The sequence below is a fragment of the Ruditapes philippinarum genome, unplaced genomic scaffold, assembly GCF_026571515.1.
Source record: "Ruditapes philippinarum isolate M1 unplaced genomic scaffold, ASM2657151v2 ctg2365_1_1_1_1, whole genome shotgun sequence".
Classification (NCBI taxonomy): domain Eukaryota; kingdom Metazoa; phylum Mollusca; class Bivalvia; order Venerida; family Veneridae; genus Ruditapes; species Ruditapes philippinarum.
The window spans coordinates 11,805-155,983 of NW_026858677.1; the positions used below are offsets into that span (position 1 = coordinate 11,805).

The window sequence follows — 144,179 nt, forward strand, 5'->3', positions numbered from 1 at the left end:
ATTACAAATACTCGGCCATCTTCGGTTATGAATATAAGTCCCGATCATTTCGATGGTATTTCTAGTGAATGGTCCGATTATATTATTCATTTTGAGCAAGTAGCCAACTGGAATAGTTGGGATGATCAACAAAAAGCATGCATGTTAACAATTAATTTGCGGGGGGAAGCACAGCAATTACTGTCTACATTACACCCTTCTCAACTTGCAAGTTATTCGGAAATTAAACGTGTGCTAACGCAAAGATTTAGTCCACATGAACGTGAAGTTGCCTTTCGCTGTGAATTCCGTAATCGGACTATGGTTATGCACTACGCAGATTAGCTCAAAAAGCATTTCCTTTAATGCATAGTGATGCTTTAGAAACATGTATTATTGACCAATATATTCATGGATTATGTACTTTTGAATTAAGAAAGCACGTACAATTTACGCATCCTATTACTTTGGATCACGCAATTAGTGCTGCCGTAGAATTTATGTCATTACAGGGTTCGGTAGATAAAATGACAAGACCATTAGATGATGAAAGGGAGTTAACTCGTCCATTGAATGTCATTTCGTCATCATCAGTTGCGTCCCTTAGACCTACAAATTTAAAGACTGACTGTAGTTTCGACGAATTAAAGCAAATGATGTCTTCTCTTTTTGATCAAAAGTTTGAGCAAAAATTTCAAAAAATGACTGACAAGAAAACATATGGAACTCAGTATAGGCCAAATAATTCCTCAAGATTTTATCAAAACACTGGTATTGATAGGCCTTCAATGAGACGCAGTAATAGCCCTATGCGTAACTATAATAACGCGTACCCACACAACCAAGGTGTAAATCATAAATATGGTTCTACTTCAAACACCAATTATAACTCCCAGTCTAGAAATCATCAAAATATGACACAGGAATATTCTTTTTATGACAAACCTAACTTTAAAGACATACAGTGTACTTACTGTCATAAAAAAGGTCACATTGAGAGCCGTTGTTATGCTAAAAGAAATGCTTTGAATCAGGGAAACTAGGTCAGACTGAGGTTGAGGCCAAAACGTCAGACAGTTCTCAATTGGTTAGGCCTATAGAATTACAAAATGTACATATTAGTGACCCTCGTACACTTGTTTGTAATTCGTCTCAATCTTAGGGAGATAACAATCTTACAAAAGTTTCATTGCCTGAAATGACACATAGTTCAACTTTGAATTATAAAAACAAACCTTATAAACAGTGTATTCCAGAAATTATAGTTACACCCCCTCCAAATGAAGTTAAAAATGATCAAAAACTTATTTCTTTTGAAACTCTTAGTAAAATTGAGGGCCAAGAAGTGGTCCATTCCAAACCGGAAGTTAAGGGTCATAAAGCATCTCGTTCTATAAACGAAAGTGAAAGTGGACCCTTATGTATTAAAACTGAATATTGTCAAACGTCGGTCTATTCAGAGCAAAACATAATCAGACAAAACTCTGAGAAAAGTGAATTAATTTCAGAAATTAAAAATGTTGACAAAACTTCTTGTTATTATGTTAAAGCAGATTTAGGCTCACTTAAAGGTGGAATGTTAATTGATACTGGAAGTCCTGTTTCTATAATGTCAAGTTCATGTTATAAAAGGCTTCAAAATAAACCCAATTTAGTCTTTACTAATATGCATTTGTCTACTGCTAATGGAGCAAAATTACAAACTGCCGGGAAATGTGTATTAAACTTTGAAATAGAGCATATTTCTTTCTCTTTCGTATTTGTTGTAGCTGACATAGAAGAGAAAATTGGCATATTAGGCATTGATTTCTTTGAGAATTATAATGCAAGTCTTCAAATACACAAACGTATGCTAAAAACAAGATTAGGAAAAGTAAGAATTCATAACTTCAACACTAGAATATGTACAATGGTACAGTTCACCGACTTACTTCCTAGGAAATAAGCATACTTAAACAACTTAAATCATAGTAACATATGAGTGTGTTAAGTCAACTGGTTTGTTGATAAAGAAGATAATGGTACAAACATGCATAAATATGCATTTGTGACAAATGAAACGAAATCCTTGGGATTATTAGATTTAAACCCTACTTTAAGCCATCACTCTTATTCAATCTTTGAGAGAACCAAGCAATTGCAAATCAAGACAAAGATAAATATGCAAGAACTGATGACATGTAGGTGCAGTAGTCCAGTGGTAGGACGCGCGCTTAGGGATCGAGAGGTCCCGGGTTCGAACCCCACTAGGGGCACTGCTAATTTCCTTGAGCAAGAAATTTACCTGCGATTGCTTCACTTCACCCAGGTGTAAATGGGTACCTGCGAGGGTGGTATAAATCCGTTGCACAAAAGTGTCGGCTGCACTAAGCGGAGTTAAAAGACTCCCCAGGGAGATTGATAGATACCAGTAGCCCGATCACCAGGGGTAATAGCTGTAAAGTCGGTGAACGTGCGTAAGCATGAAACTTAGACTATAAAATGCAATTACTTACTTTTACTTACTTACATGGCTAAAAAGAGTAAAATATCACTTTAACAGGATAATCTATATCCCAGATTTAGACTTATGTACAGAATGGATTGTAAGGAGAAATACAAGGTTTAAGTTATATAGTCTTTTAGAGCTTTTATCAAGTTTTGCTAGATAAAGATAATTAGTACTTTCTCCTTTGTAGGTAATAGGAGATGAATATGATATACATCATTTTACTTTAATTAATGAAATGCACAGTTGTATACATTGCATAATGTGTTGATACACAAAAACATAATTTGATTTTGTTAAAAGTTTTATAAATCAATGTGTTTGTAAAATCTTATTGAAAGTGAATAGAATACAAATACTTTTATTTATTCTGTCTAAGAACACTTTCAACATAGTACATCTGAAGGATTGTCATTGATTAATTTTTTGTTTTGTTTTTAAAACAAATCTTAATTTTTGTTTAATTTTTCAGACTTCATGCATATGTAAATGAGGTTGATTATTCCACACAAACACTGTATGCTTGCATTTGTGGAACATCATGGACATCCATACTCCGTCAGCTACGATGTAATACCTGTTCGATTCCTGAATGGTTCCTGAATGATCTACGGAAAGACATTTAATTAACAAGCAGGATCTACAGTGTATATATAATAAAAACATTGAAATAGTGTAATGTTTTGTTTGACGGACTAATTATGTTTATTATATTTGATGTTTCATTTTAGCATATGTTGACATTGTGTTTTGACAATGTATATTTATGATAGACGTACTTTTGTAGTTTTACATATTTCCAAATTAATTTTTTTGTTTCAAAATTTGATAGTTTCTAAAGTAAGTGGGATTCTCGCTTTTATGGAAAAAATTACTTTTCAAATTGTACAGGATTTCTTGTTTTTTAAGGCAGGATGAATGTAATAGGGCTGCATTTTAGTAAACGTTCTCAGTTTTTATTGCCCTTTTTGCTTATTTTCCGTACCTTATTTGTTAGAGTTAATTTGATTGGTGCTTTCGATTTAATTCTATATTTTTTCATTGGTCGACTTGATTGAAATAATTCGATTAGTTCAGAACTTCAGGGCTGGGAATCAAAACTGCGTCGTATCCTACAAAATGTAAACAAACGCCACCATCTTGGAACGAAAAATGTATGTTTTTGTTTATAACTCTTTTTGTTGGAAATGACTGAAAACCAGATATATGTATTAACACGCAACTCGAAGCGGAGCAGATTTTTTATGAAAATGTGTGGATACGACGCAGTTCATATTGCTTTATCTATCGTTTCTTCTTCGAATCAATTATATACTCGTTTTCAGAGTTCACCATAAACTTCAAAACATAATTTTGCATCATTTACTAAAATTTCATTAAAAAGAGATGTTTATTTTCTTAGAAAATAATGATCTTTACGAAATGATACGACGCAGTTCAAGATAAAATATGATACGACGCAGTTGTATTTTCATTGCAGGCTGCATATTGGTTTTAAACTATTTAAATTATGTGCTAGGTATGCTAATAACGTTCAACAATATTTCTTGTTAACAACTTAAAAGCAGAGGTCACTCATTGGTTCCATAAAAATGAAAATGTAATACAATTCTATTAAGGCTGCATTTTTCAGTCGCATTTAAGTACCTATCATAAGCATCTACAAATTCCGAAAAGCTGTATCAAATGCAATATACATTGAAACACGTGATCGCACACCCATATGACAACGTGTTCCAGTGTTGCCTTAGCATGCTTCTAAAATTGTTCCCGTGAGTTCGAAATGGGAGTGATTACTATTTTTGATTCCAGTGTAACCTCTTCTGGACCCTGTACTAGTATTAATCAGGAATGACCTTTTTTTTTAAAAAAAAAAAAGAGAAAGAATTACAAATTTTGAAAAGGTCTCTTGCTATCGGAAGAGAGCTATGCGCAAATTGCATGCCTACCTTTGTTACTTGTAATAGCAACAATTTCCGTCAATTCCGTTATTACTTATGTCTTTTACGTGCCGATTTTATTGTATTCATTTTCTTAATAATCGGTGAGAACAGATGAGCTTTATTATTTGAAACTGAACATTAAATTTTTAAAATTATATTATAAATGGTTAAGCTACAATATATTTTTGCAAGTAGGTTATGCGTTCCGTTTAGTCATTTTATGTTCAGCGCCGCGAAACTTTACCTCTGATTTTGTCGTATTGCATTTCTTTATCGCCGAGGAAAGGTCTACGGAATGTATTTTCTATATTTGCACTTAAGTATCATTCTTCTCCATTAAAATAACTTTAAATTTACATATGATACAACTACAGATTATTTTGTAAAGAAGGTATCCGTTTTGCAAAGGTATTTAACGCTGTGCACCGATAAATGTGATACAGATATAGGCAGACATGATCTTTCCCAATATTAAACAGAAAATTTAGGTCAGATTATCACATCGAATTTTCAACAGACTAGAGACATGGCATCTTAACATACCTTCATACTAAAGTGTGATTTTTATTTGATAATGAATTGCCTGAAAACTTAAACAAAGGTTTTCAGAAAATGACTTCACAGAGGATTACCCCCTGTTTACATTGAAAATTTCTCTGCTAGTCATACCGAAATAAGAAATTTAAATGTTATTCTCTTTATAATTAATTCAAATATTTATAATCTTAAAACTTCACGCCAGAAGTTAATAAAAAAGCTGCTTATTTGTACAGCTGACGTTAACAAATTTTGTTGAAAAAACAAATCAGACAGGTGTGTCCGACCGTGGCCGAGCTGTTTATGTTTACTGAATTCAAATCACTTGAACTGAACTGCTATGAATTCGAAAACCATCAGGTTCTTTTTATTCTTTCGTGTGGAAAACCTATCAAGCTAGTTTCAAAATGTCGATGGTTCTCTGCAGGTGCAACATTTTGTCTGAAATAATGCACAAAGGCGCACCTGAGGTCCTCGCCCCTAGTAAAGCTAATGTGTAGAGTGAAAGTTTGAAAACAAACCACAAAAAAGCAGTCTTTACCCAGAACATGCAGAACCACAGTTAACTTAGAGCGTAGCTAGCCAACATGAATTCAAGTTAATAGATTTCTATATTTCCACAGTTAACTTAGAGCGTAGCTAGCCAACATGAATTCAAGTTAATAGATTTCTATATTTTTTGCGAAAAAAATTAGGGATAATATTGAACATACAGGAAAACATAAGAAATTATTTCAAAAAATTATGATAAATTAAGTAACATGTTCATGTTTAACTGAAAAGTAGCTTCCGCAATGTAAACTTTCAAATTAAATGTTATATTGGACATGACACAATGTATTCTAAATAATCAAAAGCAACAGAACATTGCTATACACCGCAAATGATCTGGGTTTTTTTTATCTAGCGCAAGTGATTATTCCATAAAATAGAAATATTTTGCCAAAATTATCCCTATTGAAAAGACTGCCAAAAATACAACTGCGTCGTATCATATTTTATTTTCAACTGCGTCGTATCATTTCGTAAAAATCATTATTTTCTAAGAAAATAAACATCTCTTTTTAATGAAATTTAAGTAAATGATGCAAAATTATATTTCGAAGTTTATGGTGAACTCTGAAACAAATATATAATTGATTTGAAGGAAAAAACGATAGATAAAGCAATATGAACTGCGTCGTATCCACACATTTTCATAAAAATTCTGCCCCGCTTCGAGATGCAAGTTCGCTATAACTTTTGTTTTACAAAATAGTTGTGCAAGCAACATATACCGAACGAAGCGGAAAATAGTGTAGCGTGTTAATACATATATCTGGTTTTCAGACATTTCCAACAAAACAAGTTATAAACAAAAACATACATTTTTCGTTCCAAGATGGTGGCGTTTGTTTACATTTTGTAGGATACGACGCAGTTTTGATTCCCAGCCCTGAACTTGTTATGAGTAATTTTGACCAATCAATCTTATAGTTAAGCATTGTCATGACTACCAAAAGTGTATAAATACCGGGTGAATTTCTATATATCTTGTCTTGGGAACTGGCCGACAGGTCAGTTCACTTCAAAGCTTTAGAGCTTTGGCACTCTTCAAAACTTAATAGTTTTGACTCTGTTCGAAATCTATATGATTTGAGAATTTAGGCTATACTTATTAATAAATACTTAGAAATTCTTTTTTAAATAAATAACTCGTTGTTGGTAGATTCTGGTTAAATATCATACTTTTGATAAATAAATTATATGATTATTGTTTACATAAGTCTATGATTATCGTTTGAATAAATCTCGAAGTGTTAAATTTATAAAGTCTTGTGTTATACTAATTTGAAGGTAGCGTCCTACACCACCATCCTAGCCACTGGTTGGCAATTAAGAGTTCAGAGAAACTGGGTGCCGTTTAAAGATATATTTGTGATCACCTGTCGTCTGCATAATAATTAGGCCATTTATATTATAAGTCTGCCCAGAGCGCCACTGAGTGTTTGGCTCGAATCAGCTTGAACCACTGATAATAAACCGGCACTATTACACAACAATGTCCGTATCAGGGAGTGAAAAATGAAAAACAACAACAACAATGCTTACAAAAAAATAGATTTATTATGTGTTCTGGCTCATTTCCATTTTTGAAGACACTGTTTAACTTTCTCCTCCCTTGGCAAACATGTCCCAATTATCGCATTGTGACATTTTAAAATATTTTTGGAACAGAGTGCCACAGACAATTTTTTGTATTACTAAATAAATGTAAAGATCGTTGTTTGTGGAACATCCCGCAATCCCTGCAGCGAGCTTTTAATATGATTTAACAAAACAGAATCAGACAGAATTTAGCGTTGCATTTAAACAAATCAACATCCGTTTTGCCCACCGTCAAACACAGGAATTATTTCGTGCTCTGTTTTACTAGTGAAACATGAAAAATGGTTTCAACAGAAATAAAAAAATAAATTGAATTGAAATTTGATTGTTTTCGGCTAGAAATTTCACTCATCCTGCAGGACGATTTACTCGTACGGAGTCAATTTTTACTGCTATTTATGAGCGGACGAGTGGATTTGTCGAGCCCTGCCTTGACCGTTAAGGTTTAAGTTTTGAAATTTGCTTGATGGCTGTATGGGTAATTGTTCTATCATGATAGAAATATAAATGTGTAATAAGCAAAATCACAAGAAAAGTCAAATTCAAATGTTGCAAAAAAAAAACGACAAGTTGCAGATTTTGTTCTTTTCCATTCCTGCATTTTTCAGGACATAAATCAGTCATTACTCTCAGTGTATGTTGGAAACAACATTTGGAGACAGAACTAATTACATGTCAGTGGTTAATATTTTGTACTTTTGAAATTGATAAGTTACTTTTACATGGAAATAGCTCAATTATATGAAGACAAAAAAAAACCCAACCATTTTCATTAACTTACCTGGAATACGATGGTAACTTTACCGAAATCAACTTTTTGTTACCGAAATCAACTCATAAAAACGAACAGGATTAATTATCTTGCTTAGGTTTGCATTTTTGGACATAAATAACTAAAATTGACTTCCGGTGAAAGAATCTACGAAAAATATTTTATTTTAATGATGTTATTGGCATAATAAATTTAAGCATTATTCGAATTACTTCCCTTGTCAGATACTAACCGAAATATGTTTAGCAATACCGAAATCAATTAAGTACGTTAAAAAATTATATAATATCTAACACTGTTTTTATATTTGGATATGAATTAATGAAAACAACTTATAAGAAAAAAATTTTGGGAATATATTTTGCTTCGATGATGGTATTATATTATTATATTATTTGATTTATCTCCTTTGACACATCGAATACATGTAAAATCATGAGTTTTAACGAAAGCTAATTTGTTATTTAAACAGTTTACTCTATCTAAATATTTGTTTTTTTAGATATGTTCAATTATATGCCAATTGTATTAGAAAGATAATTAACAATTAAAGTTTAGTTGAATATGGAGAAAAATTTCAATGAGACATATTTATACAGTAGCTTACCCAAAATTATTCATGTGCCAGCTGAGTATCATTAAGGTCATCAAAATCACTTTTTGTTTATTTTTCTTTGTTTTTATGTCAAATTGAATCTTCATTAATATTAAATATCAAAACAGGTCTGACATAAATTATTCAAACTTGCTTTTACACGTCGATTTCTGTATATTTATGTTGATTTCGGTTTGCATTAGCTAGGGGAAGAAATCATGAAAATATACGTTCTTCTCTAACATCATCAATATCTATTACATTTTAGTGATTTTTTGCATGTAACTTCAATTTAACCCATATTACTTAAATATTTAAAATAATTAAAAAAAATTGATTAATAATTATTGTAATTTTACGAGTTGATTTCGTAAATGAAAAGTTGATTTTGGTAAAGTTACCGAAATCAAGTTGATTTCAGTGTCATAACGTACCGTGTCTGTGTTTAAATATAATATAATATGATATATAGAATGTGCATAAAAGTCATTGAAAGTTAGATTTTTGTAAACTTTGAACTGCATAAGCAATGTATTTAACGTTGCATTGACAGAAGCTAGTGATTTCTCTCCCTATATTTTACAGCCGATTAAAGGTTGTTTCCCTAAGCCCAAATTAGGTATATTTTCCCCTAAATTTTTAATATTTTCCGCTGACATTTCCTCAGTGTGCACAGTCTTTAGCAGACCCATGACTTAACAGCAGCTGACTTGTATCAATTAGTTGAACTGAAAGACAAAAAAAATGTTACAATAGAAAGCCTGTGCTAATTGTACCATCCATGTTAAATTGAAACTTTTATAAAAATGTATGGGTAAATTCCATTCTTAGTTGTTGGAATTTGATTTCATGTTCCCCCTTTTCCTGATTTGTCATGCATGATGCTATATTTTCTCCTTCAGGAATTAAGCCTTAGGTTGTATTGAAATTGAAAGAAAATCACTGGAAGCAAATATAGGCCTGTATTATGCTATATCTCTGCTTAAAATCATGAAATATATAATTATATTAACAAAAAATATTTTCCAGAAAATAAGGTCTATCCTACTTTCTCAACACCAAGAAAGCGAAAATGTAAAGTTGATGATATAAAAGAGAAAAAAAACAAGGTAAGTGAATGGTAGTCAAATCATAGCAAGTAGAGGTTTCTTTGAGGCACTTTAGCTCACCTAAGCACAAAGTGCTCAGAGGTGAGCATTTGTGATGGCAGAATGCATACCCACCGTCAGTGGTTCCTTATTATCCACAACATCTAGCCCTAAATCAATGTGGGTTTTGACTAAACTTCACAGGATATACATTGGTGGCCTTCTGTTTAAATGGTTTAAGGTTCCAATCCCATGAATAAGTAGGTCACAGGAGTTATTAAAACTAGACTTTTTTTTTCATCCAAAACTTCAATACACACATTTTGAAGAGGGTCACATATTGGTTGTTTAAAATAGTTCTTTGTGTATTGTAAGTTGAAACAAAATCAAGCTGGTCATTGTCGTTGCTTTTTTATATGCCCGAAAGAATTTCGGACATATTATGTTATACCCCCGGATGTCCGTCAGTCTGTCCGTCCGTTAGCAATTTGGTTTCCAGAGCATAACTTAAGTTCCATTTGGCCCACAGTATTCAAACTTCATATGATGATTGCCCATATTGGGTAGAAGACCCCTATTGATTTTCTCGTTTAGGGCAAAAGCATTCTGTTACTTGGGGACCATACGCCGCTTTTCATGGAATGGCACTACTGTGTCACATTGAAGGTTCCATGATAACAGCCGTATGAACACATATGCGAATGTTTCTAAATTGAAAATTTTACTATTTCATGTTTAAATGTTGAATTCTGTTTAGGGGGCGTGGACAGTAGTTTGCACTTGACAGTACCGTCCATGAACGGGCTCAATCAACCAGTGCCTGCAACATTTTCAATTTTGCCGTGTTGGACTTTCTTTAGGGATTTTGTATTTATCTATTATATGAAGCATAAAATTGTGCTTTTTCAAAAGATTGAGGTATGGCACTCAGGACTTTCACTCCACAATTATGATCAATGCTAGATCTGCAAATGCACTAATATTTTTTTTAAAGAACTAAAATGAAACACGGAATTTAAAAATCTATCATGTGAAGCTTTGACCTCTAACTGTGACCTTGACCTTGGAGGTAGGGGTGCAGGTGCTGTGTATGACATATCGTCTTATTATTGTAACTATTTGTGCTAAGTATTTTCAAAATCCCTTGAACTATGGAGAAGTTTTAGATCGGACACAAAATATATATTATTACAGACTATGTTAATCTTTGAATTTTCTGCAAGTTTGACCTCGGAGGTAGGGACCCATGTTTTGCGCCTGACATATCGTCTTATTATTGTGATTATTTGTGCAAAGTATTTTTAAAATCCCTTAATCTATGAAAAAAGTATGGACTGGACACAAAACATACCCCATATAATAATATAATAACAGACTTACAGAAATCAATCATGTTAATCTTTGACCTCTAAGTGTGACCTTGACCTTGGAGGTAGGGACACAGGTGTTGCGCATGACATATCATCTTATCATTCTGACTATTTGTGGCAAGTATATTCAAAATCCATTGATTTATGAAGAAGTTATATATGTGATACAAAATATACCATATAACAGACTCTGTTAACCTTTGACCTCTAAGTGTGACCTTGACCTTGGAGGTAGGAGTGCAGGTGTTGTACTTGACATATATTCTTATTATTGTGAAATTTGTGCCAAGGTATTTCAAAACCCAAAGAAGTTCTAGATCGGACACAAAGTATACCCTAAAACAGACTATGTTAATTTTTGACCTCTAAGAGTGACCTTGAACTTGGAGGTAGGGATGCAGGTGATGCGTATGACACATCCTCTTATTAAAGTGACTATTTATTAATTATTTACAAAATCCTTTGATCTAGGAAAAAGTTATGGACCAGACACAATATATACTCTATAACAGACTATGTTGATCTTTGACCTCCAAGCGTGACCTTGACCTTGGAGGTAGGTGACTGGTTGTGCGCATTACACATCGTCGCATTATTGTGAACGATTGTGGCAAGTATTTACAAAATCCCTTCAAAGGTATTAAGTTATGGACCGGACACGACATGTACCCTCAAATACACAATGTTGACCCTGGAGGTACGGGTCTGGTTGTTGCGCTTAACACATTGTCTTATTATAACAAACATTTGTGCCAAGTTATTTCAGATTCCTTTGATAAATGACAAAGTTATGGAATGGACACGAAATGTGATGGACAGACGGACGGAGCCTACTAGTATTTCTATATACTCGGCCCATTTTTCTTCGAAAAGGCGTGGGACAAAAAAAAATCCAGCTACCAAACAGTCTGGGGCCCCATATGTCAGAATGTGCATGCTGGGTTGGCTTATTTATACTTGTAGAAAAGGGTCAAAGTGTTTAGAAAAAAGAATTATACAGAATAGGGAACGATCTGAGATAAGCATCGTATACGTCACTGATAACAGACCTGTTCTAAAAATAGCCACATATCGATAAGTTTCGGACAAGGAAACTGGTTAATCTACATGAAGATTATACAACATAATGGTTACGAATTCTTTTATTCTCATTTCTCTCAATGGAAATGATGTTCCTGGAGTTAAACTTGCGTAAAGCATGATTGAGATGGTTTAAAACCATCAGGAAAATAAAGATGATAAGGTGAAAAAGAAATAGCTTTCGGGGCAATACTTTCCCTGCATGTGAATTTGAGAAAAATGCCGGTGCTTGGCAATTTGTTTTTGTTTCACTGTTTATCAAAATTTGAAATGGTGATCGAGATGATATGGTATGATTTTAAGAAATTGGGACTAAAACATGACAGTGTATCTTTCTGTCCCAGATATACCGTACAAAATTTTGTTTCTATGTAAAATACGTAGATCTATTGGAGATGTCATGAATATATCCACCAAAGTGCTACATACGAGTATTAGTTTAATGATTAATATCTTAATTCTTTGATAATTTAAGAATAAGCAAAACTCTGCATTTTTCCTTTTATACCTAATAAAAAATGCCGATTCTAGTAATTATTTAATCAGAAATAATGTATACGTACATGCATGCTTGCATGTATATTTAAACTGAATTGACAATTGAGGTCCGTGATTTAACATACACTGTTTACGTATAGACAATAAAATACATTTGTTTTTTTTTATTTCCCTTGGATATGATATGTCTCACGTTAAAATCATCGCCAATTACTGGTGCATTTCTTTAACTTTTTTATTAGGTGTAAAGATGTATATAATTATAGAGGCCAGAGCAGATTGAGACATATATTTAAATTTAACTTTAAGAAAAAGTACAGTGTTTAGTTGTCCCTTTTCTTTTCACACTAAATTCCATTTCCAACTTGTTTGCTTTCTACAATTGTATTAAATATCTTAAAATATCGCATGTAAACAAAGTAAATATACGCTGCTTAACATCATGTATAATCTGTACTCCCTAATCGCTTGTCCGAAAGTCAGTACAGGTGATGTAGTGGTGATTAGGTAAAATCTATTTTTAGAACAGTGTTACCTTCAGATCGAAGGCTATTTTATCTCAACTTGAGTAAAGCAAAGGTGCAAGTTGAAAATTTGGAAACCTGAAATCCTTTATTCATTATCATTTCCCTACATAATTTAATAGTAAAACATAATCGAATTTGTCACAAAAAAGCTGAACTTAAGGCATATGCCTGAAAACTTGCACCCATGGTAAAGTCAATTGCAACTGATGTCTATCTGAGGATAAATGTTATGAATTATTCTTAATGATACTGTAACATTTTTTATGGTTTTATATCGTAAATCTGATGCTCAAATGATGATTTATCAATATTGCAAGTTTTTGTAAAGATATTTCATGTTAATAAAGGGAAGTAATTAGAAATTTATTTTCTATAAAGTCTGGGTCAATTTTTTTTTCAGTAAGAAATGAATGCATAGATTTTAAGTATTACATTATAATGCATATGAACATTTTCAGTACTGTACATATTTAACATTATTCTTGGATATTTGGAAATTGTTTTAGAAGAATAATCATATACATAAAATATATAAAATTTCACTTAAGTGTTGTTACATCCTTACAACATACAGGATCTTAAATTTAAATTTTACCATGTAGAGAAATAAACAAATTTGTTTGTCTATATATATATATATATATATATATATATATATATATATTAACACTTAATATTACCTATAATGAAGAAATGTCACTGTTTTGAAATCTGAATTACTATTGGTGACTAAAAATTATATATATAATTATATATATATATATGTCATGAGTGAAAATTATACTATATATATATATATATATATATAAGAAATGAAGACAAAAACAAATAAGCTGTTCCTTCAGTTTAATCCAATAACAAAATCAAAAGTTGTAAATTAATATAGAAAACATAAATAGGGGGTTAAACAACAAAATAAACAGGAATGTTGTTATTATATAATTATATGTATATATCACTAAATACAAAACTTTGACAATATGAAAAAGCTGGTTAATATAGAAAATATACCAATAAACTGTAAATATTATAAAATTCACAACAAATTTTACTGTATAAGGTATTGCATTCATTGCTTAATACATAATTTACAAAAACTGTAAATATTGCTATATGGCACACTCTTTTAATCATATGTTTTATATGGACATGACTTCATACATGTACATCTATCTCTACCTTGATTACACAGAGGAAAACTAAATAATTATTCTAAATAAAACTACTTTTTTTTTGCACTGATATATTCTTGATGACAGTTTCAAATCGAGTACATCAAAACATGATATTAACAGAACAAGTTTATTATATAATACCAAAGAAAGTGGCTGGTGAATCAGAATGTAATTGGAGTATACCTCTCTTCCGATACAAATATAAAAAAGATGGTATAAAGATGGTATAAAAAAAAGGAATCCCTAAAGAACGCACAAAACGTTCGAAAATGTTGCAGGCTTGGTTTGATTGAACCTGTTCATGGACGGTATTTGGTAGTGAAAAGCTACAGTCTACATCCCTGACAGCAACTGGCTTAAGCAGACTTCAACATTTAACATGAAAATGTAATATTTTGAATCTAGAAACATCTGCAAATGTATTCATTTAACTGTTAAATAAATATTTTGTGTCAATCATAACTTTTCGCTTTATAAAAAGTCTGAAATTTATTTTAGGAAATGCAAATAGTTTTAAAAAAAGGTATCAAAACCATTTTCCTGTCTAATAACAACAATCACCAAAATTCTAGAAGTTCAAAAACATGGTACACAATATCTTGTTATAAACGGATTCTAACATGAGATACTGATGCCTGCATGTTAATGATAACTCTTCTTTTAAAATTTTTTTGGCTAAAATAATGAAATATTACAGCTATTTTGTAAAACTATTATACAAATGTTGAATTATTCATTTAATTTTTTCCAACTATCATTATTTAGAATAAAAATGCTGAACTTCTTCTGATTAATATATTTATAATAACATAAGCTTTCCCCTGACTGGGTTTGAACACACGCCGCCAGCAATCCTTAGATTACTAGTCTGACGTGTTAACCACTCTGACACGCCGCCATATATCAACACAATAACATTGAATAGTCAAACAGTATGCAGTCTTGTTAAACTGCTAGGATAACCATGCTAGCTCTATATTGGTACGGAAGATATGTTAGTATTGCCTCTAAGCTGCCTCATACATTTCTTCAGCTTGAATTTTTCAAAACCTACCATAGGGGTAAAACAAAATATCACTTACATATATGACAAAACCTTCATACAACAGTACCTTCATACAACATAACACTTGCCCTAATATAAAAGTCTTTAGCCGTAAGAAAATATATTTACAGACAAAAATATTTCAAAAAACATTCACTAACATAAGAATTTAAACATGAACTTTCAAAAAGCAATATTATGGGACCACGTATTTCAATAATTTGTAACTACATGTATAACTGAAAGAATACATCAAAAACATTAAACATTTATTCCTACACTTTATATATTTTTAAATCAATATTGGTGAATACATATAAAGTTACACTATCTGCATGATAATACTATTTACCTGTAAAAAAACAGGTAGTTTCTCAAACTTTATACATAAAAAGCGTTTAAAGTTTCATACAACAGTGGACATCTATAAGTAATAATCACAATCAACAACAACCATTTGAGCAAAATAAAAACACAACACACAACAAAAGAATATTATCTATATCAACAAACAATAACAAAATAAATCACATCTTGTAAGTTAAACTGTAAACAGTTCTAAGAGAAGCTTGATTGAAGGCTTGAACAAAGCAGTTGTACCCTTGTAACTCACAAGACAAGCATTTCAAGCACTATATTGTACACCTTGTCTTGTAAGTGGGTCGCTTAGATCCAAAGAATAACTTTATTCTTTGATAGTCTCATGTAAGTTTTTTTTATGTTTTACAAGTGCTTTGCTCAGAGCCCTCAAGGAATGCTTTCGATATTTAACATAATTATTAATAATAACAACAACAACAACAGCAAGAAATAAGCAGATGACTAAAACTCACAATAAATTATTCTTATCAAAGTTAATCTGGTTATTTTCGTTATTTACAACAGCTTTCTGCTGATCTCCCTCAATATCATATTTCAAAGAATATTTTCAATACTCAATTGTGATAGAAAATTAAACAATTAACAAAGAGTGCTTTTGCATCAACAAAGTTGAACCATTTCAGTAAATACACACTAGTGTTCCTGACATATAAATTACTAAAGAAATGAGAAATGTTCTGTTTAGTCATTTCTTTTCATTTAGCTGAAAATTGCCCATTTTATAAATATCATATCAAGGGCATTATCTAAACATGTATAAAATCAAACTCCTCACAGTGATTACCTCCCTTGGCAGAATTGTAATCACTGTCCTCGCAGACGTCATATGATGATGAAAGTCACATGACATAACGTCGAAATTCAAATGTAAATATTGACTGTTACATAGAAAAACTAACATCATTTTTCTCTTTCTGTTTTATTTTTAACTTTTCGTACCTACGTTTGTTATAGTTTATCAAAAAAATCATCAAAAGTAAAAAAATAATGAAAAATAAATTAAAAAATATCAAAATATTGATAAAAATGTTTGTGATGGTAGAGATCTCTGATCTGATTATCATCTCTCTTCACAACTTACAATAAACGTTATCAAATTCATGTAAGGAACAATTACCACTTATATGTACAACAATCTTTCAGTACAAATAAAATTAAACTACCAAAACAACAAAATATGTTTTTCCTTAGAAAAAGAAATTGCAAGTGAAACAACCAATATTTGTTAAAGCACTGATTAAATATATATCATTTATATTATGGCATTTTAACAGGAATCTATATAAAAGATCGTTGGAAAGAAAATGAAAAATTAATCCCTGACACATCATGAAAGTTTTGATTTATGGTAAATAGCTGAACGGTAGAGGTATTGTTGATTGTTTTTTTACTTAAGACCTAAGTAAGTGTACATGAAATCAGATGATGGTCAATAATAAAATTAAAATGATGAGATGAACTAAAATTTTGGACGAGTACATAAGTGGTCAAAATAATTATGGTACTCTTAAATGAAAAATTAGGTTTCTTACTAAATGAGTCGAGTTTGGACAATGTAAATCATGGACAGAACATGGATTAAGTCAAGGTATAAAGCACAATTAGACAACAAATTATATATACAAGCTTTAGATATGGGAAAATATGGAAGGAGTGAGCTAAAGATAAAAATATGGACATGTTTGATAGGAAAAATTGGACAGATTTAAGACAAAGGCAAATGTGGACAGCAATAAGATAATACAAACTATGGACACAAAAACACACAGGAAAATATACAGAAAGGTTTGATAAAGGAAATATATTCATTTGTGTCATAGTTTTGCTCAAAACCTTTTAAAACAACTTGAGTAAGTTTTTATTCACTGACAGACATTGTACAAAATTTAATGCTAGTGAATGTGTGATTTTTACTGCAAAAATTTACTATGGGAATTATGAGATCATGTAAAAATGCATTGTTCCCCACAACCTTTCTATTCAAATAGCATTCATTAATAATTAAGCCTTATCTAGAAATCTGACTCTGGGCCTTTCAATCCAAATACTGGAACTTTGCAATGTCACTCAAATCAATATGGCAGCTACCCCTTATGGAAGAAAGTTTAAATGCAATTTTAAAACTGTACATTTCTGGAAGACAAATCTCTATCAAAAAATAAGAAATGTATTTTCAAAAAAATCCTAAACTACCTATGAACTGTTAAACACTCAACAATATTCATACATGAGAATTACCAATTCACTAACTAGAAAATGTGTCTAGGGCTATGGATACCATCCCACTAGTAGCAAAAAAAATAAGAGCCGGTTGAACCGGGTGATGCTCCCTGAATAGGTTTTGGACACAGGAAGGTATACCTCTTGTAGTGTCAGAGTTATGTCACAGGCAAAGTTCAAAGTGTAAAAACAACCCAAATGTTGTGCACAACACATTGTCTCAATATGGTGATCATTTCTGTGAAATAGTTGTAAAATCAGACTTCAAATAAGGAAGTTATGGGCTAGACATGATTTTGCTGCAAGGTCATGCTGTGACCTTGACCTTCAAGGTAGCGACCCAAATGTTGCATGTGACACGTCGATTCAATATGGTGATCATCCCTGTGAAATAGTTGTTAAATCCGACTTCAAGGAACGAAGTTACTGGCCGAACGCAATTTTGCTGCAAGGTCATGCTGTGACCTTGACCTACAAGATAGCGACCCAAATGTTGCGCGCGACACGTCATCTCAATATTGTGATCATTTCTGTAAAATATTTTTAAAATCTAAATTCAAATAACGAAGTTATGGGCCGGACAAGATTTTTCTGCAAGGTCATGCTGTGACCTTGACCTTCAAAGTAGCGACCCAAATGTTGGGCGTGACACGTTGTCTTAATATGGTGATCATTTCTGTGAAATAGTTTTAAAATTTGACTTCAAATAAGGAAGTTATGGGCTGGACAGGATTTTGCTGCAAGGTCATGCTGTGACCTTGACCTTCAAAGTAGCGACCCAAATGTTGGGCGCGACACGAAGTCTTAATATGGTGATCATTTCTGTGAAATAGTTTTACAATCTGACTTCAAATAACAAAGTTATGGGCTGGACAGGATTTTGCTGCAAGGTCATGCTGTGACCTTGACCTTCAAGGTAGCGACCCAAATGTTGCGTGCCACACGTCGTCTCAATATGGTGATTATTTCTGTGAAATAGTTTTAAAATCCGACTTCAAATAAAGAAGTTATGGACCGGACACGATTTTGATGCAAGGTCATGCTGTGACCTTGACCTTTAAGGTAGTGACCCAAATGTTGCGCGCGACACGTTGTCTCAATATGGTGATCATTTCTGTGAGAAATAGTTTTAAAATCCGACTTCAAATAAAGAAGTTATGGACCGGACACAATTTTGATGCAAGGTCATGCTGTGACCTTGACCTTCAAGGTAGCGACCCAAATGTTGCGCGCGACACGTCGTCTCAATATGGTGATCATTTCTGTGAGAAATAGTTTTAAAATCCGACTTCAAATAAAGAAGTTATGGACCGGACACAATTTTGATGCAAGGTCATGCTGTGACCTTGACCTTCAAGGTAGCGACCCAAATGTTGCGCGTGACACGTCGTCTCAATATGGTGATCATTTCTGTGAAATAGTATTAAAATCCGACTTCAAATAAAGAAGTTATGGGCCGGACACGATTTTGATGCAAGGTCATGCTGTGACCTTGACCTTCAAGGTAGCGACCCAAATGTTGCGCGCGACACATCGTCTCAATATGGTGATCATTTCTGTGAAATAGTTTTAAAATCCGACTTCAAATAACGAAGTTATGGGCCGGACACGATTTTGCTGCAAGGTCATGCTGTGACCTTGACCTTCAAGGTAGCGACCCAAATGTTGCGCGCGACACGTCGTCTCAATATGGTGATCATTTCTGTGAAATAGTTTTAAAATCCGACTTCAAATAACAAAGTTATGGGCCGGACACGATTTTGCTGCAAGGTCATGCTGTGACCTTGACCTTCAAGGTAGCGACCCAAATGTTGCGCGCGACACGTCGTCTCAATATGGTGATCATTTCTGTGAAATAGTTTTAAAATCCGACTTCAAATAACGAAGTTATGGACCGGACACGATTTTGCTGCAAGGTCATGCTGTGACCTTGACCTTCAAGGTAGCGACCCAAATGTTGCGCGCGACACGTCGTCTCAATATGGTGATCATTTCTGTGAAATAGTTTTAAAATCCGACTTCAAATAACTAAGTTATGGGCCGGACACGAGTTGGGACGTACGGACGGACGGAAGGACGGACAACCCGACGACTATATGCTCCCCCAAAATTTTTCGGGGAGCATAATAATAATAAAACAACCCCTCTATAGTTGCTAGTGTGTATAAACATAGCAGTTATACTGTTGGAGTTATGCACCAAATATGCTTATTTTTGCTAAATCATGGAAAATAACTCAGCTAATCTCAAATATATTTGCGGCAAATTAAAAGGTCCATAAATTCTCACAAAGACAAATATTCTAAGAAATCTGGACTATGTAGATACAGTGGAACTTCATAGATGCTTAGAGGAGGGATGGATTGGCAAGGTAAATCTATATATCCCTTCCGCAAAAAGTGGTGCGAGCATAAAATATTCATACATTGTATACATCTATGTTTTTCTACCCTCATACCTCTTTATACAAATTTGTTCAATATAGAACTCTAATTTTATTTCTATAATTTCATATGGTATATTCACCAGATAATAAATTGTTAAATACAGTGGCACAAATCCCCCCCTCCCCCAACCCTCTCTTCAAACTCAATACAAGGTAATTCTAATAACTTCCGAGGAATTGATAAATTTCTAAAATATATAAAAAAAATTGCACAACCTTTAAGTTAAACATATTCTTAAAAAAATGTCCGAAATAAATATATATAAATAACAAGATGAGATACATGATAAATGTTGCCATAGTTACAGTAGATCAATCTTAGCAAAATATGGAACGTTTTCAATAAAAATAGATATAAAATGACAACTCACTGAAAATAGAAATCTTTAAAAAATCATTTGATACAGGAAGGAAATAATTCATAACTACCAATCATAAAAAATATATAATGCTTTAGTCATATTAAGTTTTATGCATTGAAAAACTGACAATTTATATTCAACCTTGCCCTACAATTTAAAGGTCAGTCATCCTATATTATGTTAATTACATATTTACAATGCAATTGTGTCTAGTTCTTAAGTGTTCAATAACAATACACCATTGATTAAGAAGAAAATAATGTTTCACATGATTTTCCAGCGTTATCAATGGAAGAGCTATTATGTGTGTTACCTCTGGTATACATAAAAGGAACACCACTGAGGTTTATAAGCCTTAAAACATAAAATTTTAATTTTTCACATAGATAAACATGAGCACTTAAAACAGAAATATAAATGAAATATAACCAAGAAATATACTAGAAATACATTGAAAATCATATGTTTGTGCTATTCTCAGTCCGATTTGAGTGAAAAGCGTTTAAACGCTTTTCAATTCTTGGTTATTTGTCACTTTAATAATAATTATTCTGAAAAAACAGAGCGAGCTAATGATCTGAAATTTTGCACATAAGTTATTAGTATAGATTTACATCAAATGGAGTAATAATCTCAAAAAATTATTTCCAGTCCCGTCATGTCAAAAAACCTCAGTTGAGACCCTTTAACATGTATCAGCAATCATAAAAACAGTAACCACTTTCTAAATTCAAACATAACATTCATTTAAGAAAGAGTGCTTATAGTATGTCTGCAACCCTGATCATTTGGCCACCGTACTAATCTCTACATACTTTTTGTTGTTTTTAAATTACAAAACACTAATTCATGTAATCATTTCATAGTTTTACTGATGAAAGAATGTCTATCATAATTTTACTAATAAAAGAACATCTAAAGTGCCTCTCCATACTTTTTTAGTCATATGCAGGCATCAAAGTAATATCATTAAGATACCATATGACAGTTGGAGAAATTCCTTACAAGAAAGAATCTAGAGTTTAAAACACAATGTTAAGCCAGAACAGCAAGGAGCACAAGATTTGAAGTCAACAACCATAACCATGCAGGAACTATTTCCACAATAAAATGAAGATGATTTTTAACCATGTCAATGGTAATAAAACTAGAACTATCACTAAATGTGATTAATACCCCCACAAGACTGCATCGGAAATGAGGATGTTACTAGAAAAAGAATACCTTGTAAAATAATTGAAATATAGAGTTATGGTTGTGGGCAATTAAAGATAGTTGTGGTTCTTGTATGTTGCATTTCCTTTCAATGTGGTTGGCCATTGATGAAGTTATATTGAATAACTCTGTAATAAGTCCAGAAAGATAAAGAAAAGGAACAAAGGGCAATTACTGTATAAATACCGAAGATGGAGTTATAGTTCTTGTTCATTGCACTTCCTCTTATAGTGCTTGACCATTGTATGAAGTTGTTTTGAATTCCAACCAGTACGTTTTAAGTTATGCTTGGTAGACACCCATTAGAAGATTTTTAATGCTAAATATCTTAGCTCTAGCTCTTTGGGGTTTTCAAAAGAAGATATTTTTTAAGTTTTTACTATATACATAAAGGGAAAAACAAGACCCTCTGGGCTGGGGCGGGGCCAATTTTTACCCCAGGGTTTTTATTTGAACAAACTTGGTAGACACCCACTAGAAGATGTTTCATGCTTAAAATCTAAGCTCTAGCTATTTTGGTTTTTTAAAAGAAGATTTTTTAAGTTTTTTAATTATATACAAATAAGGAAAATCAATGAACCCTTGGGGCGGGGCCAATTTTTACCCCAGGACTTTTATTTGAACAAACTTGGTACACACCCACTAGAGGATGTTTCATGCTTAATATCTAAGCTCTAGCTATTTGGGTTTTTTTAAATGAAGATTTTTTAAGTTTTAACAATATACAGGAATAAGGAAATCAGTGACCTCCCCGGAGTGGGGCCAATTTTGACCCCAGGGCATTCATTTGAAAAAACTTGGTAAACACTGGAAAGATGATGTTTCATGCAAAATATTTTAGCTCTACCTCTTTCGTTTTCTAAAAGAAGATCTTTGAAGTTTTTTCTTTCGGTTGCCATGGCAACGAGAGTTCTGTTTGGAATTAAATTCTTTGAACAATTTATAAAGTTGACCAACAAAGGAACATTCCTGTGAAGTTTGGATGGAATTGGCTTAGCAGTTTATGAGGAGATGTCATTTAAATTAAAAGTTTACGGACGGACGATGGACAGACGCTGGACGAAAAGCGATCACAAAAGCTCACCATGTCACTTTGTGACAGGTGTGCTAAATGCTGTCATGTATCAGTATTGCCCAGGACTCAATCCACCTTGTAAGCATCATGTAATAACAAAAGCTGTCATGTATCAGTATTGCCTAGGAATCAATCCACCTTGACCCATTTCTTGATTGATGTATTCAGTGACTGGACCCATCTATAATATAAACAACAAAACACTCTCTAAAGAAAACTTTGTTTTTGGTCATTATAAACAAAATAAATATGCTTTATCAGTAAATAAACCATGTAATAGAATTAATGACATGATTTTTTAATATTCATTTCATTAGAATAACAAGGGCAAAAAAAAAACCCACAAAAAAAAGTTATCTAACTTAGAGATGATATCAACATTATTATTTCATCAGTAAATTCATCATGTATGTTTTTTATCATTATCTTTTCGAGTAACACACACACTTCAAAGATCATATGGCAACTTACCAGCTTTACTGGTAGAGGAAGCTCTCTTACATTCACTGGCTAGGGCAAGTGAAGTCACCAACCGTAACCACTCACCTATTCATGGATTATTAGTCAAACAAGTTAACAACTAAGCCATGCCATCACTTAGCCTGATTTAGACATAGGCACGACTATTTAGTAAAACATCTATTTAATTCAATAAATTACACAATTATTTTATTAGTTATCTCCCTTTAACATACCTCATTTTGTCTGTATCATTATCAGTGTAGAATGAAAACGTTCTCATCTGAGTCTCCGGTGGACGTAAACTAAAACTGAACTTCTTCCCGGACACACCACTGACCTCTACCGTATATCCATGGAGATGTGCCACGCCTATAAACCAAAATATGTCTACAATTAGCTATGATAGCATTCTTTCAATTTTAGTTTAAATATCATCAATTGAAGTCATATTGTGACAAAGGCATTTAGTTAATAATTTGAAAAACTCTCTTGAAAGTCAGCTTCATGGTATAAACCAGTACTGGTGTCAAATGAGGAAATAGGGTCCTGACCAAAGTAGGTCTCAAACCCAAAATCCGAGGGATGTCATTGAAATTTTTTGGAGATGGTTTGTTTTAAATTTGAGGCACTCATTTTTTGTTTCATTACATACAATAAAGAATGTTTTCTAATGAAAACAGTGCAAACCTTTTCAATTTTTCTATCATAAAATCACATAAATATTTCTAGCTTTGGCTACACTAAAGCAATCATGAATTTTCTGAAATTTCTGCTGTATTTATGAGGACCTTAGAATCCAAATAAATAGCAAGTATACACTGAGTGGAAGCAGTTTTAAGAGATAACATATTATGCTTTAAAAAATAACATGTAACCATGGCAAAAGTACTTCCATTATCTGCCCTGTTCACTATTCAGTCTACAGATTTTAAAAATTTACACTAAAAAGATGAATGGCTTTTTCCATCTAACTTCTTTTCCAGGGTATCATTAGAAAAAATGGACTATTTTAAAAGATATAGGGCAAGGTAAAGGGTTAAATAATATAAAATCACCATCAGCTTCTTTAGAATTAGCATTTTTGTAGTAGTATATACAAGCATCTTTGAGAACACAGTAACGTTTTCTCCAGCGCCGGGTTGCTCGTCCCATCTTGAACAAGTACCCCGAACAATCTGGGCTTCTAATATTCAATGCCGGCAGCCCAACATTATGGGCTGTTACATCCATCCATGAATCCTAGATGAAAACAAGCAATAAGATTTATTCATGAATTCAAAGTAGAAAAATACTGAATTACTTACAAATTCAAATTTAAAATACAAATTTACTTGACTGTGCAATTGAAACAGTGGTCAAAGAAATTGTAAGTTTTCACCGAGATAGATAGATACATGTAGTTTTATTAGATAATTATAGATTATTTTCTTTATGTCTGCTTACCTAAATAGCTAAAACAAAGAAAAGCTTAACTGAATTAAGATTATCATAACCTGAAATTATGTGATCAGACTAGGGCTTAAGTGTTATAAAAATTTATTTTGCCTACCAGTACTTTCTAAATAGCACAGACATCAATCAATCCAAAGTAAGAGTGAATATTCAACTTGGTAGTTGTAATGAATATTTATTTCACATATTAATTTATTTTCAATTTTAATTATCACAAGACTGTCTTACCTTACTTTTACCTTTAGATGCAGCATCGTTCATTGCCCCGACCCAACTGAAATATCAAGACACTTGGGTTATTATGATTGTTTTGTTGTTGTTTTTAATTTGAGATTTCAATAAGCTTAGTATGTACTTGTGCTAGGCCAGGTATACAAATCCTGTTTGTTTTTCTTGTTTTATGCCAATTTTAACACATTGTTTTAATTATATCTTGGTCTTGGATAGCTGGTAATTACCAATTTCTTCTTAAACACACCTGTTTACACAAGGTGTTAAGGCATCAAGTGTGATCCCCTCTAACAATGTCAAGAGTGCTAAATACAAGTATGCAATAAAATAACCTAAATATAACCTGGATAGAATTACTTAAATTATATATTTTCACACATTAAATATTTATATATTTAATAGGGATGGCAATGAGTAACCTGTTTTTGATTAAACGTCAGAATATTGGTTAAGAAAATTGATATTTGATTACTTGGAAAAAATATGTAATTTCTACTTTATTGTTTTGTGATTTAGATAGATTAGTGTATCTAATTAGTTCAGAAATTCGAAGATGTACATGTATCTTCATAAATACCTGTTAAATGCAACCAAGACATCCTTGCAAAGGTGCAAAAATGATATATTGAATTTAACTAGGCGATCAACAGTTTGACACGTGCATGGGATTAAACACCTGTGTTGCTTACGTCATTCGGCCTCTTATGATATTTAATTACCTTAATTTGTGCCTTAATTAAATTGTAAAATATAATACTATTGATACAATTTTGATCAATTTGTTTATTGGTTACTCTAAGTTACCTCCCTTGCAGTCCTATTTATAATTACAAATTCTATGAACTTAAATAGAAAACGAAAGTAGCATGTAGCTGGTGTTGATATTGTGTGATAAAGTTTGAAGATCATTATTAAACATCATAGTAACTGAGTACTCCGTTGGATAAACGACAGAATACTTAGTATTAGTTTTTGTATTCGTTGCCATCCCCATTATTTAATCATGATATTTACAGATCATTATGCAAAGAAAGAGTTAGGACTTGTTAAAAGAGATCACATGAACACAATTTCTGTTATTATCAGACATCAATTATGCAGTATAAATAAAAGATTGGTCAGCCTGCACAGATGTTCATACTGGCCTAGCTCTACAGTGAAATACCATGTGATATTTCACTGATATATACAAATATTTTACTAAAACTAATGCAATAAAATGAGTTAATACTTTGTCATTTGTTCTCTACTTTCTGCCATAAAGTAGAATGTTTTAGAGTTGTATTTCTCAGCTTTGAAGCCAAACTTGTTAAGATCTCCATGTCTTGAAACTGTATAACAGTTTAATGGTATAGCCCCTAGTGGATCTGTTTCCTGTGAAAATATAAAATATATCTCATCACATTGTGTCTAACCATTTATATGATGAATTTGTGTAATGTATATATTTGCCTTACAGCATATTAAAGGCATTTAGATAACAACAGTGTAGCAGGTTGGCCTGGCTCTATCCTTTTATTTTAATGATGTGTAAAAAAACTATGAATGAATAAATCAAAAAGGAATTCAGGACAGTTCATAGCAGAGTACTGTATTGCATCTCAATATACTCAAATTGGTCAGACTGCATAGACGCACAGGTATTTTGGTATGTTGTTTATCACAACATATTTTCTATGAATAATATTATGAGAATAATGACAATGTAAATGAAGAGTAAACTTTTTTTTATTACAGGATTATCCTGTTGAGGCATCAAGGAAAACACGAGTTGTTGATCTAAAATCATTCATTTAAACTTTTAGTTAAAAAATATTTTATGCTTTAAAAGGAAAAGCAAGGGCCACAACTCTTACAAATTAGTGACTGTATCCCTAATCATTTTAAAGTTCCTTCACCATCACAAGTAAACATTTTGGAAAAGGGGAGCTACATGTACATTTGAAGCAATAACGTTAAGTTTGTTTTTAATGCTGATTTTAGCATGCTTATGGTCCCATCTCAATGGTTGGTCAACCAGTAATTAGAGTTTTCCCATCAATTACATACTACTAATTTTGCATCTTTTTTAACAAATTATATAAACTTAATGAAGCACCACAAAGGAAGATTCAGAAGCAATTTAATCAAAAAACAAAAGGGTAAAATTTTACAGATTAAAATTGATTTACTTGTTCATAAGAGATGATGAAAACTGTAAATACAAATTGTATTTCCATATCCACTAGCACAAACTTTAGTAGTATTCAATCATACAACTCCTAAATATTGAAATCAATGACCTTGAAGGAACAGATAAAACACTAACACCGAGATTAGGTATATCATAATGTGGAAGGACCAGAAAAAAATGTCACAACTGAGAGATGAGGAATAGTGTAACCTTCTATGTTTTTACCTTTTCATTTTTGTAATAATACAGACAGTTATCTCTCCGTAAGATGAAGTACCGCCGTTTCCATGTTCTAAATATAGTAGACGAGACTTGTTTCTGTAGATAGCCAGTCATCACTGGTACTTGAAGATCTTGTGTAGTCGAGGTATCTCCTGTCCCAACCTCTAAAGTCAGGGTCTTAGAATCTGTAGTATATCAAAGAAACAATTTTTGGGGGTTTGTTTTAAGTCACAAAGAAATGGTATACAGCAATTTTCTAAATTTAATGGTGGCAGAGCAAAACAGTAGCCCTTTTATGCGTATGTGGGAATGTGAGTAGAACCACCAATGTTTCCCAGCTGGATAGCTTCTTCATACCAGACTTAAACACTTGCTTTGAAGGCCCGTATAAAAGCAATATGTTTAAAGACAAGTCAAGAGTAGCTGTTGGGAAATTGAAATATTACAAGAGTAGCATAATCATCAATAAAACTAAATTTTCCACATAATGATAAATCAAATATAAAGACCCTAAGAGGAACTTTGAAAAAGTAAAAAATTAAGGCAAAAGAGATGAAAGACAAACCATACTGACCTCTTGTGACCAGATTAATGATCTCATCATGGCTGGCCTCTAAAACATTTACCCCATTTATAGATACAACAATCTGACCTTCCTTCAACCCTGAACTCTCTGCAGCACTACCTGAAATATCAACAACAACAAAAAATAGAATACCATATATCCTCTAATAAATGCTATGGTTACATTTTCCAATAGTAGGTAGTTACTTACAGTACAAAAAAGTTAAAATATCAAAACAAAATGAATGTGTAACTACATGTACTTGTTAGGACTGGGCAACATGCATGTTACATACTAACATCACACTAAAGATATTTGCTCCTTTAGAAAATCTATAAAAAAGAATATATTTTCAGTTTAAGTGACTATTTACCTGCATCTATTCCAGATATAATGGCAGGTTTACTGTCTAATATATGTATTCCAAACTCCATACTTGAGTCACGCTCAATGGTAAATGATTTCAAATTATCTGAAATACAATATATAAATTACTATACCATACTGCCATTCTAACTGTAATGTTAAATCATGTTTTGTCTCTTTAATATTCACATCCTGAATAAAGCAAACGGTTAGTTAAAACATACATGTATTCATCTTAGCTCAAATTTTAATGAAAGCTGGCCTGCAGGTGCCAACAGATTCTAGGAATGTACCAAGTGCAGATGAAGATATAATGGGATGGCACATCTATGCAGTCTGATCATGGTCTGCACTGTTTGGTGTTGAGAAACTACTAATACCTGTACTTATTTTGGAAATTGCCTTAAAGCTGATAAATGTTCTCTTGATAGACAAGTCTATGTAAGATATTAAGAATTGTATGTGTCAATTGAACCACTGTCCAATTCTTCTTCTTGGACTAACAAGTAATGGTGTCATTTTATGAGGAAATATAACTGAGATCTGCTATGGTTTTACATGAACATTCAGGCAAACTTGGCTTTAAACAAACAAGTGACATTATGAGGCATGCAGTCTTTATTAGCTAAGGTTTATGAAATTTTGGTTTTGAAAAATATTTGATTTTTTTTTTTATTTTAACCTTTAATTTACTGAAATTTTTTAATGGATTAGCCCAGCTTCCATTATTGGAACAGTATTATCAATTTTGGGGAAATCAAGATAATAATTTTGAAGTTTCATCAGTCAATAGTATAGAGCCTAGGCAGTCTGAATGCAAGAGCAGGCTGGCCTGGCATTATACAGTAGTGCTGACAAAGGGTAATCACTTTTGGTTACAACATGTACAACAGGTTCACAGTTAAGAGATGCAGATACGTTACAATAAAATTAAATTCAATAAATAATCAAGGTAAAACTGATTATACTACCATTAACCAGACCTCAAATAACGTGTTGACAAGATACTAGCTTACGTATTTTTCAATGTCAACTGGCATATTATTACCATTCTTGAAAGACGGATCAAAGTTTAAGAAATATAGTATAGGTTTAATGTACACAATCATGTTATATTACACTATATCGAGATGGTGTGTTCAGTAAAGCTTTTATAACATTATTAACACTGTATGACTGAATGATTATTTACAAACAACTGACATGCATAACATGCCATATTATATAACAATGCACTCATAAATTAAAATAAATTAATATCTCTTACTTTATATGCATATATTGTGTATAAATGTACACTTCATTGTTTTAAAAAAAAACTGTTGCTGATTGTATAAGAGTGACATCCTATGCAATCTATTAACCTACAAAACAACTACCTTAAGCCTGGCCCCGTCACTGGCTACAAGATTGCTATGTATGTGCTCCAATTACAGATATACTCTGTTTGCCTATCAGACCTGTATTCATGTATTCATGTACCTGTCCAGGTAACAACATACTTGTTCTTGGGATTAGTTGATCAGAAATTCAGAATTACTGATTTTTTAGAGATTTTTTCTGATGTCGTAAAAGGTTTTTTCAATTTTTACCTCATACATTTTCATCTACAGAAAGTACATTGCCTCACACTTTTTCAATAGACTCGCATAAATCATAAGAATATTCCTAGAAAATTCACTGTATCACTCACTTTCTATGTATTAATATCATATGTTGTAAATGTTTACGGGTCGGAGGCCTAAAGACTTATCAATAAAATCTTGAAATCTACACAATAAAAATCAAGGCCGCTTAAGATGTTGAAAGGATAAAATGTGGAGATTCACAACATGAGCATTATTTGAAACCTACCATATCCCCTGGTTGTAAATCTCTTGTACTCTTGTTGACTGTCGGCTCTCTTCACAAATCTCCTAGCAACAGAGTTATACTGGTTCCGGAACTCTTGTTCAGACATTGTTGTACCGACCGAGTCATTTCGTATGTGACCAAAGTCTGGCAAAGGTGACATAGATGGAACATTGTCACCAAATATGCTATCTGAAATAATCAATAAAACAGGCCATTTTTTAATTATGTTAAATTTTGAGATTATAACCAAAACTTCAGAAATTGGGAAAGATTTGTTGAAAGTTGAGAAACAAATGAATATTAAACTCAATGTCAGAGACCAATTGTTAAGGAGAAAATTTGCCTAGTCTGAGGATCAAACCACCAACCTCTGGATTACAAATAAATTGCTATCCCTCATAATTGAGCTTATATAGTTGGCTGACCAGACAAGATCAAAATTCATCATTCAAAAATTTCTCAATTATTTATGCCCCGTCCTCTACATCGCTTAATACAGTATTTAAACTATACATTACTATGATTTTGAAACACATATACACATATATCAGATAAGATTGTGGACTTTTTCATCCTGGTCTGCATCATCTATTTAAGAAACACAATATTCCCATCCAAGCTACAGTTTATTTGGGTATATTTACCACCAAGATCTTCATCAAAGATAAGATTAAGTGTAAAAACTTATAATCTTAACATTAAGGAGGGAAATGTTACCTTCTATATCTGGACTACCTACCCCCTTTTTTAACTGCCAACCATGGACTTTTATTAATATTTTTTTCAGTCTTTTCTTTATACAATATATATAATTATTATGAAATAATAAAGTAGAGAAATACATGTATGATCAGTATGATGATGCTGGAACTAATTAATAATATTTTTAGAGTATGTGGCCGGTTCTGTCAAAAGTACCTTGAAAGACCTTTTATAATTAGCTAACCAAAATATGAAAGCGAAATTAGAGGTGTCGTACCTGTGTCACAAGTATCTACCCCAAGGTCAGACAATGATATAAAGTTAGAATGGTTCGTTCTTTCTTTAATCTCTTCATTGTCTCCAATATATAGCCAGGTAGACTTGCGGAAACTCTCCCTGTAAACACCTGAAAAATATAATCATACTTTTACAATGGTCTAATAAATCTTAACCTTCTTGTCTGAAGCATTTTTTAATTTGGCCATGTTGTATGACCTTCACTGTCAGCTTAAAGGTTTCTATTAAAGGTAAGTTTGATATGGAAAATAAGGGCTTTCACTGCTAAATTGTTTTTTTATTATAAGTTAAAACAATTAACATACATTCTGCTAGAATAAAACATTGTAAATGTGCAGTGTTGAACAAGGTTGTTTTTTTTTTCTGTTTATTTTAATTACCTAGATAGAATTTGAAAGAAAACTTTAACATTGACTACAGAACAAAGCCTGTCAAGAGGTAGAAGTTTAAGACTAGGTTTTTAGAGCCACCAATATAATATACCCAGGTGTGCTAGTCTGCCCAGGCTCTGAACAGTGTTGGCTGAAAATTTTCCTCTTCATACAAATGACTATCCCTAAAACTGATAATGGACAGTTCCAAAAATGAAACCTGGACAAGTCCATTTAAAATATTCATCATGTTTAGTTTACAAATACAGAATTTGTTTTAGTTTGATTGTGTAGGAAGCTGTAAGCATACAGATGGAAACTCTTTGAACCTACGCAGCTAGAAATCTTTTAACCTTTAATAGAAATGTGTTTGTGTATTTCCTTAAAGTAGGAGTGAATTGCCAAAAATAATTGCTAATGTTATTTAAATCTCTCTGTAAATTAAACAGCAGAATAATACTTTGTTCCTGAACATTTCATTCTGTTTATACAATATTCATGTGTGACATATTCTGTTACAACTCTTTTGAAAATGAACAATACTAGTAACATTATATTTATATATGAAAACAACATAATTTTACTGTTTAATAATAATTTTTAAAACAAATGTTTCATTAGATATTATGACTGTACAGATTTATTAAATTAACTGGAAGTTTATTTTTAGGGTGCAACCAGGAAGTATGTGTAACATACCCACAAAAAATAAAGGACACCCTTTTAAATAATTCAAAGGCAATTAGTTACACTGACTGAACTTAAGGCTGACAATAAACTTATACCCAAGATAACCTATCCTTATGAAGATATAGAAAAGTAAATTCAAATTTCCTTTTCAGAAAAAAGGGCATATGCAAAATTAAATCACGAAAATTGACATTCCATTTTACAAATTGTCATTCATTTTTTGTAGGGCAGAAAACTTTAAATCTACTACAAAATAGATATTGTCCTTATCAACTTATATTACAGTTTTTATTTTTAAAGAAAACTGAACACTCTTTACATGTAGTACTTCACATGTTCTGAAATAGATTTACATTTAAGATAATTAGATATAAAATCATCAAAATCAATTAAACCTGAGCCGGCTAGCAGCAACAGAATTTCTACCCATGTGACCAGTGCAGACCAAAATCAGCCGGCATATATGGTCTGCACTGTTTGCTATTCTGAATCATTAGGCCATCCTTAAAAACATGTTCGTTTGCAGTAACGCGACAGACTCACAAAATTTGCCCCTACTCAAATTTTTTTTTCATGGTCAGGATCAAAAAAATTATTTTTTTGAATCAGAAAAAAATTATGCCTTGTGCTTTGTTTTCGTTCTTTTAAAGGTTAATAGAAGAAATAAAATGTAGGTCTTATTAAATTAGAATTCAGTTATCAATTTATTAATTGTTACCAGATAAACAAAGCATATATTGTCCAGCATTTTGAAATTCCATGTTTATTTGGAAGTACAGTTCAAAAAAAAAAAAAAAGAAAAAAAAAAAAAAAAATCGACCTACCTACCCACCTTGAAAATTCTGGGTCGGGTTACTCCAAACAAACATTTTTTTAAGGATGGCCTTACACATACATATTTTGAAATTTTCTCCAAAAACGATGAATCAGAATGGTTATAATATTGTAGATTGACAGATGAACAAGTCTATTTTTAGATATTCCGCATAGTGAGGGTAATAATTTGCACAATATAAATATACATGATTGTTATTTAACAATTTTTACTTTATAAAGTAATAAAAGTGTTCTCATGCAATTTTAAATCAGACAAAGGGTAGATTTATGTCACATGTTATAATTTTACCTTCAGGGTAACATTGTAAATTTGTAAAGAATGCATTATTTTGAAATTGGATCCTTTAGAAAACTACATTGGCTATAATGTTATCTTTAACTGTGTAAATATAGAAACTATTTTGATTCACTTGTAAACTTAAAATTTGTTTTGGTTAATTTTTAAAGAAACAATTTTTTTTTTCAAAGTAAAACTTTAGGGTGTAATTTTACTTAAATTCTGATATCTAAATTTAATAAAAAACAATCTTATTCTATCAAGTTAATACAAAAAAAAGTTTTAATAATTCTTCCAAATAATATAAACTAAAAAAAAAAGAAGTTTTTTTTTCAAATAATATAGACTGAACATAACTGATCATAAATATAATGCTTGAAAGCCTTGGAATCTTGGAATATAGGTACATCTTCAGTTACATTTATTTTTTAATTACTTTTTTCACGTCGATAATAAAAAAAATACTTTATGTATTTTGAAAATTTTAACAAGGTTTTAAAATTTATTGGCTATCGACATGTAAACATTACTTTATAAAACAGTTCAAACTGTTATATTATTGTTTTCATCTATTCTTCAATAACATCATTGGCTTAGAGTTAGTAGAGTAAAATAAAATAAACAGAACCCTCATGGCCTTTCTCCCTCAAATCAGAAAAATTGTTATAGCTTGCGTGACTTTGCCTGTTAAAACTGCCCTAATTCATTTCTCACCAGTCTGTAATATCACCCTTTGTCATATAATTGTTACCTCAGGTGGACATTGAAAAGACTGCCATTATGATAACAAAATTAGGGTAGTGTGATTTTATCATTTATAAAAGAAATCATAGACCTGTGTCGAATAGATAGTATGAAAATTCATTGAAAACTAGCTCGATCACTCCAGGCACTTTGAAAATTACTTTTTTTGTTATCACAAATGGCTAACACCTTGGCGTACATTAACCCATCTCATGTTGACTGTATGATCTGTTGACCATGCAGAGTGGCATCTGATACATAAAGTATTTATACAATATCATCTTTACCGAAATAAGTGGGAAAATAATCGTACAATCTAGTGCTATAAAAACTTCAGTACAAAAATTGTTTATAATGTATGATCATTGTATAAATAATAAGGGCTGTCATTAAATGTCCGTTGTCGCAATTACACATATGATCAACATTCCACATTTTACATTTTCCCCCATCTTGTGCAAATATTCTTTCAATTATGTCTTAAGAGTGGTCACTTCCCTCCTTTTCTCTTGGCAGGCATGAACTTTTCAGTGCTCAACAAGAAAAGTATGTTGCACATGTAGAACGCCATGATGATAATTTATAACATGTATTCAAAAGGTTTCCACTGAATGATGTATCCAGACAAAATTGTTCATCAATGACAGCTCAATGGGAAAATGCAAAATAATTTCTGAATATTTTTTTGCAAAAAGAAATCATGGAAAGATAACTACGATAGACAACAGTAGCATTTCTTACCTTTGTCTTCATCTGATGAATTCCCGTCATCATTATCAGTATTATTCTGTGGAACTAATCTCCTCTTTCTAGTAATTCCTGGTTTAGAATCAGGCAATTCACCAACATCATCAGTTTCTCCATTAACCCCATTAACCTCCCCTGCTTCAGAATCTAGTCCATTAACTTTCCCTGATTCTGCTTTGATTTTAGTTACCTCCCCTTTCTCAGTATGTTTAGACTCACAATGTTTGCAGAGTAATTGCCCTTGATCCTCTACAGAAATTTTATCATCATGTGTTAAATTCTGACCACATTCACTACAAGTTTTGACACTGAAACCATTGATTAATACACTGTCTGTCACTGTATCCAAATCTTGAGTGTCAATGTCTGTAAGAAAGTTGAACGCTTCACTAACAACATGTTGGTTTTTTCTCCAGGTTGGTTGCCGGGACTGACGAGACCTGACTACATCAGGTGACTTCCTCAGTTCTACAACTTCATCATCAATAACAACAGACAGCCTTTCAGTGTTAATACCTTCTTTTGTAATACTTGTACCATTTTCACCTGTACTTACATCATCATTAGAATTACCCGCATCTTTGTCAAGTTTTGATGTCTGGTTTTCACTAGAGGTTTCTTCAGTGTTACCCTGACTACCGTCATTAACTCCTACTACCTCATTATCTGCTATTAAATCATCATTTACTTCATACACAGGATTAATCTCAATCAGACCTCTCTTTATTTTACCAAAGTTTTCTCCCTTTACACCCCTTTTCTCACCATGATCATTCTCTACAAAAGTTACAATTGAAAATTCACCTCCATCACCGTTTACTTTATCATGATTATATATTTGACCATTTACACCTACGGTTTCCCCATTCACAGTTGTCTCCTCATCCACAACAGTAGTTTCTATTCTAAACTCTTCTGGATCTCCATTCCTGTGATGATCAATTTCATGTATGTTTCCATTTACAGTTTCTGACACTTTACCTTCAACAACTGTTTGCAATTCTTTTGAGATATACACAGGTGTGTCTTTATCATTTGGTTCGTCTACATCTTCAACGTTCAGGAAGCTGAATGCTTCATTTACATATTTAGATAATGATCTTGAAGGCTTGTGCGTAAGAACTTCTTCATTCATTTTTAATATTGCCTGTCATTGGAATGTTACCTGAAAATAAGAAAACCTATGAGGAGTTAATTTTATATAGTAACCAAACAATTATTTCTTGTGCTCATGCAAGAGTGTGTATAGTAAGTAGTGGATGTAACAGAGAAACATGGCATCCATCTTATTCCTATACAAATAAACTCTGGTAAAGTTAGTTCTCACAGGTTTCCAAAACTTTTTAAACATTTCTCTTTCTTCTGCTGCGGTGTTCAGGTCATATATATTATATGATATATATATCATATTCAGGTATATAAACAGGTGCGCTGAAGAGCTTAAACTGTGATAAAGTGAGCCATTCCAAATGTTACACACTAATTGTGAAGTGACCATTTCCATATAAGTATATAATTATCATGTATCAATTTTATAAAATTTTATGACATTTCCCACTAAAACTTATCATATTTCTTACATATTATGTATATATGTCATAGGGTATTAGATTCTTACCGTAAAACAAAACTTAAATTCCTTATAATACTTCCAAACTTTAGACAAAGAAAACATTCCTTAAATAAAATATTTGGTCACATGAAAATAAATCCATGCATGTACATTCTTTATTTTTACATTTCTTCATGATTTTATCAATAAACTAGATGACAGTTGAAACAATTTTATCAAATCTTTCAAGAGGTAAAAAAACAGCTTAACTGACATCAGACTTTAAACTTTGATCATTACAGATTTATACACAAATGGTGTCATCTCAGTATGTATATTAATATTAAGATAATACTGTAGAATGTACATCCATGACATTACGTTTTTCTACTCCAATGAAAGCACAAAGAACGTCATACGTAACGTTATGCATGACTTAACTGACAATAAACAGTAACAATTATGTGCTTAAAATAGCTAAAATCTTCCCCGTGATAAAAATCTCATTTCGTTTTACATAAGTCATACTATATATGTATATCCTATTTTATAACATTTTTTGAAATTTTCTTTTAACAATTAGCAGATGAATCACTTAGAGAATGAAAACAAAATAAACAGACAATTGCCTGCTACAATGATTTTGTGCATGCACCATCAGCTTTTAATCAGAATTCTACAAACAAATCATATTTCCAATTTATGAATTTTTGTTGAAATAACTTTAAACAATGATGATTCAAAATGATATTCTACCAATGGCAAGACAGGTCTATATAATTTTATAAATATTCAGTATAATTATTCAACCAGATCAAAAAAATGCCTACACACACATTCATAATCTCAAGATAAAAACAAAAAATGTTAATTTAAATACAATTATGACAGTAAACCATTTGCTGTGTATATTTTTGTCAATTGTAAATCAGAAGTTACTTTCAATGTCAACATACATATGTACCTACTATAAATCTCATTATCTGAGAAGAAATAACAGTATAATCTTTGTAATATATATAATTTCTCATTGAGACAATAAATTCACGCATCTGCTACAAAAGTGTTAACTTCTTATACTTAAAATGTAGAAACTAAGTTGAACCCTTAATGAAACATTAAAACATGACTTGATAGCTTAATGTATTATCAGGGACATTTATATAGTAGTAACATATAAGCAATATCAAACATTCCTTTTTTTAATTTTCCAATAGAAGTGATTATGTATTTTAACTTAGTATATTATTATGGGTATGTATTGTACAGAAATTAAATACTTTGTTTCTGGCACAAAGTTATTTAAAAGAATAAAACAAAGCAAACGATCATGTGCAATGATACAGGATTTGTGGTGGTAAAATATTGCTGATTATTCCCCTTACTTAACTGTAGCCAGCAGACTGCTTTGATTCCATTGATTTATTTTTATAAAAACAAAGCAAGAAATTTTGAAAGAAAACTCTACAGATGTACTCATAATTATGATTGGGAAAAAACAAAACAATAATCACTGATATAAAAGAAACATACATAATTTTACATTATTACTCCAATTAATGTATTGCAGTCGCAAATGTATAACTGATAGTGATATTTTAACATAATAAATACTGGAAATACACACAAAATAAGACAACAAGGAACATCGCAATGCGATGCAACCAGGTTTTCAGCAAAATATTTCACAGAAGCTTTGTCATGAAGGGGCATTTGTTTTTAATTGAACTTTTAGGAGGAATTATGGCTTTTTTAATATTCCTCAAACAAAAATGATTGAGAAATTTTATGTTGTCTATTTGCCTTTTTTTCCCAAATGTTTTAGAAAGGTAAACAGTACTTTATTTTTGCTTAATTTTTGCATTTTTGCGTCTCTTGTCATTTTCTTTTGTCAACAATATTGGCGTGTGGTGTTTTGTGCGATATCAAGAAAAGTATGTTCACAATTTTAAAAAAATACTTGAATGATGTCTTGGAAGAAACATGGGAATTTAGTGAGCGCCAGGGCACTTGATGACAAAGCTTCTGTGAAAGTTTGGTCAAAATCCATTGAGAAATGTAGGAGAAGTTGCGCACTGTAGAAATTGTTCACAATATATTCTGTATAAGGAAAAAAATATACAAAGGGCCATAATTCGGTCAAATATTATCCAATCACAAAACCCCGACAATATGTGCCAGGCACTTGAAAACAAAGCTTCTAAGAAAGTTTGGTCAAAATCCGTTGAGAAATGTAGGAGGAGTTGAGCACAGAAGAAATTGTTCTCTATATATTCTGTATAAGGAAAAAATATACAAAGGGCCATAATTCGGTCAAATATTATCCAATCACAAAACCCCGACAATATGTGCCAGGCACTTGATAACAAAGCTTCTAAGAAAGTTTGGTCAAAATCCGTTGAGAAATGTAGGAGGAGTTGCGCACAGAAGAAATTGTTCACTGTATATTCTATATAAGGAAAAAAAACAAAGGGCCATAATTAGGTCAAAATATATACCAATTGCAAAACCCTGGCAATATGTGTCAGGGCACTTGATGACAAAGCTTCTGAGAAAGTTTGGTCAAAATCCGTTGAGAAATGTAGGAGGAGTTGCGCACAGAAGAAATTGTTCACTATATATTTTATATAAGGAAAAAAAACAAAGGGCCATAATTAGGTCAAATATTATCTAATCGCAAAACCCCGACAATATGCGCCAGGGCACTTGATGACAAAGCTTCTGTGAAAGTTTGGTCAAAATCCGTTGAGAAATGTAGGAGGAGTTGCGCACAGAAGAAATTGTTTACGCCCGCCCGCCCGCCGTCCGCCCGCCCGCCCGACCGGCCGCCCGCCGACATACCTCAATCTAATAACCAGTTTTTTCCTTCGGAAAACCTGGTTAACAAAGCATGGAAATCATGCTTATCAACTTCATGTATTTCATTTTTCCCCCTCGAAAAGCAAGTTACATGTATTTCAAGTTATTTATCAGACAAGATATTTACTGTCACTGTAACCTTGACCTGATGACCTCATTTTTTCCCCAAAAAGGATCATATACTGGCTGCAGGCAATGTCCAAACTAAGATTAAAATTTTTATACCTTTTTCCTCAATTAAAGATTGATTAAACAAGGATTTTACATGAAAATGGCACTGTGACCTTGACCTAATTACCTCATAATAGAAAGGGGTCATGTCTTGCCATTGTCACAATCCCTAACAGTACCATGTTTCCAAAATTTTGGGTCTTGGGAATATCTGAGTCAGTAGGTAAAGTAGGAATAACAAAATATTTCAATCACAAAATAAAAATTTTTGGAATAAACAAAATCAAAAATTGGATATATCTGAGTTATAAAATCAGATAAATGAATATTGACTGACATATTTCTTGATCTATTTTGTTTACATTTTACTGGCATGAATAAAGGACATCTTTACTGATAAAGCACACTTGTAGCAAAAAGTAAAATATTCTTATCAGGATTATCTACTTTAACAATGACAGCTAGACTTACTGTGACACATAGCATTTTTTCCCTGTCAGAAGTTTTTATTATGTGACTTTCCATTCTAGAAAGGAATTCTTGTCTTTTTTTAAACATGGAACAAAACATTTTTTTTTTTGTAAATATTTGTCATAGAGAATAGATTTGAGTACGACATGCATTATAAGTATCAAAGAGCTTGTTAACTAAATAATAGAATAACTTCAATAAGAGGTAAAATTCATGAAAGTCTGTGGATTATTTCATGTATGAATACTATCCAGCTAGCTTACAGAATGGTGTTGGTTCAACTCAAGAGCTCGTTCCTGCCTTGAATAATGTACAGAAGGGCACCTGAGGTATTATTCCCTCAGTCATTATTTATATTGGTGCACCCCCCCCCCCCCCCCCCCATATAAAAACACACAAAAACAACAACAACAAAAGAGAAAGTTGATTAAGGATTAAACAGTACAGTATAAACACTGAGCGATGTCAAACCACAACTATCATACTATAAACTAATCACCATACATGTACATAATACAGACAGGAAGACACGGAAGTTTGAGCAAAGGTAAATCAGTAGATAAAACAAATTGAACTCCGACGGGTACTTAAAAATTGTAGTATACAACTAAGAAGCTTTATCTCAAATTACACAGGTTGCTTTCAATGGGATATCTCTTAAGAATACAAAACACAAAATGAAAGCTTGTAACAGACTCATCAAGCCCAGTATTTCTATGTGTGTCAATTGTTAGCTTCTTTAGAATTTTAATGAAAAAGTAGTAAGTTGAATAGCCTAGTCAGAGGAGTAGTATTTTCTTTGAATAAAAAAAATCACGTAATTTATCATTATTAGTATTATCAACATATCTTAATACAAAATTGATTGAAAACAATCACAATAACAAAATGTACTTAAAGACGTTACATTAAATAAATTTCATAAAAAAGAAATAGCTACATTTCGTTAATTGAATGTGTTTCATATCGACTTCCGTTCTTATTTTGGTGTCCAGACAAACAAAATGAGTTTTATAAGCCTACAATTTTGCAACCTCATTGTAGCGAAATTGGGAGTACAATTTCTTTTTGCATGAGAAACTCCGCCTTTGGGTGGCAAAATTCCTTACATCAATAGAAAATCAACAAACATTTTAAAGTAGCAGTCCAAATTTAATGGTATATTTCAGCATTATATTACGGAAGTTTTCATACAAATTCGATATCTTTTATGAGATGATTACGTTTTTATTAACAACAGGGCGAATGCACAGTGAAACTAAAACAGTAAAAGTTTGTTTGCACCAGAATATCTCATGTTTGCTGTGATCCACATGGTAACAATTGATTTAATTACCACTGTGAAGTAGCACATACACCAGCTAATTATACCAGTCTTGCATGTTAAAATTCGTATACTAACTTTAGAGTTACCGTGGGGTTTTCCTTTTAAAATCATAACTTATGAACAATTTTTAATGACATTTACAACAATACTGTTAAAAATGTTAACGAAACTATAGAATGCTTGGGTTTTAAGCCGACGGAAAAAATATGTTTACATATTTTATTTCATGCAGCTTTAACATTACTAAGAGGGCCAACATAAATTCCCCTTTAACCTTAATCAATAACCTTTTGATATGTTTACATATAGACAAGATTTCATAAGGTCATTCCTATTTAAGGCCCATTAATTTAAATCACAGCAATTTTTTAAATTTTTATGCATACATGATTGTGAACTTTTTTCGATGATCAAGTGGGAGATTTTTCTTCAAAAAGAGGGAGAATTTAGAATTTGCAATAAATCAAGAAGCAAGTTCTGACATCAAAAATAGGGAGATTTCTTTAATTTGTAAAAATACCCCTCATCTTAAGAAAAATCTTTAAAAATATGGCTGCAGAAAGTGGGAGTCTCCCGCTAAAAGTGGGAGAGTTCACATGTATGTTTATGTATGAAAAACTTTTTTCATTTTTGGTCATAGTTTCTATTAAGTTACTTTGTGACCTGAATATGCCTGAATCATCATTTGCTTCTTGGCAATTTAAGTGCAGCTAGCTGCTAGAGTAATTTAGTATTTTGTATGGAAGTCAAAATTAAACTTTGTTTACATATTGCTACATTTAGATACATTTAATTGACAAATTATTTCACATTCACTGATTCTGCAGTGCTAATTTCTTCAGGTAATTATCATTAATCATGCTCCAAATCAATTATTTTATATTATAAAACATATCATTTATGTTTACCTTTTCTAAAGAAAGAAAAAATAAAAGTTTCAACTTAGATGCTTTATTTGCTTTCAAGTTTCATCAAAATCTGCGAAGTAATTAAAAAGAAAATTTTAGCAATTTTCATAAAGGATCACCAGTCCTATTGCTCATACTTGTAGAGTTTTATCAAAATCTACCAAGAAACTAAGAAGATGTTTAAAAGTTTATCTGCTGGACATTTTGTTCAGCAGAAATTGAATCGTTTGAGCAATTTTTGTACAGGACCATCTAAGGGTCATTTCTGAACAGTTTCATCACTTTTGGTCAAAAGGTTTAGGAGACGTTATGTTGACAGACAACAGCAACTGACTCAGACACTGGAAACAGGGTGACACACAAAAACTGACCTGTTAACATGCATGAAACTTTTTCAAAACAAGAGGGCCATGATGGCCCTGAGGTCGCTCACCTGTATATAGGCCCCTGGAGCGGGGCCACTTTAAACCCAAGGCTTTTATTTGAACAAACTTGGAAGACACCCATTAGAAGATGTTTCATGATGTTAAGTTTTTACTACACACATATAATGAAAAACAATGACCTTCCCACCCACCACCCCCTGGCAGGGCCAATTTTAATCCAAAAGCTTTTATTTGAACAAACTTGGTAGACACCCATAAGATGTTTCATGCTGAACATCTAAGCTCTAGCTCGTTGTGTTTTTTAAAAGAACATTTTTTTAAGTTTTTACTATACACATATAGTTAAATACAATGACACCCCTGGGGCGGGACCAATTTTGACCCCAGGGCTTTTATTTGAACAATCTTGGTAGACACCCATTAGAACATGTTTCATGCTTAATATCTTAGCTCTAGCTCTTTGGGTTCTTTAAAAGAAGATTTTTTTAAGTTTTTACTATATGCATATAGGGAAAATCAATGACCCCCTGGGGCGGGGCCAATTTTGACCCCAGGGCTTTTATTTGAACAAACTTGGTCGACATCCATTAGAACATGTTTCATGCCAAATATCTAAGCTCTAGCTTTTTGGGTTTTTTAGAAGAAGATTTTTTAAGTTTTTACTATATGCATATAGGGAAAATCAATGACCCCCTGGGGCGGGCCAATTTTGACCCCAGGGCTTTTATTTGAACAATCTTGGTAGACACTTATTAGAAGATGTTTCATGCCAAATATCGTAGCTCTTGCTCTTTGGGTTCTTTAAAAGAAGATTTTCTTTAAAAGAAGATTTTTTTAAGTTTTTACTATATGCATATAGGGAAAATCAATGACCCCCCCGGGGCGGGGCCAATTTTGACCCCAGGGCTTTTATTAGAACAATCTTGGTAGACATTTATTAGAAGATGTTTCATGCCAAATATCTTAGCTCTTGCTCTTTGGGTTCTTTAAAAGAAGATTTTTTTAAGTTTTTACTATATGCACATAGGGAAAATCAATGACCCCCTGGGGCGGGGCCAATTTTGACACCAGGCCTTTTATTTGAACAATTTTGGTAGACACTCATTAGAAGATGTTTCATGCTTAATATCTTAGCTCTAGTTCTTTGGGTTCTTTAAAAGAAGATTTTTTTAAGTTTTTACTATATGCATATAGGGAAAATCAATGACCCCCTGGGGCGGGGCCAATTTTGACCCCAGGGCTTTTTTTTTAAAAAAACTTGGTAGACATCGATTAGAAGATGTTTCATGCTAAATATCTTAGCTCTAGCTTTTTGGGTTCTTTAAAAGAAAATTTTTTAAGTTTTTACTATATGCATATAGAGAAAATCAATGACCCCCAGGGGCGGGGCCAATTTTGACCCCAGGGATTTTATTTGAACAAACTTGGTAGACATCCATTAGAACATGTTTCATGCTTAATATCTAAGCTCTAGCTCTTTGGGTTTTTTAGAAGAAGATTTTTTTAGTTTTTACTATATGCATATAGGGAAAATCAATGACCCCTTGGGGCGGGGCCAATTTTGACCCCAGGACTTTTATTTGAACAATCTTGGTAGACACTTATTAGAAGATGTTTCATGCTTAATATCTTAGCTCTAGCTCTTTGGGTTCTTTAAAAGAAATTTTTTTTAAGTTTTTACTATATGCATATAGGGAAAATCAATGACCCCCTGGGGCGGGGCCAATTTTGACCCCAGGGATTTTATTTGAACAATCTTGGTAGACACTCACTAGAAGATGTTTCATGCCAAATATATAAGCTCTAGCTCTTTTGGTTTTCTAGAAGAAGATGTTTAAAGTTTTTTTCTTTTGGTTGCCATGGCAACCAGAGTTCTGCATGCAATCGAATTCTTTGAACAACTTTGTTAAGGCTTATCACACAAGGAACATCCCTGTGAAGTTTCATTATGATCTGCCTTATGGTTTCAGAGGAGATGTCGTTTGAAAAGTGTGAACGGACAACGTACGACGGACGACGGACAAAGAGTGATCCTAATAGCTCACCCTGAGCATATGCTCAGGTGAGCTAAAAAAAAATTGAATTAATTTAAAATCAAAAGTTACTATTAGCAAATCATGAATTTTGATGGTGGAGGCAATTTAAAACCAATTAAATGTCTACAAAAAGAGGCAATGGTAGTACTGCAAACCTGGGAAGCTAAACTTACACAAAATTCACTGACAGAAAAGACAATTTGTTTAAAAATTAGAAACATTCACAAAAACAGACAACTGTGACTAACATGGTAACCAGACAATTCACTCAGTGCAACTGTAAGAACACATTTACATGTACATGTAGATTATAAAACTACTACCGATAAAGCAGACCATAAAATGATACAAATTATCATAGACTATTAAAAATTATAATGATATATTAAAATAAAATGTAGCTTAAACATGATTAATTTATGTATAGTTACATTTACAACATCAATGCATAGTCTGAATATTCTAATTTTCCCAATGGAGAAAATTAACATTTTTGATGCTTCTTATCCTAATCATGTTGATCATATTTGACATGTTAAAAAGTACTATCTATACAAATAATAGTATCTTTACAAATATTATATGCATTTATGTTTTTAAAGTTTTTAAATAAAAGAGAGAAAAAAGTTATCGTAAAAAATATTTTACTGCACAAAAACTTTAATTTGAAATCTGGATGCAGATTTTCCTTTCGAGTAGGACAGCTTTATATATATTTTGTATAATCGAGCTTAAATCAATATGTCACACTCTGCCAATGGTTAATCACATGCAGTCAATGACAACTTAATATTGATACCTTGAGCAAAAAAAACATATGTTGAGTCTTGAAGACAAAATCAGTATGTCTATTGGGTGTTTCTTTAAAAATTACAGAGTCAAACAATTGACTCAATTATAAATCAATGCCTCAAGGCATGTAACATGCGACATTCTATAACACACTGGTTTGAATCCTGGATTACTGGTCATTTCCATTGCATTTCAGAACGGTATAGATGGATACCGAAAATAAGCTATTTTCGCGAAAATAAGATCGCGGCTACGAAAATAAGATTTATTTTTTAAATAGTGCATTTATCTGTTGAAATAATTATTTAAAATATATTTATATGCATTCATTGAATGATTTTACAGCAAATTAAAATTTCAGAACCAAAATAATATTTTAAAAAGTGAAGTTTGAGCCGAAAATACTATCGTACGAAAATAGCTTGAATTGCCGTGTAAATCGAAAATACGATCGGGTCTACGAAAATAAGATTTATTTTTGATAAAATGTATTGAAAACGTATTTTTGTTGATATTAAATGATTTGTATGAATGAAATAATAAAAAATGAAGTATTTTGTAATGAAATATTAGACGTTTGTGCGGCATACAAGGTAATTTCCCAAATAGTATACAAAGAAGGCATGCGAAAATAACCCAAGATGGCGATTACGAAAATAAGATCATAACTTATAAAATTGTATTACTTGCAAATAAGATTGTATAAATTGAATTAAATCTTCTCTTATAAGACAAGAAAAGGTAGTGGTGAAAAAGTATCAAAATAAAAGCAAGAATTAGCTAGTGTGCAAATAACCAGAAACAACGACTACAAGAATAAGATCTACTGCATGAAAATAAAATCTATACTGTACAGTACTCAACGAAAATAAGATCCGTAAGCATGAAAATTATGTACATACGAAAATAAGACCTGTTAGTAAATAATACCTGTATGAAAATAATATATGTATGAAAATACTACATGTACGAAAATAAGACCCAATTGATGATCTATACGAAAATAAGATCTGTAGTATATATGAATTGATACTTGTACGAAAATAAGATCTAATTGAAAATATGATCTATGCCAAAATAAGATATATATACGAAAATGAGCTTTGTTAAAAAATAATAACTGTATGAAAATACTATATATGTACGAAAATAAGATCTGTAAAAACAATTACTGCATGAATTGATATGTCTGCACGAAAATATGATCTACTCATATACGAAAATAAGATCTCTGCAAAAATAAAATCTGTATGAAAATTATGTTTTCGACTAAGATTTTTACAAATCTTTTTATAAGATCTATGAATATGAAATTTGCATGAAAATAATATCCTTACGAAAATAAGATCTATACGAAAATAATACAAATGTATTAGTATGAACATAATATAATATCTGTTTCAGAATGAGACGAAAAAGAGATCAAAATCTGTAAACAATAAGATATCTATATGAAAATAAGATATCAATATGGAAATGATTTTTACCAATATAAAAGATAATTGAAAATACGTGTAGATTCTAATATGAAAATAATATCTATATTAAGTAAAAGAAAAGTAAATAACTTTATTGCTTTAAGTGCTTTAATTAGATAATGCATAAACAAGATATTTCTATTTGAGAGAAGGAAAAAATAATACAACGTATGACACGTGCACATGACTGTCGGCAGCAATCAATGCACTAATACGATGATTGGATTATTGGATTTTCGCACTTATCGTAATTGACACACACTTATTAAAGCCCATCATTAAAAATGTTTATTGGCGATTTATCATAGTCAAATTTTCATATAGATATTTTATTTTTTACAGATTTTTTACAGGTTTTGTTATCAAAAAGATATATTTTATACAGATCTTATTTTCGTTAAAGATCTTATTTTATAAAGACATTATTTTCATATAGAGTCGTTTTTCATATCATTCTGATAAAGATATTATTATCATACAAATATTATTTTCGTATAAATCTTATTCCCATACAGACATTATTTTCGTACAGATCTTAATTATTTTCGTATAAATCTTATTTTCACAAGGATATTATTTTCATACAGCTTTTATTTTCGCACATCTTAATTATTTTCGTATAAATCTTATTTTCACAAGGATATTATTTTCATACAGCTTTTATTTTCACAGATCTTATTTTCGTAAAAATCTTAGTAAAAAACAGACATTATTTCATACAGATCTTTTTTTCATATAGATATTATATTCGTGCGTATTATTTTCTTACAGATCTTATTTTTTTCCCGTATAGATCACATTTTCTATAGGATCTTATTTTCGTATATATAGTATTTTCATACAGGTATTATTTTTTTTTACATACATGTATATTATTTTCATATGTATCTTATTTTCAATAGGATCTTATTTTCGTACAATAGTATTTCCATACAGATCATATTCTCAATTATTTTTGTACGAATATCAATTCATACAGGTTTTGACTTTGAACTGTTTACAGATCTTATTTTCGTACATGTAGTACTTTCATAAATAATATACATTTTCATACAGGTATTAACTATTTACAGCAAGATCTTATTTTGGTATATACCTTTTTTCGTATGAACATTATTTTCATACAGCTTTTATTTCTTTACAGATTTTATTTTTGTAGAGTACTGTTATGATTTTATTTTCGTACGGTACATATTCTAGATCTTATATAGATCTAGATCTTATTTTCGTAGTTGTTTTTGCAAAAGTTCTTTTTTTTATTTTGATACTTTTTCATCAAAAACATTTCTTGTCTTATAAGAGAACATTTCATTCTTAAAACTTATTTGCAAAATCATTAAAAGTAAAGTTAATTATATTGACGTTATGCTTGTAAATATTAATTGTATTATAGATGATGTACAATGTACAAATCTTAATAAAGTATCTGTTCTGTTCTGTTACTATTTTAGTATAAGTTATGAACCATGTAAATCTTATATATATTTTCGTAGATGCCATCTTGAGATGTTCATGCGTTCTTACTATACTAAATTTGGAATATTTACCATATTTGCCGCACAAACGTCTAATATTTCATTACAAAACATTTTATTCTTTATTATTTCATTCAAACAAATCATTTAATAACAGCAAAAATACGTTTTCAATACATTTTATCAAAAATAAATCTTATTTTCGTAGACCCGATCGTATTTTCGATTTACACGGCAATTCAAGCTATTTTCATAGTTACGATAGTATTTTCAGCTCAAACTTCACTTTTTTTAAAATATATTTTCAGTTCTGAAATTTATTATTTCATTCATACAAATCAATTATTAAGAAACAAAAAATACGTTTTTAATACATTATATAAAAAAATAAATCTTATTTTCGTAGACCCGATCGTATTTTCGATTTACACGGCAATTTGAGCTATTTTCGTACGATAGTATTTTCGGCTCAAACTTCATTTTTTAAAATATTTTTTTGGTTCTGAAATTTTAATTTGATGTAAAATCATTCAATGAATGCATAAATATATATTTTACATAATTATTTCAACAGATAAATGCACTATTTCAAAAATAAATCTTATTTTCGTAGCCGCGATCTTATTTTCGCGAAAATAGCTTATTTTCGGTATCCATATATACCCATTTCAGAACTTTACTAGGTGTTATTCTGTATTCTTTTAAAATACTTATTTAGAAAGCCATTGTGGGGTGGGGTGGGAACAGTAGCCTCAAATAAGCAGGTGTGCTTATATTGTTTATCAACCATAGTCTGCTTAACTAGATGAGTTACACTTAATATATTATCAGATTATTCTAAATAATTTGTTCGAAATCTACTACTAGTCTACATTACACAGTAACTGATAAAATGCATGTCTATACCTTCATCATTAAAATAAAACACGTTAAATGGTTCGTTTAAAATATTTAAGGCATATCAAAATATTGCAGCAAAATTGGGTCAAAAACAAACAAAAATCAAAGCACTGCAAGCACTGAGGTATACATTGCTTGACATCAAGACCATGTGATTTTAATCTACTGAACTCAATAGAAGTCATCTTCTGGTTACAATCAATTTCGAACACAAATCTAGGCTTATTTCTTCTCAAGTTATTAATAGGACAGGAAAGAGGTGTTGTTCCTACAGACTAGTGCTGTGTTTTTTCAAGGCAAGACTATATGGTTTGCGAAATTGAAGAGCAATACAGAGATCAGTTTGCAAAGACCGGTTTATTATCTGCAGTATACAATGCTGAAATAGTAAAATAGAGTCTTCAGTGTTTTTATCTATTACTTTAAAAACAAGACCAACATGTGGGTTTGTAGTCTACAAAAATGTGGTATTGAATCATTCAGCAAGACTTAAAAGTTAGGTGAACATTTTTATTTACATGCAAAACGCATTCACTGGAAAAAATGCACTCCATAGTGCAATTATTGATTCAAAATAAAAGCATTTGTACTTGACAAAATTTAGGCATCAAAGCCCTAAGCTCTAGCCTTGTACATTCTTAAATTTTTACTACAAGTACATTACGAAAATTAATGACTCCCCCCACACCCAACCCTTCCACAAGGCAAATTTTATCCCAGGGCTAAAATTAAAACAATCTTGGTAGAGGTCGACTACACAATGCTTCATGCCAAATATCTTACCTCTAGTCTTTGTCAATTCAGAGGGGAATACTGTTTAAGTCTTTTTTCTATACATGTATATACATTTAAGGAAATCCTAAGACACCATGGTGCCTGTTAAACCTTGTACCTTCAGACAAGATTTTTTTAAAAGTTTTTTACTATATACATACCATATAATGAAAACCCAAAAAGACTCCTTGGCAGAGCCATTTTGACCCAAGGGCTATAATTTGAACAATAGTGATAGAGGTTTATTACACACGTAAAGGTTTCATGACAAATATCAAACATTTAGCCTTTGTCAATCCAGAGGAGAATATTTTTTAAGTTTTTTTTTCTATACATGTTTATACATTTAAGGAAAACCTATGACACCCTGGTGCTATTTCACTAGGGGCAACATTTGAACAACTTTGGTAAAGGACGTACTTATGATATTATTTACCAAGTATCTAAGCTCTAAGCCTTAAACCTTCTGATAAAAAGATTTTTAAAAAAGTTTTTGCTATATACATATAAGGAAAACCTTAATATATGACCCCAGGGGTGAGGCTAATTTTGACCCTTGGGCTGTAACGTGAATAATCTTGGTAGAGGTTAACTACCAAATGTTTCATGACAAATATCTAACCTCTAGTCTTTGTCTTTGAGAAGATTTTAAGTTTTAACTACATACATATCAGGAAAATCTATGAACCCTAGTGCAGGGCTAATTTGACACCCAGGGTATAATGTGAAAATCTTGTGAATGTCTACCAGACAATGCCTTTTGCAAAATATCTATGCTCTAGGCCTCATTTAAGTCTTTGAACAACTTTGGAAGCCCTTTACTCATGGAACAACCCTGTCAAGTTTGGTTGAAATTGGACAAGATGTTTTCAAAAGATGTTAACTATATAATGTATAAAACACACACACATGCACGCATGCATGCACACACACACACACAAAAAATATGTAAAAAATATATGCCAACACAGCATCTACATGCATCAGACCAGCAGTCCAACACATTTTCAAAAAATAAAATGACAATTACATTGTTGATGTGTTGAAAGCCTTGTGAAATTTAATAAAATTAAGCTTTATAATATCTAGAATAAACTTTCATTTTTTCATTCCTAACTGTAAACAAACAATATGAGGTATGGTACATGTTATGGTCAACCAAGTGGATCTCATTGGAGCTAGGTGGATAGGAGTGTGGGAATCCAAAGATTAGTAAATCATGTTTGCTTACTGAGTTCATCAGAAAGTATTTAAGCACTAAGTTGAAATTTATATGGCATAATGCACTTTATGTGTGTTAATATGCTATATATCAAAATTAAATACTCTGTATCTTTTTTTTTTGTTAACTATAAACTTAAAGAATTAATAAATTTCTTTTATATAATCTATGAATTCAGTTTATAGTATCTTTTTTGGTTTGACTTTTATCACAGTCTGTGCTTTTTTGTGATATCATACTATTGTTTCCAGCACCTTTACTCCAAGTAAGCAAATGAAGTAATTGAAGACCAGGAACTTAGGAACTTCCTTTCTGAGTGGGGGATCTGAACATCACTGTCTGTCCTGTCCACCATGTCTCGATATCGGATTTGTCAATGTCTTGGTACAGACCACCCTGTCTCATGGTCTGCAAGGTCCTGCATGTATGGCCAGCTGGGACTGTTTAATGTCACCGAGGAGAACTCCATATAGTTTTTTGACAATCAATAAATATTTTACAATCCATTCCAATAGGAAAAAAATTCATGTAGTATCTTTTTTTAGCTAAATCCTTTCAAGCTATCATCATCGTGTACAATAAAACTTACTGGTAAGGAGTTAATTAAGGGCTTCTCCCCCAATACAAAAAAAGGTCAAATTAAGAAGTAGTACTGTTACAATGCCTTATCAAAAATAAAATCACATGCATATATAGACAATAACTAAATATTTAACAATATTGATTTAATACAAATAAATCATTAATATATGCAGTCCAGCCAATAATGAGCTGAAAATATTTATCAATATCAAAGAGTGAGAAAATGAAATGCAGCCTGACTAAAACTCAAACCAGAGACACTCAGAATACCATACCTCAGAACTACCAAAAAACCCAGAACCCTTGGAATACCATACAGCAGCTCTACAGCTTAAATATTTTCAGACTCATAGTTCTATGCATTGACATAATCCACAGCATATTGAAATTTTTCCTTTTTCATTGGCACACTTAAGTAACAAAGTGAATTGACTTATGACTCAGTTATGAACCATCATAAACATATATTGAACCCTAAAAGTAACAGGGTGAAAATATCACAGGGTGAGAAATATGTGCAGTTTGACCGGGAATCAAACCTGAATCAGAATATTATACATGTATGTGGGCTGTACTGACTCACTCAGCTGAGCTATCTAGCTGGCAATGTCAACAATCTATTACACATGGGCATAGAAGTCAAAGAAACATTCATTGATAATGACCCATTATTTAAAGTAAATCATATTAGAAACATCCCTTGAAAATGATATTTTTTCATTTTTGACCCACAGTTATTACCACTACCTCCTAATGGGCCTAAGTAAACTGAGCCTGCAGAATTTTATAATTTTGCTGTCTGTCAGACATGGCAATTTCTTATGGGTTTCATCTTTATCTCCATTTGAAGGGATGTAACTCATGTTTACTAAAAAGTTTGTTCTTATCTGTCTATCTTAGCCATTACAGACTATTCTAGCTGTATATAAACATAAAAAATATTTTATATTAACAAACAAAACATAATAAGATGAAAAATTTACCAGTTGGAGAAATTCATCAAATGGATGGAGGTCCAGGAATGATGAATATGGATAGAAATATTTTTTTTGACTGGCTTTATGTACCTTCTAGTTATCATTGTGGCAAGGAATTTTATAATTATTCAGTTAAACCTGGTTTTTCAGTTAAGATTTCATCATAAAAAGATCTTCAGGACTCTAAATAAATTCATATTTGTGGTATCAGGGGAAATTAATTTACTATTTGTGCTAAATCTGATCATAAACATCAATCTAAATATTTAGAATGTACCTGTGTTGAGTATCATATTTCACTCTTCACTTTGGTTATCCCAGGTCAACCCTCTTTTTTTACTACTGGCTTTAATTTAACTGCCCATGCAATCATAAGCTCATATAATAAATGATATATGGCTAATAATTTTACCTTATATATATATCAATAGTCTAAGGAGTTATGTAAAAAAATGTTAAGGGTGGCTCAGCCTGACTGAGTGATTGGATTGTAAATAACATATTTCAAAATATATTTCTGGACTCAACATGCTTTCATAACTCTGTAAGAAAACTGTCAAATGATGAATAATTATCTGGATTTGTTACCCAAAATCTGTGTGATTCTAGCACTTCATTTTTTCTAGGATTGCAATAGCTTTCTATTCTGTCAAATAATTTTTTCACTTTCAGTTTATGTTCTGCATTTGCCCATGTAAATTGATAACTTTAGGTCCAGCACACAGGCGCTAGTCACATAATCAAATATTTTACATAATCGGTCTATATATATCTTTATATACATATATAGACCGATTATGTAAAATATTTGATTATGTTACTAGCGCCTGTGGTCCAGCATAGTGTAATAGGATATTTACTTGTATCTTTTCATCTTTCTCAGCATTTCCAATGGCAGTCAACACTGGTAAAGTAAATTTCCATTGGCGCTTCCATTTGATAAAGTTATGTGATATGTTACCATTTCAACATCTAAATGTCCAGGGGGTCTAAACATATCTGCCATGATTGTCAGTTCGAATAATACCGATTACGAAGGCTAAATTCGAATAATATTGAGTACAAATCCTTAGTTCGAATAATATTGAGTACGAATCTTCCCCTTCCCGAAAATGGCTTTTGGACGATATATTTCACTAAAGTGGCAGAAATACTTCACACTGCAGGTGTGAAACAAATAATTGCATACTCCTCCGATGCCACCACGTTGATAGGGTCCTATTATATGCAATTATATGACAATTCGTCAGAACGTTAACTTTAATCCATTCATACAGACGCTTACAATGTTACATAACACTAAATAAGACATATATATCTGTATATGCTCGTTTTCTAAAACAGTTTGAAATAGAAAAAGTACGCAAGTCTATATTTAAAAGTAAATATGGTTTATTAAACATATTTAATATTAATTTTGGGTGTTTGACATATTTTTATACAGAGTCTGTCGTAATTCATTCATTCTTGCACGCGCATGCGTCGATACGAAGTTTGAAGCGTAGGTTTACACAATGCTTTTATGAATGAAATAGAAATTTTCATATTTTTTGCTTTCATGTTTAGAAAATGTTTATTTGAACTGAAAGTGCATAGTTTTGAACTTTCAAAGCTTATTGACCACTATGCAAACAGTATATTAATAAAAAGTGATCTTAATGTGACAATCCTGCAAAATGAGGATCTACTTTTATCGAGGTTTCATCCAAAGGTGGATGTTGTTCAGCAAATCACGTTAGGTGTACTAAATCTGAAATACAGCTATAACTCTGTATACATTGCAAGCAATGTATACAAAAATATGAGTTTATCCGAAATAAATTGACCGGCTACATCTTCACTAATGAGCGAATATCTGTCTTTAGGTAAAATTAATGAAGTTTACATTTTAATTACAATATATGAAGTATGATAATCGTTGATAGATTATTTTATTTGTGTTAATGTACCTTTTTAGAAAATAATTTATTCAACTTCCTTGTTTCCACCTTTTTTGTATTTCTAGTTTTTGTGTTGCTTTTTCCTGTCTATGACACGTACTGTACCGGAAGTATGGACATTTCGGCCCACGAATTTTTCGGACAAAATTTTTTAGTCATTTGGGACTAGATTTTTGGACAATTCGGACAATAAATGGGGATTTCGGACCATGATTTACGTTGACTGGGTCTATTGCCAGGTGGAAAAAATAATCAGATAGGCAATTTTATTTGTCAAAATTAAATGAGACACCTGATATACGAATGTCAGACGTTTCACTCCCAAGATGTTTCATTATTGAGACGTTTCACTCCCAAGACGGTTCACACCTAGACGTTTCACTCCCATTTTGTCAATTGTATGGACGTTTCACTCCCAATTTTTAGAGATGTTTACCAGAAAAGTTAACAAATTTTAATTTCATTAATATTAAACAGAGTAAAAATGAAATTCAATTTAATGTTTCATTTTGTTGATTTCAAAAGTATTGTTTATACAAATTATTAGAAGATTACTTATTTAATTATTGGTTGAGTGATAAGAGGTGTAAATAAAAGACTGAAATATCACTTTTATTATAAGTGTAACAACATGAGAAAATTCTATTTATAGTAGATTTAAAAAAAAAAATAGAATAACATAGGAAGAACAACAAATTAAGACATATTAAAAGTATCAGTTTAAATATTGAAATCACTACCAGAGGTGATTATAATAAAAAATATCAATATACTAAATATATTGACAATATAATGATTTTTTTGTAAGTCTGAAACAATGAAATGCGAAACATGTGTATAAAATATTTTTTTTTTTAATTATTTTCTTTATCAATTTATTAAACAGTAGCCATTTTACAAACTTAAACTTGTAATTATGGTGTTATCTTATCACCTAATTAGTTGTATAAACATTGAGACAATCAACTAGCAGTTTGACACCACTATTAAATCAGTTGTATAAACACTGCAATTAAGCAACAACAGTTTACTAATCAGTGGTTTATTGGACCATAAAAATATTTTTTGACAACAGCCAATTTAAACAGAAACTTCTCCATAAGTTTTGACTTTGACTTCCATAAGTTTTGTTTATATAATACTTAATTTATTTAATTTATTTTTTTTAAATTTAAGGTCTATTTTAGTTCAATTCAATTCAATATTTTAGGTCTATTTTCGTATATCATAAGTATCAAAATAATTTTGGTATAAAAAGGTAGTGAAACGTCTTCAAGACGTTTCACTCCCATTTGGGAGTGAAACGTCTTGGTGTGAACCGTCTTGGTGTGAACCGTCTCAATAGTGAAACGTCTGTCTACCGGATATACGGATACTCATCTTTATCCACTACTTTATTATGTAAACATAATTTTACCGGGATATTTGACTGTACATTCTGAGAGGCTGACTGTATTTATTCACGTATTTATTAGCATATTTCCTCCTTCAAGAAGTCTAATACGATGTCGTTATTTCACGTTAAGTATGTTTACTTATAATACTTCAATACTCTTTGAGTGTTCTTAAAATGCCAGCCGTAAATGTTAATTTTCTACAGTTTTCGCGATCTTACAAACACCCGTCTCACACTGAAATATAGCAGTTATGCACTTGAAATAGTACGAATCCAGTGAAACTGGCTTTGCATGTGTAATCCATTCAGGAAATGTTTTTTCCATATATTTTTAGGTAAAAAATGGGAGATACAAATCAACAGTGTGGTGAAACGATGGAACAGCTGTTAAAGAAAGTGTATACTGTACATAAAGATACTTTAAAGGGTAATCGATGATTCATTATTCCTGCCAGTTTGCTGTAAAAACTTAGTTCAATCAGTCACTGGGTGATCGTGACACTTATGATACAAACAATGCAGACTTTGCTACTCTTTTAGTTTACAAATCGTGCATTTAGAAAATTGTTAACATGGTACTGTTTGTTACATTTATAACAATTAGCCACATGTTAAAAATACTTACATTTTCACACCTATTTTCAATCAGTGAAACTGTTTATGAAACCTGTTTTCCATTTTATATTTATTCGTAAATTACATAAATTAATGCTGAACATTATTCAAAAACAGATTTTATTGAATAAAAACACATAAAAAACGTATAATTTTATTACCAAAATTACATTTACCCCTGTGTAAAGAAGTTAACCTTTGTTAATGATAAAACCTGGAAAATTATACACAGGCATAATGACACAATAATGATGATGATAATAATAATAATAAACTTCAAAAGTGAAACAATTAAATTACCCACTAGCGCCCGTAGTAGCGGTACGCACATTTAATTCGTTCCATTTTCCCCCACCAAATGTGTCAAACTTTACTGATAGTCGTGTAAAATGTGCGGTCAGTAAATCACGTTAAGATTTGAAAAAATTTCTGAGCACTATAAAAGGATATTAATCAGCAGTTTTTTCATTGGTTAGATGTCACTGGGTCATAAAAAGTTGTTGTCCAGAGTATGTTACCGCAACTTGTGCCTTTTGTGTTTTATTTGTATGTTATGCAATAATTTAGCGTGAAACCTAGGGGTCTGAGAGGGAACAGCTGATTTATGACACTTGGTTTGATGCGGGTCAGACTAACTTTGAATCAGCATAATTTTTTAGCTCACCTGAGCTAGTTCAGGGTGAGCTTTAATAGGATCATTGAATGTCAGTCGTCCGTTGTCTGTCATCCGTCCACACTTGTTTGTTAACACTCTAGCGGTCACATTTTTGCCTCGATCATCATCAAACTTTGTCAGGATGCTTATCTAGGTAATAGCTCGGATGAGTTAGAACATGGGTCATCTCGGATGAAAAACTAGGTCACAGGAGCTAAAATTAGAAAAATCTTGTTAACACTCTAGCGGTCACATTTCTGCGTCAATCATCATCAATGTCAGGATGCTTGTCTAGGTAATAGTTTGGATCACAGATGCTTGTGGTTTGGAGCTCAAAACGCCTTTAAAATACAAATAAAATGCATATTTGTCAATCCCAGGACATGTACTGATCATATATATCAAAAAATCTTAATATATGCCGTTTTGAAAAAAAATCATATTTCAACAACTATAATAATACACAAGATCCATTGAATTTATCGAAAGATTTTGTCGTTGAAAAAAAAACGGCGATAATATTGATGTTTATTTCGGCTGTTGCGTTGTTTATATTACCGCTGAAGTTTAAAATTGACCATCATCGTGAAGAATTATATCTTCTGTGTCGATGGACCAAAGGATTATGTGAAAATATTGGAAATGGATTAAAATACATGGTGATTATGACGGTAGGGGTGCGGATTTTTTCCGGCGAACATTTTTATCTTGTGTATTATTATAGTTGTTGAAATATGATTTTTTTTCAAAACGGCATATATTAAGATTTTTTGATATATATGATCAGTACATGTCCTGGGATTGACAAATATGCATTTTATTTGGATTTTAAAGGCGTTTTGAGCTCCAAACCACAAGCGTCTGTGGTTTGGATGAGTTCGAACATGGGTCATTTTAGATGAAAAACTAGGTCACAGGAGCTAAAAATATAAAAATCTTGTTAATACTCTAGTGGAAACTGTTTTGATTCAAATATCCTGGAAATTGGTCTGAAAGTTTGTTTTAATGATTTCTAGGTCAAGTTCGAATATGGGTCACCTGGGTTCAAAAACTAGATATCACCGCCAAAATATGGAAAAACCTTGTTTACAATCAAGTAGTCACATTTTTGACTCAATTATCATCAACTTTGGTCAGGATGCTTGTCTAGGTAATTGCTTGGATGAGTTTGAACATGGGTCATCTGGGATAAAAAAACTAGGTCACAGGAGCTAAAAATAGAAAAATCTTGTTAACACTAGCTCTAGTGGCTATTGTTTTGATCAAAATATCCTGGAAATTGGTCTGAAAGTTTGTTTTGATAATTTCTAGGTCAAGTATGAATATGGGTCACCTGGGGTCAAAAACAAGGTCACGATGCTCAAATATGGATAATCCTTGTTAACACTAAGTGGTCACATTTTTGGCTCACCTGTCATGAAACTTGGTCAGAATGCTTGTCTAGGTAATTTTTCAGATGAGTTTGATGGGTCAGGTGAGCAATCTTGGACCATCTTGGCCCTTTTGTTTAATAATCAAGCAATTTACATGTGGTTTAAAGCACATGAAAATGAATTCATTTACAAAGGGAACCGTGTCATGGATTTTTGTTTGCTCAATCAGCAACTTAATTATCTTTAATAACGTAATATGAATGGTGAAAAAAGTCGCATAAAATGTTTGATGTTCTGTAATATTTTTTTGAGTGCGTACTTTAATCAATTATCGTAAATCAATTTTATAAATTTCCACGAAGGGGAGAGTACAATTGTATTGAATTTAATTATCTCCCTTTATACATTATCTGTCTTAATTCATTGTATCTTACGGATCTACTTAATCTTGCAGATCCAGTTGACTTTCGGAAAAAGATATATAGTTCTCTGGTCCCAATCAGTGAAAAAGAAAATTAAATAATTATTATGTCATCGTTGATTTGTGAGACATGATAACCGAGAAAGAACTCTATATATGAATGTTGAGCCAGTTTCAATGTGTAGTGCAGTTTGTAACTGTACATGTATATAAAGCTGTCCTGAAACAATCATTTTTTGTGGTAGAGTAGCAGTGGCTATGCTTTCATGACTGTTCTGCTAGGGGCTGTGTCGTTGTAAATAGGCATATCGATATGGTGGTATGTGTGTATTTATTCTCTCATCCATCTCTCACTCTCTCTATATATATATATATATATTTATATATATATATATATATATATTGTCAAGCTAAGAAAATTATGGTCATAATAATATTGTGACGAATCGTTGTTTAATTGTGGCAAATCATTATTTCATTGCTGCAAATCCTTATGTGGTGAATCGTTATTGTGGCGAATCGTTACTTATTTGTTAACATTCTTCCTCTACATTATATACAATTTTGAATAACTTACATTATCATTTAAACATGCAGAGCAGTACATTGTAGATTTTGTATTTTCATTTTCAACAAAATGGTCAATCAACACAGTTATTTTGCAAGATTTTAACAAGTTGGAGTGTCTGAGTTTAAATGTAAGTTATTTAAGATTGTATATAAGGTAGAAGAAGAATGTTAACAATTTTATAAATGCACAATGTACCATAAGTTACTTGAATAAATGCCTTTAAATGAATATTTTTGTTCAATCTGTTTCGGACTTTCCTTACCATTCTATAATGAATGTCAGACAAAATCAATTTTTATAGAGCTTAATAATACATTAGAAACCTATGAAATAAGGGGATTTTGTCTGGGTAGGTAAGTTGATTTTGTCAAGCCTTGCAAAAACATGAAGGGGATAATGTCCGCCCATGAAGAGGATTTTGTCCTAGTATGCGAAAGGGAACTTTGTCCGAAGGGGATTATGTCCGTACACCTTCTAGAATATGTATAACATTCTAACAGTTAACAGTTATATGTAAGATTTAATTTATTTAGCATCTTAATTTTATTATTTTCAGGTGTGAATGCAAATTTAACAAAGTACAAATCAGCTTACTTAAAGTAAGTATTAAATTGCCTAATTGGAATGTTTTCTGCTGTCAGTACAAGTTTATGCTTAAAGGCCCATTTTAGCCCAGAAATGCATTTATTGTTATTTCTCAAATTAAAGATTTTTTTTTATTTTTTGGTATACTTTCATAGTTTCCAAAAAGTTACTCATTGGCTAATTACCTGAACATATTTTTTTTACTTCTGTTGCTTATTTGGCAAAAAGTACACTTCTTTTGATTTAGTATTTTGTATGGATGGCAAAATACTACTTTGTTTACATTTTGCCACTTTTATGACACATTATTTCACATTTATTGGTACTTTTTTCAGGTAACAAGCATCTAGCATTCTCTAAAACCATTATTTAAACATTATGAAATTCTTGTTACCCCTTTCTAAAGAAATAAAAAAATATTCATTTCTGAGGAATAATGTGCCTTTAATATATAATTGTCATTTTCTGGGGCTATATAATTAAATCTCAGGGTGACTTCTGCTCAAAAGTGAAAGTCATGTCTCAATTAGTTACAAATATGAAAAACACTGTCTTCTATTATTTTCTGATGATTGGCCACTCAAATTTTTAGCTCACCTGAGCTTACTCAGGGTGAGCTTTTAGGATCGTTGAATGTTCGTCGTCTGTTGTCCATTGTCCGTCCACATTTGTTTGTTAACACTCTAGTGGTTATATTTTTGCCTAAATCATCTTCAAACTTTGTCAGGATGCTTGACAGGGTAATTGCTCGGATGAGATCGAACATGGGTCATCTCAGATGAAAAACTAGGTCACAGGAGCTAAAAATAGAAAATTCTTGTTAACACTAAGTTGGATTATGGGTCACCTTGGGTCAAAAACTAGGTCACACTGCCCAATATGAAAAAATCTTGTTAACATTCTAGTGATCAAATTTTTGCCGTGATCATCATCAAACTTTGTCAGGATGCTTGTCTAAGTAATTGCATGGATGAGTTCGATCATGGGTTTATAATAATCTTGAATAAAAAGCTAGGTCACAGGAGCTAAAAAAAAGAAAAATCTTGTTGGCACTCTCGTGGCTATTGTTTTGATCAAAATATCCTTGAAATGGCTCTGAAAGTTTGTTTTGATCATGATGATGTCAAGGTCAAGTACGAATATAGGTCACCTGGGGTCAAAAATTAGGTCACACTGCCCAAATATGGAAAAACCTTGTTAACACTCTAGTTGAAACATATATATACATATAATCCAAATTGAATGTACCTAATATGTTGATTGTATTTGTAGAATTTTGGAGAAATGTAAACAGTTAGAGAGGATTAATGATGAATTGTCATCAGAGAATAGAAAATTGAGTACAGCTATCACAACCAGGCAAAGCAGGTTTGTTTATTCTATGTTTTTTGGAGAGGTGGGGGGGGGGCAGACCTGGTTACATGAATCAGTAATTGATTTAATTACAATTACTTTAAAGATTTTATTGTATTTGATAATGATTGATTGTACTCAGTCTTGCCTCAGTAATCAATTAAATTACAATTACTTCAAGAATCACCCTGGTCTGGTGGGGGTAATTGAATATTTGAATACGGAAATAAAGAATTAAATGTTCGGGACAAAATAGGATATATTTTTTTAATTTTTTCTCATCCATGTTTTCTCAACATTTCATATTGGCAATTGTTCAACTTAATTTTACTGGTGCTGGAGGACCACTGTTGCCTCAGAGTTCTTCACGTCTTATTTCTGGCACAAGCTGGCTCCTGAGTAGAACAATCAATGTTCCATAACCTAGCTGGATATCTTACCTTGATGTGAATAATGAATATAATGATAGTGTCTTTAAAAACAAAAGGCAGTTTTTTAATAAAGAAAGGACCAACTCTACTTTACCTGTAATATGCAATGTAGCTTCCAATACATAGTTTTTTACATTGTTGAATTCAAATTAGACATAATATTCTGTAAGAACTTCATAGATTTCAAAAACAATCTGCAATTTAAATGTTTTACTCAAAGATTAGCATAGTATATCTTTAAATATAATACCGCATTTCACTGATGATATTAAATTGCCTTGTTTAGCTGGTAATTTGGATCAGGTTGTAGCTTGACTATTCAGAGAATATTATTCTGAGAGCTATAGTAACTGTACTCACCCTGATGTCAGTGTCAACATGGCCTACACAATTTGATTAATTTTTTTGTTAAGTTGGTATCTCCAAAACTAGTGAAGAGAATGGGTTGCAACTTCATACACTTAATTTCTGTGATTATCGTACATGATGGGCCAAGATTTTATAACTCTTGAGTTACATTTTTACAGAAATATCTGTCAAGCACTGATAATAGTCAACTGTGTAGCACTGATAATAGTTGATTGTGCTATTTTCAACACAGCTCTTGCTAAAGTCTTTTTCTGTTTTCAAATAATTCTCACTCATTATTGTATAATATTTTTTTATTATAGAGATGGGAGCTGCTGTGAAGTAATAAGACAGTCCCTTGATACTGTTATATCATCGTATAAACAAATGTTAGCAGACAAAGATGCCAGGATTAATCAGCTTGGTTAGTAATTATAAGTTTCAAACTTTTATTTTATTCAAAACCATATGACCGAAAAGCCGATGAGGTATACATATATAAATCTCTATAACAAACAGTTTAAACCATATAAGTGGTATTTTCTGTGGTGACTTTATTTCTGCGTTTTCTGCGGTCAGTTTCGGCACACCAGGAATAAAAACCGCAGAATATTTATCTAACCTGATACGATATGTATCCTACATTGTGAGCTGTTTCGTCTACAGTAATAACGACTAACAAATTATAACGGTTAGCAGGTCTTCAAGTTGTATAAAATTGCTGTTGGATAAGTATGTAATCTGTGTTTGTTAGGATGTACTTTTAATTGTTAATTATGTTTATTTAAGAATAAAGATATTTCAAACCATTTCAACCCTTATACTGCTAAATAATCGTTGTATACTTTAATTGTCATCTGATTTACGGTAAACTTCTATCAATTTTATTAAATTAAAATAACTACCGGGGTATATTTTTCACATGTCACTTCACGCTGATCAAAGATGTATACCTTTCTATTGTTGCGCATTATATTTGTTTGCAAGCAAACAATATAATTGTTTGTAATTACTGTTTGTAATCTTTCTGCTTGAAAGATTGGGACACCTAAAATAGATTGCTCAACAAATCACGAAATTGTAAGGAACAAATTGTCTGTTATATCTTTTGTGTTCTTTTTTTTTTTCAGAAATAGCATTGCATGTCCGATGCATTCAGTGCATTCAGCACTTTGATTATGTCTAGTAATCATAATCTATTACTATAAAGAAGATGTTAAGAACTTGATAATATTAGAGTGTCTGCACGCATGATTGTCAGCTTAGTCAATAGGAAGAACATCCAATTTGTAATCTGGGAGTTGCCGGTTAAATCTGTGTGGGAGGTGAAATTTCTCCATTACAATTAGTCTCGGTCTCTGACATCAAGTCAAATGCTCATTTGTCTCTCGCCATTGATTTGATTTTGATACATGCTTGTGCAATAGTAGATTCCTTGCATTTAGGTTCAAGTTTCAGGCTTTTGGAACAGACCTAGTTTTTCTTAAAAATTCTTTTATTTACTTTTTGCAGAGGATGAGTTGTACAGAATCAGACGAGGAACAGGAAATAACAGTTTAGAACAGTAGGTATTTATAATTCTTTTGGATCTGTGGCTAAGTGGTTAAAGTCAAAGACTTACAATCACTTGCTCCTTAAGCCCTGGGTTTAAATCCCATGCAGAGATTTTGGATTCGTTCATTTGAGGAAGATATCCAGCTAATTTAACACTAATTACCTAATATCTTACACAGACTTTTCTATCTTTCAATGGGGACAAGACCATTCACCATTTTTTTAGCTCACCTGTCACAAAGTGACATGGTGAGCTTTTGTGATTGCTTTTCGTCCGGCGTCAGTCGTCCGTAAACTTTTACTTTAAATGACATCTCCTCATAAACCACTAAGCCAATTTCATCCAAACTTCACAGGAATGTTCCTTTGGTTGTCACCTTTGAAAATTGTTCAAAGAATTTAATTCCATGCAGAACTCTGGTTGCCATGGCAACCAAAAGAAAAAACTTAAATATCTTCTTCTAAAAAACCCAAAGAGCTAGAGCTTAGATATTTGGCATGAAATATCTTCTAGTGAGTGTCTACCAAGTTTGTTCAAATAAAAGCCCTGGGGTCAAAATTAGCCCTGCCCCAGGGGGTCATTGATCTTCCCTATATGCATATAGTAAAAACTTAAAAATCTTCTTTTAAAGAACCCAAAGAGCTAGAGCTAAGATATTTAGCATGAAACATGTTCTAATGGATGTCTACCAAGTTTGTTCAAATAAGAGCCATGGGGTCAAAATTGGCCCCGCCCCGGGGGTCATTGATTTTCCTTATATGTGTATAGCAAAAACTTAAAAAATCTTCTTTGAAAAAAACCAAATAGCTAGAGTTTAGATACTAAGCATGAAACTTCTTCTAGTGAGTGTCTACCAAGTTTGTTCAAATAAAAGCCCTGGGGTCAAAATTGGCCCCGTCCGGGGGTCATAGATTTTCCTTATATGTGTATAACAAAAACTTAAATATCTTCTTTGAAAAAAACGCAAAATAGCTAGAGTTTAGATATTAAGCACGAATCATCTTCTAGTGAGTGTCTATATAGTGTGTTCAAATAAAAGCTTTGGGGTCAAAATTGGCCCCACCCCAGGGGACATATTTCCTTTTATGTGTATAGCAAAAACTTAAAAATCTTCTTTGAAAAAACCCAAATAGCTAGAGTTTAGATATTAAGCATGAAACATCTTCAAGTAAGTGTCTACAAAGTTTTTCTAATGAAAGCCCTGGGGTCAAAATTGGCCCCACCCCTGGGTCATTGATTTTCCTTATATGTGTATAGCAAAAACTTAAAAATCTTATTCGAAAACTCCGAATAGCTAGAGTTCAGATATTAAGCATGAAACATTTTCTAGTTAGTGTCTACAAAGATTGTTCAAATAAAAGCCCTTGGGTCCAAACTGGCCCTGCCGCAGGTGTGTCATTGTTTTTAACTATATGTGTAAAGAAAAAACTTGACCAGCTAGACCTTAGATGTTTAGTATGAAACATCTTCTTATGGGTGTCTACCAAGTTTGTTCAAATAAAAGCCCTGGGGTTTAAACTGGCCCAACTACGGGGGCCTATATACAGGTGAGCAACTTCAGGGCCATCATGGCCCTCTTGTTTAGGAAAAAATTAATATATGTACTGACTGAATAGTGAAAAATGCAGACAGTGATCAGACAGCCTATCATGATCTTGGCACTGATGGAAGGGTTCTCCAGTTCTTTTAAGGAAAATTGGTGGTTCTATTTTGGTGCTCACTCTTGCCTTCCAACTGTAAAGCAGGAAAGTAGCCAGAGAATCTTATTGCAACAGGGTGGCTTAAAAGAAGCAATATGTAAACAAAATTGTAACTTTATTGTAAAAATAGTTACACTTGATATAATTGAGGAAGTTATATTTGACTGTCACATTGTAATGTTTGAAAACTGATTCATAAAGATTAAATTATTAACAATTAATGTTGTTACTGAGCAACATGTTTAAACTTTTCAAATTTAGCTCAGTTGTCGCTAATTATTGATGATATAATTTATTTTGCTATTAAGTTGTATAAATTTATTGTACATTTAAACTTGTTTATCTCCATTGTGATAAAAGCTTTATGTTTAATTGAACCATGAGCCAAAATGTTTCAAGAAAATAAGACTTGAGAAAAATGTAGTTGAATTTTAAGAAAAGTAAAAATAAATATTCAAGATACAAGTAATAATTTAGTAATAATTTACGTGTAATATGTGATTATTGACTGATTTTGCAGTATTAATAACCATATTACAACTGAGTGATGAAAACATTAAGGGCTATTTTTGCATATTTTAACCTCTTTGGTAATTTACATGGACTGCAAATGCCACTTGGAATGGGTAAATTTCTTTGCTCACTTCATTTCATTATATTTTACTTTTACATACATTTTCAAAATTTTCATGAAAATTAGCATAAATCTGGAGGTGTGCTGCTGGCCAACAGATGAAAGTCATACAATGACCTTCATCAGGGTAATAACGTGAAATAATTTTTCAGCCACTATTTTAGTCATATGTTCAGGCCCATCGTCATGATTTTGTGATTGGTGCGGCCAACTTTGTTGGTTTGAGCCAGAATCTAGGGGGGTACAGGGGCATGCTCCCCCGGAAAATTTTTTATTCTATGATGCTCTCAGGGGCGTTTTCCCGTATATTTGGCACAGTTTACAGCCTGCCGCTAGTACATGTTATAGTAATTTATGTCAACGATTTTTTACATTTTTAAGTGCGCCGTAAGTTTTAAGGGTGAAATTTAATGTTCGCATAACGGAGGGACAGGTGTACATAAAAATGAATACAGTACATGTAATTGATATTTGGCAAATGAAAAATAAACAATAATTAACTGTTGTTATAATTCTTTAGATGCATTTTTATCTGATAATTATAAATAAACAAATACAAGAAATATTACAGCTACGTGGATTATTGTTTAACATAAATCACACAATGGTATAGGCTTAAATATCAATCGATGACATGATGGAAGAAATTTAAGGTACATTACAAGTCACTAATAACCACTTTCTGTTTAGCAGTAACTTGTATTTTGTTCACAATAATCTTACACAACACAGAGTTTCATTTTATGTAAATTTTCCAAAAACACATCGCCATTGTTCTCTGGTGGTAATGAACTCATCTGCAATAACACGTTAGTTAAGTGAATCTGTCCTGTACTTATGAATATGTAACACCATTAGATTGTTCAAACGTACTTGAGACATTGTCGATCTCAAGTATGTCTTTCTTCTTCTGAGCGCCAAGAATGTCCTTTCACTTGTAGCATTAGTAGCAGGCATTTCTAACAAAATCTTAAACAACACAACGACCTCAGAGAACAGTGCTCGTTTTAGCACTGACTGTTCTGACACAAATTTCAAAACGTCAGGTAGAGTAACAGTACTATTTTCTGATTTGTCAAAATGTGAACGTAGCAGGTAAGGCCGTAGCTGCACCTCTAAGATGTCTCGGTTAATGTCGTTACCATAGGAATTTCAAACAAAACCAAGTTCTCTAGTGTACTCGGTCTTCAAAGGTTGTGCGACCTTAGTACGTAAATCCTCCACGTTCTGAAATACAGGATATCCCCGTTGGTCAAATCTCCCTTTAACACTGGCCATGGCAAGATCGATTGCAGACCAGAACACGGTTGCCGTATACAATCAATAAAATGTTATCAAGTTCTCGGAAAATTCAGGCATACTAGTACCTGGTCAATTAACAGTGTCCAGTTGTTTCTTCACGTCAAGTTTGTATATAACCGCGCATTGCATAAGTGGCCAGTCAAGTGTCAAATTGCTTATCAGCGATGCGTGTTTTTTGTTTTGTTTTTTTTTTACTCATTTTTGGCCAAAATATTGGTCCGGCCAAGGCCGGACCGGCCGGACCATCGACGACGGCCTTGATGTTATATGTAACATTTCAATACCAAAGACGTCACAAGGCCATTAAGGGTTATTCTTGCATATTTTGACATCTTTTGGTAATTTAAAGAGATTATAAATGCTGTTCACAATGTGCAACTTACTTTCTTTGTTCACTTCACTTTATAATATTTTACTTCATAGATTATGTGTAAAAGGCAACGTTTCGATACCAAAGACGTCACAAGTAGAGTCTAAAGAGCAAGACCCTGATTCAACATCATGCACCACTCCAAATAAGACAAAACAGAGGAAAGATTTTGGTACTGGAGAAACACCGATATGCCTGGAAGAAGAGTTAGTGTTTGACACTAGTCCTGATGATGCTGTAAAATTCAAGTTAAATCGTAAAAGGAGTAAGCGTAGCAGATATTCTGAGGTATAATCTGAATTCTATTCTAGTAACACCTGCCTTATTTTATACACTTTTTAGCTCATCTGTCACAAAGTGACAAGGTGAGCTTTTGTGATCACGATTCGTTCGGTGTATGTAAACTTTTACTTAAACAACATCTCTTTATAAACAAACTTCACAGGAATGTTCCTTTGGCGGTCACCTTTAAAAATTGTTATTTATCGTGAAACATCTTCTAGTGATTGTCTACCAAGTTAGTTCAAATAAAAGCCCTGGGGTCAAAATTGGCCCTGCCCCAGGAGTTTTTCATTTTATTTATATGTAGACAGAAAACACATAAACAAATCTTCTTTTAAAAAACACAAATAGCGCTAGAGCTTAGATATTAAGCATGGAACACCTTCTAATGGGTGTCTATCAAGTCTGTTCAAATAAAAGCCCTGGGGTCTAAATTGGCCCCCGGGGTGTCATTGATTTTATTTTTATGTACACATCTTTTGGAACTGTTGTTTTCCATTAGCAATAGCAACCAGAAATGTTTTTACACATGCACTATTTCAGATACAAATGTGAACTTTGTGATATTAGTTTAAGATTTAGATTTTATATCTACTTTTGTTTATAGTTTACAATATGACTTGTTCCTTGTCATGGAGAGTTTTTATATTCTGGTGAGGGATTTCAGGGCCATCATAGCCCTTTTTTGGAGATATGGCTTTAAAACTTTAAATGCTTATTAATTATTTTAACTTCTTTTTCAAGGGTAGGGCCCATAACAACGTTAAATTGACATGAGTTTGCATATTTTTAGGCTTGGAATATTTGAATTTTAGACTGATACTAAGCACTGTCTTTAGTTGAGCTGTTTTAAAATGTTATGCATTAATTTTATTCATTCCTTTCATTAAAAAAAAGTAAATATTAACAATAAGTGGTATATGCATTATGGAAAAAAACAACAACATATATCTCATTTTGAAAGCTTAATTCTTAACTTGTTTACATTAATTTTGATAACATTGTGAACAGTTAGTAAAGCGCCAAGATATTTTGATTATCATTTTAACAGATTAACAAGGGCAAAAACATGTTAATTGATAACTAGTGTTCACATACTAAGACATATTTATTTACTGAATAACTAAAATAATATAGATTTACTTTTTTACAGGAAGTCTCACCAGACCTAAAAAAGCAAAGACATTCATCACCTTTAGCTAAAACAGCCCAAAATTCAGATGACATTGCTCAAAAGAAGGAAAGTTACGCTGAACGAGCAAATCAAGGACCGGATCCGGATAATAAAGTTATAAACAAGACAAGGAAAATAAAGAAAAACAGTTCTGAGGGTAAAGTACTTGTGGCTGATACATGTGTACCTGATCTAAATGAGTCAGTGGTATCTAAAGGGTTTGGAATTGACACAGCTAATGCAGGGGAAGGCGAAGATAATTTGTATAGGAAGCTGTTTAATACTTCTAATGTTGTAGTTGTACCTGAAACTGTTGCCTTCGATATGGATGACACAATCATGCCTGAAGATACCTGTAAATTGGACATGGGTAAGGACAGAAAGAAGTTTCAGCCAGAACTACTCGATGTATCTGAACATTTTGAGGAATCTGATACTGTAGATGAAGGGGTAGTTGTATCAGATATAGAAAATGATAGGACTTATAAATTTTCTATGAAAAATAAGGCTGAAAAGAAAGATAAAAGTAAAGTCAATAAGCAGATTGAGATTCCTCTGAGTTTCAGAAGTATTTTAGAAAGTTCAGACAGTGAAAGTTCAGATATAAAGGAAAGAGAATCACCAAATGTAGATATTGATTGTGGTGAGAGTTTAGTCAAAGACTCTGACGATAATGAAGAAGACACATTCTTTGATAGTTTGCCAAACTCTCAGAAATTTCTCAAGGCAAAGTCAAAAAGTGTAGAGAGTTTGACAGAGGCGGATAAAAGCATAAGGAATGTTTGTAGAAATATTAAAGAGGTTGATGCTTTGTTTGAAACTCCAGACTCTAATAAAGGCAGTGAAAAAGGAAACAGAGATTCTGGTACAAGAAAACCATTATTTAGAAAAGGTAAGAAAGAGTGTTTGAAAAAGGAAGAGCAAAGTGAAGTGATACTTAGAAGGTCGCCAAGGAAACATAAACCTGTCATAGCAACAAGATCACGAAGAACACCTACAAAAGTACGAACCAAGTTGGTTAATGTAAAGCCCAGTGATGATCCAAATGGTGATAACGGATCTGGAAGTTGTAAGGAAAGGTCATTGCATGCTGAAGGTAATGAAGAAGATGATATGGATGAAACTGTTGCACGGGATGGTATTATACATAATGTGACTGATGAAGAAATGGATAATGAAAATGAGACCATAGATTGCTATAATGTTATGCCGGTTAAAGATGGAAATGTTATTCCCAGTAAAAAGTTTCAGGTAAAAGTAAAAGGTATTAAAAAACTGAATAACTCAAGTTCTGACAATAATGTTAAGGATCATGAAATTAAAACTACACAGATTATAAATATACATGACCAAACATTAAAATCACCTTCTCTGTTAGGTCAGGGTGGTAAAATGTGTTCCGTAGATAAACTAGATGTAATAACTGTTGGTAGTTCAAGTGGTAAAAGTTCAAGTGAAAGTGTAGAGTCACCTTTGATATTTAAAGTAGAGAGATATAAAGAACATATTGACAATGATTTAGAAATTGTTGACTGGAAATCTGCTAAATCACAGAGAAAGAAAAGTTCAGGTGATTCTCAAAGTTCTCTATCTTTATCAACAAAAAGAACAAGTTTAAGGTCTTCTCAGACAGGTTGCGACTTTAAGAAACCCAGTAAGGATTCTATGATAAGGAATAGGAAACATTCACTGAAAGGACAGACTACCTTAACTCAGGGATTTTTTAGTCCAAAGAAAAATAATGCTTGCAATAAAAGAATGGATGAAGATGGACAGAATAGCAAATTGAAAAAGAGTGTGAATGAAACTGAAATCCGAGTTTTCAGGGAGCTTAAAGATGAAAATGGGATAAGCACAGGGAATGCTGGGAACAATAGGCTTAATGGAAGCCTGGATCCATCTGCAGAACTTTCTGAATGGTGCAGGGATCCAGAAACATTACCATCTCTTGATACTGGTAAGAGTTTTTAAATAGAAAATTTCTACCAACCAATCCGTTAGTCGTTATTGCTTTAGACAAAACAGGTCAAATGTAGGACACATATCGCAACAGGTTAAAAAACAAAACATGGAGAAATAATGGATTTGCAGTGCCCTGCTTTGAATCAGAGCAGTTGCTTGTTTATTCTAAGGGGTTTCAATATTATTAGCTTAAATTTTACAGACAACATAATATTTTTACTGTTATTATGTAGTAAGGAAAGCAGTAATGGTATGTGAAAAGTAAAATAATTTTTGGAGAGACAACCAGAAATTTTACCAGTATTCATTATGACTAAGGCTTGAAAGTTGTTGTATGGTTAAAAGTTTTAGGGCCTATGTGACCGAGGGTTAAAGTTGCTTACTTCAAACCCCTCACTGCTGGGTCCGGCAAGGGACTCTTTATACTTTGACTTTCATTAGAGGAAACTATCCAGCTATCTGAAAGAGCTTACTGAGGCCGGTGGTTCTAGGTTTCCGCTGGTGCCTGAAATATTGCAAAGAAAGGGCACCTAAGGTCTATCTCCACCAATAAAGCTTTTCTACCATAAAAAATGTTGGTGTGATTTAAAAACAAAAACGAAAACCAGTGTAGCTTGAAACTTATATTTGTATACACGAATGAGCCGCGTCACTACAAAACCAACATAATGGGTTTGCGACCAGCATGGTTCCAGACCAGCCTGCGCATCCATGCAGTCTGATCAGGATCCAAGCTGTTCGCTTACCAACCCTATTACAAGTAGAGAAACTGATAGCAAACAGCATGGATCCTGATCAGACTGCGCGGATGCGCAGGCTGGTCTGGATCCATGCTGGTCGCAAGCCCATTATGTTGGTTTTGTCGCGACACGGCTCAAATAAAAACATTACATTTAATAAATACAATGTAACTTGTAATTATCAATATATTGTTTTTTCCTATATGCAAATTACATGTTTGTGAAAAGCCTATGAATACAAAGGTATAATATACATATAGGCAAATATAATATGATTCATGATTGCAGACTTTTGTGAGGCAGATTTACAAAGTGGTGTCAATTCCCCACCAAAGACATCAACCCTGGCAGTAGAGGACACACAAGATATACCTTGTAGTTCCACAAGCTATAAGTTCTTACCCAAGAAACATAGAAAAAAAGGTATTTATGACCTCAGTCACCAATTCCCCCTTCTCCCTGTGTCATTAGAAGATCAGGTGACAAATTGCTTTTCGTCTTGTCTGTTTATATGTCTGTCTATTGACAACATTAATCTTGACATTAACATCTTCATTCTGAAGTATTTATTCTTGAACATTTTACCTGTAAGCAAAGTCAAAATTTTAAAATGCAGAAAATAATCATGGTGTATTTTGCATGTAGGGCTATTATATTTTACAATCTTACTTTGGTTTATCTTAATACAGTAGTTTCCCATTACCTGTCCGCTAGCTTAGCTCAATAAGGAGAGTATCAGATTAGTTCAGGGATTGCCTGTTTGATCGTCAGTTTATTTGTCCATGACAATTAACCTAAGACATTGTATCTAATGGTTATTTGTCTCACTGTTGATTCAAAAATCATGTGAGATAAGTTGTTGGTCACTTGTGGAGAAATTGATAATTACTGATTAGTTATCTCTGAAAGCCGAATGGGTGTACCTACCACCTAGAAATGACCAAAAAAAGTGTTAAAGTCAGTGTAAAAATCAGAAAAAAATCAACAAAGTCTCATGTTACATCAACTAATTTTGTTGTTCTGCCATTATATTAGATCCTTGTGAAAACAAAATGAATGAATGCATTGTAAAGTATTTAATGAATACATAATAATGCCGTGAATTTCCTTTTAAATTTATTGAATAATCCATGACTGTCCACAGACATTGGAAGAATATTAATTTATTTTATCTAATTTTACTAAACACAATAAGTATTAATCCATTTAAACAATTCTACTTAATAATCAAAAATATTATCCAATTATTTAACTCACCAACTTTTTATTAACAAATCAGTCTTACTAATTTTATTTCACCTACCCGTAACTTATAGAATTTCCCTATTTATATAGCAATACTTTGCCGCCTTTACAATTAAGCATGACAAGAAAAGCATGTAAAACATTAATACATAAATATCTCTTGCACAATAATTCACCGCCATGGAACTAAAACAATATATTTACTAAATGCTTGTGAATAACATTGTAGTGACTGATCAAACATGTGCAAAATGGTACACAACATCACCGTCGGATAACGCACAGATGATTTTTGATAAAAAAATTATATTAAGATACATGCATATCACAATGTCTGCGACCTATGGATTGTGTGAGATTCTGTAAGAATAGGATATGTCCCTTTCTTTCTGTCAGCTGAAAAAAAAAAATGTTGTTTTTTTCTGTTGTTTTGTTGTTATTATGCCCCCATTTCGAAGAAAAGGGGGTATATTGCTTTGCACTTGTCGGTCCGTCGGTCCGTAGACCAAATGGTTTCCGAGTGATAACTAAAGAACCCTTAGGCCTAGGAACTTCAAACTTGGTATGGTGATTGGTCATGACCAGTAGATGACCCCTATTGATTTTGGGTCAAGGGGTCAAAGGTCAAGGTCACATTGACCTTGTAAGCAAAAACGGTTTCCGATCAATAACTAAAGAACCTTAAGGCCTAGGAACTTCAAACTTGGTATGGTGATTGGTCATGATCAGTAGATGACCCCTATTGATTTTGGGTCAAAGGTCAAGGTCACATTGACCTTGTAATCAAAAAAAACGGTTTCCGATCAATAACTAAAAGAACTTTAAAGGCCTAGGAACTTCAAACTTGGTATGCGTGATTGGTCATGATCAGTAGATGACCCCTATTGATTTTGGGTCAAGAGGTCAAAGGTCAAGTCACATTGACCTTGTAAGCAAAAACAGTTTCCGATCAATAACTAAAGAACTTTAAGGCCTAGGAACTTCAAACTTAATATGGTGATTGGTCATGATCAGTAGATGACCCCTATTGATTTTGGGGTCAAGGGGTCAAAGTTCAAGGTCACATTGACCTCTTGGGTAAAAACGGTTTCTGAACAATAACAAAAGAACCCTTAGGCCTAGGAACTTCAAACTTGGTATGGTGATTGGTTATGACCAGCAGATGACCCCTATTGATTTTGGGGTTAAGGGGTCAAAGGTCAAGGTCACATTGACCATGTAGGCAAAAACGGTGTCCGATCAATAACTAAAGAACTTTAAGGCCTAGGAACTTCAAACTTAATATGGTGATTGGTCATGATCAGTAGATGACCCCTATTGATTTTGGGGTCAAAGTTCAAGGTCACATTGATCTCTTGGGTAAAAAACGGTTTCTGATCAATAACAAAAGAACCCTTAGGCCTAGAACTTCAAACTTGTATCCGTGATTGGTTATGACCAGCAGATGATCCCCTATTGATTTTGGGGTTAAGGGGTCAAAGGTCAAGGTCACATTGCCCATGTAGGTTAAAAACGGTTTCCGATCAATAACTAAAGAAAACCCTTAGGCCTAGGAATTCAAACTTGGTATGGTGATTGTCATGACCAGCAGATGACCCTATTGATATTGGGGTTAAGGGGTCAAAGGGCAAGGTCACATTGACCTTGTAGGTAAAAATGCTTTCCAATCAATAACTTAAGAACCCTTGAGGCCTAGGAACTTCAAACTTGGTATGGTGATTGGTCATGACCAGCAGATGACCTATTGATTTGGGTCAAAGGTCAAGGTCACATTGACCTTGTAGGTAAAAAACATTTTCCGATCAATTAACTCAAAACGCTTAAGGCCTAGGAACTTCAAACTTTGTATGATGATTGGTCGTGACCAGCAGATGACCCCTATTGAGTTTTGGGTCAAGGGGGTCCACAGGTCAAGGTCACATTGACCTTGTAAGTAAAAACGGTTTCTGGATCAATAACTTAAGAACGCTTAGGCCTAGGAACTTCAAACTTGTATGGTGATTTGTCATGACCAGCAGATTACCCCTATTGATTTTGGGATCAAGGGTCAAAGGTCAAGGTCACATTGACATTGTAAGTAAAAACGGTTTCTGATCAATAACTAAAGAACCCTTCGGCCTAGGAACTTCAAACTTGGCATGGTGATTGGTCATGAGCAGCAGATGACCCCTATTGATTTGGGGTCCAAAGGTCAAGGTCACATTGACCTTGTATGTTAAAAACGGTTTCTGATCAATTAACTAAAAACGCTTAGGCCTAGGAACTTCAAACTTGTATGATGATTGGTCGTGACCAGCAGATGAACCCCTATATAGATTGAGTTTTGGGTCAAGGGGTCAAAGGTTAAGGTCATGACCAGTAGATACTTGATAACCCTTATTAATTGTTTGATCACTGGGTCACAAGTCATGCATAATAACCTTATCACATGACTAATTGGCTGCTGATAGGGGGCATACATGTTTTACAAACATATCTTGTTTATTATGATTTGTATGTTATTTTATGCTTTTTGCAGATATAGAAAATGTAGATCCCAAAAAACCTGCCGTCAACATTGATGACAGTTTTGACAGGTAATTATTCAAGTACAAAATACCACAGGTTTCTTATTTAGAAATCCTATAATTTAAAGCCTTTTACAGGTACATGATTGTAGTAAATCTTATTCAGTGGGGGGATTGAAAAAAAAAACGCTGATTCAGGATGTGTGATAGATTTGTTCTTATTTTTTCTTATACATTTTTTCTTATACATTTTTTCAAGCTCAAAAAGGCATTTTGGATTATTGAGAATTGGACTACAAATTACCACAACAGTGGGCAAACAATTACCTTTTCATAGACTAACGGGACTTTATTTGTTTATAAATGGAAAAGTCATGTTAAAAGTCTTTATTAATAGTTCAAATTGATTGATAATATGATGGTGATAATGTCTTCTGAAACTAGTTTTCTCTTTGACATAGAAATGGGTTTGAGAGTTTGAATACTTTGTTACAGATTGCCTAAGAGTAAGACATCTGATATTGCCCACGTTGCTGTTGTTAGGAAGAGAGATGAGAGACAAAAATTACCGGGGCATGGTTGTAAACAATGTGTCGAGGTAATACAGCTGGATCCAATTTCTAAAAACAACACACTTTGACTAGGACCTTATGTGATTACAACAACCTAAAACTGTGAAGGGATGGCCTCAAAAGTTTGATATGACTTTAAAAGATAGACCTTAATCTGCAATGACGCCACAAAAAGTAATAGGTCCTAAAAACTTTGAATAACACTAATACTGTTACAAGACCTTTAACTTTTGACAAGGACATAGAATACTTAAAAGGCCCTAAAACTGTAATATGACCCTCAAAAATGTGAAAAGGTTTTTATCATGATAAAGACAATAAACAGTGACTAGGATCTAAATCTATGATAAGAACCTAAGTCTGTGATAAGGACCTAAATCTGTGATAAGGACCTAAGTCTGTGATAAGGAACTAAGTCTGTGAGTTTGTGACAAGGACATAAACCCTTGACAATGACATTAAACTTTTATGAACTTATATGTGACGAGGCCTTGTATCCTAGACAAAGCAGTTGTGGAATAAAATTGAATAGCTAAATAATCTTGTGCTAAGGTGTCTTGTTTCAGATAATTTAACATGTGAAATAATTGTAAAATGTCAGAAGTTTTGTGTTATTTTACAGTGGAATTGAAGATATAATTCTGCACAATTCCTGAATAATACTTTGAAAAATAATACAGGTATTCATTGAAAATTGGTGTTACAAAACATGCAGTATTATGATTTTAATAGAATTAAATGTTAACATTTTACTTGCTTGTTTCAGTATTACAAGTCAGCCGGTCGGTCAGACGAGGAGATACAGCAGCACATGCACAAATGTTCACGTCATCGAGCACAATATGTACCTCCTGACACACCACCACACTTCTGGTCTGTAGGTTTTATTGAAACACAGGAAAATGATACCTCAGGTATGCTGACACATTCCTTAATTAAAGCTAGGGCTGTCATTTGATATTGCAATATATCGATACACCATCCATATTCAAGATTCGATTAAATATCAATACAATTTATAACCCATTTGTCCCAGTAATGAGCAAATATCTTGATTATGTCTGCAAAAAGATGTCAAGGACTTCCTTATAATACAGTTAAAACTGTTTTAAAGACTACCTGTGGAAAAAAGGTCATCCTATGAATAAAGACAACTCCATTGACTTTAAAGAATAAGGTAACCTCCAGATAAAGACCACTTGTCTAAAAAGGACATGTCTGGTTTCTCCAAGGGTGGTCTGTATGTTGTATTTTTAATGACTAATACAAGTATGCATAACACCATGAGGACAGGTTATTCATGTATTTCAATGGTTTTACCTGTAAATGAGTTTAATATATTGTTAATTTTCATCAGTGACAGCCTTATTAAATGAAATACCGTATCGTATTTTGTGAACCCATGTGAACATTTTGGTATATAAAACTTACTGTTCCTAGACATAGACCAGTAGGGTCCTACAAACTGGTCTTCGTTTCCTACACTATATTGTAGGCTTATTTCAGCCAATTTTCTTAATTTATTGAGTGACAGAGTATTTAGACTTAATTTAGAGTGTCTTACATTTAGTCAAATGTCACTCGTAATTATACATTCAAAACCTGCCGGGGAATTTTGACTCCTTTATAGGAGAAAACTTACTAGCTAGTTAGCACAACATAAATATATATAAATTAAAGTAAAACAATCTAGATATAAATTTTGTAGTTTTGTGCGGCAGATAGTCACTAAAGATTGATGAGTCCTTTTTGAGCAAATCATTGACAGTTTAAGGCAGATTTGAGGACAAATGCAAAATATCTGAAGCAAGCTATAAAATAAAATCTCAATATTTGGTATGAATCAACAGCAAATAAGACCCCAGAAATGAATATGCTTGTTTTTGCTTCTGTATACAGGACAAACATGTGTATAATTATGTTGTAATAATGGATGTTTGTAAAATGTGTGAATGACTTAACCATTTACATGATTTAAGGTGTTCAGTTATATATATATAACAGTGGTAGTTTTGTTTTCATATAAAATATTGACTTACTATCTGACATTGTACTTATAGCCAAAATGCAAAAGAAGCAAAAAATATGACTAATCTATATTGGCCATTGAGATACTGTTTAGAAACTGTAACAGAAACTGTAGCAAGGCTCTAAAAATAAAAATAAAGGTTTGGAAAATGAGAGCAGTTTAAGGTTTAATGGGCCTTAAATGGATTCAATTTAAGCAGTGTCAGGTTTAATGGGCCTTTAATGGATTCAGTTAAAGCAGTTTTAGTTTAATGGATCTTTAATGGATTCAATCGAAGTAGTTTAAGGTTTAATGGACCTTTATTGGATTCAATTAAAGCTATGGCATGACTTTTTTTTTTATTTCCAGTGGTTAAGGATGATAACGTTGGGGTGGAAGAGGATGAAGATGCTCCTACTTACAGAAGACGGAGACGTCTCAATAAATGCTTCAGGTCCAAAAACGAGAATTCTGTAATGGAGGATGATAATTAAAATACATGATACTCATGTCATACTAATAATATTACATGTACATGTATATACTTTTGTCATAAAATTGTATAATTAAATCAGGAAATTGTGTAAATTCTTTTTTGAAATAAATTATTGATTTTGAATAAGTCGTTTTTATTGTCAGAACGTATTTGGATCAAATTTAATTTAAATAGAGCGATTATTTTAAAATGATCATGTCCCATGGTATACATTTAGTAAATGGTGTAACTGGATACATTTAGAAAAGATCAGGATCAAAAATATATATAATTTTATATCTATAGCATAGGAAATGTATAAATGTACACAATTTAATTGACTCTAGAAGTGTATCCAAACAAAATCATCACAATTTTCTTTATTTTATGGTGTTGAAGCTTAGCATATAGTAATACATTGTCTGTCCGTTCGTCTTAGCAACTATATTAGGTATGGGGACCATACAATGGTAAATTTACAATAGAATCAAACCATACAATGGCATAAGAGACGATGACCGGGTCGGTCTCCTCAACAGATTAAGAAAAATGTATTTTGTTAATTTGTAAAAAAAAATAAGTTAAAAAACATATTCTTGATGAAACGTGAAAATCTAAGGGAAGTAACTACACGTGAACTTTGACATTATAAATTGAAATTCTCTCCCTGACATAGTTTTGCATGTGACAAAAAGATATAATTTATCTGTTATATTTTAACATGTTTGTTTACATGGACATTAATGATATATAATGAATCAATAAAGAAATAAATCAGTTTAAAATTATCTTTTATAATAAACATGTTGCAAATAAATTGCTTATTTAACATGTTATAACATACATGTATAAGAATAGAACAACATTTTGAAATTACGTTCCAATAATTTAATGTGCAGTGCTAGAATAGAACAATTGTAGTTCCTTCCTGTAAATAATGGATATCAAAAAAACTGGACAATATATTATTAATACTTTAATATTTTTTGGGCCAATTATAATTATTGTAAATTTAGAAAAACTTACTAATTTAAGCACACATATTATTAATATTGCGCAAAATGACATGTATACTACCTGAAATGATTTTGATTTAAAACTTCAATGATATTTAAGGTATCTTTTTTTATGAAATTTCTACATTTTTGCTATTTGACGTATTAAGTTAAACCTGAACAAAACAACATTCAGGTCAAAACTCGCATTTGGTTATACCAAATTGACCTTTACCATTGACAGACCTTCACCTACAAAGCTGGGGCGTCCGTGGCCGAGTGGTAAAGGTCGTTGACTTCAAACCACTTGCCCCTCACCGCTGTGGGTTTGAATCTCGACAGGGACTTTGGATTCTTTCATGTGAGGAAGCTATCCAGCTAGCTTACGGAACGTCGGTGGTTCTACGCATGTGCCCGTTCGTGCCTGAAATAATGCACGGAAGGGCACCTAAAGTCTTCCTCCACCAGTAAAGCTGGAACGTCGCGATATGACCTATACTGTGTCGATGTGACGTAAAACCCAACACAAACAAAACAAACCTACAAAGCTTTTACTATCAGACAGTGGACCATTGTAACTGTTCTACGTAATTACACTACCCCATGTGATTTTGTTGTTTACAATAAGTGCAAACAACTCGAATATTTTGAATGGGTTTATTAAATATTTAACTATTACAATAACAAATAATATTCCTGAGCCTTTAGAATCAAATCTGTATGCTACTTGACTGGGGGAGTTAAACAAACAAATGTTTTTCATTTTTATTGACATATTTTGATTTTATGTTGACAATGTTGTGGCCCGCGGCAAGGCAGTTTTTACAACACTTACAACCTAATAAAACAGCAAAACAAATTCTTACCTTATTAGAAATAGTATTTCGTATTATGAATAATTATGCTATGGAAGTTTTGAATGATCCAAAGCAACTGTAGTATCATTTTACGTGTAGCATTGTCATTCATAATTTACATTTAATTTGATATCTAAGGTTTATTATTTAGCACAATATCAAGTACACAGTACTTAAATCAGGACGCCACCAGATTCATGCTTATTTTCATGAAAATTTGAAAATGTATGTAAAAGTAAAATAATGTGAAATGCAGAAAGAAAGTAATTAATAATAAGTAATTATATTGTATAATGCTGTCTGAACGTAGACAATTGGTTTCCATAGCATTTGATGGTATTTATATTTGGCATCAATCTTGATTTTGGCTGCGAAATTATTGTTTTTTTTTCTCCTTCAGAATAACATTTGAAGGATTTCAATGATTCTTTTTTTATTTGGCATGCTTCTATATGACAACACACATTATGTACGATTTTTGAAGAGGTTATTTCCCATTTTTAGCAAATTGTCTATGAAATTATCAGTTTACACAAAATAAATATAATAAAAGGAGTTCACAGAATAGGGGCAATTGTATGTCATATCAAAATACATGCAAGTTTTATTTTCTCTGCAATCAGCTCATTAAAACCTTGATTTAATTGATTTATATTAATCAAACTGAAATGCAAGTCATAATTTTGAAATTATTTTCTATTATAATTATGTTTAACGTTTCCAGATGAGCTAAAATATCTATGCTTAATGAGGATCCATCCGCCCTTTCAGGCATTGGGAGTACGGACCTCTTAAATAGAGAGGCATGCTGCTTTAACTTTTGACCTTGAAAAAATTTATACATGATGTTTGAGCTGTCAAAACGACAAAACCAACATAATGGGTCCAGACCAGCCTGCGCATCCGCAGGGTAAATAAGCGAACAGCATGGATCCTGATCAGACTGCGCGGAATGTTGGGGCTCTTGTCTTGTTGTGTTTTTATTGCAATTATAACAATTGTTGCTCTAAAGAGGCTGCATTTTTACAATTGTTGCACATTTGAATTCTTACTTTTATACTAGCTGTTGTAGTAAATAGGTAGCTTGTTGCTCTACGTAGGAGGTGCCGATGTATGCCTGAAAAAGTCCAGATTGTTTCAATACTGTCAACATTCATAACTAGAGTGTATACTTTACGTGAATTCCTTAAACTGTAATTGGAATCATTGTCTGCAGATGGCTACAAATCACATTTGTATTTTGCATTGAAGTTTACTAATATTTTGTTCAAAAGTATTAATGTACTTGAACAATGTCTGAATAATATTTCCGATTAAATCCTCTAATTAAATGACTAATCATTATTGGAAGATCATTTTTATACCGGTATTTGTTTCATATGCCTTTTTTTACAGCAATGAACATTTAAGCACTCGTATGTTGGAAGTATAGTGGAACTTTCTTTCACACCGATGCGTTAACGTTGGCATAAAATGTTATGATTTCTTCAACCTATATAGGTATCTACCCGAAACTTCACAGATACCTTGTAAATCTCCATTTTAAGCTGCATGCCTCCAGATGTGCCAGATATTTCAAGAAAATCAAACTTGAGAAAATGTAGAGATTTTCAGAAAAATAAAACAATTCAAGTAATAATTTATCACCATATTTCTACTATGTGACTAACGCAGTTTGGGTTATTTGTGCATATTTTGGCCTCTTTTTTTGTAATTTTCGTGAATTGCAAGTGCCATTTCCAATGAGTAAAATACTTACTTTGTTCACTCCACAATATATTACTTTTAAATACATTTTCAAAATTTTCATGAAAATAAGGATGAGTCTGGAGGCATGCTGCTTTAATATATGATACTGTAAAATTATAATATAAATTTTTCAAAATATGATACATAATAACCCTGCATACAATAGTACTATGACACTGATTAATGTCCTGATCAAGCTTCTGTTAGGGCATTGAAAAGATCATGTACACAAAAGTCATGGTATCAAATTGCTTGATTTTTGTAAATCTACTGATCTACGCATTAAACTATAAATGGTAGAATACGTGATAGCTGTAAACATTACATTTTATTCCCATTACGGTTGTTCAGTGTATTATGTTTCAAATAGTGACCGATGTTTTTCTTTCAATGAGTGGAGTGACCATGCTCCGTTACATTTTCACTATGTTGTGATAGCTTTTTCATCAAATTGTGAATATTTTGAGTGTTTGATTTCTTTCGCAAATTGATGTTTTTGTCAAATGAATACCACCGGTACATACATGTCGTTCTGAATATTGATGTTGCTTGTTAAACTTAAACCAATAATTTTCTATTTTCACAAACGGCCGTTTATTAAGTCTAATCTATGTTATATTCATGGGGTTCACAGAGTGATCTCTAATAATAAATGATCCTGAAAACATATACACATTTGAATTGGTTTCATATTATTAATTGCCTTCATTTGGTCTGAAAATTGATGATACATACTAAGCCTTAATAAAGAATTTTTCAAGTTAGCAAAAGGATATTGAACATTCAAAATATGTCAGAGTAATGGTCCTTGAATTGTGACCTCTATTTATGGTGACGAAATAATAGAGGAATAAGAATCCGTAAAGAAAGCCCAACACGGCCAAATTGAAAATGTTGCAGGCTTGGTTTTATTGAGCCTGTTCATGGACGGTACTGTCAAGTGCAAGCTACCGTCCATGCCCCTAGCACCGGCTTAAGCAGAATACAACATATAACATGAACTGGTAAAATTTATAATTTTGAAACATCCATGTGACACGTTAGTGCCATTCCATGAAAAGCGGAATATGGTCCCCTATAGTAATGCCCTAAACGAGAAAAAAATTGGCGGAACTAAATAAAACAGAATTTAGAAAGAGGATCTGAGGTTATGAAACCTGCATATCACATATATGACGCCAAAAGACAAATTTAAAAAGCAGGCCACATATCCTAAGAGTGATTCAACAGTATTCAATTGAGGAATATTGGAACCACCCAACAAGAAAGATGCCAAATAGGAAGAACTAAAATACCACATGCACAACAATAATGACGAAGACATACATTAAGATCTTCAGCAAGTTCACCAGGGCCACAATTCAGTAAAACCCGCTTTAGAGTTACGGGTTCAGGATAATTAAATTTTTTGTCTTCGAAAACGACAACCAATAATAAACCCGAAGACATGTATTTAGTTTCCAATCAGTGTGTACCTTCAGTACAAATGATCATTAATCTTCAATGATATTACATGGAAAAAAAAACAGTAAATTGTTTTGTTCAGAATGGGCCATAATTCTGTCAAATTACATATGCTAGAGTTATTGGCTTTGGATCTCCTATTACGGAGGATTTCAAAAACAATAAGTTACAAGCAAATATTTTAGCGTTTCATGTTACATGATGATGTGTAAGATGTTGCACAAATAATTAGCTTGAGAAAATATTAGAAACGATAGTTTAACGTCTCAATTCCGACTAAAAGGGCGCAAAGAATAAAGGAATGATAAAAGATTGACCTTGATTTTCTGTCAGAATGTTAGCCACTTTCATGGTATTTCTGCCATCGACGGCAGCATTTAAAATAGTATCTGCCTACAACGGCAGCATTTTTTCTTCGACCGGACCAGGTTGAACGTCTGTAAAACTTTCAAGAAAAGACTCACGGGGTAGATATTTGGCGTGCGTGACCCCAATGGATGAACGTCTATATTAATAACACGAAAACCTGCCATTTAGTTAAAACTTGAGATATTTTGAACAAAAAACAGACATTTTCACGGATTTTTCCAAAGCTCTCACTTTTTAACCTGCTCAAAATGGTCTAAAAACAGGAAAAACGAGTCCAAAATTACCTAATGGTATCTCCAGTCAATGGACGATAATTTCCTAGCAATGAAATGGGCTGTATTTGTGTAATATAATAATACCAACCAAATTTATAACCTACCTGTACCGAGCGGAAAATTTCAGCTATCGCCATCACTGCAGTGATCTGCCATCACTGCCGCCGGTAATACAATGAAATTGTAATGGATAGCGCAAACAATGGCAACTGTAAACAAGAAATTATATAAAAGTGGCCTAGTATAAAGTACCGGTACACAATGATACTAGTGTAAACGGTTTTAACATCCATAGCTCTAAACGGACACAATTCAGTTATAATTTCTTGGAAGTGCATGAGCTCCACGTGCGATGCTGCACAGTTTAAATATCATATGTATCACACATTCTCAATACCATTTGAGCCGCGTCATGACAAACCAACATAATGTGTTTGCGACCGCGCAGTCTGATCAGGATCCATGCTGTTTGCTATCAGTTTCTCTACTTGTAGTAGGGTTGGTAAGCGAACAGCATGGATCCTGATCAGACTGCGCGGATGCGCAGGCTGCTCGGGATCCATGCTGGACGCAAACCCATTATGTTGGTTTTGTCATGACGCGGCTCATTTACAGAAAACATAAAAACGCTTTCAAAACAGCATATTCTTTTTATTATGTGCTATATATTTTTTCTAAAGCATCTGTTCCGTAAAACATTTTCCTTTTTTAGTTAAATCAAAACAAAATAGTGGTTAAATATCATGATTTGGAAAAAATATTTATCGCACAAAAGTAAAAAAATATAACGTACGTGACTGTCTCTGTAAAGAAAAATGAACTTTAAATCCTTTCATCTTTCAATATGTCTGTTTGGTGTTTTTTATATATCTCACAATGCCTCAGCGTGAATTTAATAGTGTAACATACTGAAAAGTATGATAAGAAATAAACAAAATTGTTGTTCCTTCCTGTCCACTGACTGTCGAACAGTTAAAGCTTCCCACAATAAGAAGTTATGTGTTGATAAATTGTTATAATTGCTCAAGACTGTGTTCAGATCTGCATTGGAAAGTGGTCAGAAATGTACGTTACCGAAACGAACGTTACCACAATTTAAAAAATGTATTCACTACACTTAAAATATACAACAATAGGTGAGAAAGTTTATATGGAGCGAAGATTTTTGTAACATCAAAGCCTAAATAAATCTTGGATTGTGTCGCTATTGATATAAATTAAGGTAAAAACATGTATGATTAAGATTATTACAGTATATATTAGAAAACATTTTATGCATATAAACATATATCTATTGAAAACATTCTGCTAGATTTTGAGATGTAATAGCATGTTTTATTTTGTAATCTAAACAAAAGGAAGTAGTGGCAAATATATGTCTGCTTAAAAGTACCATGAAATGTACGTTACTGTTGGTAACGTAAATTTCAAAACTAGCATAAGTAAATTTCAATGAAGAATATCTCCCGAATTTTTAAAAGGTACTTCGTGAATATCTTTATTATGTATACCATGTAAGAATAGGTTGGTTAGAAACGAAAACAAATTAAATATAACTGTATTTGCATCAGTTGCATGTGAATTTAATTCAGATATTTTTTTTCTATCTACTAAAGTTGGGACTAGTACAATATGTGATTGTTTAAGTTGGAAAGTTGTGATGATTTTGAATATTTTTTTATCTGCACACTCAAATGCGCATTGTATATAAACGATAAAGGTCAACAAAACAATGAATTTCACTTAATTATATTAACGTTAACAACTATTCTAACACGACCCGCATTTTCACACCGTACAATCAAATGGGCAGACAGCTGTTACAGCGTCCACAGCTGTACCAGTATATACATGTCGGCGCGGGGAATACAATTGACGTACGTTAAGTATTCATCTATTTTTAACATATCCCAACGGTATTCGAGTAAATCAATGTTATGAATTCATAGTCAACATCCAAAGGAGCATGCTAACAAATTTTTGGCCCTGTGCAAGCTTTACTTCACATGAATTTTGACTGAAAATAACCACACTATCCGATGAGATGCGGTATTTTTAGTTTGAAGACACAAAAACTTATATTTTCTCATGATAATTAATCCTTTTTTCATACGATTCGTAAACGTCAACATTTCGTCATTTAACATTCTTGACCATTCCCTCAAAAAAGATTTTATGTTAAAGTTATAAGGTATTTAAGTTTATGTGTCATCTAAATTTAGTAACGTTATCAGCTGTTCGCCTCTTTTTAATGATAACATCGACAGCAATTCATCGGTAAGAACGAATAACGCTGGAAGCTGTTCAAAGAAACAATTACATGTATTTACAACAGCGCTTTTGTCCTACAGTAACTAGGAAAGAGTAAAACTTTTTGTTAATTTAGAATATTACTTTATTCATGATACCTTCTAATTATATTCTTTTTTTATTATTACTTTCTATTATTTGTTATATCTTATATAGGTTACAGACCTTGATCTCCATTTACCGCACTGTATTTCAATATAAAAAGGAAGCAAAACCGATTAAAGGGACTCCACTAAGGTTTTTTGACATGACGGGACTGGAAATAAGTTTTTGAGATTATTTCTCCATTTGATGTAGATCTATACTAATAACTTATATGCAAAATTTCTTTTTAAGTGAAAATATAAAATTTCATGTTATTAGGCTTATAAACCTCAGTGGAGTTCCTGTAATAGGTTTATGAAATGTTTAAGTCGAAAGGCAAAGGCAAATTAACGCTTAATATTCAGTCTTGTAAATGAAGGCATCCATCAAATGTTATTATAAATAATTCATATAATGGACAAGTTCTATGCAGTGAATGGCTGTGTATCCCGAGATATGAAAGTGCATGGAAAAGCATGTTGTTATTTATCCTTGAAATCTGTCTTAATGTATAGTGCAATAGAAATAATAACCATTCTTAAAAAATATTCAAATTTTTATTTTTTAAATAAATCATTTTATATGGCAGACAGCTCGGGTTACATATCTATTTACTGCATGGGACATGTCTACTATATGCCATTATTTATAATAACACTTGATGGATTTAGTTATAATACAGAGTATTCGTATTAAGCGTTAAATTTGCCTTTACACTCTTTGAATTTAACATTTCAGAAACATATTAATAGATCCTGCTACCTTTTTATATTATAATAATAAAAATAATATCTCTATTTAACCCTTTACCACATATATACGCGAAACAACGCACTTTCGACCCCCCCCCCCTTTTTGGGGCCTCAAATAGTGAAAAAATGTCCTATTTGGGCCCTAAACATAAGTTTTCGTTTGAGAAATGTTGCTAAAAAAATTGAGCACTTTTTCGGCGCCGCCCCCCATCCAAAAGATACATCAGGGGGTTGCCAGAAGAGGGATGTGCCCCATTCTGTTAGGGGGGTTTGAAGGGGGGCGGAGTCCCCCTCATCGCCAAGAAAATTTTGGACTTGTGAGAGGCTAAAAATAAAATGACCCCAGGTCGATCATAATGTAATGTTTAACCAACGCTGAAAAGCCTTTGACTCTATCTCAATCCCTTGAGAAGTTGCAGCACTTTGAAATAAATTTTGATGGAAAAAATCGAGGCAAAATAGTGATTTTTGGCAATTTTGAGATGTCCCCTCGTTGCCATGGTAACAGAAAATTTAAGACTGAGCATGTCGTTACAAAGGCAATGGTCCAGTCAACATTTGTGCCAAGTTTGATTAGTATTGAAGCATTTTTCTTAGTTTCATAGCAGTTTGAACTTGTAACAGGAGGCTTTTCAGTGAAAACGGCCATTTTTCACAATATGCTCATGGGGGAAAGGGTTAACTAAAAAAAATATAAATGTTACAAAACAACAATTTTTCACCAAAATTAGGTGAAAGACCACATGTTAACATGGAAAAACTAGTTTTTAGGTGATTCCAAAGTTTTTCATCATTTTTTGTTAACCCTTTACCACATATATACGCGAAACAACGCACTTTCGACCCCCCCCCCCCCCTTTTTGGGGCCTCAAAATGTGAAAAAAATGTCCTATTTGGGCCCTAAACATAAGTTTTCGTTTGAGAAATGTTGCTAAAAAAATTGAGCACTTTTTCGGCGCCGCCCCCCATCCAAAAGATACATCAGGGGGTTGCCAGAAGGGGGATGTGCCCCCTTCTGTTAGGGGGGTTTGAAGGGGGGCGGAGTCCCCCTCATCGCCAAGAAAATTTTGGACTTGTGAGAGGCTAAAAATGACCCCAGGTCGATCATAATGTAATGTTTAACCAACGCTGAAAAGCCTTTGACTCTATCTCAATCCCTTGAGAAGTTGCAGCACTTTGAAATAAATTTTGATGGAAAAAATCGAGGCAAAATAGTGATTTTTGGCAATTTTGAGATGTCCCCTCGTTGCCATGGTAACAGAAAATTTAAGACTGAGCATGTCGTTACAAAGGCAATGGTCCAGTCAACATTTGTGCCAAGTTTGATTAGTATTGAAGCATTTTTCTTAGTTTCATAGCAGTTTGAACTTGTAACAGGAGGCTTTTCAGTGAAAACGGCCATTTTTCACAATATGCTCATGGGGGAAAGGGTTAACTAAAAAAAATATAAATGTTACAAAACAACAATTTTTCACCAAAATTAGGTGAAAGACCACATGTTAACATGGAAAAACTAGTTTTTAGGTGATTCCAAAGTTTTTCATCATTTTTTGTTAACCCTTTACCACATATATACGCGAAACAACGCACTTTCGACCCCCCCCCCCCCTTTTGGGGGCCTCAAATAGTGAAAAAATGTCCTATTTGGGCCCTAAACATAAGTTTTCGTTTGAGAAATGTTGCTAAAAAAATTGAGCACTTTTTCGGCGCCGCACCCCATCCAAAAGATACATCAGGGGGTTGCCAGAAGGGGGATGTGCCCCCTTCTGTTAGGGGGGTTTGAAGGGGGCGGAGTCCCCCTCATCGCCAAGAAAATTTTGGACTTGTGAGAGGCTAAAAATGACCCCAGGTCGATCATAATGTAACGTGTAACCAACGCTGAAAAGCCTTTGACTCTATCTCAATCCCTTGAGAAGTTGCAGCACTTTGAAATAAATTTTGATGGAAAAAATCGAGGCAAAATAGTGATTTTTGGCAATTTTGAGATGTCCCCTCGTTGCCATGGTAACAGGAAATTTAAGACTGAGCATGTCGTTACAAAGGCAATGGTCCAGTCAACATTTGTGCCAAGTTTGATTAGTATTGAAGCATTTTTCATAGTTTCATAGCAGTTTGAACTTGTAACAGGAGGCTTTTCAGTGAAAACGGCCATTTTTCACAATATGCTTATGGGGGAAAGGGTTAACTAAAAAAAATATAAATGTTACAAAACAACAATTTTTCACCAAAATTAGGTGAAAGACCACATGTTAACATGGAAAAACTAGTTTTTAGGTGATTCCAAAGTTTTTCATCATTTTTTGTTAACCCTTTACCACATATATACGCGAAACAACGCACTTTCGACCCCCCCCCCTTTTTGGGGCCTCAAATAGTGAAAAAATGTCCTATTTGGGCCCTAAACATAAGTTTTCGTTTGAGAAATGTTGCTAAAAAAATTGAGCACTTTTTCGGCGCCGCACCCCATCCAAAAGATACATCAGGGGGTTGCCAGAAGGGGGATGTGCCCCCTTCTGTTAGGGGGGTTTGAAGGGGGGCGGAGTCCCCCTCATCGCCAAGAAAATTTTGGACTTGTGAGAGGCTAAAAATGACCCCAGGTCGATCATAATGTAACGTTTAACCAACGCTGAAAAGCCTTTGACTCTATCTCAATCCCTTGAGAAGTTGCAGCACTTTGAAATAAATTTTGATGGAAAAAATCGAGGCAAAATAGTGATTTTTGGCAATTTTGAGATGTCCCCTCGTTGCCATGGTAACAGAAAATTTAAGACTGAGCATGTCGTTACAAAGGCAATGGTCCAGTCAACATTTGTGCCAAGTTTGATTAGTATTGAAGCATTTTTCTTAGTTTCATAGCAGTTTGAACTTGTAACAGGAGGCTTTTCAGTGAAAACGGCCATTTTTCACAATATGCTCATGGGGGAAAGGGTTAAAGAAGGTTATACATTAATAACATACAATAACAATAATATATCTTATTTCCAATGTGGCCTTTCTGAAATAGAAAACAACAACAACAACAACAACAGGACATGCATAGGAAGATAAATGAATGTATATGTAATTTATATGTAATTTTTAGAATATTACAACTCGTATACTTTCTACAGACAATTTGTTTTAACATATACGTATATTGCATCATCGTTCGTTTGTTCATTCGTTCGTTCATTTATTAATTAGTTAATTAATTAATTAATTCATTCATTCATTCACTCACTCATTCATTCATATGAACTATAGCAATATTGAAATGCAGTGCGGTAAATGGAGAAATAGGCCTTTCAGCTAAGATACAACAAATGATAGAAAGTAATAATAAAAATAATATAATTAGAAAGTATCATGAATAAAGTAATATTTAAACTGAACATTTTTTTTACTTTTTCCTAGTTACTGTAGGGCAAAAGCTCTGAAAATTGTTTCTGTGAACAGCTTTCAGCGTTATTCATCCTTTCAGATGAATTGCTGTCGATGTTATCATTAAAAAGAGGCGAACAGCTGATGACGTTACTAAAATTTTGATGACACTCAAACTTAAATACCTTATAACATTAACAGCAAAGCTATGTTGAATGTATGGTTTGGAATATTTAATGACGAAATGTTGACGTTTACGAATCGTATGAAAAAAGGATTAATTATCATGAGAAAATATAAGTACGGAAACAAATCAGGCGCGATTAAGCTAATTATAATATACGGCAGCATTGATTTGTTGATGTCGTGTTAGAATTGAAATAATATATCCAAATCGGTGATTTTATTGCTTGATAACATCACTGTTTGTCGTTCGGATGCGCATCATTATATCACTCGGGGTACGCCCTCGTGATATAATTCCCCGCATCCGAACTCCAAACAGTGATGTTATTGAGCAATAAAATCACAGTTTTATTGAGCAATAAAATCACAGTTTTGGATATATTATTTCTTAAGAAATGTACTTTCAATTGAAGTAACGTACATTTCAGAGGCCAAAATCAGGAGCTGAGATTAATAAATGCTACAGGGAGAGAAAGTGGCGGAGTGAATGTGAAAATTATCTTTGGAAAGAGCATCATCGTAGACTGACTTATTAATATAAGCAATGTTTCGGATAAACTTAATGTTTTTTTCCAGAATTGTCTTCATTGTATACAGAACACTGGAATATATTGTAAAGCAACAAAACAAACAAACAAAAACAACAACAACAATCATTTCAAGTTCATGTGGCACACTTCTAAAGCATTTATTTTCACATGAATTTCACAAATGTGATTTTGGTATACAATATCTCATTCTGACCAAGCGCATACAATTTTGTAGTTAATTGTTAAAAAGTTTAGAAAACAAATAAATACCATCAGAATTGTTTAGGTTTTAAATTACCCATTCCTGTTTGATTTTCTTTATGAATTCATTGTTGAGACATTTTTGTATTAAAATGAAATTTACGTTACAAAATTATTACATTACTGTTAAGGCATTTTGGGTTAAAAAGACAACTGCTAAATGCATGAATTCGATTATCATGAGAAGTTTATAAAACACACCGTATTACCGGCGGCAGTGATGGCAGATCGCTGCAGTGATGGCAGATATCTGAAAATTACCGATCGGTACAGGTAGGTTATAAATTTGGTTGGTTTAATTATATTACACAAATACGGCCCAAATCATTGCTATAAAACTATTGTCCATTGAATGGAGATACTGTAAGGTAATTTTGGACTCGTTTTTTCCTGTTTTAAGACTATTTTAAGCAGGTTAAAAGTGAAAACCTTGGAAAAAATCCGTGAAAATGTCTGTCTTCTGTTCAAAATATCTCATGTTTTAAGTAAATGGCAGGATTTCCTGTTATCAATATAGACGTTCATCTATTGGGGTCACGCAAGCCAAATATCTACCCCGTGAGTCTTTTCTTGAAAGTTTTACAGACGCTCAATCATGTCCGGTCGAAGAAAAAATGCTGCCGTTGTAGGCAGATACATATTATAAATGCTGCCGTCGATGGCAGAAATACCACGAAAGTGGCTAACATTCTGACAGAAAATCAAGTTCAATCTTTTATCAATTCCTCTTTTCTTTGCGTTCTTTTAGTCAGAATTGAGACGTTAAACTATCATTTCTAATATTTTCTCAAGATAGAAAAGTTATTAACCCATTACCCCATGAGCATCTTGTGAAAAATGGCTGTTTTCATTGAAAGGTCTCCCGTTACAAGTTCAAGTTGCTATAAAACTATAAAAACTGCTTCAATACTAATCAAACTTGGCACAAATGTTGACTGGACCATTGCCTTTGTAACAACATGTTCAGTCTGAAATTTCCTGTTACCATAGCAACTAGGGGACATCTCAAAATTGCCAAAAATCACTATTTTGCGTTGATTTTTTCCATCAAAATTGATTTCAAAGTGCTTCCACTTCTCAATGGATTGAGATAGAGTCAAAGGCTTTTCAGCATTGGTTACACGTTACCTTATGATCGACCTGGGGCCATTTTTAGCCTCCCACAAGTCCAAAGTTTTCTTGGCGATGAGGGGGACTCAGCCCCCCCCCTTCAAACCCCCCAAACAGAAGGGGGCACATCCCCCTTCTGGCAATCCCCTGATGTATCTTTTGGATGGGGGTGGGGGGCCGCGCCGAAAAAATGGTCAATTTTTTAAACAACATTTATCAAACAAAAACAAGTGTTTGGGGGCCTAAATAAGGCATTTTTCACCATTTGAGAAAGCAAAAAAGGAAGGGGGGCTGAAAAAGGCGTAGAAAGGCGTATATATCTGGTACTGGGTTAACAGAAAATGATGAAAAAAAAAACGAAATTACCCAAAAACGCGTTTTTCCATGTTAAAACATGGCCTCACATATAATTTTGAAGAAAAATTGCTGTTTTGTAGATTTTTTTATTTTTTTTATTAATGCGGTATGTGCATCGAAAAAAAGCTTATTAGCAACATGCAGTTACAATACAAAAAGTTATGATTTAGTACCACAAAATTTCACTATAAATAGAGAAATGAACATGAAAAACTTCACCTTTCTATATTCACGCATGTGTGCATGATCTGTTGTGTCTGTCAGTTACATGCATACAATACTATATGTATCTTAAGTTTAGCAGCGCACTCCCTTTTTAAGACATAACGCCAATTGCATATTACAGCAAGTAACTTCTGTAAGTGGATATTCATTTGCTAGCATATGACATTATTTTCTCGAGGTAATAATGTTCATCGCTTTATGACAAATAAAGGCTGAAATTTACTTAAATTGATGTGATAAAGGGGAGACTATTAACCTCGCAACTGGCATCAGTGTATCATAAAACAATGTATGTTAATGTAAAATGGAAAGATAATATTATTGACAGTTCAAATATTTTCCTATATTATCAAGTTCTTGAAAAACACGACAACGTGGATTCATTTTTTTAAATTTTCATGTTTGTAATAGCGTTGTAGTTTGCCTTTGAATTACAATTACTATGCTAAACTATTAACAACAGTTCTAACATCACGTGCTCCCATTTAACTATATATTTTTTCATTCATTTTAGTTGTAACCATGATAACTTATAAAGATGAACCTTTCGATGATTCATATCACAAGATGAAAATAAATCCTGTATTTATAGGAAAAAAACTAGAATTTTTTGATTTGTTATATTCTTTTTCTCTTTTTTGACCTTTCAATTCATATGAACAGATCAAGCACACAAGCATGAATATAGATAAATGAAGTTTTTCATGTTCATTTCTCTATTTATAGTGAAATTTTGTCGTACTAAATCATCACTTTTTGTATTGTAACTGCATGTTGCTAAAAAGCTTTTTTCGATGCACACACCGCATTAATAACTTTTCTATCTTGAGAAAATATTAGAAATGATAGTTTAACGTCTCAATTCTGACTAAAAGGACGCAAAGAAAAGAGGAATTGATAAAAGATTGAACTTGATTTTCTGTCAGAATGTTAGCCACTTTCATGGTATTTCTGCCATCGACGGCAGCATTTATAATATGTATCTGCCTACAACGGCAGCATTTTTTCTTCGACCGGACAAGATTGAGCGTCTGTAAAACTTTCAAGAAAAGACTCACGGGGTAGATATTTGGCTTGCGTGACCCCAATGGATGAACGTCTATATTGATAACAGGAAATCCTGCCATTTACTTAAAACTTGAGATATTTTGAACAGAAAACAGACATTTTCACGGATTTTTCTAAGGCTTTCACTTTTAACCTGCTCAAAATAGTCTGAAAACAGGAAAAAACGAGTCCAAAATTACCTTACAGTATCTCCATTCAATGGACAATAGTTTTATAGCAATGAAATGGGCCGTATTTGTGTAATATAATTAAACCAACCAAATTTATAACCTACCTGTATCGATCGGTAATTTTCAGATATCTGCCATCACTGCAGTGATCTGCCATCACTGCCGCCGGTAATACGGTGTGTAAAAGGTAAAAGGTAAAGGTCTTGTTTATTATAGTGTCACCCCTACTGAAAGGGCCAGCCATTTTGACTTATGAGACACCTTTTGGTTGCATACCATGTACCCCCCAATTCTTACCACTATGCCAGGCGCCAGGCGGATAGAAATCGGTAACCATTTATTTTAACTACCTCGCGGCTCACGAAGCGGCCATTTCGGAACGAGTCCCACGAGAAACATTCATCCTTCAATATGTATCATAAATAACCAATATCATTTTAATGACGAAATGCTTTTCAGTAGTCAATCGAAGTATGTATACAGTTAAATAGTAAAATATATACCAGTCATCTGTAAAATTTTGTATTGTTTTAACATTCTAAACACTGAATATATTGGTGTAGAAAAATGTGCTTTTTCCGTCCTATATCTTTTGAGAATCGTACCGTAAAAACAAAATTACTGACCAGGTCAACAGTTACATGATTATGAGCTGCTAATTTATTGGGCACTCAAAATTACGTACATATCTCTGCCTGTTTTTTTTTTTTTGTTGTTGTTGTTGTTGTGACAATGCCCTGTTCAATGTGATATGACACATATGGTTCGTATCTTGTTTGCAAGAATTCAAATATATGTCTGGGAGATATTCTTTTTCCATATTCAAACATCATTTTTATGATATCTGAACTTTATTTTTTTCACTTTCCGTGATTCAATATTTGTAAATGGTATTGATAGTACGTGGTATACCCATTATTTAGTTTATCAAGACGGTTGGAAGGTTATATGGTTTGTAAGCAAACATAATAAAACACTGTACGTGTATAAATTAATGTTCATATTCACAAAGTCACCGAGTCACCAAGTCCAATCGTTCACTATATGTTTCCCAGGCGGAGAACGCATGAAGAGATCAATTTTACAGGTGGAAAACCGGTACTGTGGGAAGAAAATTGTCTTCAATTTCTTTGAAAATGCATATTTCACAAAACCTTATAGCCTTTTCTGATCTCGTATGATTACTTTAACCGACAGGCATCTCAAACTCGCCAAATTTTTGTTAACTTATTAGATCATTTTCGACAAGTGCACAAGAAAAGTCACAAAATTGGTAAAATCGCTCTTTGATAGTCAATTGCTTCACATCCAAGTAAACTTCTTAACATTTGTATCGCTTAAAAGGTTTTTTTATTAACATATCCCCATCCACCAAAAGCCTGTTCTATTTCTGTTTCGTATCTTCGGAGTATAATATCGTTTAAGGGAATTTTCAAAATGAACGCATGAGCCGAACTTGTCATGTGGTTTAATGAGATTGCAAAATGAACGCATGAGAAGGCGGATTTTTTGGTTACTCCAGTTTTCGTGGATATCTCAAATGTTATCGATCACTGAACTTTTAAATTCCAAAATTTTCGTTCCAAATGTTTGAGCAAACAGAAGTCCCTATTTTCTTACCTTATGACGAATTGCTTATAAGCAATTGATGAAGGTATGTTCGGTTGTGTGAAAATATGATAAATCCTCATTGCTAAAACTTTGAGTAAAATATTTGCAAAATAGTCGTACAGCACTTTTTTGCCCAACCCTTCTGTACTTTGTGTAATTGTGTTGATGTAAAATAATTGTTGTATATCTATTTCGCAATAAAAATTCACTAAAACTAACACTTATAAATATATAAATATACTTGATGAAAAGTGCATTCAATAACAATTGTTTCATTGCCGATCCTTGACAATTGATTAATATATACAGACAAAACAACCTAGATAAAGTTTAGATCTTCGTATGATTTACATGTAGCGTTAATAAAGGTGCTGAATTTAACTGTCAGCCACACAGCATGAAAGTCTATATTCTATGCGAACAATTGTGTACATTGTAGAATATTTCCCTTCTATGGCATGTTAAACGTTGCGATAAATTTCAGTTTTGGTCTTTATCCAATATTTATATTGTATAACTGTAATTCTATATGCTATACCTCAATATCTATTCTATCCTACTAATAATACTTTTCATCAAAAAATATTTGTGTGCTATAATTTTCTTTATATATATTCTATATTTGAAAATATAAAATTATAAAATTTAAAATATTTGTTGGATACAGTACTGAAAAATATTTATTCGATAATTTGAATCATGGGATTGAACACTTAGCATATTAAGCCCCGAATTTCTGATAAAGCTTTATCATCCTGATTGCCTAAAGTGTAGTTGAAATGACCAGCGTCACTTGCAAATCGTGCATATATGCTTATAAATATAAATATGTATGTTTAAAAATGGAAAAATATTTTAAAGTCTTCAGGACATATGAGGGATGATAAAAAATAAACCGGACTGGGACTGTCAATTGAAGAATTTTCAAACTATTTCAAGCATGTATGTAATTGAATATGTTATAGTTTTATATGATGTTTTGTTTGAACAGTTATTACAAATAACAATATAATTTGATCATATTTATATGAACAATACAAAGAAATATCCATTCATTTCGAATAAACTGCCGTTTAGTTGTGTAACTTTGACAAAAACCCAGCGGGCAGGTCTCTGTCGAGTTACTCTTGCGGTGACTTCGAGATAACATTTCTTCTTATAACTTGACATGATTGTAATGACAGCTTTATTTTCTTTAAAAGAAATCGATTCCCTACCATTTGGTACCAAGATATTGAACATTGGTGAAAAATGATGGAGTTATGGAGTTCATATTAAGATGATTGCTGAAAAATGAGCGGTGAGTTGCATACCTTTGTAATGATTATACATAGTTACTCCCCTTTGTTGAATAATCGCCATTGATACTGCAATTTATTTACCAAACGACAGTTTGCTTGCTTTATATTTTATCAGGTAAAAGTGTTTGATACTTACAGATCTAGTTTTATTTAATATCAGATTGTGAATAATTTAAACATGTTGTCATCCGTCGATAGGTATAAACATTTATTATAGATTTTATAAAAGAATTTATTAGACGCTCATTATTTGAATAATAACGTAAGGAAAACGTTTTTTATATGATCGAGACGCTTTTAAGGGAATGAGTATAAATAATGGGATAACCTATTGACCCTTTCTAAAATGGATTTGTCTATGCGTATATATACCAGAGTTTTATTGCAGAATGGGAGAGTTGAATTTGAGGTTGATTAGAGAACTTGTTTAAAGTAAATTAATATTTTATTTTTGTAATTTTGTTGTTATTAACTTGCTACGAGCTTCCTTCCCATAGGGAATAGTTAAGCAGTTAGTTAAGTGAAAAACCGGGTTGCATAAAATATAAATATTGTTTACTGTTTTCGTGGTTTTTATTGATGTGATATAAACAATTAGAACTGGTAGATAAAATACAGCTGAAGAATATTTTATAGTTTTAAGACGTCTGACGGATAAGTTTTAGTATTTAAATATAAAAATACCTGTTTATAAAAATACTCTTGATTTCAAATATAATTAATATTTTTGTGAAATCATTTACGGATCATTTCTTACAAATCATAGTGACAAGGTAGTCCTGAGGAAAATTATATATATAAATATAATATTAATTACACTTTTATAGATAATAAGATATTTGAAATATAGGCAATTTCTCGGTGCACGTTACAGATATTTTTTGGTGGCAGCGGTGGGGATCTATTAGATCTTCTAGTTGTAAAGAAAACGTAAGGTTCATAGTATTTTAATAAGGTCTGATAGATAGTTAACACTAACACTTACTCACGTTTATCTTTTTTATTTGTTTTTGTCATACAGAAGTCTGACGAATCAGTAAAGGTAGCATTTTTTAAGAACATAATATTTGTCACAAGATTTATTATTGTTATTTTACACTGCAAAAAATGGCTAATCCTTGGGACGATGATGGAGAGATGAGTTTGAAAAGGAAACTTAGATTTTTAGAAATAGAGAACGAAAGTTTAAAACTTCAAATGGAAAATTCGAGTATTAGATCAATATATATGTGAAACAAATATTTCCCCGTCCACATTAAATTCTACAGAATTTTTTAAGAAATTGAATGACATGGCAACTTCTACACCTAAAGAAATTTGAGAAACTTGTCTGACAGGGTTTTTTAAGTCAAGAAAGTTTTACTGATGCATATGACTCTCAGTTTGAAAATCTGACAGGAAACACAAAACCAAAATCACATGATTATTCACAGGTGATAGCCTCAGTAAATGGAAAAGGCACACACATTTATGAATCTCGCAAGAGTATGCATCAGAGTACGCAGACTCCGACTATGGACTTAAAAGATAATAGACATAGAAATGATACTTGCAGAAAGACATCATTTTTACAAAGTCCAGGAAGAGATATGACTAAGAAAATACAATTTCAAGATCAAGATTCGATATGTTTAACTGACTTACAACAGGACTTTCAACAGTCAGATCAGACTAATATGAAGATTGACGAGTCTCTACCATATATTAAAACTGACAAACATGATGTATCAGATTCACATTGGTCAAACCAAAATACAAAATCATCAAAACAGTATGTTATGATGAAACCTGCGACATATGACGGGTCAATTTCTTGGATTGATTTATAAAGCACATTTTGATGCATGTGCTGAAATAAATAATGGACAGATAAACAGAAAGGACTTTACCTATCAGTTTCTCTTCGAGGCGATGCCCAGGGGTGTTTTTGGGAATTTAAATAACAAAACACCAAGTTACAGTGAATTAGTTTCAGCGTTAGAAGAAACGTTTTTCACCCAGAAATCAAACAGAATTATATAGGGCACAACTTAGAGACAGGAGACAGAGAGCCTCAGAAACTTTATCACAGATGGGCCAGGACATTAGAAGGTTAACAAATTTAGCTTACCCATCAGCCCCGACAGAAGTCAAAGAAGCCCTTAGCTAAAGAGCAGTTTATAGATTTCTTTGATAAATTCTGACATGAGACTTCGAGTTAAGATGACCAGACCTACAAACTTAAATGATGCTATCAGGCATGCTGTTGAGCTTGAAGCTTTTAACACAACTGAAAGAAAGCGATTAGATAGACAAGGTTTTAACAAGATCGATAAACAGGGATAATAATAACGTACAAAATGATAGAAATAGGTCGAATTTCAAACATAAACACTCCAGTAAAACCAATTTTTACTCAACATTCCAACAAAGGCAATTTTCTGGTCAAAGTTCTCTTTTCTCGTGAGTTAGAACAACTTAAAAAGTCTATAGAAGAAATGAGAGCTATGTTCAAAAATTTTCAGACCCAAAAATTCACAAATATTCTGAAAGTAAACCTGAACAAAGTAGAAATATGCAACAAAGTAGGAATATGCAATCTTCCAATATTTCAAACACCATGCAAAATAAACATTCATCTCATAACATTTATGAAAATAGAAATAGGGTCCCATTTACTTGTTATAAATGTGGAGATATCGGACATATACAAAGAAATTGTCCTAAACAACCAGAAATAAATAAATACACAAACTCTAAAATCCCAGCAAGAGACACATCAGTCCGTACAAAGTTCAACGAGGCATGGATCAGGTTTATACATAGATGCAAAAGTTAATGATGTAAGTGTTTTCTTGTTTAATTGACACAGTTTGCAACTCTTACGATAATATCTGAAAAAAATTATTGACATGATATGCGAGGTCTACCGATACCACTTGAATTGAAAACATGTAGCTTTAATATTGCTACAGCATCTGGCGAACCATTACAATAAAAGGAAAAGCTAATGTTATCAATAGAAATCGAGGGTCAAAAGAGTCTCTTTGATGTTGTTGTTTCTTCAATAGAGACTGATATCATTTTAGGTATTGACTTTATGCAATCACAAAACATGATCATAAATGTAGCATCCAGCACTATATCTGTCAGAGGTGAGTTATGTAAATTGAAATGTCAAGGGCCAGTTGGATGTTATAGAATAATATGTACAGATAGAGTTTTTGTCCCAGCTAGAAGTGAAGTTTTAATACAGGGTAAAGTTCAAGAAAAAGAGTTTTCCAATAAAGGTTTATTCATGATAGAGCAAGTTAAACGTCCCTTATTAGACAATAATGGTTTTGATAGCACGAGCAGTAGTTCAAGGAAATGAGAAAGTTCCCGTCAGATTTGATGAATATATCCGATGATAATCAAGTACTGTATCCGGGAACAAACATTGCATTGATGAGCCCTGTTGATAGTATTAAGTACACCAGTGATCAAAAATAGATCTGAAACACAGCTTCCAGGTCATTTGACGGATCTTTATGAGCGAGCTATAGTTGATTTTAGATAAAAATCAAAGTAAACAAGTCAAAAAGCTTCTAATGAAATATTCTTCAATATTTTCTGTAAATGATTCTGATCTTGGTCGTACCGGTATTATTAAGCATCAGATACTACCGGTGATGCAAGACCCATAAAACAGCCGATAAGACGTTTGCCAGAACACATGAATAAAGAGGTAAATACACAAGTTCAGAAATGTTGGATTAAAAATGTTATACAGCCATCAACAAGCCCTTGGTCTAGCGGAGTAGTTCTTGTTCGAAAGAAAGACGGAACTCAGCGATTTGCATTGATTATCGCAAACTTAATAATGTAACAATTAAAGACGCTTATCCAATTCCACGTGTTGACGAGTCATTAGATCAATTATCAGGTAGCAAATGGTTTACGTGTTTAGATTTGTCATCAGGTTATTGGCAGGTTGAAGTTGACCCATCAGAACAAAATTAAGACCGCTTTTCAGACAAGACAAGGTTTATTTGAATTTCAAGTTATGCCGTTCGGATTGTGCAATGCGCCGGCAACATTTGAACGCCTTATGGAAACAGTTTTATCAGGACTTCATTGGCAAATTTGTTTAATTTATCTTGATGATATAATCGTTATGGCAAGATTTTGATGATATGCTGAATAATTTAGATACAGTTTTTCAACGTTTTGTCTACAGCTGGATTGAAACTTAAAGCAAAGAAATGCTGTTTATTTGCTAAGAAAGTAGAATTTTTAGGACATATAGTGTCTGAAAAAAGGGGATTGAGACCGATCCTAAGAAAACAGAATGTATTCGGAAATGGACGTCACCAACTAGTACAAAAGAAGTGCGATCTTTCTTAGGGCTTTGTAGCTATTATCGGAAGTTTATTGAGAATTTTCTGCTATAGCAAAGCCGCTTCATCGTTTAAGTGAGAAAAATAGAAAATTTATATGGACACAAGATTGTGAAGAAGCATTTAAAAATATTAAACAAAAATTAGTTGAATCTCCAGTACTTTCTCATCCAGATTTTTCGAAACCGTTTATTCTTGATTGTGACGCTTGTCATGAAACTATAGGAGCTATTTTGTCTCAAAATATTGATGACAAGGAACATGTTATTGCCTATGCTAGTCGCACATTAACCAAATCTGAACGGAAATATTGTGTTACCCGTAAGGAATTGTTAGCTTTGGTACATTTTGTGAAATATTTCAGGCATTATTTGTATGGAAAGAAATTTTTAGTCAGAACGGATCACGGATCTTTAAGATGGCTCATGAATTTTAAAAGCCAGAAGGTCAAGTTGCTAGATGGATTGAAATTCTATCAGCTTACGATATGAAGATTGAGCATAGACCCGGAAGATTACATACAAACGCAGATGCAGTTTCAAGAATACCATGTAAACAATGTGGAATTACAGGTCATTTATTACAGGAAAGAGAGAATCATTTCGTGGCACAACTTCAAATGATGCATCAACATTAGAAGAAATCATATCTGAAGATATCACCTTACATGATGCTCAACAAAATGGACGAAAAACATCCAAACTGTTATGAAGTGGATAAACGGTGGTGAAAGACCAAATTACAACATATTGGATCAGCAGGTTACTTTTTAAATCATTATGGACACAATGGACAAGATTAAGCATACAAGATGGTTTGTTTTAGTAAGAAAATGGGAAGTAATTGGCACAGACAATTATTATTGGCAACAGTTTGTTCCTATGAAATATAGGTTAAAGATTTTTAAGATATTCGCATGACATTAAGGCTTCAGGTCATCTAGGATAAAGAAAAACTCTAAGTAAGATAACGTCAACGTTATTATTGGCCAGGTTTTTACAAAATGATGTAAGGTCATACGTATCAGGCTGTGAAGCATGTTTAAAACGTAAAAGTCCTAATAAAACAATTAAAGCACCTATGCAAATTAATAGATCTGGTTTCCCGATGGAAAGAATAGCTATTGATATTTTAGGTCCTTTACCAGAAAACTGAAATTAATCATAATAAGTATGTAGTTGTTATAGCAGACTATTTTACGAAATGGACTGAATGCTTTGCTATTTCAAATATACAGGCACGCACTGTAGCTAAATTTTTAGGGTTAGAGGAAGTAATTTCCACGTTTCGGCATACCTACTATAATTCACTCGGATCAAGGTAAGCAATTTGAAAGTTTACTTTTTCAAGAAATGTGTAGTTATTACAAATCGAAAAGACACGTACAACTCCATATCACCCGTCATCAGATGGATTAGTGGAACGATTTAATAAAACGTTCAATGTCTATGGTTGGTATATTTGTCAAAGATCATCATCGAGATTGGATGAACAATTGCCGTATGTGATGATGGCATATAGAGCCACAGTTCATGAAAGTACAGGTATGTCTCCAAATTTTTTAATGTTTGGAAGAGAGACAAGTACAACCATTAGACATAGCTTTTGAAATGCCCCCAGTAATGAAAGTAGTCCCAACTTCTCAGTGGGCTTGGGAGTTACAGGAGAAACTTGAATCAGCTTATAGTTTTGTAAGAGAGTATACAGGTAATGCGAAATTAAAAGACAGAAAATGTATCATGATACTAAATTATCGTTTAACACTTTTCAAATTGGTGAAAAATGTTTTTGTTTATTTTCCAGTTAAGAAAAGTAGGATGATTCCTCTAAGTTGACATCTTATTGGAAAGGACCATTCAAAATTGTTGAGAAAAGTATCAGATGTTTTTGTACAAAGTTAATTGTGGTCAGTTTTGCTTCATTACAGATCATTCATGTTAATAGATTAAAGAATCAAGAAACCAGACTTTATTTGAACCAAATGATGAAAGCATTCTAATACAAATCCAGCAGATTATTAATGATGTTGAATCAGTGTCTGATTTTTCTTCAGATAATGACCAGTCACAAGATGAAGGTGATAATGATGAGATTGTTATTAGTAAATTTGGTAGAAAAATAAAGAAGCCATTATATTTAAAAAGATTATGTATGTTCTATTTGCAGGATGGTAATGCAAAGGTTATAAAGTTTCCAAAAGTAATTTTGGGTGCAGTATGTAAGATGAGTCCGCTCTGTCAAAGTATGAAGAACATATTCTTGAAGTGTATAACAGAAAGACCAAGATGTGATATTTGTGGAAAACAATTAAGAAGGCATATTATGCAAAGTTACATAGAGCAAAACAACATGAGAAGAAAGAGATTGCTACAAATCACAAAGATATTGATACGGAAATTGACAATGGAAATAAAATCAGAAGAAGACAATCTGATAGATCAGCATGTTGATATTGATGATATGGTTATAGATGAAAATGAGAAACAAGTATCTGATGTGGATGAGGAATTAGACTATCTTGATGATAATAGGCAGTAGTCCAGATGTGTCCAGTTTTGGAAGAGATCAGTGATAGTGAGAAAAATATGACAAGAATAATAATGATAAAAGTATAGTAATGAATAAGTCAGAGAGTTGTGTTGATACAAATATTGATGAGAAGTTATGTGGTAAAGAACGTGTTTTTTTTGAAAGGAAGGGCTCGTAAGGAAATTAACAAGGCCCAACCTGTTGTTGGGACAGAGCAAAGGAAAATGGTTGGACCTTGTTCAGAAAGGCAGCGGTTACGGCCGCAATGTTGAAGAGAACACGTGAGTTGGGATCAGTGAGTGGTGGGAAAACTGTAGGGAAAGAGTGCGGAGCCTGAGAGAGATGTTGGTGAGTCGGTTCAGGTAGAGGATGATGGGGAATTAAATACAAGTGTTGATGATCAACGGAGGAAAGTAATGAGATAAATAAGAATGAAATTAGAGTATGAATTGGAGAAGGTTAAAATTAGAGAGGAAGCGGCGAACAGAATTAGACGATTTGCTAGATTAGAGTCTACAGAAAGGAATGAAGAAGGAGGAACTACAGTTCAAGAAAGAAATGATTCATATATGTTAAACATTATTAAATGAATAAATGTAAGATTTGATTTGATATGAAAGTACATGTAGTAATGTACGTTATTTTTATGTTTAGACGGATAAAGCTTAAGAAAGAAGTTAAGAAGTTGTTCGATTATGTAAAAAAAAAAAAAATGATGAATGATGTTTGTTTGAAATATACGAGTATAAAAAGAGATTAAAAGTTTTGTTGTTTTGTATATATAGATGAATATGCGGGACGCATATAAACGGAGGCGTGGGTAATGTAATGATTATACATAGTTACTCCCCTTTGTGAATAATCGGCCCCATTGATACTGCAATTTATTTTACCAAACGACAGTTTGCTTGCTTTATATTTTATCAGGTAAAAGTGTTTGATACTTACAGATCTAGTTTATTTAATATCAGATTGTGAATAATTTAAACATGTTGTCATCCGTCGATAGGTATAAACATTTATTATAGATTTTATAAAAGAATTTATTAGACGCTCATTATTTGAATAATAACGTAAGGAAAACGTTTTTTTATATGATCGAGACGCTTTTAAGGGAATGAGTATAATAATGGGATAACCTATTGACCCTTTCTAAATGGATTTGTCTATGCGTATATATACCAGAGTTTTATTGCAGAATGGGAGAGTTGAATTTTGAGGTTGATTAGAGAACTTGTTTAAAGTAAATTAATATTTTATTTTTGTAATTTTGTTGTTATTACTTGCTACGAGCTTCCTCCCATAGGGAATAGTTAAGCAGTTAGTTTAAGTGAAAAACCGGGTTGCATAAATATAAATATTGTTTACTGTTTTCGTGATTTTATTGATGTGATATAAACAATTAGAACTGGTAGATAAAATACAGCTGAAGAATATTTTATAGTTTTAAGACGTCTGACGGATAAGTTTTAGTATTTAAATATAAAAATACCTGTTTATAAAATACTCTTGATTTCAAATATAATTAATATTTTTGTGAAATCATTTACGGATCATTTCTTACAAATCATCATAGTGACAAGGTAGTCCTGAGGAAAATTATATATATATATATATATATTAATTACACTTTTATAGATAATAAGATATTTGAAATATAGGCAATTTCTCGGTGCACGTTACACCTTTATTAAAAGATATATGTATTAAGTTTTATTTGTTTGGGTCGTCAGACCAAACAAATAATGGTAGCGAAATTTCAGACCCTGATGCTGTTAATTGCAAATGCAGAAAGTAGTCCGGTTTTTTGAAGCGGTTACTTCCCTTTATATGTACACTAACGCCGAAAAATTCAGGGGAGATCACTGCGTAAAGATGGTCAAATGACAGGCGTATCAATTTTCAAAATTGAAAATTTCTAATATTGTTTTATTCTTTATACTCGTACCTGCTTATAGTAAGCTCCATGATTATTTACATGTGTGTTAAACAACAGTTAGTGTCGAAATAATAAGGGTTTCAAACCCTAATTTAGAATAATGGTTTTCATCAGGTCATTTACATATAACTTCACCGTGGCCGAGGGGTTTGCACGCTCTCTTAGGAGGCAAAATGTCTGGAGTTAATATCCCAGTTAAGGCAACTCATTTCTTTCAAATTGTTTAAGTCAAAAAACATATAATTGAAAATGAGTGTTGCAATTAGTCTTATAGCCAATTTACTCAAATTAAAACGCTGGAAAGCATTGGTGGCACTATACAAAAACAAACTGGTTTATAATCTCACAACCTTTCACCTTTCTGACATTCTGAGACCCAAACAAATTCAGTGCCTTATGTGCTTTGTTTTATTTTTTGTAGGAAATGAAGGTAATTGAATTATAGCATATACCAAAACATGTTTGAAATGAAAAATACTACATTTTACATGGTTTTGAGAGGTAGGAGGGATGAAGAGACGGGGGGGGGGGGGGGGGGGGGGTAGTGACCAATCAACGCTTCGAACACCAATGGGGTAGACTGTGACTTCTTCTTGATGCCGACAAAGGAAGGGGAGGTCACTGCGTTGAGATTATATATTAACATTGTATGAGTTACTGTGACCGAATTTTTCTTCCACGCTATACAAATGAGCGATAATACCTTTATATTTAAAGAGGGATGGCAACAAGCATGATTTTTTTCAGAGTAAATAATTGCTTCAATCATTTTCATATACAAATAATGTAACAGATATACATGCATAATACGCATTTAGTAGGAAGCTGAAGAAAATAAATAGAGCTCAAGTCACTGCATAAAATATATTGTAACTAATACCTTTTGTAAATTATTAAACGGTAATATTTGAAGTTGTACATAACATGTTGTCACAACCCACGACAAGTGAACCCTTAAACTTGACCAAGCTTTTAATAATATTTACTTTGACTACGTTCTATTTATACCAATACAATGAGACTTATAACAGCTACACAGGCAGTTAAAATTTAGCACACGGATACGATGTATAAACGGTATTTTATATGTTAGTGGTGTATAAATACTTCAGCAAGGTATTTGTTATTTGAGAAAAGACAAATGGAAATGTGTTTTAAAACTACTGAAAATCTCTAAAACTAAAAAGAGTTTCGGAATTGCCGTGATTGTTTGTTTTGTTGTGTTTCTTGGTTTATTTCACAGAATATTTCGTATATACACGGAATATCGAAATTAGAAATGAAGCCGTGCAAATTGGTGACGCTTAACCCGTGGGAATCAATCGCTAAAGCGATATATAGAAGAAATTACGCGCCACCAAATAATTGTTTCAAAACGAAAGCAGTTAATGTATGTTCACAACGGATTTCTACAATTTTAATGAGACGGTGGTTAAAGAATATCAGATAGACACAAGATTTGTGAAATTTTTTTACAGTAACTTAAAACGAAAATGGTGGAGATAAAGACGTTATATTGAAAATGAGGTTAAATTTGTGCCTCCAATTTTTAATAAAAAGTCACGTGTTTCGCGTGCGCTGTGTTGATGTGAATGATGATGAGTTTTATGATTATTTACACTTTAATCCTGTTTGGAACAATGATGCTAAAATGGCAGACGATGTTGAAGATGAGAGCGAAAATAAGCTTAGTGTGATCATAGTTGGAATAGATTCTATTTCGCGTTCGCATGCTATACGCAATCTCCCAAAGTCTTATAAGTTTCTGTTAGAAGAATTCCATGCCTACGATTTTGAAGGTTTCAGTAAAGTTGGTGAAAACACAGGTCCAAACGTATTTCCTTTATTAACTGGTCAGTCTAACAGAAATTTCCCATTTGTGCTTCATTTGCGTAAGTATGCAGATTCTTTGCCTATCATATGGAATGAAAAGATTGTTAAAAAACAGATTGCAACGTTTTTTGCAGAAGACGGAAACAACATTGCCGTTTTTTCAGGAACTGGAAAAACTGGATTTAAGGATCAACCAACAGACTTCTATTTCCGTCCATTTGGTCTTGGAATGTACAAGTTTGGGCCAAAAATCATCGAGAACTTGCGGAAAGCATCTCAATTTTGTTATGGTGTGAATAACTACTTAGAATTAGAAATAGAATACTTGAAAGGATTTTTAGTGAAATACCAAGACAACGAAAATATGCATTCATATGGAATAACCAAGCTAGTCATTCTTCATTCACCACATTACGTCATGAAGATAACCGATTGTTCGGTTTTCTTAAATGGGTTGAAATATGAAAACCAAACGAAGAACACCATTTTTGATTCTGTTAAGCGACCATGGATATCGAGGTGGCGGACCTTCGCTGACCCATGTTGGCAGGGCGCCGAAAGTAACAAACCATGGCTTATGATACACGTACCTGAATATTTGAAAAGAAATACAGTTGGATACACGAAACAATGTTAAAGAACACCAAACGACTTCTCTCTATGTATGATATATATCAAAACCACATTCGACTTAGTTCATGATGTTGCCTTCACCAAACAAAGGAACACAAGCATGATCGGTAATGTCATTAGAAGGAATATATTCTATGAGATACCTCGTGAAAGAACATGTCTTGACGCCGGTATAGAAAAGAGGTATTGCATGCGCGATGATAAAGTGCCTGTTTCCACCAACAATGGATTTATTTATTCTTTAGCCAAGTTCCTTGTCAACGAAATTAATAATATTTTATCAAAATATCAAAGTGAATGTAATATTCTCTCTCTTCACAATGTAACAGAAGCATCTGTTACGTACTCTGTGAGTGACAAGGACACATTTGGTCGAATACCAAATGCTCCTAAAGGAATACTTAATAGATTACTATCAAATTTTAATACAAAACAAGACCAGACTGGTCGTTATTTCATTCTGTTTCATACGAATCATGGAAACGCTTTATTTTGAAGGAACTGTAGACTATGCGGAATTTGGTCCGAAAGGGATCAAGGACGAAATGACGATGATTGAAGAACCGTTCCGATTAGATAGATATGGTAACCAATCATATTGTGTAGAAGATTCCTTTTTGAAACCTTTTTGTTATTGCAAGAACTTTAAATAGACATGACATCAATCGAGTGACACATTTTCAAAGTGGAAAAATTGTTATGTTGTGACGTCATCTATATATAATATTTGCTTTGATGCTTTTATTCAAGGTCATATAATAGTACAATAAATCTAAAAATATACAAAGGGAATTCATACATTTATATTTAAAATGTAGTTATAATTATTATTATTATTATTACTATAATTATTATTATTATTATTATTATTATTATTATTATTATTATTATTATTATTTATTATTAACATAATTATTATGTGCCCTTTAAGGAATACGGTCTATTGTAATGAATGTCCACTTTATGTCTAAAATGGAAGTTATCAGTCATTGTTAAAGAAAACTTATAGCGAAACATTTTTATAATGACGGACAACTATGTACATATACAAATGTGCCGCGTCACGACAAAACCAACATAGTGCGTTTGCGACCACAATGGTTTTCAGACCAGCCTGCGCATCCGCGCAGTCTGATCAGGATACATGCTGTGCGCTATCAGTTTCTCTACTTGTAATAGGGTTTGTAAGCGAACAGCATGGATGCGCGGATGCGCAGGCTGGTCTGGATCCATGGTGGTCGCAAACGCACTATGCTGGTTTTGTCGTGACGCGGCTGGACTGGATCCATGGTGGTCTTAAACCCACTATGTTTGGTTTTGTCATGACACGGCTCAAATGTAGTAATGAAAAACGCAGTGGAACTGTTTCAAAGGGTACACATTTCAGTAATACTTTTCTGCTTGTGCTCCACGTGCTATATTACACAATTTTTTAATATTCTATACACGTACATGTACAATACACGTATTAATTAGTTTATCGAGATGTTAAAACGTTTATATGGTCATGTATATGAAAACGGTTTTGTAAGCATTTTGTACTATTTAACCCTTGCTAAACGGCTCAGACCATATAAATTTTACTACAGTTTATACTGTGCTATATAACATGTTAAAAATCTTTATAATAGTTGATTAATTTTCACAGATTCTTACACGCTTCACCAAACAGACAATCAAGGCAATTAATTATTACACGATGTATGTAAAAGTAGGATACGTACATGTCATGACGTCAGTAAGGCGTCAATAAACCACATGTCTTCTACGCTCAATGTAGTTAGAACAGAAAGATAAAAAAAAATCTTGCCTTTAGTATTATAATGCACTGCTTATTCATTCAAATACCTTGTAATTAATCACTTGGGCCTATCGGCATACGCGATTATATTCCGACGCCTTTGCCACTAGTGCAGAGTCAGGCTAGACTGTATGTCCGTGCAATTTGGCCATGTTTTATACTTTTAGCTGAACAATTTCAAATTGTTATTTTAATATCCCCAAACGTGATAATGTACAACTCCAAATGTGGAAGCTATTGCAACTTCATTGTGTTGAAACCGTGAGTTCATGAAGTTGAAGTCGTGAATTCATGGAGTTAAAATCGTGAATTCGTGAATTTGAAATCGTGAATTCATGAAGTTGAAACCGGTCCCCACCGGTCTTTAGTATTAGCTATATAGATAAGTTCATTAAGACATTAAGCAGGATAATGGTTATTTATATGAAAGGTTAAATTTGCCATGCATGTTGTAACATTTTCATTCTTTTTTATTGTTACACGACGAACAACAATTTTCTTAAGTCTGAAATTAAATTATGTTCTGTTCCAATTAACAATCTGTTGTATTTTCAAGGCCAAAGTCGGACCTATTGAAACTGATCAATAAACGCTCCTACGTAAATAATAGTACGGCATTATGTTACGTTAGATCACTTTTCAAGTTCCGATTATCTTAAACAGAAAGTATTGGAAACGCTTTGTTTGGATACTGTATAACAATGGATGTTTTTAGCTATAAATGGCGATCTAGCACGACTACGTGTATAGACATGTATAGAAGCGTTTACAAATTTAAACAAAGAAGATCCTTGAAAATTGATATTCCCTGGCTATGCTAACACATAATGGGTATTCAATTTGCAAAGCCAGCATTTTTCGCGGGAAGATATGGCTATATGAACAAGACCGACTTACCTAGATTTGTTGTAGATCTGGAGCTTTTACAGCTTATACCAGTAAAATAATTACAATTTTCGAGCGAATTAAGTACCGCGTTGCTACGAAAAGAATTCAAGACCATCCTACACGGCCTGAAACTCTATCGTATACATGTAGTGTACATAATGTATGACGAATACATTTTCATTCGTTTTGAATAATTTCGTTTTCATTCAGAAGAGTGATGTTCATGTTCATGTCATTCTTATATTTTATAAGTTTTCATTGTTTAGGAAAGTGTGCCTGAGGTGATCATGAAATTTACATCACACTGCTTCAAAATCGTTTACGATTACACTAAAATGTTATGTGTATGTATAAAAAGTAAGTCTATGTTAACGCTGTTTATTCGCTATCATATAATCACACAATTAATAACGAATTTATAATGCCTCATAGACAGGGCTCTGTGTTTAAATGCAATCAATGGAACCAAATAAACAATGTGCTAATACTGAATAAGGCGGCTTTCGGACATCATTTTTTTTATTCTATTTAGAGTGGGAATCCAGACTGGCGCTTTTCTTTTCTTTTCTAATAGGACTTATTCTATAAAATAACAGCCGCGAGCAATTTTAAAGTATTCAAGTATATTTATTTTGGTCTTTGCGTAAAAAGTTGAGAACATAAGTATTTATGATACATGGAAGAAGATACGAATCAGCCGTTTGGACCTTTACAGTTTTATGTAAATTGGCAATGGCTGCACTGAGATATTGTCCAACAATATTGACCTGGCACTTCATTAACTTTCGTAAAGGTCATTTGAATAAACATTGACCAGTATCTATCGAATATATCAATATATTTGCTAACTTCACTCGTCATTGAGGTGTGGTGTATTGGTATAGATGTCAGACTACCGATCTGAACGTCTGAGGTTCGAATCCTTACCAACATCACGTTATGATTTTTTTTTTATTTACTTGCAATAATCAATTTGAAGCTGGTTTTAGAATACCTTTTAAAGGGTGTTTTTATACACAGCTATATTTTGTTATTTCATTACAGAATCATTCAACATAATTCTTTGTGACATGCAATCTTATAATTATGCTTTAGCTCACACACACTATAAAGGCAGTTACATGTATTAAAAATACTACACAGATAGTACACAGTACACAGAACAAAACGGTTTGCAATAGTTTTTCGAGAATAGGAGTTTAAAAATTAAAATAAAAAAGAAATCGCTGAAATAGGATTCGAACCTACCAGTTTACGTCTACATTCTTCTAGTAAAACCCCTTTACCAACTGCGCTAAGAGTGATCTTCAATTTTCAACATTGTAACAATTGGATCGATTTAAAAGTAGATCGTAGCGGTTACGGAATATACCGATTGCTAGGTCATATGCAAGAGTGCCAGGTCAATGTTGTTGGACAATAATACATAGTCACTGGCTGACCTGGTTTGCACAAAAGAACACGTGCATTGTTTGTGATATTGTTTGCGAGCAGTTGACCTAGCAATGAATGGAAAAGGTGTGGCTAAATGTTCCGCTACGAAAAACCGGAAAGGTCCATTATTACTATTGTTCAGATGATTGGTGAAATTTGCTAAATTATCGATTACCCCGTACGTTGCCATTGCATTTTACTTATCATAACAGCAGTATATATATGCGTCTTTGCTCTTATATTATTTTTACGAAGTTTTTGTTAAAATACATTCATAAATTGACGTTTGAAATATATACAATGAAATACAATGTAAGAGAGTTTTTATCTCGGCATAGGTGTTTGTTTAAATAAGAATAAGTTATTTCATAGTAATAATGCAAAATATCTCTGTTATCAACAATTTCAGTTAAGGTTATATATAATATGCTTGATAAAAATGCATTTACTTATTTCTGAACAGGTTTATTCATAAGTCAATTCAACTAAATAGCAGAAACAATCTATTAGCGACTGAAACTTAATAATTAACCAAGGTACAATTTTTGAAGCTCCAATAATTTGTACAAAATTTTAAGATTGTCTATAGCTTATAAATTTGACACTGGCCAGTTAAAAGCTGAACCTTAATATACAAGGTTGATAAATCGCGTGCCAATTAGTAGTCGACGAGTCAACAGTGTGCCTTGAAACTGAATCTACCGATGCGATCTGTACCCTATGATCAGCGCTCGCTCTCAAGACAGCGTATAATTGTTATGCACACCGTACAATCAAATGGGCAGACAGCTGTTCCAGCGTCCACAGCTGTACCAGTATATACATGTCGGCGCGGGGAATACAATTGACGTACGATAAGTATTCATCTATTTTTAACATATCCCAACTGTATTCGAGTAAATCAATGTTATGGATTCATAGTCAACATCCAAAGGAGCATGCTAACAAATTTCTGGCCCTGTGCAAGCTTTACTTCACATGAATTTTGACTGAAAATAACCACACTATCCGATGAGATGCGGTATTTTTAGTTTGAAGTCACAAAAACATACATTTTCTCATGATAATTAATCCTTTTTTCATGCGATTCGTTAACATTTCGTCATTAAACATTCCAAACCATACCTTCAAAAAAGCTTTTCTGTTAAAGTTATAAGGTATTTAAGTGTGTGTGCCATCAAAATTTTAGTAACGTTATCAGCTGTTCGCCTCTTTTTTATGATAACATTGACAGCAATTTATCGGAAAGAACGAATAACGCTGAAAGCTGTTCAAAGAAACAATTACATGTATTTACAACAGCGCTTTTGTACTACAGTAACTAGGAAAGAGTAAAACATTTTGTTAATTTGGAAACTTGCTTTATTCATGATACTTTCTAATTATATTCTTTTTATTATTTCTTTCTATTATTTGTTATATCTTAGGTTAAAGACCTTGATCTCCATTTACCGCACTGTATTTCAATATAAAATGGTAGCAAAACCTATTAAAGGGACTACACTAAGGTTTTTTTGACATGACGGGACTGGAAATAATTTTTTGAGATTATTTCTCCATTTGATGTAGATCTATACTAATAACTTATATGCAAAATTTCCGATCATTAGCTTGCTCCGTTTTTCCAGAATATTATAAAAGTGAAAAAAATGACCCAAAATTGAAAAGAGTTTAAACGCTTTTTCACTCAAATCGGACTGAGAATAGCACAACATATGATTTTCAATGTATTTCTCCTATATTTCTAGGTTATATTTTATTAATATTTATGTTTTAGTGCTCATGTTTTTTTATGTGAAAAAATAAAATTTCATGTTTTTAGGCTTATAAACCTCAGTGGAGTTCCTGTAATAGGTTTATGAAATGTTAAAGTCAAAAGGCAAAGGAAAATTTAACGCTTAATATTCAGTCTTGTAAATGAAGGCATCCATCAAGTGTTATTATAAATAATTCATATAATGGACAAGTCCTATGCAGTGAATGGCTGTGTAGCCCAAATTATGAAAGTGCATGGAAAAACATGTTGTTATTTATCCTTGAAATCTGTTTTAACGTATAGTGCAACAGAAATAATAACCATTCTTAAAAATTATACAAATTTTTATTTTTTAAATAAATCATTTTACATGGCAGACATCTCGGGTTACACATCCATTTACTGCATGGGACATGTCTACTATATGCCATTATTTATAATAACACTTGATGGATTTAGTTATAATACAGAGTATTCGAATTAGGCGTTAAATTTGCCTTTACTTTCTTTGAATTTAACATTTCAGAAACAGATTAATAGATCTTGCTTCCTTTTTATATAATAATAATAATAATAATAATAATAATAATAATAATAATAATAATAATAATAATAATAATAATAATAATAATAATAACAAAAATAATATCTTTATTTAAAGAAGGTTATACATTATTAACATACAATAACAATCATATATATCTTATTTCCAATGTGGCCTTCTGAAATAGAAAACAACAACAACAACAGGACATGCATAGGAAGAAAAATGAATGTATAATATGTAATTTTTAGAATATTACAACTCATATACTTTCTACAGACAATTTGTTTTAACATATACGTATATTGCATCATTCGTTCGTTTGTTCATTCGTTCGTTCGTTAATTAATTAATTAATTGATTAATTAATTAATTAATTAATTAATTAATTAATTAATTCATTCATTCAATAACTCGTTCATTCATATGAACAATATCAATATTGCAATACAGTGCGGTTAATGGAGATATAGGCCTCTCAGCTAAGATACAACAAATGATAGAAAGTAATAATAAAAATAATATAATTAGAAAGTATCATGAATAAAGTAATATTTTAAATGAATAAAAAAGTTTTACTTTTTCCTAGTGACTGTTGGACAAAAGCCCTGAAAATTGTTTCTTTGAACAGCTTTCAGCGTTATTCATCCTTGCTGATGAATTGCTGTCGATGTTATCGTTAAAAAGAGGCGAACAGCTGATGACGTTACTCAAACTTAAATACCTTATAACTTTAACAGAAAAGCTTTTTTGAAGGTATGGTTTGGAATATTTAATGACAAAATGTTGACGTTTACAAATCGTATGAAAAAAAGATTAATTATCATGAGAAAATATAAGTTTTTTTGTGACTTCAAACTAAAAGTACCGCATCTCATTTGATAGTGTGGTTATTTTCAGTAAAAATCATGTGAAGTAAAGCTTGCACAGGGCCAGAAATTTGTTAGCATGCTCCTTTGGATGTTGACTATGAGTCCATTACATTGATTTACTCGAACACAGTTGGGATATGTTAATAATAGATGAATACTTATCGTACGTCAGTTGTATTCCCCGCGCCGACATGTATATACTGGTACAGCTGTGGACGCTGGAACAGCTGTCTGCCCATTTGACTGTACGGTGTGTTATGTTCCCTTTACATTATTAATGATTTTGTTCAGATTGAAAGATGGACATTTCAGTTTAAGATAAAAAGCATGGAAAGGGTTAACTGTATAAGCTGTTATTTCTCTCAAAATAATGTGTGTGAATAAAAGTAAACAGGATTACTCCATTCATTTCAATATGTTTGGACAGTTATAAGCCTTCTTTTGAATTTCTATATAAACTTAAGAAATTTACAAATTCATGATGGTTTTGCATTACCATCTGATCATTCACCCATGACTCACCCATGGATACATTATATAAATATTGTGTACACTAGGCTTATTTTCACGGTGTCCTATCTCAGTGAATTAACAATAAGATTTTAATTGATCCTTATTGATTAGAAAAATTGTCCAATATTCCGACTACAGTCTTTGTCAATAATTTGTAAATAATATAATCTATGTCATCTAAAGATTATTTTTATTTTTGTTGAATTTTACATCACACCAGCATAGTATAGGTCATATGGCGACTTTTCAGAGAAGGCTTCGGGTTGATACTTTTTTGGCTTGTGACACACTAGCGTAATTAATATTTTGATTTTTCTTTAAACATGCAATTACATAATTTACATAGTACATATCAATTATTATATTCTTCAAACTTTGGTGATATTTCATTTACTTCTTAACATTCCACATTTAGAAGAAGCCAACTCGATCCGCAATATTTAAGAAAAGTTAAATAGTTCGATTTCGAGTCGCCCGCGTAAATAAACGCGTGTGTCTCTTTCGCACTGTAATCCGATCTTTACATTTAATTGTTATACTGATCAATGTACTATTGCGGGTATTCTTTAGCAAGTAGTTATTTTGATTGGGTTATTGTGCGTTGTCAAGCGTCATACAAATAAAATCTAGCACACAGTTATTTGACTGTAGCAACAATCGGAACACATCGACGGTTATTCATAATAATCTTCGAGTTAATACCACGTGGTTTACATGTAGTGTAATCTTTGTATAATACATGTATATATGCATATACTTGACATCCAAAAGAATAAATAAATAATAAATAAATAAAGCATATCCCATCTTAGTAAGATTATTATTGAAAATATATCAAACAATATTTAATAAACTGAAAGCGCCCACTGATGTACCAACAAGTACACATTATGTAATCCATAATAAGAGGTGTAAAAATAATGTACTGTTTACTTTTATATCTAAATGCATCAATGGTAGGATACTACGTCATCGCGCACCTGCTAAATGCTCCCACTTGGACCATTTTTTCGTCGACTCAAAGGTAAAATACAATTTTATTATAAGAAAACGTGAGAGTATTAAAAAATCATGTAGCGCACCAAAGAATGGCTATAGTACTTGAGATAATTGTATAAAAAGTTTATATAGATTATTGCCTGGTTTAGGCCTGAAAACGGGATAAGTGTTTTTCTCTGAATGCTCCCACTCGGACAAGTGGGAGCATTTAGCAGGTGCGCGATGACGTAGTATCCTACCATTGTGCATGAATTTAAAAAATTGTGATGGACTTTAATATTCCATACATTGATAAAATGGTTTCATATATTGTAAAAATGAATTAATATATTGATAATTCGGTTTCATATAAGGACATCTGGTTCCATACATGGCTACTATGGTACCATATATTGAAGAATTGGAATCATATATTGAGAAAATCAACTTATATATTGCTAGCTCGGTTTCATACACTGACAGTATGGTTTCATATATTGTAACTGTGGATTAATATAATGGATTCCGGTTAAATAAGAAGGTGTTTTCAATTCATGTATAGTCGAAGTGAACTCATAATATATTATCCAAATGGTTACATAAATTGAAAAAGAACAATATCAGACAGCCATGGCTTTCCATAGCTGACTATTTGGACATACGCTCGTAACAACGTTTACAGTCGAGACTTTCCATATTCCTGCGTTACTGGATATTGTGTTCGAGGTTCGAAGTCTGACGGAAAGGACCGGGGAGATGCGATTGCTTTAGCAAGGCACATGTACAACTTTGTTTATGTTTTGTGCATAATTTTCGTCAGTATTACAATTTGAATAGTATATGACATATCAACTTCATAGATGGATAGATTTCTTTAAAATGATTGCATTGCATAAGAATAGTTACTCTTGACTTAAAGTTTTTTTGGATACTAATCTAAAACTTCATTGGAAGATTTATCAAAACTCCATCGAAAGATATATCAAAACTCCAATTGAATAAATATGAAAATTCCACTGGAATATGTATAAAATTTCCATTGGAAGATATATCAAAACTCTATAAGAAGACAATAGTATATCAAAACTCCATCGGAATATATATGTATCAAAACTCTACTGGAAGACAATAGTATATTAAAACTCCATCGGAATATATATGTATCAAAACTCTACTGGAAGACAATAGTATATAAAAACTCCATCGGAATATATATTAATCAAAACTCTACTGGAAGACAATAGTATATCAAACCTCCATCGGAATATATATATATATATATATATATATATATATATATCAAAACTCTACTGGAAGACAAAAGTATATCAAACCTCCATCGGAATATATATGTATCAAAACTCTACTGGATGAGAATAGTATATCAAACCTCAATCGGAATATATATCTATCAAAACTCTACTGGAAGACAATAGTATATCAAACCTCCATCGGAATATATATTATATATATATATATATATATATATATATATATATATATATATATATATATATACATACATATATATATATATATATATATATATATATATATATATATATAATATATATATATATATATATATATATATATATATATATATATATCAAAACTCTACTGGAAGACAATAGTATCTCAAACCTCCATCGGAATATATATGTATCAAAACTCTACTGAAAGACAATAGTATATCAAAACTCCATCGGAATATATATATATATCAAAACTCTACTGGAAGACAATAGTATCTCAAAACTCCATCGGAATATATATGTATCAAAACTCTACTGGAAGACAATAGTATATCAAAACTCCATCGGAATATATATATATATATATATATCAAAACTCTACTGGAAGACAATAGTATATCAATCCACTCGAAGATACATGTATATCAAAACTCTACTGGGGAATATATCACAGTGAAAGGACAACAGCTGACCATCTGAAATGACAACTTTTCATTTCATAATTTTGGAGTTATTGCCCTTTTGTCATTGTCCATGCTTAATTTGCAAGGAACATATAACTCAAAAAGATACATGTACCATCATTCAATTCATTAATTGGTAGATTTCATAGATGGGGTGTCAGGAGCAAAAGAACAATAACGCTTTACTTCATAAAAGTGTTACTATTGCCCAGTATTTTTTTCATGTTTGAAGCAGATTTTACTCAAAACGTTAGAAGGTAAAACAGCTTGTAAAGGTCAAATATCCCAGATGTAAAATCCCTCGTGTGAATTGTAGCGTAAAAAGATGATATTAAATGAGTGAAAGTTTAATTTGAATTTTAATGAACGAGCTAAATAAAATTATATTATGCCAACCTCTGGCCCAATATGATATTCTATTTATCAATACCCAAAATAAAAACTGTTTAAAGTGCAAAGTAACATTCACAGCCGTGTAATACCATTTCTATAGAGTCGCAAAAACACCACGGGTATGTGATAAATAACATGTACTTTATTTGATTTCTTTACTTTTTTAATGCGTTTATCTAAGATCGCCGCCGGAAAGCCCATATGGACGACCGTACACTCAAGTCGGGCCATCATAGAGCGTCCCGCAGAGATTTTTTCGTCGATATTTCCAGCTTTAATTGGTGGAGGAAGACCTCAGATGCCCCTCCGGGCATTATTTCAGAGTAGAACTACCTTCCGTAAGCCAGATGGGTGGCTTCCTCACATGTAAGGGTTCGACTCGAGTGAGGATCGAACCTACAGCGGTTAGACAGCTGTGAGAGACCTGTGATCTCGAGTCAGCGACCTTAACCACTCGGCTTCGGAGGCCCTCAATATTTTCTTTACACTTTCTACTCTTTATATATTTACCCTTGTTTTGTTAAAAAATAGTCCCATATACAACGGACTAACAATTAATCTCTGTCACAACAGATATCAGTACACCGTGCTTACTTACCTGCAGACGACATTTTTGGTGCGTGTATATTTCACATTTCGTTCAGAATACATATATATTACTAAAAATAGAATCTACCCATACCAGTTTTGAAAAAATATTTGAATATCTTTTATCATAAATAGAAATACGCTGTGGTCACTTTATACATAGAAAAAGAGTTGCCATGGAGATGAATGTACTATAAATTATATCATTTTGCAGATTTTAAGCCATAGTTATTACAGGTCTAGATGGCTTATAAATTACACAACAGATTGAAACATTTATATCAAGCTACCATATCATTTGTAATATTATAATAAAATGATATTAAATACATTTACAAGAAAAATCATCTAGGTGTCCTATGTATATATACTGTTTCATGTATTTTATATCAACCTCTTGTTAGTGGGTTCTTTTTGTCCTCTCATCTTTTTTATACAATAAAAACTAAGTGGGAAGGTTCTTTAAATTCTATTTTCATGCCCATTTTTGAGAAAAAAAAAATCTTAATTCTTTATGATTATTGATTAGTTCCTTGAATACGAATATCATAATTTCCTTAAATTTTGAATATCAATGGAGCATATATTAATGTGTGTATGAATAATTCAATGTAAGGTATTCATACCGAGACATGACAGTTTCCTTTAGAAAGTGCTTCTTAGATCTAACCATTGAATGCTATATCAATAGAAGTATGAGTATTTTGTTATGCTTATTTAATTCTGCCTTCATCTTAAATGACAATCTTTAAATCTAGACGATACACATGAGGTTAAGTTTATGATTGCCTATTCGATCATTACCAGTTGATATTATAAATAAGCTGCATAGAAATATTTATAAACAGGGGCGTCCTTTGTAAAAATAAATGTAAAAAATGTCATTAGCACATGTACAACAAATACTGTAAAACAGGAAGTGAGTTCTACGTTGAAAATTTATTAATTTTATGTTTTTTTTTATTTATTTTCCGTTTTTAAAATAGTCCTTTAGCAACTAAGATTTGATCATTTTGTACATATAATATCTGTCCTTTTTAAATTTTTTTTTAAGCAAACACTGCTATCATTCATCATGTACACACACAACCAAAATAACCTACGCAAGTAAAAGTAGTTTAACATCGGCCGAGTACTTTTTCAAAGATACTTTATAATGTCTCCTGCATGGGGGTGGGGGCATCATGGAAATAGATTATACATATTATACATGCATTAGAACAAAATGTTATCTAACATTGTCTGCTGTTTTTGACGAAATAAAGAAATATCGTATCGTATCGTAACTTATCGTACCGTGTCGTATCGCATCGTGTCGTATTGTAATGGATCATAGTGTATCGTATTGTTATGTATCGTATCGTAACGTATCGTATCGTGTCGTGTTCGTATCGTATTGTTATCGTATTGTATTGTTATCATTAGTGACGTCGAACAGCAATTTCGCATGAGAAGAGACCATTCAGTTCAGGGGAGATAAACGACAAGCAGGCAACAGTTTTACGCAATAAGCTGAAGGGTTACTTTTAGATGATAAGAAGTAAACTTTTGAACGATGGAATCCGAAAAAACAACAACAACAACAAAAAGCACGAAAGTATGGCGACGGAAACATAGGCACTTGGTTTCGGGATAAAATAACCCTTTGTGAGGTTTGTAGAACTCAAATATAATTGAATGTTACAATTTTTTTAACGTAGATGTCTCTTTTCTAAAACCGTCATTTTTCCGATATTACTAAAAAATATCGGAAAAATGACGGTTTTAGAAAAGAGACATCTACGTTAAAAAAATTGTAACATTCAATTATATTTGAGTTCTACAAACCTCACAAAGGGTTATTTTATCCCGAAACCAAGTGCCTATGGACGGAAACAAAATGGCCAGAACGCGATATCATTTAATTTCTTGTTCGTACTTTCTAGTTTTGGTCGGCGTGTCGGCTTGCCTGTTCGTCATCGTACATTAGATATTTTGCTCCTGCTCTGATGCTTTATTTGAGATAACATTTACATATAATGTATTAACAGTATAATTATGCTTTGAAATTAGAAAAACCCATGAAAAGCCTTTTTAACCATTGCAACAGTATGTGTTGTCAGCCATCTTTTCCTCTTGCAGAAGTGTAAAAATCACTCCAAAATTAAAAGTCACAGGTCAACAGTCTGAATTGCAGTCCAGTGCTTCGTACAGGGTTTTCATTGTATGCAGTCAGGTGAGAATGAGCAAATGTGTACTATAGTGCCACTGGCTCTATATTAATGACAAAGTCTAATTATCCGTGACGTGCAACAGTTTGAAGTATTAGCACAGAGACAACTAAAACACTATGCATCTATAGTTATATATCGAGCAATTAACTAAGGATATGTCAGAAAGCTGCTTTTAACAGAAACAATGCCGACCTTCTGAAATCATAAGAAAAGCGTGTATATTGAAAGCCATATATTATAGCGAGCTCGACGAGCTGGCCCGAAGGGCCTGCTCGCAAAGCGAGCTTTACGGTAACGCGAGTACCTGCTAAGTGATGGTTTTGAAAACTTTCGTCCAAAGTAACGAATTTGACACATCGCAACCTTTCGAATTTAAAGATAACGATAAAAACTGAGGAATTCTGACTGAAAACGGATGTGTAGACTGGTCACCCGCGCACGTCTATGGGAACCATAATTAGACAGGAAACCAGAATAACGGAAGCTGTGAAATATCGAAGAAAATTGAAGGCGCCATTTTGTTTGAAAAATCTGATAAATTAAAACAATTTTTTGTCGAATTTTGTTGTGAAAACGAGAATGAAAGAAAATGGTCTAACTAAGAAAATGAATCCGAACACCAATATCTTTTATTCAGTCGTTAACGCTGTACAGACGTTTAAAGTATTGTTTACGTGACGTCACAATGTAGCGCCAAACAGCACCTAATGCATTACCTCCACTTTGAAGAGTACTCAAATAGACTAGAACTACTGTCAACCGCATTGAAACTGAGGGGCGCGGGTTCAAGCCCCAGAAGAGGCAACTTTTTTTTCTTTCTTTTTTTTCTTTGAACATTATTTGTGTCTCTCAGATCACTCTTGATAAGAAAAAAGTGTTTCATTTTAATTATAAAATTATTATTGGTATCTTTTGGCTAAATTGTGCCAAATTTATTATCAAATATGGTACCTGATATTTTCAAAGTCTAATAAAATAAAAACTAGACGGTAAAAGTATTTTATATTTGACAAGCGCATCCAATATACTTTTAAGAAAATTTATGCAAACTTTGAAAACAGCCCCTGATTTGAGAAAATTTTAGGGATATTTTGAATTAGGCCCTCCAAGTAGAAAAATGATCAAACAACTACTTAAAATGGGTGGGGTAGGGTAACATTTATATACATATTTACATATTTTAAACATTTTGAGTAGAAAAAATAATTTTGCTGGGTCATTTGTTAGCTGAATGCTATTATTTGTTTCTAAAATATTTTCTATAGGAAAACATTATTACATAATTATTATATAATAGAATAATTAGAGTTTCTCATTTCTGAAAAAGAGCCCTTCTATTAGCCAAGTTTTACTTTAGAAAAATCTTCATAACTCGTAAAAACATACGGTAAACTTTGTTTAAATTTTGCATTCTTGTGTCTTTAAAGGTATATAACTGACCTATGTTGTCAATTTTATAGTTCCTTATAGTGCTCATTAGGGGTCTCATACCTTAATGTCGCAAACATTTTAAGTTTTACGTTTATTTCACTTTTAATAATCTTTAATTCGCTTGAAAAATTATAGAGTGAAATAAAATAAACAAAGTTTAATCAACGTTTTCAAAACTCGTTATTCATTTAACGACAGGGGCGGAGCCATATTTAACACGTACTCGTCACTGCATTTGAAATAAAAATGAGCGATTATTTCATACTATTTCACGTTAAAAGTACATCGAGCTGCCTTTTTCATATTATTAGATATCTGGTTGCTACTTTGTTACCATATATTAAAGAATTGGTATCATATTTTGTTAAAATCAACTTATATAATGCTTCCTTGGTTTCATACACTAGCGGTTTGGTTACAAATATTGTACATAACTGTAGATTTATATAATGGTTTCCGGTTTAATAGGAAGGTGTTTTCAAGTCGTAATTATTGAACTGAAAAAGAAAAATATAAGACAGCCATCCTTGTATTTTAGGTTATTTGAAAATCATTGTTTAATAATTCGTAAAATAATATACATGTTATAATACAACACGACAACAACAACAACAGTAGCAACGGCAGCAAAAACAACAGTTCTGAATTCTAGTACTGATCTGGGACATACTATATAGTATGTCCCAGTACTGATTGGGAATAAAAGTATAAAAATTATGAATTCGTATGAAGGATGTCATTAATATAGCTATTGGGGCAACTTACATAATTGTGTAAATGATGTAGTCCTAACATTTCTGCAGCATTTGTTATAGACGGACACTTCAAACAGAGGAGAAGCATAATGATGATTGAAAATTTGAAATTGGCTGATGAAACTCTTATATATTTAAAGAAAAGATTTTTTTAATATTTTAAGAGGGCAGTAATATCTAGTAGATATTTTCGAATGACTGTTTTGAAAGTAATAATTTTCAATTTCGTTTTGTGTGAAACACGAGACCGCCAATAATAACAGTTATATTAATATCAAAAGAGGTAATCTAGTTGACAGCAAATCAACTATTATGATCATGTATTGGTTTCGGTTACGGGTCAATTAATCGACTTGAAATAAATCTATGACATGTCGAAACTCGATACCGCCAGAAGCGACGAAACGTGTTATCTAATTGAACTCGCTTAAGGGAGATTGGGGTTATGGGGTTCTTTGGGTCATTGACTTCAAATCACTTGCCCATCAAAGCTGCGTGTTAACTGCTATCAGTGACAAAAATGATTTAAATAATGCGGTAAAGACATTCAGCTCATAGTCTATGTTGGCAAGGTTCAAGCGATAAAAGGATCTTCATCCGTAACCAGGTTGCTACTAAATTAAATGCATGCCTCTACTTAATGGAACAGGCGTTCTTGTCTTCCCAATAATGGAGAAATTACCATAAAATAATTACATGTACCCATAAATCACCAGAAACAAAATTACTATTTATAGTTCTTGATGATCAAGGGGAGATTACTAGTATTCTATAACTTGGCCATTTTTGGCAAAATAAATGACCTTAATATCACATTTTAAAATTAATTTTACATTACATAACATTAATCGGTAAATATTTATTAAAGTTTGATAAGCCTGAAACTTATTTCTTTGTCACGGGTCGTTTTATTTATTATGTAGATTGTTCATTTTGCCGTGCACTGTTCGTCATTTAGTCGCGGGAAAAGTATTCTTAATGTCCGCGCATGCGTCGATTATCGTTTGTCTCCGTGGCGTCTGTTATCGTTTGCTATTGTATTGGATGGGTCCGTAATGTACGCTTATCAGCAGAAATTCACGGAAACAGCCGAAACAATTCAATTATGTCTGTATCTCGTGCAATTTTGTGAACTGTTTTTGTATGTCCAATCGTTTTGTACCTTGTATGAAAGAGCTTTGAGAGAAAGTTTCAGATTGTTTTTTAACATTTCCTTTATTCCAAATTCCTGCAAACTTTCCTTCTTCACTTCACTTCGTCTTTATGCTCTTACGAGTTAAGATATACAGTTCTACTTAGTACATAAATTTTATAAGTTTATTTAATAGAATTTTTGGAAATAACTTATTATTAAGTTATTTACTTTTTGTATTGAGACGCTGTGGTAAGATTATTTTCATTTGATTCCTTTACTTGAAATAATTCTTATTTGCATCGTTCAATTGTTGTATTGTTGTATTTTATGTATGTTTTAATTAACTTGTATTATAATCATGTATTTATGTTTTTAGGCTTTATCTTCGTCTTATATTAAATTGACGAACCTACGCCAGGAGTTTTTATTATTAATTCTACCCTGTGACACCTTTATCTAACTCTTTTAAGGTTTTTAGTAATACAATTTTAAAAATAAAGTTTCCTTTTAAAAGGAAAGGCTTGCACAGTTGTGCCTTCATCCCAACCCTTTAAAATGGTTTTTTTTTTGTTTCAATTTATTATCACATTTTTTTTTTTTTAAACGGTATTTACGTTATTTAGTTCTCTTATCTCTATTGTATAAAACTAATGAAGAAAATGATCAATCGTAAAAATACTAACGTGATACTGAAGTCTGAAGGAAAACAAGTGTGCACATTTCATTTCCCCTTTTTCGCAGCGAAATCATTCCTTTGCTTTATAGACAAGTAAATGCACTAATTAAGAAGCATACATGTATCAACTATGTTACACGATCACAAATAGACGATGCGCTATGTGGTAATTAAGGTTAATGATATGCATGGGCTATTTAGATTACCTCACCAGTTCAGTAGATCTAAATATAACTCGATCATGCAGGACCACCCTTTGAAGACGGAATACTACTACCATTCTCTATTGTATAAAACTGATACAGACAAAAAACAATTATAAAAGAAACTAACTTTTGCGTCTTGAAAAACAATTGAAACGGAACAATTTCGTTTATAATTTATTACGGTAATCAAGTAAAAATAGAAATCCTATTTATATAAACAAACTGGGATTACCGAAGTAACTAAAATAGCTTAGATTTCCGTTATATTACTTAGTATGACGGAATCGCCCGAATTGTCACTATTGCAATCGGAACTACATCGGCTATTATCATTAATCCGAAGAGTGACGGAAAAGGCCGAAAGGTTGCGATTGGCACGATTGCAGATGGTTACCCGTTCAATCATGCACCAACAGATGTAAGCAGGAAACCACCTAACCGGAACAAGTTTTCCATATGAAATGGCTTGCAGCCGTGGCTGCAAGCCAATAAAACTATAAAAATGCATTTTTGGACATTTAATTTATTAATAACTTAACAGTCATAAGTGCTGTTTGAAGTTCTTACAATAACAAAAAGGTTTTATTAATGAATCGTCTACACAATATGATTGGTTACCATATCTATCTAATCGGAACGGTTCTTCAATCATCGTCATTTCTTTCCTCTCATATGGTACATAGTCGACAGTTCCTTCAAATAAAGCGTTTCCATGATTCGTATGAAACAAAATGAAATAGCGACCAGTCTGGTCTTGTTTCGTATTAAAATTTGATAGTAATTTATCAAGTATTCCTTTAGGAGCATTTGGTATTCGACCAAAGGTGTCCTTATCACTCACAGAGTACGTAACAGATGCTTCTGTTACATTATGAAGAGAGAGGATAGTACATTCACCTTGATATTTTGATAAAATATTATTTATTTCGTTGACAAGAAACTTGGCTAAAGAATAAATAAATCCATTGTCGGTGGACACAGGCATTTTGTCATCGCACATGCAATACCTTTTTTCAATACCGGCGTCAAGACATGTTCGTTCGCGAGGAATCTCATAGAAAATATTCCTTCTAATGATATTACCGATCATGCTTGTGTTCTTTTGTTTGGTGAAGGCAACATCATGAACTAAATCGAATGTGGTTTCATATATATCATAAATAGAGAGAAGTCGTTTAGTGTTTTGTAACATTGTTTCATGTATCCAACTATATTTTCTTTTCAAATATTCAGGTACGTGTACCATTAGCCATGGTTTGTTATTTTCGGCCCTGCCAATGTGTGTAAGCGAAGAACCACCAGTACGGTACCCATGATCACTTAAAAGTATCAATATGGCATTCTTCGTTTGGTTTGTGTAATGCATCCATTTAAGAAACTCTAATAATCGGTTATCCTCGTGTTGTAATGTTGTGAAAGACTCGTGACTGGCTTGATTATTCCATATGAATGCATACTTTCGTTTACTTTGATTATACCTCATTAAAAAACCTTTCATATATTCTATTTCTAATTCTAAATAGTTATCTGTACCATAGCAAAATTCAGAGGCTTTTCCTAGTAGATCAATTATCATTGGCTCAAACGTACGCGTTCCCAGACCGAATGGACGAAAATAGAAGTCCGTGGGTTGATCCTTAAATCCGCTTTTTCCAGTCCCTGAAAAAACTGCAATGTCGTTTCCGTCTTCAGCAAAGAATGTCGCGAAATTATTCTTTACAACTTTTTCGTTCCATAGAAGGGGTAGAGCATCTGCATGTTTTCGCAAATGAAGCACAAACGGGAAATTTCTATTTGACTGACCAGTTAATAAAGGAAATATATTTGGACCTGTATTTTCACCAACTTTACTGTAACCCTCAAAATCGTAGGCATGGAATTCTTCTAACAAAAACCTATAAGACTTTGGTAGATTACGAATAGCATGCGAACGTGAAACAGAATCGATTCCAACTATGATCACACTGAGCTTACTTTCGCTCTCATCTTCAACATCGTCTGCCATTTTAGCATCATTGTTCCAGACAGGATTAAAGTGTAAATAATCGTAAAATTCATTATCATTCACATCAACACAGCGCACACGAAACACATGACTTTTAATGAAAATCGGAGCAACAAATTTAACCTCATCTTCGAATATAACGTCTTTATCTCCACCATTTCTTTTTAAAGGGATATTCAGGCAAAATAATGACAAAAATATTAAAATGATCTTATGCACTCAAATCACGCTAAAATGACTTTTCCTGAAGTTTCAGCATGAATTTTTGTTTTAATTCTATATATTTTGGGTTTGAAGCGTAAATATATCTATATATGTTGAACAAAATTCACACGCCAATGGAATCACCAAATAGTTTTATAACAAGTCAGGTGACTTGAACAAACCCTTGAAGTTACAATAACAGATATTGTGGATATTGTATGATTGAAACAAGCCTAAGTCATTCATTTAACATGTTCTTTAATGTTTCTAGAGTCCACTTTGACAACTATTGTGAAAATCTAGCGCTCTAACCTGACCCACGCGGGTCAAGTTAGGAAACCACCATTTTATTCTTTATATGGAGAAAAGTTTTGTTTCTTTGACTGTCTAATATATTCATTTTGAGGGCATTTACAGAATAATGAATGAAAAATTCAAAACTAAGAAATGAAAATTTTGCCTGTGTCTCCCTTTAAGTTACTGTAAAAACATTTCACATATCTTGTGTCTATCTGATATTTTTCCATCACCGTCTCATTAAATTGTAGTAATCCATTGTCAACAAACATTAGTTGTTCTCGATTTGAACAAATAATTGGTGGCTTATTCTTCATAAAGGGTTTGAGAGACTCGTCCCATGGGTTAAGCGTCATCAATTTGCACGGTTTCAATTCTATTTCGGAAACTCTATATTCATTAAAATACACCAAGAAACACACTGTAGAAACGATCACAAAAAGTCCGAGACTCTTTTTAGTCTTTGAGATATTCTGTATTTTAATTATCGTCCCCATTTGTCTTTCCATATACATATATAGGTGATAGTTTCAGTCGAGGTTATAATCACAATGTTGACATATGATTAAGTAATACTTCAGTGAAAATGGACTTGTACTTTTATTATAAAATGGAATTATACTTAACCTTTTCCCTTATATAAGCGTGTTTCGACGGCTTTTTGCCACCCCCCACCCCTTTTTGAGGCCTCAAACAGTGAAAAAATGTCCTATTTAGACCACAAACACTGTTTTTCGTTTGAGAAATGTTGTTAAAAAAGTGACCATTTTTTCGGCGCCGTCCCCCATCCAAATAATACATCAGGGGGTTGCCAGAAGGGGGATGTGCCCCCTTCTGTTTGGGGGGTTTGAAGGGGGGCGGAGTCCCCCTCATCGCCAAGAAAATTTTGGACTTGTGAGAGACTTAAAATGACCCCAGGTTGATCATAAGGTAACGTGTAACCAACGCTGAAAAGCCTTTGACTCTATCTCAATCCCTTGAGAAGTTGCAGCACTTTGAAGTAAATTTTGATGGAAAAAATCGAGGCAAAAAAGTGATTTTTGGCAATTTTGAGATGTCCCCTCGTTGCCATGGTAACAGGAAATTTAACACTAAGCATGTCGTTACAAAGGCAATGGTCCAGTCAATATTCGTGCCAAGTTTGATTAGTATTGAAGCATTTTTCAAAGTTTCATAGCAGTTTGAACTTGTAAGAGGAGGCTTTTCAGTGAAAATGGCCATTTTTCACAATATGCTCATTGGGGAAAGGGTTAAATCAATATAGTAACAAATACCAACGAGTTCACGCATCAAAGCACACACCAAAGTAGTAAATGAATCTGATTATTTATGTTGTACAATTTATTAGCTTTAATTTGGATAAATGGAAAGTTATCCATTGTTATACGTACACTGTTTATACTGTGGATTTTGTGTAAATATCGTAGTGGTCAAATTCAATACACTTTGGTATTGAATTGCAATACTTTATATAAATAATTCTTCAAAGTAAATCACAGTAAATCCACGTTTATCATTTCACTCCGAGCACCTTGTTAAAGGAGCTCGACTGTGGTCCAAAATTCTAAAAACATAATGTTTGAAAATGTTACATTCATACGTCGACTGGAGCACATAAAACTGAAACGTCCAAAAGATAATAAACTATACTTTTCAGACAGTCATCTATAAGATAGCTCTGACCATGTTGATGAAGTATATGTTCATCCAAGTTATTTTCCTCTCCTATTACTAATAATGTTCGTAAAAGTTATAGCTTAGTTGTATACATGCGTTAACCAGATTTTCTTTTTTACCCCTTCACAAAATATAGGTTTTTATTGCATGTACGGGGTCATAGCACATTAAAAAAATTAAATTTGATCTCAATAAAAATTACCCGCCCCATTTTTGTTAAAAATTAATCTTTTTCGTAATGCTATTCTGTCAATTATTATATCAATAGAACCCTCATTACGATACTTTTATTCTACTTGAAGATAAGTTTCAAAAGAAATAAAAGCGTTCATTAAAATATAGAATTTCTTGAAACATATTTTCGACCTATTACTTTATGAAAATATTATCTGTGTTTACGCATTAAGGCGAAATGACGTATTCTTTCTTGTGTGACACTTCATACTAACCGTGCAATACTGCTTATATATCAGCGACTTAAAGTGCACGTGACGTCTCCAAAATCTCCATATTTTGGTTATTCTTGAAGCAGGGTCTTGCTTTTTAGACCACAGAACATCTGAGCTCCAAATGACAATCTTAAACAAAGATTCGTATTTATATTTCTGCACATTTTAACTCAACGTTGGGACGAAGGAGGCATTGGTAATTTTTGTTCCCTTCATGTGCACAAGATACATGTAGTATACGTGGCCACGTAATAACTACATGTAGTACAAACACACGTGATAGGCAACACGTGACGACGCACAAGGTATTACGTGGCCACGCGATAGGACACGATGATATTGTATGGCCACGCTACTGCACTTGTAAAACATATGAAGCACGCTCTGTTGGAACTAATAATTGTAACAATTTTTTTCTGTCAGGTGCTTTCATAATTAACTTTGTTATTTTGATTCAGAAATGATTACATGTATTAAATGATCGCCATTTATTTCATACTTTTTTTCTAACGCCATGCATTGTCCGTCAATCTTAAAGCAGCTTAACAACAATTGGCATTAGGTATAGTTACATTGCTAGATACTGTAGGGTCCGCTATGTGAGTAACCATTAAATATGTGCAAAACTTATCTTTTATTTTCCGGAAAAAAGTCAACCGTTTCTGTCGTTAAGTAAAACAGCATAAATATCTGATCGCCCAAACACGCGGTTTCACTTTATGATTTTTTACCAAAAACATTTTTTATCATTTTCACTCGAATGCACGGTTTATACACTTCATCCCATTAAAAAGTGAAATCTTTAAAAAGTTATGGAGGACCGACTTTTGTGTTGGTTTTCTTCCCGCAGATTACAAACTGTCACGTGGTATAGAACATTATCCAACAAAATTATCAATTACTTATATAGACATTCGTAGAGTTTACAGTCGCACACAGACTGAGGTTTCAGCTGCGCAAGAAGCGAAATTCTGAGTTTATAGCCTTTCTTATATATCTATACGATTCCTTCTGCTTTAATCAAATAATCTTTCATTATTTTTGTTACCTCTACACCACTTTTCAGCGCTATGAAAATATATTGAGTTACAAGCTAGCATGTAAAAAATCGCCGACATGCAGTAAGCGACATATTTGATGCATGTGTACAAACGCTCGAATGTACTCTTTGAATACTTTAATGTAAAAGTGTTTCTGTACATTATAGAGCCCTTTTGTTATCCACGCTTATCATTAACATTTTCAGATAAATGATTGTCTTATATGTTTATCTAATATTTTGATGTTTGTTTATACATTGTGTGTTAGCTTAAGATAGATCTATTGACAAGAACTTAAAACCTAAATACATGTATTAATTTTCATCTTGTTATTGTATGTGCGAAAAATCAATTTTTCAAAAAAAAAAACTGAATCCATTTTCAATAGTACGGTCCACTCAACATCTATAAATTGAGTGAGGGGTTGAGAGGGGTAGGGGTGTAAGGTGTTATGTAAAAAGCATTAATTAACTATGAAATAAGTTAAATGAATTTGGCATTAAATGACTACTGAGGAAAAGTTATTATAGGAACATTAATATACAAACATTGTATGTGTCATGAAAAACTTTACATTATTGTGGTAGACCTATTCGAATGGTCACTGAAACTGTACCCAACAAAAGAATGTTTGAAATCGTATCTAGCAAAGTATCTATATCTACTATACATTGTTGTTTAGCTGTTTTATGTACCGTCCGGTTATCTCAATAGAAAGAGCGTTGGGCTGTGAATCGGGTGGTCACTTTGGTTGTGATTCATCATGTAATCCTTTCTATGTTCATTCGCACTGTACCCCTGAGTGCCCTGGCTTGACTTGTACAAAAGTTATCTGTTCCTTGCGAAAGGGAAGGCGTACAGGTTAACTGGTTGACTGTCTGGCAAGGGACGATGCAACTGGTACATTAGTGGTTGAATTGAGCTCTATTAAATTCAATGTGGCTTACTGGCGTCATTTGGAGTGAAAACTACTACCAACAACAACACCATAAGCTGCTTTTAGATTAACGGAGACTGATGATCAAGAAGTGGTAGGTACGTGTACGTACACTATTTCGGCGTTTCCCGATTTTGCCTCATCATGAACTTTGTATTGTTTGTTTATATTGACCTGTGCTGGAGGTTATTCGTTAGTTTCTGCAATTTGTAGGATTTTAATGATAGTGACTGCATGAGATCTCAGTATTTTAATCAATTAATACTGCTCTGGGGCCTTGTGATAAGAACGACGGAATTGTAACCACAAAGTTGCAAGTTCGAATCTCGGACAAAACTTATTTTGTAGTTTTCATAAAATGATTTTTTTTTGTTTCTGTTTCGAGTGTACAAAGTGTGTATATATTTCATTTCTATCTTTTTTTAATTCAATTTCATCATTTTGATAAATATTTTTCATTTTATCAATTTCGTACTCACAATGAGTGACTCGCATTCAGTGCAGCCATATAGCTTGCATCGAACATGCCTCACCCTAGTTTTCCAGCCCCTGTTTTTAACATTGGATTTTTGACGCACAGAAATGTCTACGTTCCCGCGAGGCGCGAAGGGTTTGACATTAACGGAAGATAGATATAGATGGTTGGATGGATGGGAGGACGAATATTGGAGACCGTTTTTTTTTATTTTATTAGCTTAGTTAGAGGCAAAACATATGTTAACTAATGAGATAATTTATCGTGGTCAGAACAAATTAAAATTTTCTGACACAACTAGCCTAATTAATTTGGCGTGAACGGTTTGACCCATTTTACAGACTTTTTTTTTCTTACTGTCAAACCGTTACGCCTAATTTTAACTGTCATTTTTACGCACGGAAAATCTACCGGCAACACTATCGATAGTTTGGACTGATTTTTACTGCTTAAACCTGAAAGTAACTTCAATGTCCTCTAAAAATCAATAGAATATAAATTCTAGTACTAACTTCTCCTAGAAAAAATATTAGATTGTACCTGTCTTAACGCATACATGCGATTTATTTCAAATTTGTACTGTATACACTATCTCCGGCGGACATGTTATGACGTCATCGTAAAAAATCGATTCCGTGAAAGCTGGTAGAAGCAACCAGTGTGTCTAGCAGGTAAGTGTGGGTTACGCATGAAGATTAAACTTCAAAAAAATATCGGGGAAATAAATCTATTCATTATTTTAAATAAATTTGTGCATTATTAAATACTATTGAAAAGTATCAATGTGTTAAACCTAAAATACAATGGTAACAAATAGGCTCCGTACAAGTACTGTTGTTTAATATTTTTTAAATGTTTTAATACATGTACTCAACATTTATCAATAGATGGTTTGCCTTCTTGTTTACTGCTAATGACTGCCGATAAAATACTGACTTCATTTATACATGCATATTTAAATGGCAATTAAGAATGTAAAAGAAATAAAGGAATTCTTTTTCATCTATTGCTGATATATATTATAATACCATATTAAACCTACTGATAAAGTTAAATGTCTTCTTGACATACTTTATTAATTTACTAAAAAAGGAACTTTATTGTGATCCAGCCATATGCTGTGTAACTATAAGGGAAGGGTCACATATTTTAATTGAAATAAATTTTAAGTAGAGGATATTAAAAAAAAGTCATTGAGAAGATAAGAATTTTCAAATGAACAGATTAAGAGACTTATACATGTATAAGGTGTATGTCTTGTTGTTTCATACTGTTTTGGTGACACTTTTGTTTGTGTCCCTTGTTGTTTTCTCGTCTATGGTAAGTATCTTCCCTTTGCCCCTAGTTTTATTTCTTTATTCCGCCCCCTCCCCCTTCCCCGAATTTCCTATCCCCTACCACTGTGCCAGTTTACTTAATGGTCCTATTAATCATTCATTTATTTATTTTCTTTGATTTTGATTTCCTTGTATGTTACCATTATTTCTTTATATTTATCATTTTGTATCATTTTAGTAATAAGCCAGACCGTGCTCTCTCTTGCGCCGTCCTGTTGTTGTTTAGGATCCTCCTGGGTTCCTTGCAAATGGTTCTTGTTCCTGGGTCGTGCGGGGGTTGCGTTCATTGAACGCGTCCTTTCCTTGTTCATCTTGTTTATCATATTTTATACTTGTATACCGAACCGAACCATAACAAACAGATAATGATTATCAATACAAGGTTCGACAAGCAAGCAAAGAAATGTAAAGAAAACAGAAAAAACTTATCCACATATCCGCCCTAAAAAAAAAAAAACACCAAAAAAACGCCTGAAACTGCAAAACCGAAACATAAATACACATGGGTGCCAAAGACGGCTCTGGTAGGTACTTGTGCTCCCTTGCGCCGGTTTCAACAGAATTCATCACTTAAACAAAATAATGTAGAAATTTTAATCAACAACCACAGATGTGTACAAAATACAGCGGTAATCATGGAACTTTCAATGCAACACATTCGAGGTGCCGTTCAATGAAAAGCGGGAACTAGATAACATGGAATTTTAAATGGATATAGGTTTTGGTGTCATTTTGCGACAGTCATTCTAACAGACGACTACAGTAATCTAATCAGACTATTTCTCCCATCTGTCTTACATTGTTATGCTATTCTACGTCTTAAATAAGGGTCACTAAATTTCCGCTTGCTGCGTTTTTATCATAAACCCCGTCATATCTGTTCGACAATTGTATTTTACTGAGGACTGTCTGAAATTCCATTTTATAGTTTGAAATTTTAAGATTTTTTCTCAGAACTTCAAGTTATTTTTGGTTGTTTTGAACTTCTTCCCCTACACAACTGTCCTCAATTTTTTTAAAGATTATAAACTAGAAATTGATAGGGAATTTAATATAAATTGAAATTCTTCTTTGCTTCATCATGTATAGTATACTTATAATTCATTAAGATGTACCTACAATTACATTGTATTTTCATATGTGCGAAATCATGGCAGGGTTATAAAATAAAAAGGCAGTTCAGAAATTTCACCTAATGATCACAGATGTTAACAAATCCGACATTACAATTTCTAATTTGACAATTTAAATGGACTTTTAAAATGCAGTATGATCTGACGTCGGACATCTAAGTAAGGTTATCAGAATATCCTTTTCACATTTTATTTTTAATGCTGAAATATTCTTGTGTGAAAAAAAAAGTTATTCCTGCATAATTCATAATAAATAACTTAAACAAATTATATTATATAGCTTGACAAATACAATCGATTGCCGCCGATACCTGTGTTACACCATGGAAATTTTACAATTTTACCCTGTTTTACCCTGTCACCGCTTGCGTCATTTTCCAATATGGCCGCTTACAATAATTTTCAACGATTTAAAAAGTTAAAGTGGAATATTTAGACTTGTGTTCGACTTTAAAGTATGATAACTTGGAACCTTGCATAAAAAACGGTTCTCTTTCAGGTAATGTAGACCGTTTCTTTGAAACTTATTTAGTTTTCGCTCCCAACAACTTCTAATTGGCAAGCGTCCGTGCATAATATGGCAGTTCGTGGTTGGACTTGGAAAAAGACAGCGCCCGTCCAAAATTATCTCGGTGTCTCTTTGACAAGTCTAATTAGTTGGACTATGACACAACGAGATTGCTAATATAATATATTTATAGCCTAAATTCACATGGATAGCGTTGATGTACAAAGTTCAAGGCTGTATTTTTCTCAACCTAGATATTGGAATCCAGAATTTAAGATATAAAGGACGAAAATTAAGTGGGCCGACACTAACAACCCGTGCTACCGGACTCCGGATACAGTATTATAGACCTATCTTTTACGACAACCAAAAACGACACACCAAACTATTATTTTTATTTTATATTTTCGAGAGACAAGCTAGACTTATTGTATCAACTGTTTTCATTGGTAACGGATGCTTGATAATTCTTTTCTTTTACAAATCCTACCAGAATTCATCATAGCATATACATTATCATATTTTAGGTACTGTCCATCTTGCCATCTGAAAAAAATAACTGAAATTCAGCTGTTCATTTTTATGATTTTGGTTCAGTGTCATGACTTTGTTTACGCTACGGTCAGTAAGTGACATGCACAAAATTCCCAGGGAAAGGTAACTGTATCAGTTACACTGTATCATTCATATAGCTTTAGCAAGAAACTTATCAGTGTGCTAATTTGTGCAATATCTCTTGCTTTCTTTTTGTAGTACTTTCCCTAGGGAATAGCTCATCAATCCATGCACTGAAAATTGGAGCTTTCCTCTCCTATGTCATCATATTGAAACCATAGCCAAATAAATAAAATGTGAACGGTTTGACCCATTTAACAAAACTGTTTTTTTTTTAGGAAGTGGCTAGCCGTACGGGCCCGTACGGCTAGCCAAAAGTTCTAGCCGTACGTGAGTCACGTACGACTAGCCTGGACACACTGTATTGGCTAGCCGTACGGCACTTTTCAAAATTATATGGAAGTCGAAAATGCATATGTTATTTTGTGTCTTTAAACAACGATTTTAATCAAATCTCCGCATTTGTCCTAGTAAGTTCACTTTAATAAAGATACTCTGCAATTTTGCACACACAAAAATGAATACGAGTAAGCGTTGTATAATCTATCTTAATAAAATTAAGTGTCAAAGTTGGATGTTATAACGTCCTTAATTTTCATGCTCATGATTGTATGAAAGATGAATTGTTCAAGCTGTTAATTAAGCACATGGATCGAATAAATAATGATCGGAGGGGAATAAATAAATAAATAAAAAAGGAATATTAAAAAAAAAGTGAAAAGGAAAAATAATTTAATAATGCAAACTTTTCTTAATAATGGACGATGGACAAACTTCTATACCGTCGGTAATTGGCGCAATTATCAGAGCCCAACAACAGTTATTTTCGGTTTATTTTACTGTAGCCAACACGTCGATTAATCTCTAAAAAGCAACCATTCTTGACTAAAATCATCGCTTAAAGTCATTATCAACATATGCACTTAATTTCGCCTTCCATATATTTTTGAAAAGTGCCGTACGGCTAGCCAGTACAGTGTGTCCTGGCTAGTCGTACGTGACTCACGTACGGCTAGTACTTTTGGCTAGCAGTACGGGCCCATACGGCTAGCCACTTCCTTTTTTTTACTTTTAAACTTTCATGCCGAATTTTAACTGTCATTCTTATGCACAGAAAATTTATAAATTGGCATCACTGTGGCTTGTTTGAATTCATTTAAAAGGTTTTAATCAGGAAACATCTTTCAGTTCTTCAAAAAATCATTAGAATATTTCGTAATAGATCTATATCTCGATTAAAATTTATTCAATGACAGCTCTTCTAACATATACAAGGGAATTTTTTAAATTGGCATTATTAACTATTTCTTCAGTGGACATGTTAAATGAAGTCATCGTTAAAAAATCAATATGTGATAACTTTTAATTTATAAATGAATATGGTTGATCCAATCTTACCAGTCTCTGTAGATGGGTAAAGACAATATAAACATTTTTAAATTTATATTTTACTGAAACAATTGAAATGACTGCTTTAAAATTGAGAGAGACCAATAAAAAGATATGTGTACAGAGTTCCAAATAATTTTATGACACTGGGGGTAATTACTTTTTCAGAATGTGGGGGTAATTTTAAATATATATATCATAAATCAGATTTATTAAATCTACAGAGTAAGATTAAAGGACTTATTCTTTTTTTAATGTACCATACTTTTATTACACACCATTCTCTAACTCAGTTTATTACATGTACATGTATCTTTCTCTTTACATACATTTCAAAACTATGTACTGTTTTTTTCTTAGTCACTTAGTCTGGTCCATTTAATCTCTACAAGTCTAAAATTGCATTCAACTGATTTAGTGGTATTGCGGACAGAATAAAAAAATGTACCACACCTTTGTAAAAAATAATTTGATTCTTTGAAAATATCTTTGGCAATTAAGGGGAAAATATAAAATAAATATCTTTTATACATTCCCTGAAAGACCATTTAAAATTTATCAGATTTTCAGCATGAATTTCACTTCAGTTGAAAACTTGAAAGAAAAATACTTCATGTCTCTTTGACATTTGTGATTAGTTTGACTAGGTTTCTGAAATATTTTTGCACCTATAAGTTGGGGCCTGAAATTCACTTGTTCATTTTGAAGAAATAGTTGGCAGTTTTTTAAAGATGGAAAAAGGGTCAGTTACAAGTTTTATACCAGACGAAAACTTGTTGAATAGTCTATTAACACAAAGCAGAGTTAATGGATTTTCAAAACAAAAGTCCTGGGACTCCCAAGCCTGAAAAAGTTGGGAGTCCCAGATACTTTGTAAACTTTACAATAGCAACTGAATGTGCACAATAAAACATGTATTTACTCTAACAATGAACAATTGCTTTAATTTTACCAAGCAAGGAGCTTGCTTTCCAATAACAGGTGATTCTAGGGAGAGGCTTCCCATGTGGTAAAATAATTGGTTAGTGAAAAGTGTATTTACACATAGTTAAAGTTTATTGTTTATTTAAAACAAAACTTTAAGATAAGATGAAATGTGCCAGATTGTAAAGGGATAGAAATACAAATGTATCGTCATTCCCCCTAACTTCGTGACTACCGGAAGTTCGTGACTTTTTTGTAAACGAATCCAGTGAAATCACGCGCGCACCTGCGAGATGTAAACAACTGTACGTAACTAGGTCATGTCGTCACAAATGTCATCGTGATATTTATATGCCAAAATGCGCTTTAAACAGGTAAAAACCAACCTTTATACACATACCAGTAGTAAAAATGTATTTTCTGTTATTCCCAAAAATGTCCTCTCTTAAAAAGTATTTTTTTCCATGAAAAATAACATTTCAAGTTTTAAAAAGTTATCCGTCTGCTGTATTTACATTTAGATTTGACAGCCTCGTTTTGAAAAAATGTTTACTCTAAGGCTAACTAAAAAAATATTGATCAATTGTACCCCATGTCTCTTATCAACAAGCATAAAAATTAAGTGTTTTTTTTTCTTGTTGTTGTAGGCAAAGCCTGTGCATTTGAAGGCCAAGTACAGATCATATTCACCCTCAGCCTTGCAAAATGCATACAAGTCTGTTGTTGAAAGTGGAACACCTGTTCTCAGGGCTAGTAAATTATTTGGGGTGCCTCAACAAACTTTAAGAGACAGGGTGTTAGGAAAGATAGACCCTGAATGTATCACTACTGGAAGAGAACCTGTTTTGAATATGTTTGAAGAGGCCAAAATTGTACAGCATATTAAAACTATGGCTAATTATGGTTATGGTTACACCATGCAAGAGTGTGTAGACATTGCAACTGAGTATGCAGTTAGTGTTGGTAAAAGAACCAGAGACAATCCATTGACATTAAGGTGGATGGATGGATTTCGTAAACGTTGGCCGGAAGTGAAAGTTTCAAATCCAAGAAGTATTGAACATGTATTCTGTTGTAAGAGTTGTTTCTTGGGGGCTCACAAACTCACTTGTGAAACTGACAAAATCTACTTGTCTGCCTGAAAAAAGTCTCCAGTTATGTATACTAGGATTTCCCCACGCCTATCTGAGTACATTTATATTGAAAATAATAACTGTTAGCTGAAAAAAGTACTTGTCTTGAGACTCTTTCATTATTTTTTTTAACTTTTCAGAAAATTGTTTATTTTTGTGTTAAATCCAAAAAACAAATGGTACTGAAATGTAATTCTTTTTATTAATTGTAAATAAGAAAGAAATTTGGCATATGATAGTTAACAGTGAAGATTTGAAACATAATATTTGTATGATATTAATTTTGTCAGGTTAATTTCACCTGCTAATAATATTATCTGATAAATTCTTTCAGAACATTTTGGTGTCTGTGGTATTGAAACTTATATACATCATACATGTTTGTTTACATCTCATTTCACATTTTATAGTTATATATAACAGGGTCATCTGTATCAGGGTTCATGAAAATAAATAAAGCCTAAGACAATCAGAAATGTTTTATAAGATAAACTTGAATGAACAAATATTTTAACATAAATTTATATTATGCATTTGCATTACTGTATGTTAAGGGATTTCCTCAGAATTATTTTGAAGCATTATAATTTTCTTAAGGATAATGGCCAAAGTGTGCACCACATTTCTATGATGGAAATATTTACAAACTTGAAATTGAAGTGCAAGTGCACTGATATGCCATATGTGCCAATAGGAATTCCTGTATAACATGTTGATAAGATGGGCTTATTGTAGTCTGAAGTAGTAAATTTGAGCCGCGCCATGACAAAACCAACATAGTGGGTTTGTGACCAGCATGAATCCAGACCAGCCTGCGCATCAGTGCAGTCTGATCAGGATACATGCTGTTCGCTATCAGTTTCTCTACATGTAATAGGGTTTGTAAGCGAACAGCATGGATCCTGATCAGACTGCGCGGATGCGCAGGCTGGTCTGGATCCATGCTGGTCGCAAACCCATTATGTTGGTTTTGTCGTGACGCGGCTCATTTATGTTTTACTGGAATATTACAGGACAAGATGGATGATAGCCCTGTCATAGATAAAGATGATGAAGGTTTTGCTGACTGTGACAGTCCGGAAGATGATACCATGGAAACCAATCTTGCTGCTGAGGGAGATGGTGACTATATATTTCTTAAATTTTACCATTTTTAGCTCATCTTATTTTCAAGGAAAAGATGGAACAACTTCGATGTTGTCATCTAAATAATGGAAAAAAATTATGTTTTTAAACAGTAAAATTATGTTGTTTCCATAATGTTATGTTTTGTTTCTCGAAAATTTGTAGCACAGAATGTCTCTATGAATTAATACATATGAATATTGAACAGAATGAAATGTTCCAGAACAAAAAACATGTATTATGCTGTTACTGGTATTTTATAGTATGTTTTTTACTGTTTAGCAATGATTTTTGTACGCAACATTCGCTGTAAAGAAAATATACAAACATTTTTCTTTCATACATGCATTTTGGAAGTATTCTATATCACAATTCAAATAATGATTTTTTGCAACAGATATATAATAATTATAGCTTTATACACTTTATAATGCATATTTTTGGTTGTAATTTTTACAGATGAAGTATTGAATGGTCCACGAGCGACCGTGTATTACCGTGTGCCAATATCCCCAACAGAGAAGGAACAACAAGGTGTAGACATATCTAAAGAGGAAATTGAGGAGATGAAAAAAAGTGAACCATATCAGAAAAAAATATCTACATGTCATTTGTATGTATTATATAGGGATAATTATTAATAGATTATAACTTAAATAAGTGTACATTGCATAATGAGTTTAATAAACAACTTAAATTCAATCAAGACTGACATTAGTTCAGTAAATTATGTTATGAAGCTACAAGAATGTGCATGTAATAATCTATTTATCACATACTGTAAAATAGAAAAGTTTACAGTAAAATATGATCATTGTATCCATTGATACACTTATACTGTAACACTAACATTTATACTCTGTTAATGGAAATCAACTCAATGCCAGAATATAGTCAGGGCCATATTAATGAGTAAGAAAAGTGGCAATGGCATGCAGGAAACAGATTTGCTATTTTTGTATTTTTTTCATGAATTTATCATTTATTCTAACACGACCCGCATTTTTCCCTATTGAACATAGAAGAACAGAAAGTGTGTGTTATTATGCAACAGATGCACAGTTTGACGTTCTATATTTAGACACGTGACGTAATCATTATACACGTGACGTAACCACTAAATATCCGACGTGCTGAAAATAAATTCGGAAACAAATCAGGCACAATTTTGCTTAACTATCAAGTACCGCAACATTTATTTGTTAATGTCGTGTTAGAATCGAAATAATATATCCAAATCAGTGATTTTATCGTTTGATAACATCACTGTTTATCATTCGGATGCGCATCATCATATCACTCGGGCTACGCCCTCGTGATATAATTCGTCGCATCCGAACTCCAAACAGTGAAGTTATTGAGCGATAAAATCACTGTTTGGGATATATTATTTCTTAAATATTGAGAGATAATCTTTTTGATCAC

General features: G+C 32.6%; 5 protein-coding genes across 9 annotated transcripts in view; 3 read left to right on the top strand and 2 right to left on the bottom strand.

The window, feature by feature from the left end:
• Positions 1–13,856: 13,856 nt before the first annotated feature.
• LOC132753923 (uncharacterized) lies at positions 13,857–54,922 on the bottom strand. Of its 4 annotated transcripts, XM_060744479.1 has the most exons (13): positions 54,794–54,922; positions 34,929–36,099; positions 31,249–31,377; positions 30,270–30,458; positions 28,423–28,521; positions 28,059–28,169; positions 27,488–27,669; positions 26,321–26,463; positions 25,087–25,132; positions 24,462–24,645; positions 23,640–23,775; positions 23,083–23,125; positions 13,857–23,019 (listed from the first exon to the last, which is right to left on the bottom strand). In XM_060744479.1, exons 2-13 carry the CDS (start codon positions 36,067–36,069, stop codon positions 23,011–23,013), a joined length of 2,412 nt encoding a protein of 803 aa, XP_060600462.1. In that variant the 5' UTR covers positions 36,070–36,099; positions 54,794–54,922; the 3' UTR covers positions 13,857–23,010. The 4 variants fall into 4 exon arrangements, with proteins under 4 accessions (XP_060600462.1, XP_060600460.1, XP_060600461.1 ...); XM_060744477.1 differs by having other exon boundaries at positions 13,857–23,125; positions 34,929–36,115; positions 54,794–54,882; XM_060744478.1 differs by lacking the exon at positions 54,794–54,922 and adding an exon at positions 38,020–38,039 and having other exon boundaries at positions 13,857–23,125.
• A 1,236-nt stretch (positions 54,923–56,158) lies between these two features.
• Positions 56,159–79,810, top strand: LOC132753922 (DNA endonuclease RBBP8-like). The gene is made up of 13 exons (XM_060744475.1): positions 56,159–56,309; positions 56,516–56,607; positions 60,372–60,414; positions 61,673–61,768; positions 62,856–62,956; positions 64,045–64,096; positions 68,147–68,381; positions 69,529–71,506; positions 72,540–72,674; positions 76,015–76,072; positions 76,499–76,601; positions 77,342–77,489; positions 78,953–79,810. Exons 2-13 carry the CDS (start codon positions 56,523–56,525, stop codon positions 79,075–79,077), a joined length of 3,159 nt encoding a protein of 1,052 aa, XP_060600458.1. The 5' UTR covers positions 56,159–56,309; positions 56,516–56,522; the 3' UTR covers positions 79,078–79,810.
• Positions 79,811–128,047: 48,237 nt separating this feature from the next.
• LOC132753926 (uncharacterized) lies at positions 128,048–130,524 on the bottom strand. The gene is made up of 2 exons (XM_060744483.1): positions 130,176–130,524; positions 128,048–129,654 (listed from the first exon to the last, which is right to left on the bottom strand). The coding sequence occupies exons 1-2, from the start codon at positions 130,519–130,521 to the stop codon at positions 128,048–128,050; spliced, it is 1,953 nt and encodes a 650-aa protein (XP_060600466.1). The 5' UTR covers positions 130,522–130,524.
• A 7,349-nt stretch (positions 130,525–137,873) lies between these two features.
• The window catches only part of LOC132753925 (uncharacterized), a 17,617-nt gene continuing 11,311 nt past the window's right edge, over positions 137,874–144,179 (top strand). Inside the window, exons 1-3 of one of the 2 annotated variants that reach the window (XM_060744480.1) lie at positions 137,874–138,017; positions 142,643–142,751; positions 143,214–143,367. In XM_060744480.1, the coding sequence (XP_060600463.1) occupies positions 142,649–142,751; positions 143,214–143,367 (257 nt within the window). In that variant the 5' untranslated portion in view covers positions 137,874–138,017; positions 142,643–142,648. Of the gene's footprint in view, positions 138,096–142,642; positions 142,752–143,213; positions 143,368–144,179 lie in introns of both variants that reach the window. The other variant, XM_060744481.1, reaches the window with a different exon arrangement.
• On the top strand, positions 140,699–141,638 carry LOC132753927 (uncharacterized). Its single transcript, XM_060744484.1, has 2 exons — positions 140,699–140,870; positions 141,144–141,638. Exons 1-2 carry the CDS (start codon positions 140,856–140,858, stop codon positions 141,636–141,638), a joined length of 510 nt encoding a protein of 169 aa, XP_060600467.1. The 5' UTR covers positions 140,699–140,855.

Excerpts from the sequence above, each read along its gene's own strand:
- LOC132753923 (XM_060744479.1), bottom strand. The coding sequence starts at position 36,069 with ATGAATGAAGAAGTTCTTACGCACAAGCCTTCAAGATCATTATCTAAA. Across the intron at positions 24,646-25,086 it reads CATCTAAAGGTAAAAGTAAG|GATTCATGGATGGATGTAAC; the intron begins GTAAGACAGTCT and ends GTTTTCATCTAG. Across the intron at positions 23,126-23,639 it reads AATGATACAGACAAAATGAG|ATGGGTCCAGTCACTGAATA; the intron begins GTATGTTAAAGG and ends TTTATATTATAG.
- LOC132753926 (XM_060744483.1), bottom strand. The coding sequence starts at position 130,521 with ATGGAAAGACAAATGGGGACGATAATTAAAATACAGAATATCTCAAAG. Across the intron at positions 129,655-130,175 it reads TAACTTAAAGGGAGACACAG|ACGTTATATTCGAAGATGAG; the intron begins GCAAAATTTTCA and ends GTGGAGATAAAG.
- LOC132753922 (XM_060744475.1), top strand. The coding sequence starts at position 56,523 with ATGGGAGATACAAATCAACAGTGTGGTGAAACGATGGAACAGCTGTTA. Across the intron at positions 64,097-68,146 it reads GGAAATAACAGTTTAGAACA|ATTATGTGTAAAAGGCAACG; the intron begins GTAGGTATTTAT and ends TTTACTTCATAG. Across the intron at positions 76,602-77,341 it reads GTTGTAAACAATGTGTCGAG|TATTACAAGTCAGCCGGTCG; the intron begins GTAATACAGCTG and ends TGCTTGTTTCAG.